Source organism: Nothobranchius furzeri, chromosome 8, assembly GCF_043380555.1.
Source record: "Nothobranchius furzeri strain GRZ-AD chromosome 8, NfurGRZ-RIMD1, whole genome shotgun sequence".
NCBI lineage: Eukaryota > Metazoa > Chordata > Actinopteri > Cyprinodontiformes > Nothobranchiidae > Nothobranchius > Nothobranchius furzeri.
Window position 1 is genome coordinate 52,319,581 of NC_091748.1, and position 144,179 is coordinate 52,463,759.

Consider the following 144,179-nt stretch of genomic DNA (forward strand, 5'->3'; position numbering starts at 1 on the left):
GATGTGCTTCAGGAGGATTTTTCAGCCACTTTAACTGTTTTTAATGGAAAGCTTAAATTTACCCTTTTCTCCACTGTGGTCAGCTCCCTCAATTGCCTCGGTTATATAAAAATAGTTTGCAGACAGACTGATGAGCTAACGGCTAGTTTTAGTGCAGCCAAGAAGACCAACGTGAGTTGCGGTCACATTAAAGCAGCCTCAACCTCCTAAATACCAGAGGTTAGTGTTTAGTTATTACAAATACTACCTAGTGTGTGTGTGTGTATACATATATATATACATATACATACATATATATATATATATATATACATATATATACATATATATATACATATATACATATATATATATATACATACATACATATATATATATATATATATATATATATATATATATATATATATATACATATACATACATACATATATATATATATATATATATACATACATACATATATATATATATATATATATATATATATATATATATATACATACATGTATATATACATACATACATTTATATATATACATACATACATTTATATATACATACATATATATATATATATACACACACATACATATATATATATATATATATATACATACACACATATATATATACATATATATATATATATATATATATATATATATATATATATATATATATATATATATATATATATATATATACAAGGAGTTTGGTAATGACACTTGTTGGCAGACCCATTTCCACAAGGTGTTCGAGAGCCTCTCGCGACACCGCCAATCGTTGACGGCCTCGAGAACCTCTTTCAACGTGTACTGTTATTAATGTCTTTTGATTATCTCTTTCCTGCTGGATAATAGTATTCAGATCGGAAAGAGCAGAAAGTATATCCTCTCCCTCCCACATCAACAATGTCACCTAGAGCACCTAATAAAACTAAATAATGGTGACAAGCAAACTATAGCCCTTCCCCATCAACAGGTTGCCTCTCCAAGATGCTTGACAGTCGATCGTAAAACCTCTGAAGGATGTCACGCCTCAATGATTCCTAGAGGAAAAAAAAAACAAAAACAGAACAAACATGAATTGGATAACTGTTGGGTAATAGAAATAAAATAACAACTTCCAAATATCTTATGGCACTTTTATTTTTTAACACTCCAGCTATGATAGTTTTAATAAAAAAACATTTTTAAATAAGACCAACTGTAGATTCAAAGGTACATGAAATGATGAAGCAGTATTTCTGTTTATTATGTGCCAGAGCTCATTGGCCAAAATTTAAAGATGTATTTTATTTAAAAAAAATATATATATTTCTTTAACTATCGCACACCACCAGAAAATCTAACATTTATGCACCGGCTCAGCTAGTGTCTGTCTCCTTATTACTGCACGCACAGCCTAAAGCAGGGGTGTCAAACTCAAATTCACAATGGGACAAAATTAAAAACTGGGACAAAATTGCGGGCCAAACTCAATATTTGTTGAAAAGTTTATTTACAGATGTCTTGTTATTCAATTGGAAAGAAACTTATTTTTGCATCTGAACACAGAATCTGATTTGACCAAATTACACACGAGCAAGTACATTTTAAATAAAACACATCACTCGTTACTTATGTCTCAATTTTTATTTACTCTTTTTACTCCTTACAATGTGTACATATTCAGTATTTAGATTGTTTTACCTTTTGGATATTTTAAGTTTGTCTGTTTTATGTTTTCTTTTAGTTTACTCTTTATTATTATGTTTTACTCTCCTGTTTGGCTTCTGTAATGAACGTTATTGCTGCTGTGACATCACAGTTTCCCCACTGAGGGACAATAAAGGGATTTTCTATTCTATTCTTCAATTTGTAGTCTGTCCAGTTCCCATTTTAGAGTAAGTTGAATCTTTTTTTTTACAGGCCAACAACAAAAACCAAAAATAGCAATTATCTTCTATGAAAATATCTCAGTTATTAACTTTCATGCTTTGGAGCAGAAAAAGTTCATGACAATAAAATGTTTCAAGCTCAGTTCTCTCCACTCTGATGGTCACCTGTTCCAGCCAGATACCTTCTTTCTAGGCGTTCAAAGTCGGAAAATCGCTGAGTAAACTGGGCGCTTAGAGGAGTATCTTCAGTTGTTTAAGACTGAGGGTAACGCTGCACACGCTGATTTTACTAGCATGGATGCTAATGATCGTAAACATAAAAGAGGGCTTGCTTCGTCTCGCGCGCTAACGCCGCAAAGAACTGTGGGATTAGTAGTCTTATCAGCAAAATCGCCCGGCGGGCCAGTTTTAATATTATATATTTGATATTTGATTTCGCGGGGCAAATAAAAATAGACCAAGGGCTTGAGTTTGACAACCGTGGCCTAAAAAAATGGTACCTAGACACGCTAACTAAACAAATGCTCGCTTGAGTTTAGCTTGATGTTAAACTAGATGAATAATGGACCAGACTTCACGTAACGTCTGGACTGAATTGAACATAAAACATTTTACTTGACAATGAAGAACGCTTCTACTCATAATTCTATAACATTGCATCAATTACAACGAGGAAATAAGATAAAACTGTTACTCACAGATTGTGACCGGTCCATCCCACTCTGCCTTGTGAACCGCAAGCGCACAGCAGATCTGTTCCGTAACATAAGGAGCCATATGATTGGCTGAAAGCGAACAGCCCTGGCAGAATCATATATTTGATTGACAGATTCATTAGCCAATGGTGACGTTTGTTGATCTGCAACGTTAGGAGTGTCTCAAAATTCAGCACACCGATTTCTCTCACGAATGCAGGAAGGTTCATGAATGAGAAGCTGTTCGTAAATGCACGTTCAGCAATTCGTATGATCTGTGAGTTTATATTACAAGTGTTCTTACAAATTATATTTGTGAACCACAGAGTGTGAACTTCAGAATTAGCGTGTGCATTTGTGGAAAATGTTGCGTGACTTATTTTTTCACATTATATTTATGAGTCAAAGAGTGTGCGCGCGCACACACACACACACACACCTTTATGATTATCTCAAACGCTGAAAACGCACGTGGCGCTGCACGTGATGCTGCCTGTTTACGCTTTATTACGTCACTTTGTTACGTCATCCTGCCAGCCTATAAATAGGGCGCTAGAACCCCCTTAGTCAGTCAGCTAAGCTTAGCTGGAAGGATGAGTGGATTAGGGGATCTCTTGTCAACTCGTACACTCAGAAATTTCTGTAAATTTACTGCAGAATTCCAACAGTAAAATACCGTTTTTCCAAATTACGGTAGGATAATGTTAAATCTGATGTTTTTTTCTGTTGAATAACGACAGCTGGAAAATTACGGCAAAAAAACGGTCTGGTCTAATACAGTATTGTATTTCCTTTGAAGCACATTTTTGAAGTTGTCAACTTGAACAGCCAGTTACGTTGAAGAAGAAGAAAAAGAAGACAATCACTCTTCATCCTCCAACTTGAAAGCTTCTGAAGGGTGAGTTTATCACTCTTAAGAATGTAAATCATGGTTTTGGTTAGTATTAAGTCAATATATAGATCACCAGCAACCCACTTGTCAAAGTTTAGCATACTTACAAAACATGACACGAAATGAAACATCACTTGCACCATAGTAATTTTAGGAGTTTTATGGTGGAAAGTTAAATATTTATTTTTAATGACTGGAATTTTAGATTTGTCATGTAGGACCACGTTTTCGTTTTTCATCTTTGTACATTCATGCTAGCGTTAGCATCTGAATTGGAGGCTCTTTAGTGAGATATTTCATTAATAACTATTAATGTGCATCAGTGCCACTGCTGGGCTCTCTATCAGGCGTACCGTGGTTGGCGGACATTCTTTTTGGGCCAACAGTACCGACCATCAACATATATACTGGACAATTCATTTCCATAGGCTCCAATAACACATTTTTGTGCCAAAATGGGAGGTGGCCACCACCGCCATTTTGACCGTGTCACAGGTTCCGTCAAGCCCAGACAATTCCACAAAAGGCAAGAGAGGTGGAGCTGAGGGTGGGGCTGTAAGGCTGGGATCAACTGACGACACCCGGTCGAACTAGCTACAAGCTAACCTGAAGCTAACCCAAAGCTAACACAGAGGTGGGAGCTAAGCTAACGAAGGTAGCAACCATCGACATATATGGTAGCAACCTAGCTACAACCGGGGTTAACTGTGCACAACACCAGAGCTTCTGAGTCAGAGATACGCTGGGCTGACCGCTGGGTAAAACCAGGTGGAACACAGTGGTCTTCCGAAAGCTGCTGAAAGCCGGCAGCCCCCGCAGCAGACAGAAGCCGCGATCAGACAGAGATGCGCCGAGCTGCGGGGAGGGGAGAACCACAAGCCGGCAGCCCGCGCAGTAGAGCCCTGCACTGAAGCCCTAGGCCCTCGGGTCGGCCTGGCCCGTGGGCCGGGTCTCGGGCCAACAGCTGTGTAATTACCTCGGACACGGGCCGGGCGCCTTTATTTTTAATCGAATTCATAAAAAAAGTTGAAACGCTTAAATGCAGCAGTAGAGCCCTGCGCGGGACTGTTTTCTTCATTCCTTTCCTGCCCGCTCCCGCTGGATTTCTGACCATTACCGCCCGCACCCGCAGCGTGCATGTCTACTCCTGCCCGCAACCGCAAAACTCAGAGAAATTATTACCTCACAATAAAAGAGATGTATTGAGTTTGCATCCTCAACATGTCATTTTATAGGCAATACCAGGGGTCGGCAACCCGCGGCTCTTCCATCCATCTGATGCTGCTCTCTGTGCTTGTAAAATAATGAATGGATATTTAAATAAAATGCTTTATATTTTACTGACTTAATTTTACATCTGTATGCCAATTCTAAATGTAAAGATTGTCTGCGTAAACCTGAACAGGTCCAACCCGGTCTTACTGTGAGACTGGGTTGACGCGTCACGCTTGTGCGTAATCATGCGCTTCTGAGCTGAAGAGGATGTGAGATTCTGGGCTTCTCCTCAGACGGCTCATGGATGTGTCGCCACATTGGAGGCAGGAACAAGCACTATTCAGCCAAAGTTTCATAATCAGGGAACATTTTCTAAGTGACAATTCTCTCTGAGAGTCAGGGTTTGGAAAACGCTCGCTTCAGTGGGAGGAATCTTCCCGCATGCGCTCTGGTTCTGCGACGCGCTCCAAGCTCCTCTCCACATCTTCAGCTCACTGTGCACCTTATGTAGTACACGCTGACAGCAAGCTGCGCTGAGCAATGTCCAGCTCAGATGTTCAGATGGGAATCTTTTCTTGAGTGATTTAGCTACATCTGCGATGTGTGTAGAATAAAATGTCAGTTCGTCTGCATGCGTCAGGGTAATTCTTTCTATTATTTCTCCGTCAAAATAAACCGTCAAATACGGGAACTATCCGGTCAACACAAGCCCTGCTTTTAACTGTTTTGTTTTCTTGTGAAAATAGATCAAATTAAACTTGATTAACACCAGAGCCAGGCGTACAGTGCAGTGCGCATGTTTCTGGGGTTAATCAAGTTTAGTTGTTTCTCTTTGCAACAATCTTCACAAGAAGGCAAAACAGTTAAATGGCAGGCTACAGATATTTCCATTTGACTGTTTATTTTGACGGATAAACTGAAGGATGTTGGTTGTTTTGAAAGAATTACCCTGACGCACACTGATGCGCATGGATGAGCTGACATTTTAATTGTTAACGCACATCGCGGAGGTAACTAAATCAAGAAAAGATTCCCATCAGAACATCAGAGCTTTATACTGGACACTGTGTTCAGCGCGGCTCGGAGCGCCCACGGCGGACAGTGAGCTAATGATCTGTAGAGGGGTTCGCAGCGCAGAACCACGGTGCATGCGATAAGATTTCCTCCCACTGAAGCGGTCTGGAAACCCGGTCTCTCTGAGGGATGTGTCACTTGGAAAAATGTTCTTTTTATGAAATTATGAAACTTTGGCTGAACAGCGCTTGTTCCCATCTCTAATATGGAGACGCAAGACGCATCCAGTCTGAGGCAGAATAGCAGCTCAGAAAGCACCTGTTGAGACATTTGATCACGCACAAAGTTTATGGGGAGCAGAAGCGGTCGGGCCACGGCAGGTGAAATGTTCCTAGCCTACATGAAGTGAAACTGTTTAATTGTAACATTAATATGTTACTGGACATGCTGGTCTGGTTGGTTAGACCAGTGTTTGAAGTGGAAAATACACACACACACACACACACACACACACACACACACACACACACACACACACACACACACACACACACACACACACACACACACACACACACACCAATTAAAATAATGCTGATAGCATGGACTAGAAGACAGGTGATGGTTTACGTATTTAAATGATGATCAGGCTGCTGTAAAATGTAATCTCCATCCACATCCAGACACAATTATCCTCTATTCTGTCTCTATTTGCTCTGCTCTTGTCTGGGCTGATGGTGCACGCGGCGCGCCTAACTAGCGGCTGATGCACATTTTACGCATTTGGAGAGATGGGCTGGATGCTTTGCTTTTACTGGAAGATGGTCCACTTAACGCACGGGTGTAGACTACATATTAATGAGAAATGAATGAAAATTAAATTGTGAGTTTTTACTTCATATTTTAGAAATAAAAATGACGGGGGAAAACATTTATGACGTCTTTTTAAACGAAATTTTCTAGCGCAACCTGCCTGCTTCACTTAAGTCACTGCTTATTAAGGTCTGTCCAAAATTACCGTGGGAAACGGGTAATAATGGCTCTTTGATGGGAATAGGTTGCTGACCCCTGGTATAAGATCTGAGCTGGTAAAACAAAAATCCTCATCAGCAGGCTTTTTTGAAAGTGGGGGGGACACAGCTGCCAATCACAAACTTTGCCGGGGACATGTCCCCGGCGTCCCCGGTTAAAATGACGCCTATGATTCTATGTAAAGATCGTCTGCGTAAACCTGAACAGGTCCAACCCAGTCTTACTGTGAGACCGGGTTGACGAGTCACGCTTGTGCGTAATCATAGCTGAAGAGGATGTGAGATTCTGGGCTTCTCCTCAGACGGCTCATGGATGTGTCGCCACATTGGAGACAGGAACAAGCACTATTCAGCCAAAGTTTCATAATCAGGGAACATTTTCTAAGTGACAAGTCTCTCTGAGAGACGGGGTTCGGAAAACACTCGCTTCAGTAGGAGGAAGCTTCCCGCATGCGCTCTGGTTCTGCAACGCACTCCAAGCCAATCTCCACAACTTCAGCTCGCTGTGCACATATGCGCTGACAGCGAGCTGCGCTGAGCAGTGTCCAGCTCAGATGTTCAGATGGGAATCTTTTCTTGGGTGATTTAGCTACATCTGCGATGTGCGTAGAATAAAATGTCAGTTCGTCTTGCGTGCGTCGGGGTAATTCTTTCTATTCTTTCTCCGTCAAAATAAATTGTCAAATACGGAAACTGTCCGGTCAACACAAGCCCTGCTTTAACTGTTCTGTTTACTTGTGAAAATTGTTGGAAAGAGATAAAATTTAACTTGATTACCACCAGAGCCAGTGCGCCGTTATCTCCGTGTCGGTAAATGAGGGAAAAACAAATTGATCGGATCCTGCACGTCTTTTAACACATTGGTCAGGATTGACGCACTTTATTTTCATTTAGTTGGTTAAAAAAAGTTGGGCTCGGGTCAGGCCAGAGACTCCTGAAAACCTTTTCGGGCCGGGTCAGGCTGGGGCTCCACCCCCTCGGGCCGGGCCGAACACGGGCTCAGATTTTAGGCCCGTGCAGGGCTCTACCGCGCAGCAGACAGAAGCCGCGATCAGAGATGCGCAGAGCTGCGAGGAGGGGAGGACGGGTGGAAAACATCGGTCTCTCGAGAGCTCCACAAGCCGATAGTCGGAACCCAGCTCCACCAACATGTTATATTTCAACCCATTTTCTAAAGTGCAGCATTATGTTAAATGCACTGGGTTTTACCCTATTACATTTAAATTTCATGGTTAAACAGTACATGTTAAAATCTAAGCTCAGCTCGGCAGTGACCTAAAATACATAAATATAATTTTACTTACCGAAAAAAATGAAGTGGAGACTCCTTGGACGCTCTATTAGTGCAATTAATGCCACAGCAAGTCATTTTGTCCAACAATTGCACAAATAATATCCAAAAAAAGAATACACAAACACAGAGACTCAAAATCCCAGAACAGTTTCCAGGCCAGACCGAGGCTCTACTGGGGCCTTTCCACGGAGCTAGCTCTGTGGTCACGTGTGTCGGATGCTCAGTAATTATACAGAATTTTAGTCTTTTAATACACTTAAACAGAAGAGTGAGAAAAAAATTCACCCCCCTCAGAGTTGTCATGAGTGTAAACTAGATCATTTAAACCAAAAACATGTTTTGGTACAAGGCTGTAAACATGTTTATTTCTGCTGTGAAATTGGTATTTTTAACATGGGAGTCAATGAGGATTTGCTCGCTTCTGACACCAGCCCCCAGCGGATGAGGGTGGAACTGCAATTTTTGGTACTTCCGGGTTGGCTTCAATTTTTGAGCCGCATTGTGGGGGCTTGGTACCAACGCTTTTTATGCCGACTTTGGACTGGTCCATAATAGCAGTAAGCTATTAGTGGCCCTATTACAGTTTTTTCTATTGCTAAAACTCAAAAAGCAAAAATGAGGCACAGTTTTCACAACCTCTACTTCTGTTCCCAATCGCTTGACTCAGTTTATCACTACTTAAGATTTCCTTATCATATTTGAACTCTGATTTTCCTCCTTTAAACTCTGATGTCAATTTCACATTACCTTGCTGTCAAAACACAACACACAGTTTTCAGGTTTACAAACACTTCTCACATAAATTCTCAAAGCTTCGATCAACAACACACAAATATTCAAATCTCTAAACTGTCGGGTCTGGCGAGCAATTTGCAATCAGGGACTGCAGCATAAAAGTAAGTTTCCACAAGGCTACCCAGGTGTATGAGTGGTTTCAGGACCACCCACGATTTTCCATTTTATACCTTATTCCCCCTTCCTCAATCCCAAGGGCGTCAGTTTGTTTTCCTAATTGCTGGGGACAATAACCATACACTTGAGTGGGGTTTAAAAATTGCTGGGGACAATAAAGTAGGCTAGCACAGGGGTCGGCAATCCGCGGCTCTGGAGCTGCATGCGGCTCTTCCATCCATCTGATGCAACTCTCTGTGCTTATAAAATAATGAATGGATATTTAAATAAAATGCTTTATATTTTACTGCATTAATTTTACACCTGTATGCTAATTCTAAATGTAAAGATTATCTGCGTAAACCTGAACAGGTCCAACCCGGTCTGCGGTGGTTGACCGGTCACGCTTGTGCGTAATCATATCGGCACTTTATGAGCTGAAGAGGATGTGAGATTCTGGGATTCTCCTCAGACGGCTCCTGGATGTGTCTCCACATTGGAGACAGGAACAAGCACTATTCAGCCAAAGTTTCATAATCAGGGAACATTTTCTAAGTGACAATTCTCTCTGAGAGTCAGGGTTTGGAAAACACTCGCTTCAGTGGGAGGAATCTTCCCGCATGCGCACTGCATGGTTCTCTGCGTGGCTCTGGGGTTAATCAAGTTTAATTGTTTCTCTTTGCAACAATCTTCACAGGAAGGCAAAACAGTTAAACGGCAGGTTACATATATTTCCATTTGACTGTTTATTTTGACAGATGAACTCAAGGATGTTGCTTGGTTTGAAAGAATTACCCAGACGCACACGGATGCGCATGGATGAGCTGACATTTTAATCGTTAACGCACATCGCGGAGGTAAAATATTCCCATCAGAACATAGAGCTTTATACTGGACACTGTGTTCAGCGCGGCTCGGAGCGCCCACGGTGGACAGTGAGCTGAAGATCTGGGGTTCGCAGCGCAGTGCAGAACCACTGTGCATGCGATAAGATTTCCTCCCACTGAAACAGTCTGGAAACCCGGTCTCTCTGAGGGATGTGTCACTTGGAAAAATGTTCTTTTTATGAAATTATGAAACTTTGGCTGAACAGCGCTTGTTCCCGTCTCTAATATGGAGACGCATGACGCGTAGAGACGTTTGATCACGCACAAAGTTTATGTGGAGCAGAATCGGTCGAGCCATGGCAGGTGAAATGTTCCTAGCCTACATGAAGTGAAACTGTTTAATTGTAACATTAATGTGTTACTGGACACGCTGGTCTGGTTGGTTAGACCAGTGTTTGAAGCGAAACACACACACACACACACACACACACACACACACACACACACACACACACACGCACGCACGCACGCACGCACGCACACACACACACACACCAATTAAAATAATGCTGATAGCATGGACTAGAAGACAGGTGATGGTTTACGTATTTAAATGATGATCAGGCTGCTGTAAAATGTAATCTCCATCCACATCCAGACAGAATTATCCTCTATTCTTTCTCTAGTTGCTCTGCTCTTGTCTGGGCTGATCAGCTGATGGTGCGCGCGGCGTGCCTAACTAGCTGCTTATGCACATTTTACGCATTTGGAGAGGTGGGCTGGATGCTTTGCTTTTACTGGAAGATGGTCCACTTAACGCACGGGTGTAGACTACATATTAATGACAAATTAATGAAAATTAAATTGTGAGTTTTTACTTCATATTTTATAAATAAAAAGGACGGGGGAACACATTTATGACATCTTTTTAAACGAAATTTTCTAACGCGACCTGCCTGCTTCACTTAAGTCACTGCTTATTAAGGTCCGTCCATAATTACCGTGGGAAACGGGTAATAATGGCTCTTTGATGGGAATAGGTTGCCGACCCCTGGTATAAGATCTGAGCTGGTAAAACAAAAATCCTCATCAGCTGGCTTTTTTGAAAGTGGGGGGGACACAGCTGCCAATCACAAATTTTGCCGGGGACATGTCCCCGGCGTCCCCGGTTAAAATGACGCCTATGCTCAATCCCACTGGGGAGTTTTTATCAGCCTGGAGGTGGAAGGTGTATGAAAGGAATCCACAGAGCCAGGTCCCACTGCTTCAAGCCATGAGCTTGTAGAGATGTGGCCTTTGAGGCCTGTCAGGGCTTCATGAGGCTCTCGAGGCGGTACTTCCAGCGCTATTTGGACCAGGAGGACATCGCCTGTGATGTTGATGAGGCCCTCTGGCCAGACAGAGACAGGAGGCATGATGCCCATGATTATGCTTGAATGGGAGAGGGGGTGGGGGTTAACTGTAAAATAAAATGTTTTGTTTCAAAATTTGTGTGATGTCTAATGTTTGTCTTAGCCCCTGTCCACACATAGCCGGGGGTCTGCCAAAACGTAGATATTTTTCTACGTTTTGGCCTGTCATCCACACGAAAACGGAGTTTTTTCACACGAAAACGGATCTTTTTTAAAACTCCGGCCAAAGTGAAGATCTGCGTTTTCTCCGTTTTGGGTGTCTGCGTGTGGACAGACAAAACCGGAGTTTTAAGGTCCGCAACGTCACTTTCCGTGACAGAAAAATGCTGACATCACGTGTGCGACCTGTGTTTACACTAGCCGACAGCATGGATGCCCTCAGAGCTGCGCTCGCTTTATCAATTGTCCAAGCGCTTTTTGCTCGTTTGTGTTTGCAAGCGGAATTACTGCTCCTTGCAGAAGACCACAGACGAAGGACGAGGTTAAGAACGGGGAAATACTGCCGCCTACAGGTCTGGCATGTCCGGCATGTCCTTTACAACGTATTTATCCGGGTATGTGTGGACAGAGTTTTTTTTTAAACGAGGTGGTGTGGATGCAAGTTTTTGGAGGGGCGGATATTCGTTTAAAAAAAAACCGGCTATGTGTGGACTAGGCCTCAGAGAAAAGTGGGCACTGTCATACATTCAGTGTGTAATTCATTGTGTTCCATTTAGACAATTGTGTTTTCAGTGTTGCTCTTCAGTGTTCTTTCCATGCTTGGTAGTGTTCACCCAAAGGCTACTTGTGTTTTAGCAATGAATGGTATGTGTGTGTCATGTGAAAATGTGGCTGTGTTTACCAATGAAAACACGTGTTCCATTTTGGGAACATGTTAAGATGTGTGGTGGCAGGGTTTTGTTGCAAAGGGAAGCCACGGTTTAGGAATTTGTGTGTTATGTTTGGGGTTTTGTGTGTGCAGTTTTGAAAGAAACGTACAGTTTTGAAAAACGTGTTTTAGCAATCGAAAAAAACTGTAACATTTGGACTGTCTCATTTTTCTAACCAAACCGTATTCGCTCTGGTCCTGCATTTTGTAAAAATAATAAAAAGATGGCAGCGTGATTGTGTCCTAATCACTTGCAAGCGGGGACCAACTGATATGTATGGATGTACAAGATTCCAGCCAGAACTTCCTTCAGAGGGAACTGATGACACAGTGGAAGAGAAACGTCAAAGATTACAGAGCACTCACAGCAAGTATGGCATTAACAGACAGGATAGTCCCGAAGTGACTGATTTGATGAACACCACATTTAGCCTTCAGCGTAAACATATAAACAGGATCCCTGCTCCCTCCTTAACTGATCTGCAAACCAGCTGGCCATACCCGTTTACACAACGTGGAATTTTTTCTCACTTTGAGTTGCTGACTGATGTTGCCATCCTCCGTGCCTTGGAACTGTCAACTGAGGAGTTTGTTAATGCCATTGTGGAGTACTTCCGCACTAAAGTCAAGACTGCTAATGTCCAGACAATCCTGGCACAAGAAGCAACTGATGATCTAACATTCCTTGTTGTCCAGCTTTTGATGGCTCACTTCAAGGAGTCCCCTGATGGGCTGATTCTGACTACTGATGTAGGCTTATTGCACATAAATATTATGAGCTTCGTCCATTTTTGTATGTATATGCATACTGTCTTGCTAATGTACACTTGTCCATGTTTTACAGGAGTCTGCAACGGCAGCGGATGTCGAAACCAGCCTAAGTTTGCCAGCCAGCCCTCGTCTGATTTTGAGTGAGTTCAGAACTGATTAGCACTATTCACATGTTTCGCTTAAAGTTGCTTAATATGTATATATGTAAAAAGAATATAAACACTTGTAAAAAAGGAGATCCAAAGGTACTTGCCAAACTGTTAAAAAGCCTTTACTAGAATAGAATTGTCTTGCTGACCTTAAAGAGCAAGTCACCCCCAAATCAACTTTTTTTTGCTGATAAACTAAATAAACGAGTGTCTAATCGTGCTGCAGACACGTGTCATCAATAATTTGGCACTTCAGTGCATCTTAGTTAAAATTTAAATTTTCTTCCTAAAACTGTCAGTGTTGCGCCGTCGTCAGGTAAAAACTTTGCGCTGTATTTGAATTTAAATCTGCCACCGCTATTGGCTAAGAGGTATGCTATGATGTAAACTGGTTCATTATGATGTCACAATGCCATTGGGAGCCTGTGTGTGTGTGTGTGTTTTTGTTAGTGGCTCCGCCCTCTCGGTCTGCCAGGCAACAGCATTTGTTGCATTTTTCAAACATGAAGTGGGAGTGAAGTAAGTTTCTTGTAGGGGGTGACTTGCTCTTTAAGTGAAGTTCTGATGTTTTAAAATATTGTGTGGATAAAAATTTGAGAGAAAATGTAACAAAAACGTTCATCTTTGTCCACCACAGGTGGCAATGAGCAAAAACTGAGTGGATGGATGGTCAGTGCTGAAGGCCATGTCATCTTTGAGGGGGTCCTGCCAACATTTTCAACAGGGCTTGCAGCGGTGTTTGCCACATTTTACATCTTCAACCTGCAATATCAAGATGAGGCAGCAAAGACTTTGGAGTTTGTGCAACGGTAAAATGATCCTGTGAAATTATTTATTTTGGAAACACGGCGCTGTAGAAAAAAACAGCAATGCCAAGATTTCAAAACTATCAATCTGGTCATAATCAAAAGTTGGCAAATTTGTTGATTTGGTTTCAATATATTTAAAGGGATGTTCCACCCCTAAGTGAAATTTGGTCTATTTCCATATTCCCCACAGTTGAATAAGTAAGAAAAAAAGCAGTTAGTAACCAACGCAGTAATTCTCCTGATCTGGAAGCAGTCCATTTGCTTTAGCTTAGCATAAACAATGGAAGTGAATAGCAAAAGTTAGCATTTTGTGTGCAAATGTGATTAAAATTACTCAATAATGATACCAATTATTCTTGGTGACCTCAATAATCATGTTGACTGCAAATAAAAACTAGGAAATAACACAAAAGACTTGCAGGAGCCAATTTAGACTTGGGACTACTTTTCGACAAAGCACCACTGTAACCACTGCTGAATGGCGCATGGATATAACACAGCGGTCAAAAATTACGTGTGATTTGCACAGTATTTTTTTTCGTAGTTTATTATACAGGTGTAATACAAGAAAAAGCCTTACTTATGTAGCAAAGGGATGTGAAAACGAGCCAAAGACATACAGCTGCAGCGTATTTCACGTTATTCCCACAGATGTTTGTTTACAGAAGCCGGAGGTTTTTTGGACCGCTGTGTTATATCCATACGCCATGCAGCGGCAGGTTACAGTGGTGCTTTGTCGTAATGTAGTTCCAAGTCTAAATCGGCTCCTGCAAATCCTTCGTGTTACTTTTTACTTTATATTTTCCGTCGACACGATTATTGAGCTCACCAAGAACAATTTGCATTGACTATTTTTAATCACTTTTGCACACAAAATGCTAGTATCTGTCATTCACTGTTGATGCTAAGCTAAAAAGCAGACGTACTGCTGCCAGATCAGGAGAATTTCTGTGCTGGTTACTAAATGCTTTTTCTCACTTTTCTAACTGTGGGGAAAATGGAAGTAGACCAAACTTCACTTAGGGGTGGAATATCCCTTTTAAAAGCATGATAAATTCTCCAAAATACAGTACATTCAGAAAATATTCAGAGAACATCACTTTTCTCTCATTTTGTTATATTACAGCCTTATACCAAAATAGTCTAAATTCCACACACAACACCCATAATGATGATTTGAAAATATTTTTATTTATTAAAATAAAGATCACTGAGAAATATCGTGTACATTAATATTCACAGCCTTTGCCATCAAGCTCTAAATGTTGTCTTGTTGCATCCTGTTTCCACTGATCCTCCTTCAGATGTTTCTGAAGTTTAAAGCCATACTTTGCCAATTTTTCATATTTTTAAATCATTTTCTTGACCCAGTAAGTGCTAAAATGACCCTTTATCAAATCAAATCACTTTTATTGTCACGTCACATGTGCAGGTACACTGGTACAGTACATGCGAGTGAAATTCTTGTGTGCGAGCTTCACAGCAACAGAGTTGTGCAAAAATACAGTAATGTAAAAACAAGTAACATATAAAAATGGCTGATCTAAGTATACAAATGAATAAAGTAAACAATAAGATAAGAGATATAAAATATACAGAGGCTGGTATGTGCAAAACAGTGGCATTAATACACAGTATGGAGCGTGTAATGTTGGAGTTTCAGTAGTGAGGGTGAGGTGTCTGCGATGTGTTCAGCAGTCTGATGGCCTGATGGAAAAAGCTGTCTCTCAGTCTTCTGGTTCTGGACCGGATGCTGCAGAACCTCCTTTCTGATGGAAGTAGTGTGAACAGTCTTTACAGGTTTAATGAAATGCCACTCAGACTCCCATTGCCCTCTGTGGCCAAAATACCGCACTTGCAACTTTAGAGTGTTGGGCCACTCCCCGCTGGACTTAGAAAAAGGAGCTGACATACCTGGCGCTGCAGTCTGCTTCCAGCTTCTTGCATGTTTTAGATCATGAACACAGCTGATTTGTTTTATTTAGTGATGAATCACTCCTGTAGACACTAATGAAAATACATTTCAGCTGTTAGATTAAGGTGTTAAAATAAAAATACGAACGCACAGCGAGGAGATAAGTTTTACGTTTGGTTTCACTAACGGACACTAGGGGGTGCTAAAACAAACCTAAACTGCCAAGCGTTCCTTCAACGGGAGTCATCCTGTGGTAAATTCAGTTGGTTGTGTCACACCCTGTCCTGTCTCCCCTTATGGTTTAGTCATGTGTCTCTGTTAATTGCTCCCACCTGCCTCTCATTTTCCAATCACCCAAGTTCCCAACCTCTTGTATTTAAACCCCTTCAGTTCTTTGTCTCGTGTTGGATCATTGTTTCTGTCAGACGCGTGCCGGTGAGTGAAGCTGAGGCAAGATCCACACGCGGGTGCAAAGGCAGGCAGGAATGGTTTAAAGGCTTTAATACGAAACACAGTGATTGGAAAATGAGAGGCAGGTGGGAGCAATTAACAGAGACACATGACTAAACCATAAGGGGAGACAGGACAGGGTGTGACAGATTGGACATGACGATCCTTGACAGTACATGTCAGAGCATAAAACAATCAAAAACTCAAAGAAATACGGCCATGTTTGCCGTTACTGGGTTGGTAGCAGGTGCTTTGATTATTAAAGCGGTTAGAAACGCTTATAAATACTTTTATGGAGACGCAGAAAAAGAGGATTTATCCTCTTTAGAACAACCGGAGTCTGATTTTAATAGCCTTGGACCCGGAAAATCAACACGTCTTTATCTTGATCCACTGATTTCCAGTGTTGGGAGTAACGCGGTACAAAAGTAATTAATTACTGTAATGCATTGCTTTTTGCTGTAATGTGGTAATGTAAGGCATTACAGGGAAAGAAAATGGTAATATTTACTTAGTACAATTGTCAGTAACGCAGTAATTACAATGCATTGCTTCTTGCTGTAATGTGGTAATGTAAGGCATTACAGGGAAAGAAAATGGTAATATTTACTCAGTACAATTGTCAGTAACGCAGTATTTACAATGCATTTTTAAACCCAGAATCAAGATGTGGGTTTCTTAAAAATTAAAATTGCGGAAAGCCCAAAATAAAGATCCGGTATCTACATATATTACGTCATTTATGGACTCAGCTTTGTGGGCATTCTATGAGCAGTGTTGAGGGTCTGACCTCATGAGAAAATTACTATGCAGTGATTTTCTCCAAAATGACTGTGCTTAAATTGCTCTGAAAAGCAAATAATCACATCAGCGCCAAGAAACTTCATTTCCCATGATGCTTTGCACACGGAAGCATTGTGATGACGTCACCGCCTAATACCAGAAACACGATCTGCGGGAGGCGGGAGCTTGGACAGCTTTCCCGCGACTTCAAAGACTACAAATCATGAATGAGACAAAGAAACCTCGTTCTTTTGCCCAGGATACCTGGCGGTAAGGACACGCTTGTCGAACGCTCCGACAACTTGAGCACGCGGAAGCTCTAAGTGCCCAAGTTGAGCCACGAAACCGCTACAAAGCCACTCGAACTCCATCAGGACCTGACTGGGAACGAGCGGAGCTCCATCCAGCTCTCAGAGACGCTGTAAGTTGTCAAACTCAGCACAAAAGAAACTTCGTTCTCTTTGTGTCCAGCCCGTGGAGAAACACTCGTGGAGGTAAACAACGGAGAAAGCATCAAACCGACGGACGACGCCAAACTGCGGAGAAAACACGGAGAACCGTCAAATCAAACAGCTGGGGACGCCTTGCTCTTCTGGTGATCAGAAAACTCATTTTTCTCTCTCCTTTTCTCCTCCCGTTTCCTCTATAGTCCAGAATAAGCAATAAAACCGCGCTATTGCTTAAAAATTAGCTTCGTGTCTTCCTCTTTCGCTCCCAAAACACGTCTGCCGGGTCATTTTGAATAAATAAACTGCTTATTGATCATTGTTTGGTATCTTTAAATGTTTTCGGCCATGGCCAGGCTGATAAACTAAAAGATATTAACTTGTGATTAATCTTTTGTGTTGTTTCATGATCCTTTGAAATGTTTTGAGTGATTTAAGGTTAAGTTACTACTGATTCTAAGTGCTTTGGAAGTTAAAGTGCATGTTGCCACCCACACTTTAGCCAGACAAAGGGGTCAGCCATCTTGCATACAGACTCCATTTTAGAAACACACACACATACATACACACAAAACACCTTGAACATTATTTTGAATATACATCCTTTTATTATATCACATGGTTATTATTCATTTATGCCACTGTTTATTCATTTGACAAATTGTTAATTAAACGTTATAAAATTCAGATTTTCGTCTCCAGTAGCTTTGTTGTGTCGAAGAGAAGTCTCTGCTCCGAGGATTCTACGAACTTCAAGAAAGACTGATAAGAGTTTTGGATTCAATTTTTCCCCGGTTAAAGGGGAATGGTGCCCCGTATATCTAAGAATATCTTAATTAATTAATAAATCAGTAAATATTCCCATATTTACAGAATTTATTGAAGAATCCAAAAGTAAGTTAAAGCTTACGAATTGTTCGCTCCTAATAACCCCAACATTAATTGGTGCCCCGTGTGAGGCTTGGATACACAGAGATTTCTATCCGGCACAAACAAACAAATAAATCCAAAGAGCTTGAATTAAAAATAATCAGTTGTTCAGCCTTGAACCAGCAACAGAGTGGTGCTGATTTCGCTGAGCAGGAAGCTGCATCGAACTCTCACCAGTAACTCAGTGCTTCTTTAAAGGTGCAACGTGTAAATTAATTCTGGCTAACCTTTTAGGTTAAAATTCAGTTTTTCCTTAAAGGTGCAACGTGTAATTAATTCTGGCTAACCTTTTAGGTTAAAATTCAGTTTTTCCTTAAAGGTGCAACGTGTAATTAATTCTGGCTAACCTTTTAGGTTAAAATTCAGTTACTCATTAAAGGTGCAGCGTGTAAGTAATTCTGACTAACCCTTTTAGGCTAAAATTAACTGCTAATTTAGCGACTTTAACTCACAGTGGCTATTATAACTAACTGAAACCTTCACTCAAAGACTGATAACACCCTGTTTGCTAATATTCTGAAGGAATAATAGCACATTTAACACTGCAAGTGTTGTAAGACGTTGCTATGGCAACGCACCAGCTTTTGCTAAAATACTGAAAGGAATAGTATTTTAAGCGTCAGTCACGGCATTCCGTGCAATTTAAAACGCTAAAACCTGTGCGCACAAAGGTTAATTTAGTGTTTTTCTGCTACAAAGCTAGCAGTTGCTGCCCAAAAGGTGCAGCTTGAGCTATCTGCAGAAGCTCTACTAGGCTATTTTGGTTCGGTTGTTAAAATGGAGGGACAGAGTAGTGAACTGACCAACTCCCAGCAACCAGGTGGCGCTGCAGCCCACAAATGTGAACCTGGCCTACTTTCTGGACAAATATTGTCCAAACTGGTCGCGGTTGCTCGAGAACCCAACTACCCTTCTAGGGATTTCACTGAAGAACAGCGTAGCGACGAGCTAGAAGCTGTAATTGATCAAATAGAAAACCTGGATGGTACAAAACCAATCCAGGTTCACTTAGCTAAGTTAGCCTTGATCCTCTATCAGAGAGAACTCCAACATGATCGAGAGATCATGAAGCTCCAGAGCATGCTAGCTGAAAGGCAGCAAAATGGAAGGCAGAAGGATGACGAGGAGGAAGACACCACCGATTCTGGGGAAGATGGGGAGAAGACCCCGCCCCCTTCTGCTGATGACAACAGACAGTGGGAAGGGGGGGAACACCGTGACTCTGAGGCTGAGCCAGAGTGCTCTCCCACACCGGTACGAAAGCAAGCCGGCAAAGCCAATCAGGGTCCGCCCAGGACGATCGCCAAAGACCAATTGGTTTCCTCCACCCAAGGAAGCGAGGGACCGCCGTCCCGCCGTAAAGGTAGGCTACCTCCTGATACGTCTCCATACGATAATCAACAGTATGTGGTGTGGGACTCTCTGGACGGACGCATGCCGCAGGGGAGAGATGAAGCTTATCTGTCCCAATCTTCGGCCCCGTTCCCTACACACACTCTAGGGCATTCAGGACCACCTAGGGGCCGAGGGCAGTTCGCCCTCGAACCCCAGGTTGGACCACCACCCTCATCTTCACGGCCTTCTCAATCAGTGAGAAGTCGACCAGCTGAGCGGCACCTCTATTTAGACCGCTCCCCCAGTCCACAAAGGGTGCAAGGTGCCGATTGGGGTTATGCACCCCAAGCTGCACCTCAACCATCCACCCATCCTAGCTACTCCGGTATTCGGCATGCCGATAACCAACTGCAGGACAAAGCATCCTACGCCAGTCCATACCCGGCCAGAGCGTATTACGCAGAAGCCCCAGTTGAAAGACGCAGGCTGCACTACGCAGACGTGCCCCGGGAGGAGGACCTCCCAAGACACCCACGTGACATGCCAGCAGCCCGCCACAGCATGCCGAACCCCGATTTGGGCCCCAGGAGTCAACATTGGGAGCCCAGAGCACACCAGCGATATCCAGCGCCCTTTGAGACAGACCGTGGGTCAGAGTCAGAGGATGACGCACCGTACCGCGAGTCAGGGCTCCGTGTACGTCAAATTGAATCGCTATCTATAGACATAGAACGCTTTGATCCTAACACCAACGAATCCAACGTCGACGATTATCTCAGGGAGATAGAACGTTGTCTGCTTGATCTTCCAGCACCCTCTTCAAGGGAAAAGCTCAAGCTAATTTGGAAAACCACATCTAGAACGGTGCACGGTTTCATGGAAACTCTACCACCTGACATTCGAGATCGGTACTCCTCGCTCTGCCGAGCGTTGAGAGATGAATACGCCACGTATGCAGACTCTGCGTCAGCTACAATGGGGGCCTTCTCCATCAAACACGGGAGGAACGAACCCCCCAGAGAGTATTATCGCCGACTCAAAAGTGCTTATTTCCAAGGTCGAAACGGTCCTGGGCTCGAGGAAGACCCTGCCTTCAGATCCCTGTTCATTCACAACCTGCACGAGTGTGTTCGATCCGAAGTCTCAATGTATTGTCGGATGAAAAAACTGACAACTCAGGAGATTAGGAGATACGCTCAACAGGCTTGGGAAGCCGGCGGAAAGCCCCAAAAGCCTGACGCACATCACCGCGTCATGCACCTAGCTCCCGACGCCGAGCCGCGTTTGGAGCTCGAAGGCACAGAAGCTCCACCCACTAAGCCAAAATCTGCTAAACCTAGACCTGCTAAACCGCGAAAGCAGTCCCAATCTCCTCAACAGGGGAAGGGGGGTGCTGATTGGCCGCCTAGGTCTGGACAATCAGACAGGAAGTGGCCCAACCAAAACCAACGGCAGGCAGGTCGGAACAGTGGAAGGTTTAAGGAGCGTCGCCTACAAGTAGGTCCCGAACGCAAGTCCGCAGGTGAGTACTTGACCAAAGCCGACCTCCAGGAGATGTTTCAGCAGTTCCTAGCTAAACAGAAGGAACAGCTGAGATCTGCAGAAGAAACCCCCAGCGTGGCCAGGACCTACCTGATCAGCTGGGGGAACACTACTGGTAGATCACAGGAGTCTCCTGAAATCTACCCCCCAGAGAATCCTGATACTAAATTTCTGAAGTTCCTTGGTGACTTAACAAACCATGATCATGCTCGCCATTTGTACTGTAGCACCAACGTAGGTGGATGCATACAGGTTGATGCTCTGCTGGATACCGGCTCAGAAATCACCCTGATGTGCTCCACACTGTTCCGTTGCGTGTCTGACACCATGCGGTCGCTCGGGAAACCAGTCCAGGTTGAACCTTGTGACCTGAAAATCACCATCTACACCCAGACCCGGGAGTGTATCACTCACCGAGCGTGGCTGGACATCACCTTCCAAGACATGACTCTGGTTCACCCGTTTTATGTCTGCCAGCTAGACACTGAACCACTTCTCATTGGTCAGGACCTGCTTGAACGTCTAGCTCCCCTCATCGACTGCCAGAAGGGTCAACTGTGGGCCCAGGTGGACACACCTAAGCCCTGGAACCCGGATAGCAGCCGACCATCCTCCATTCTTGAAGTCAGCATAAGTGAGCCGCAAAACCCTTGTTCCAAGGTCATGCCCCTCCCTACGGCTCCCACAGACGATGACCGCCTGCAAAGGCACGAAACCGCTCCTGGAACTCCGCTCTGCACACATTCATCTTTTCTCTGCTCGCTGAAGAACGTCAGCCTGCAGCCATATGCACCACACATAGTTGGTGGTCTTACCATCAACTGGACCCACATCTCAGATGCTTGCCTTGCTCTTTGGTCAGAAAAGTCAGCCATCAGCCAGCAGACGTTTGAACACCTGCGTCAGAAGGACCCCCTTCTGGTCAGTGTGACACGTAGCCATCGGCTCTTGTCACCTACTTGGCCGCAGAGGCTCCTGAAAGCGCCAGAGGTCTGCTCCCTGACTATCCAGCTTGGAGCAAGACAGCTCACACATACATTCAGCATCATACCACAGCTTGATCCACCTGCACTCATTGGAGCAGATCTGCTGGTTCGACTCGGTGCCCAGCTGGACACTTGCAATCAAGTCCTTTGGGCCCGTGCCACACCATCCTCTGAGCCTCGCTCAGAAGGCCCTGAACACTTGCTGTCCGGACAGACCATTCCACAGGCCTGCCGTGCAGTGGTTGAGGCCAGCACGGTTCTGCCCCCACTGGTCAAAGGAGTGCCTGTTCGTCTGACTCTGATGAAGCATCAGAAGCTGCCAGGCACCCAAGCCTTCTTCCAGCCATCGCCACACTTCTTGGAGCTTAACTTAGCCGTCTGTGGCACGCCACTCTTGGAGCTGAACAATCGTTCTGCCTACTTGTTGGTCGAAAATCCGACCCGGAGTCCTATCCACATGCCGGCAGGAAAGCCCTTGGGCATGCTGATAGATAGCTCATTCCATGACTTCGAACTTTCAGTTCCCGTGATTGGACAACTTCCGTTGTTCTTGAACGACAGACAGGTTGGTGCAGACACATTCAGTACCTTCCCCTCACAAATGATTACCATCAAGCGGCATGAAGCCCTTCCTGAGGAACCCATTTGCAGTGCAACCTTAGATGCTGACGGTGGTCAGTGTCTAACGGTTTTTGCAATAAATACTCAACCCTCTGAGTCACCGGTTGAAAGCCCGGAACACCAGAGACCCTCCTCCTCTGAACCTTATGACGGCTTCGAGGCCGAAGTCAGCCAGCAGCTTGACAAAGCGGATGCGCTGGAGTCAGAGGAGCAGAGAGCAGCGCTTAGAAGCCTGTTCTATGAGTTTCAGTCCATCTTATCCAGGGACTCCCTGGACTGTGGACTCACAAACCTGCACACGGTTCGCATTCCGACGAACCCGAATGCCCCTCCTACTTTTGTACGTCAGTACAAGATTCCCCTCGCTGCTTATGAGTCGATCCAGGAGATCCTCGATCAGCTGAAGGAGAAAAACATCATCAGAGAGTGTAACTCCACTTACAACTCTCCCATCTGGCCGGTTCTGAAACCGACTGGGAAATGGCGTCTCACCATAGACTATCGTGCACTGAACAAACAAGTGCCTCTCTCCAGGTGGCCTATGATCCATTTAGATCAGGAGCTAGCCAGAGTCAGAGATGCTCGTTTCTTCTCTACGGTTGACGTAGCCAACGGCTTCTGGACCATGAAGGTTGAGCCGGCGGACCAGTATAAACTGGCTTTCTCCTTTGGAAATCGCCAATATACTTGGAACCGTTGCCCCTTTGGCTACTCTAACTCACCTGCAGAGTTCAACATCTTCCTCCACAAAGCCATGTCAGATGCTGCTTCCAGAGGGAACCTCATATATGTCGATGACATCTTGATGAGGAGTCGAACCTTCGAGGAGCACCTGGCCGAACTCCGTCACGTGCTTCAACAGCTCGCTGACGCCGGAGCTAAATTGGCGATTCTCAAAGGACAGTGGTGTAGAACCAAAGTGGAGTATATTGGACTGCTGGTTGGCCCTAATGGAGTCGAGCCCCAAGCGGGACGCATTAGAGCCATTCAGGACATCAAAGCCCCAGCTAATCTGACTGAACTCAGGAGCTTCCTCGGAGTCTGCAACTACTCCAGGCAGTTCATTGAGGAGTACGCTGAAATAGCAAGGCCCCTCACTGAGCTGCTTCGGAACGACACACCTTTCGTGTGGGACAGACCCCAAGAAGACTCCTTCCAGTTTCTAAAACAGAAGTTGGCGTCCGCACCCTGTCTGGCTTACCCAGACAAGGATAAGGAGTTCTTCATAGAGGCGACTTTCTCCCCTCACTGCCTGAGCGCTGCTTTGAAGCAGAAACACGATCAGGACATGAGAGTTGTGGCATACGCCAGCAAGCCTCTGAGCAAGGTGGAACTCCAGTTCTCAGACTGCGAGAGAGCTCTCCTCTCTACAGTCTGGGCCGTCGAACACTTTCGTAGTTACATCGGTGGACAGAAAGTGATCATTGAAACGTGTCATCAGCCTGTCACCTTCCTAAACAGCCAGCGTCTGCGCGGAGGAAGAGTGTCAAACAGCCGCATTGCGACGTGGATGATGGTGCTCCAAGGATACAACATTGAGGTCAAGTATGGTCAGAACACCAAGCTAGCGCTAGGACAAGGGCTAGCAGGCTGCCAGCACTGTGACTCTGACTCCGTCATGGGCCCCCTGGACACACCTGCCGCAGTCTACCCAACCGCATACAATCATCGCTACTTTGATGAGAATGTTTGCCAAGGGCTTCCGAAAGTTTACACTGACGGATGTGCCTACCTTCACGAAGGCCAGCTCCGTGCCGGGGTTGGAGTCGTTTGGGTGGACTGTGACACTAAGCAACCAAATCACTACCGGTTGGGCCAAAAGTCTAGTCAGTACGCCGAAATCGCTGCAGTGTTGATAACCCTCCAGCAGGCGGCAGCCTTGGACATCACTCAAATCGTCCTTTGCTCTGATTCAAACTACGCTAGACACAGCTTCATCTCTCACTTCCCCATGTGGAAGGAGAATCACATGAAAAATGCCAGGAACAGAGACGTGAAACACTCGGAGTTATTCCTAGCGTGTGATCTGCTCACCACTGAGAAAGGCATAATGGTCTACTGGAAAAAGGTCAAAGGTCACTCCAGGACCCTAGGTCCGGAGAAAGATGGTAATGACGAAGCTGACCGCCTTGCTAAGCTCGGTGCTGACCAGGGAACCTGCTGGGAATTCAAAGACGAGTGGCTTCCACCCAAGGCCATTCACGAGGTCTGCGCGATTACTCGTCGCCATGCTAAACAGGCGGACGAACCTCGGACCGTTGAGGTACCCGTGTGTCTAGGCAGACAACCACATGACGCGGACCTAGTCACCATGCAGGAACAAGATCCTGACCTGAAGCTCATCCGTGATCTTCTCCAAAAGGGCCCGATGCCTGAACAACCGTCACCACCTACTGGCGCAAGCCGAGATTTGGTAACCCTGCATCGTCAACTCGCGCACCTGAAACTACAAAACGATTTGTTAGTTTACATGCGTGACGATCACAGCCCGCCGCGCTGGGTTGTTCCACTCGACCACAGAGGAGTGATGCTTGCCTACGCCCACGACACTCCGGTTGGAGGTCACCGCGGCGCAAACGCTACCCTCGCGTCACTGACAGAAGTAGCATATTGGCCATCGATGTCCAAGGACGTACACAGCTATGTCCAAGGCTGCCTCATCTGTGCCCAGTTTCAACCCTCCCAGCCACTTGCTAGAGCACCACTGCAACGCAGGGGAATAACCTTCCCTTGGTCCCACCTGCAGATCGACTGGGTTGGACCGGTTCCCAAATCGGCAAGAGGAAACAAATATATGCTAACTGTAACTTGCAGTTTCACAAAGTGGGTTGAGTGCCTTCCAGCGCCAAACGATACAGCCGTCGCAACCGCTGTACTGCTGATTAACCACGTTTTCAGTCGATGGGGACTTCCACTCTGCATCGACTCTGACCGAGGAACTCATTTCACATCCAGTGTAATGACGTCCCTGTTTGAACTTCTGGGAGTGGAAGTGAGATTCCACCTCCCCTATCACCCACAGTCATCCGGACAGGTCGAACGGATGAACCGCACGGTCGTCTCTATGCTCAAAAAGTACGTCTGCTCCACTGGGAAGGACTGGGACGTTAAGCTCCCTCTGGTCCTGATGGCCATACGGTCCACTCCCCAGCGATCCAAGGGGGTTACGCCCTTTGAGATGATGACCGGCAGACTGATGACTCTACCACTGCACCTCCTGTATCACCCAGAGGATGTCAGTGTTGCCACTGCCTATACCGCTCATCAGTATGTGGCAGACTTGAAAACACACCTCAGAGCTACGTTCGCGCACGCTCAGAAGAAACTGGAAACCAACGTAGAAGGCGCTAAGGCCTACTACGACCAAAAGACAACCAGCCGCGAATACGAGGTGGGTGACAAAGTATTCTACTTTCGGTTCGCCCAACTGGCACGCAAAGCTAAGAAGTTCCTGCCCTGCTGGTCAGGACCATTTGAGATCGTGGCAAAACTCTCTCCAGTTGCATACAGGTTACGCATCACCAAAGCGAGACAGGAGCCTGTCTACAAATGGGTGCATGCAAACCAAATCAAACCCTACGTCAAACCATCCCCGCGGGTACAGAGACCAGACTCCCCGCAGGAGGTAGACGTAGTCTCTACATAGTTCTATGCATGGAAATGGAAAGGGGGGGAAAGTGCACGTTTAACCCACTAACATGTACTAACCGACAAAGAACCAGCCCCCCCCCCCCCCCCCCCCCCCGCCGTCACTTTCACTAACCAAGAGAAACTCCTTCCTAGACCGCTAACAGGATGTACCTACTAAAACCTTACAGGGTACTCTGGTACCTACACTAGGCTCTGATTAATGAATCTCTACGTGCAATCAAGACTTTGTCTGAAACCATACCTCAGGATATTGTGTACACACGAGTGGTGAGAGATTTGATGTAGGACCTGCTCAGGGAAGTAAGTTCCACGCTGGACAGCTTGGTTGAAAGTCGTATTTCCCCGTACTTGGTACCACTGGACCTGCTCAAAGTTAGCTTGACAGCTGCTACCCCTCTACTGTGCACCTTTCACAAATCCACCTAGCGTACAGCCTAGGTAGTGCAATTCCCATTCACGTTGATGCAGAAAAATTAGAACTCGGTTTCCTGTTACATGTTCCCATAATTGTGACACCTCACATCTATAGGTTTAAGTCGATGCTGAACTTTGGTATTTGAAAGGACGGTAGGCATTTCCACTTTGAACTAGAAACCTGGCACTCCATCACCTCAACCTCAAACAGCATGATTCGGAGATTGAGATCATGGACGCTTTCCAGGGTTATAACTTTGCCTTCGATTTAGAAATTGACCAACAATTACTGATTGAAGGGAACAAATTTGTTAAGTTCACACAAACCCCGCGTGAACTTACTTTGACGCCCAAGACGCTACATTGACACAGATTATACGACTTTAATCTGCACATTGGTCGCCCTGGGGATGGGATGGCTCATCACGGCTGTGATTGCTTATTCCGCCTACAGGCGTGTTAAGAAACTCCAAGATAAGATGCACTTGCTCACCTACGGTGTGCCTCGTGACCGCGTTCGGGGAGACTCCAAGCGTGAATGTACCACACCTGTCTAAAGGGGGTGAGCAACATTTTCTTTCTTATTTTGTAACCCTAAGAGTAGTTCTCACTTTAGTCCACCTCACATTTTTATCTGAGTGTTGCATTATGTCAAATTCTTTATAAGCTACACACTGAATGTATGACCTAAGAATGTATTTTATGAGACCTCAAGGTTGCTATGAATTTTCTTGGATGTTATATGTTACATGTTTTTTTTTTGGGTTTTCTGTATTTTTGTTTCTTACTTGGTCACATATTAACTAGTGGTTATGTGCCGGCCCAGCTCAGTCTGTCAATGACTCTGTCTGACGCACCAGCACATTGTAGTACCTCTTAGTTTTATGGTCCTTGTTTTAGCCCAAAGACTGTCCTGATCCGCCCTTTGGACCAAAAAGGGGGGAATCTTGGGACCACATAGGTCAATGCGCGTTTGCGAACTATGGACCTCGTACATCACCGCGTGCTCCATAAACTGAACTGTATGGCCGGCGGTGAGATGCCTTTGTGTCCCCTCGTGGAGTTAACCGCCCACCGACCTTCCTCCTTCTACACTACTACCTCTCGCATGGACGACATCTTCATTGCGTACCACCTGCGTGAGTGGCTTCTTCTCGTTATGCGCGTTGGGGACTATCCCATTTCCTATCCTCTTTGTTTTGTGCCTGACCAGGATCCAAGACAAAGACAAAGACCAAAGGTGCCAGGATCCAAGACAAAGACCAAAGACAAAGGCGTCCAAGGAGACCAACGTCCTAAGGGACAAACCCACCTGTGCTTCCGACAATCAAGTCGACCTACGTTCATGAGGAACAAACCCATCTGTGCTTCCGACGATCGAGCTTTGGGCGCGATCCCCGAAACCAAAAGGGGGAATGTTGAGGGTCTCACCTCATGAGGAAATTACTATGCAGTGATTTTCTCCAAAATGACTGTGCTTAAATTGCTCTGAAAAGCAAATAATCACATCAGCGCCAAGAAACTTCATTTCCCATGATGCTTTGCACACGGAAGCATTGTGATGACGTCACCGCCTAATACCAGAAACACGATCTGTGGGAGGCGGGAGCTTGGACAGCTTTCCCGCGACTTCAAAGACTATAAATCATGAATGAGACAAAGAAACCTCGTTCTTTTGCCCAGGATACCTGGCGGTAAGGACACGCTTGTCGAACGCTCCGACAACTTGAGCACGCGGAAGCTCTAAGTGCCCAAGTTGAGCCACGAAACCGCTACAAAGCCACTCGAACTCCATCAGGACCTGACTGGGAACGAGCGGAGCTCCATCCAGCTCTCAGAGACGCTGTAAGTTGTCAAACTCAGCACAAAAGAAACTTCGTTCTCTTTGTGTCCAGCCCGTGGAGAAACACTCGTGGAGGTAAACAACGGAGAAAGCATCAAACCGACGGACGACGCCAAACTGCGGAGAAAACACGGAGAACCGTCAAATCAAACAGCTGGGGACGCCTTGCTCTTCTGGTGATCAGAAAACTCATTTTTCTCTCTCCTTTTCTCCTCCCGTTTCCTCTATAGTCCAGAATAAGCAATAAAACCGCGCTATTGCTTAAAAAGTAGCTTCGTGTCTTCCTCTTTCGCTCCCAAAACACGTCCGCCGGGTCATTTTGAATAAATAAACTGCTTATTGATCATTGTTTGGTATCTTTAAATGTTTTCGGCCATGGCCAGGCTGATAAACTAAAAGATATTAACTTGTGATTAATCTTTTGTGTTGTTTCATGATCCTTTGAAATGTTTTGAGTGATTTAAGGTTAAGTTACTACTGATTCTAAGTGCTTTGGAAGTTAAAGTGCATGTTGCCACCCACACTTTAGCCAGACAAAGGGGTCAGCCATCTTGCATACAGACTCCATTTTAGAAACACACACACATACATACACACAAAACACCTTGAACATTATTTTGAATATACATCCTTTTATTATATCACATGGTTATTATTCATTTATGCCACTGTTTATTCATTTGACAAATTGTTAATTAAACGTTATAAAATTCAGATTTTCGTCTCCAGTAGCTTTGTTGTGTCGAAGAGAAGTCTCTGCTCCGAGGATTCTACGAACTTCAAGAAAGACTGATAAGAGTTTTGGATTCAATTTTTCCCCGGTTAAAGGGGAATGGTGCCCCGTATATCTAAGAATATCTTAATTAATTAATAAATCAGTAAATATTCCCATATTTACAGAATTTATTGAAGAATCCAAAAGTAAGTTAAAGCTTACGAATTGTTCGCTCCTAATAACCCCAACAGCAGAGAGGACGCAGCGGTAATGGCTCAAATACTCCAGCTGTGTCCTGCGCGCGGCCGCTGTTATATTCACAAAATCGCTCCACCAAAACAAAGTCATTCACTTGAGATCGTTCATATTCTCTGTACTTTCTGTACATTTCTGACGTGCTTTGCTTCAGCTGAGTTCATAATCTGTGCCCTCGCTTGGTGATTTCGACTCATTGCTGCGGGAGCTCAGCGCATATTAAGCTTTTTTTTTTTTGCATTCGGTAGATCCCTTTGGCTGATTAGAAATCTAGGAAACTGTTTTTCTGGAAGACGGTGAAAACATGCAGCATGCAGGAAGGTTAGAGAGAGAAAGGGCCGGAAATTATTCAAATAAAGTCAAGAAAACAAAACAAAGAGCTTGAAAAGAAAAAAAGTAGGTAGATTTAGCCCCAATACACATTTTTACCAGTGAAAAGCAAAAATATATAAGCATTTCATATTTATACATGTGATAGAATCAGATCACCCCAGAAGTCAGTCCCACATCCAGGGCCGTATCAAGGCATTTGGGGACCAAAGCAAATATAGGCTTGGAGCCCCCACCACCTCACTCCCTGCTCAGTTAATCTAAGATGGCAGCGTGCTGAGAGTACAGTTTGTTGTTGCTTTTATTTAATAAACAATCATTTTAAAGCACTGAGCATCACATTACCAGATTCATATTGAAGTTGTTTTGGTGAAAGTAACTTAAAGTAATGCCAAAGTAGTGTAATGCCTTACATTTTAAAATCAGTAATATTGTAATGTAATCAATTACATTAAAATGAGGGTAACAAGTAATAAATAATGCATTACAGTTTTGAAGTAACTTGCCCAACACTGCTGATTTCCCTCTTTCCTGTTCACACTTTCTTGACATTTTTTAATCACAATTGCCAATTTTTGCTAATTTTAAATATGTATTTTAAACATTTTCTAAATGCTTTTTTATATTTTTACATTTTGTGCTTTTGAGAAGCACCTCATGATTTTTTATCTCTAGAGGCGCTATAGAAATGATACCTTCTTCTTCTTTACAGAGACATCGACCCATTGGTTACAGACGATGAAGGGACGAATCGTCTCTCTCTGAAAGCTGACAGAACTGATGTTGAACATTCTTACGGAGAAACAGAAGACAGTTTATCCACTTTGCGAAAACCAGAATATGAAAGCAGCGATGGTTTTAGTCTACTCAGAGATGTCGAACAATCGGTTTTCTATGAAGAGGATTCTGGATCCCAAGCAAGTCTCTCTGTGGCCCATGAAGACGCAGAACCACTGACTGAAAAATCTTTCTTTTTCTTTTTTTTTTTTTTTTTTACCGTGTCCTGTCTGGCTGTGAAGCAAACAGAATTGATGTCTGAATGCTGGTAACAAGCCTTACAGATTTACTCTCAGGTGGAGCATCTTTCTGGTTTTACGTCAGATGAAGTAACTACGTCAGATTTGGATGTGCTTGACTTAAGAGACTCTGGCTCTAAAGCTCCCAGTGAGCTGAAAGAATTAGAGGCTTTTATGGAAGGAGAAACGAAAACATCTCCGGTTTCAGCGGAAGATTGGCCTGGAGATAGAAACTAGTCTACTCAGAGACGTCGAACAATCGGTTTTCTATGAAGAGGATTCTGGATCCCAAACAAGTCTCTCTGTGGCCCATGAAGACGCAGAACCACTGACTGAAAAATCTTTCTTTTTCTTTTATTTTATTTACCGTGTCCTGTCTGGCTGTGAAGCAAACAGAATTGATGTCTGAATGCTGGTAGCAAGCCTTACAGATTTAGTCTCAGGTGGAGCATCTTTCTGATTTTACGTCAGATGAAGTAACTACATCAGATTTGGATGTGTTTGACTCAATGGGGGGAGGACGCTGGCCTGTCTCTGACTACAGAGAGGGATATTTGGGAGAATCAGGATGGTCTTTCCACAATTATGGAGGAGAACTTTGGGGAGAATGATGAAATATCACTTTCTTTAGAAGAAAAGGAGGAAATGTCTCCTACTGATGAAGAATTAGAGGAAATAGACAGTGACACATCTGTTTTTTTAGAGGAAGAACTGATTCAGGGCGACACATATGCGCTCCAGAGGGCCCTCAGTCGACGCGCAGGTGCAGTCATAGAGATCGGGGTAGGCCGGTGGTGGTGCGGGGGGCGTTCGGCCACCCCGTCGGTGGGTGACTCGCCGGCTCGGCTGGGGGTCACGGGCGCCGGCTGTAGTGGAGTGGGGTCGGTGATGTTGTCGCCCCCCCCCCCCCCCCCCCTTTCGGCGGGTGGCGTCCCCGCCGCAAGGTACTGGGCTTCGGCTGGAGTCTCAGCGCCACCATCAACTCCCCCTTCGGCAGGTGGTGTTCCCACTCCAGGGTGCGGAGTCTCAAGCCTGATTCATGCTTCTCCGTCAGCTCCGCAAGGGACAGACGCGCACGGATTGATGGAAGCATTTTGCCCTCATACTTCTCCGTCTCCTGGAGAGTGTTGCAAAGCAATTGCCCGGCAGGACAACAGAGGGCGTAGCGCTGTTCTGTGGTATCCTGTCATGTATCCGGTCCAAGATAGTGCGTTTATATTGTGTTTTTTTGTATATAAGACTTTTTAACACAGACAAATTTGTCTCTCATCCTCCTCCACCTCTTCATGCGCTCACCACCTCTAAACCCACGTTTCCTGTCATTTCCGTCCACAAATAAAATGCTTGCTGCGCATCTTTTCACTCCTCCAGTCACGGGGGAATTAAACGTTCATGTTTTAGAGTTAAGTCGCGATGTATTCTTCAAGCTTTTCCGTGTCTGCCGCTAGTTATCCTCGGCTCTGTTTATGCTTTTGAGGGCGCAATGGCAGCGGTGTAGACAACAGCGGCGTCCTGACCAATCACAAGCTTGCGTTGTCCGTCTCGACTGACAGATGTTTAGAAAAGAGAGCTCGACTCCGTCCGTCCTTGCGGAGCTCTCCGGCAGGCCCGCAAGGACGTTGCGTGTCTCCGCACTGACGCAGACGGAGAAGCATGAATCAGGCTTCAGGTGCAGTGCCACTGCAACTGTCAACCTCCCTCCCCTAGGGCAGGTGGGTTTCCCACCCCTGGGTGAAATAATCCTGCTGCAGAGACGACACAGACTCTGTGGGTGTCATTGACCTTGGAGGTATTGGACAGACTGGTCACTCTGGCGGCGCCGTTGTAGTTAACAACACCCAAAGAGGGAATGACATGCAGCAACAGGCCACGCGTGCATGGCTCAGTCTACTCGAAAGGCACATCCTCAGACTGAGCAGCAACGACAGGCCGTGTACGACCTGAAGGTCGCATTATGCTCAGCTCCGTGCCTGGCGCTTCCTGATTGTGACAAAGAGTTCCACCTTGAGGTCGTGTTCTCATCTAACTGCTTCAGTGTCGGTCTTTATCAAGTATATGACTGTGACAGGCGTGTCGTAGCATATGCTAGTAAGCTCTTGTCCGGTCCTGAGTTTAAATACTCTTGACTGTGAAAAGCTTTGCTTTCCACCATGTGGGCAGTTAAACACTTTTCCAGCTACATTGGTGGACAGAAAATCATCGTCATTGAAACACAACATCGGCCAGTGACCTTCTTTCCGCTTCCGGTCGGTAACAAGATGGCGCCTGTGCTTGGCTTAGCCGCAGTCACCGGCCACTTTTTCAAACTTTTCTCCACTAACCTCCTCTTTTCCACCTTGCTCCTGTCTGCGATACTCTTCAGTAGTGTCCCTGCTGCCATCTCCTATGATCGCCAGACTCTTTTGTCCTTCCGTTTGTTCACGATCGCCCACGATATTCTGGTCTGGTTGAACTCTGCCCGAGTGGTTATTCTTTTCTTAGCCAGCCCCGGGGTTCTGGTCGTGGGGGAGGCCTAGCTGTTGTTTTCAGAGACCATCTTCCACGTAGCTCTACAACCTCTGGTCACTTTGCTTCCTTTGAACTGCAGCTGATTAAAGTCGGGCGTAAGGACTTGTTCTACTGTGCTGTGGTCTATCGTCCACCTGGTCCAAACAGTTCTTTCCTTCAGGAGTTTAGTGACTTTCTATCCTCCACTGTGAAGCTGTCCAGACTGGTGATTGTTGGTGACTTCAACATCCACGTTGATGATCCCTCCCATCACTTTGCCATGAATTTCTCCAGCATTATGGACTCCTTTGGCTTTACCCAGCATGTTTCTGGCCCCACACACCAGGGGGCACACTCTGGACCTTGTTTTTACTTCTGATCACCATTGCATTTTCTTTAACTTGTCAGTTTCTGCGTCCCCACCCCCTGCTCGCCGAATGGTTAGTTCTCGTTTTCTTAATGAGAGCACAGCTAGAAATTTTTCTGCTGCTTTTGATCCACCCTGTTCTTCTGATAACGACCCAGATTCCTTAACTTCTCAGTTTAACGAGCACTGCCTCTCCATTCTGGACAATATCTGTCTTGTCAGAACCAGATCAGTTCCTGCAGTGAACCCTACTCCCTGATTTAATGACAGCCTGAAGCGCCAATGCAGAAAAATTGAGCGTTTGTGGAAGAAAACTCATCCCCACGTCCATCTGCTGCACCTAAAAGATCTTCTGACATCCTTTAATTCTGCAGTCAGAGACGCTAGGGTTTCCTATTTTTCCAACCTGATGTCCCAGAGCAAAGGGAACCCCAAGGTGCTGTTTAACACCATCAGCAGCATCGTCTCTCCTGCCTCTCCTACAGCCTCCATCCACTCTGTTGCAGACTGTGAGAACTTTCTGTCTTTCTTTGTGGACAAAGTCAATAAGGTTAGATCTAGCATCTCTCCCTCAGCCTTATCACCGCCTCTCCCGACTCCAACCAGGCCCATCATCCTAGATATCTTTTATTTTATTCACCCTCGACATCTTACGCTCATCTTTGTTTAAAAGTGCTTTTCAGTCCATCGGTCCCAGCGTGCTCTCTATAATTAATGCTTCTCTGGTTTCTGGTCAGGTCCCTGCTTACTTTAAGAATGCTGAAATCCACCTGCTTCTTAAAAAAACTAGTCTTGACCCCTGTCTCCATAACAGCTTCAGACCCATCTCTAAACTTCCGTTCATCTCCAAGATCTTAGAAAAGGTTGTGGCTAAACAACTCACAGCTGCTCTTGATGAACATAACATCTATGATTGCTTCCAGTCAGGTTTTCGTAGAGCTCATTCTACTGAAACAGCTCTTCTTAGGGTCTCTAATGACCTTCTGACTCAGTGATGCAGGGGACTGTTCTGTTCTGGTCCTGCTGGACCTGACTGCAGCTTTTGACACTGTTGACCATCACCTGCTACTGGAGAGGCTGAGAGACTGGGCAGTTCTATCAGGAACTGCTCTGGAGTGGTTCTCCTCCTATCTTTCTGAGCGTTCCTTTTCTGTAGCCGTCTCCAAGTTTAGGTCCTCCACCACCTCCCTTACCTTCTTGGAAAAGTAACGGGTTCTTAACCTGTAACCGGAAGCCCGTTAAACATCAGGACCTCTTCATGGCTTGTGTTAACCCTAGCGACATCACATGACATGCAGATCTATTGGCGTGAAGTCAAAGGTCTTTCTCGTGTACCCAGAACTGATAAGGATCTGATTGCAGACTCTCTTGCCAAACAAGGTGCAGCTGTTGGTACCCCATGGTCCTTTAACCCCTTGTGGCTCCCTGACAGTGTGTCTTCTCGGTCAAACCCACCCCGTGTGTGTGTCGTGACTTGAGCTCAGGCCATTAACGCGTCCACCTCTCGACCGTCCGATGGTTTTGAGTCTGTTCTTCCTGTCTTTTCTGAAAACAACCTTGTCAGTCTTCAGTCCCAGGAATCTGATATTAGCAGGATGATCCTGTACCTTTCTGATCTGACAGCTCATCTGCCATCTCCTGTCAAGCTTGACTCCGTTCCTGAGCTATGGGCTCTCTTTCGTGTCCGTGTCATTCCCTCTCTTGTTAACTACAACGGCGCTGTCAGAGTGACCAGTCGATCCACAGCCTCCAAGGTCAGTGACACCCACAGAGTCTGTGTCGTCTCTGCAGCAAGATTGCTTCACTCGGGGGTGGGAAAACCACCTAAAGCTTGGTTTTTGCTTGACGCATTCACTTTCCGCTTGGTGATGCGGCTCGCGGACGGAACGCGCTTCACAACTTGCAGCGTTTATAGGTTCATGCGGCTTGTCTCTGCAGTGAGCTAATATTCTCCCAAACTGTAGGGGGCAGCATAGAGCTCTACGGCATGCATCCAACACTACACCATAGTAGAAGTAAAAATTACTGTTGTTTACAACATGTCATTCCAGCATGTTTTAACAGCGTCCTCGTCTTTTCCGACAGTGCGAGCTATTTCTCTCCAAGAATTATTAACAACGTGTTGATCGCGGTGATCTTTGAGAGCTGAATCATACAAATGTCTGTATTTACGAACCTCTGCCATACTAGTTCTTGCCAGTCCGCCATGTTTTTCCGCGTCCGACCGTCCGCATGGTTAGAAAATTTCCTAGGTGCGCGGTGCGGAAATTTTGGGCCGTGCGGAGGCGCTGTGGAGGGGCGTGGTTGTTAAAATGACGCAACCTCGCAGATGCGTCAAGCATAAACCAACATTAACCTAGGGGAGTTTGCAGTGGCACTGCACCTGAGACTCCGCACACTGGAGTGGGAACACCACCTGCCGAAGGGGGAGTTGATGGTGGCACCGAGACTCCAGCTGAAGCCCAGTACCTTGCGGTGGGGATGCCACCTGCCGAAGGGGGGGGGGGGGCTGACAACATCACTGACCCTACTCCTACAGCTGGTGCTAGTGACCTCTAGACCTGACGTTGGTGACTCGCCTACCACAGGGGGAAGGTTGAATGCCACCCTGTGACCACACTGGCTGACCCTGATCTCTGACTGCACCTGCGAGTTGTAACGTCAATAAACCATTACGCTACAGCGTCGACCGAGGGCCCTCCAGAGAACACACCTGCGCCAGACACGTTCTGAGACATTGCATTCACCCGCAAACAAACACTTCATATTAGATTCATCCAAACACAGGGTTGCTTTTTTAATACCAAAGTCTTTTTAATATCAAAGTCTTTTATAAATTGTCATGTTTTATAATTGTTTAGTAATAAATTTGTTAACCTTCTTAAACTTGACTCTTTCTTGAAATAAACACAGAGTGGGTGTACATTGATCACTGAACAGGCAAAGATCTTTAGATCTTCTGAATTAACAAATAATCTTTGCTATTAAATTAAATCTTTAAAAAAAATATTATAATCTTTTGATTAAACATAGACCAAGCAAGTTGGTGTATGAATTTATATCTATTATATTTATATATCCATATATAATCTCATTCGTCAATTTGTTTGAGCTTAGGAATTAAAATATAAGCTGATAGCAACAGCCTTTAATTCCTATGTTTAGGTCATTAACCCTACAGTAACATTGAATCATCTCTGGTTTCGGTGTTTAACTGGCTTATGCAACATGTGGTGATCTCTCCTCACATCAGCATGGAGCCATAAAACTCTTCCAGACAGAACATCACTTTATTTAGAAGTAGGGAATATAAAAACATATATGGAGTAAACTAAGGAAAGATGGGCAAAGCGGGCAGATCTAAAGGCTCCTTATGCTAAATAAATGGGACTTGTGGTAAAGCTAGTTTGTGCTGACACGCAGCGGTCAGGGTTGTACAACAGCTCTTATCTATAGAGGGGAAGCCAACATACTCACACTGCTTGTAAACTTCATTGACATTTGAGAAATCATTGATGTCAGCGAGAAGCACGGTGGTTTTAACAACTGCCAGAAATAAAAGTAAACTGCATGAAGAACATCTGCAGAACAATGGCTTCTACACAGAGGATCGCCTCACTGTTCTCATAAGTGCATCCAGCCACCCTGTACCACACACATATATATACATATATATATATACATATATGTATACATATATATATATATATATATATATATATATATATATGTGTGTGTGTGTATATATATGTGTGTGTGTGTATATATATATAAACATATACATACCAGCAGCAGAAAAAAAATGCAACACTTCTAGCAGATTAAGTCTGGTGGGAATTTGCCAACATTTCTGCCAAAAAATCATATTACTCAAAATTAACAGATATATAAGGATAAAATGAGTTTTGCACAAAACAATGTTTCATGTGAAAGACTGGAGCCATTTCAAAAGTGCAGCAATCCACTTTGGGCTTGGCTGCGCTTTGTCTAGCAGTTTGCCTATCAATCCTTTGAGATTTAATCAGTTATTTCCATAAAATGAGGAAGTTCAGGCAACTTGCTACCACAAATAACTACACAAAAACACCTCAAGTGGCTGAAAAATAATTCTTCTACTTTCAGAATAAGAAAAAATTCAACTCAAACTACAGTGGAGTATAACAGGATGCATAATTTTACCAACATTCTCCCAGATCCAATTGAGTCATCAGATTTTCACCTTTAAAATCAGCTCCTTGCGTTCATTTAATCCAATAGAAAATTGAATTCAAGCTTATCCAAAGTAAAAATAACACCAACATGTTTATAATTGTCCAAATAAGGGTTTTAAAGAATTTTATTGAATCCCAAAATCACCTTAAGTTCCAGTCCCTTGTGGTTTCCAAAAAAAAAAAACAAAGACTTTGGATTTTAGTGCCAACATCTAATGACCAACCTTCAAAGCCCTGGGTGCTTTTTCAGCAGCATTTCTATGTTCTCAGAAAGAAACAACTAAACTATACATCAGGTCATTTTGGCACAATCAGTTCATACAGTGGCACTTTGCTGGCATTTCCTTACAGTTCGCTCTCCACTGGCTCAAAATAAAGTCATCAAGAAAAAACAGAGATGCACGACGAACAAACGCGTGTTTGTATTTGCAGAAAATCGAGTATCGTAATAATGAGATGCCTCTAAAGTTCTGGTGTCATTAAGATCCAGCTGTTGCTGGAGACTAACGTAGTGTTTCCAGTTACACCGTGAAGCTAGTCTTCTCTGAATTCTCTAAAGGAAAGATCCAAACCGTTCACTAATAAATTACAAAGAGTGAAGAAATGAGAACAGGAAGGAGAGAATACTGCGTCTTTCTTTGCCAACATTTGGTGAAGCGTTTGGTGCCGTTCCACTCCAGAAGCACTTTGGTACACATGCTGGTCAACGTCCACATCCAACAGATTACATACTCATTCAGCTGGACTAGGCTTTCTGCTTGGATTTTAACATCAGTGGGCAGTTTTTTTTTCCTTTTCACCACAAAGATAAAAAGGCTGTACACTGTAACACATCGACTTAGCATGCATTCTGCTAGACAAAGAGATAGTGTCATTTGGACAAACCCCCCTCAGTAACAGCAAGATCAGGAGGGAAAAAGTGCCGATTTTCTTTAAACATTCACATAGAAAAGGTCAATATAAGAAAAGCACTCAATTTATCCAGCTTGCCCTTTTTTTGCTCCTCAGGTGGGGTGGGGTGGGGGGGTGCAGGCATTAGGTTTTAGGCTCCATTCATTTAGAATAGGTGACATCGCTTTAAGGAAAAAGGCAAACACTGGTTCTTCTCCATGAAGGAGCTCCAACAGGCTTTTCCGGGAGGATGAACAAAGATGGCTTCATCTTAACAGTCATCTCAAATGAGGTGGGCCAAACAAACCAAACGTAACTTTTCTAGACAGTGATCACAAAACAGAAGATGAGATCAATTAGAAAACATCAGATGAAGAAAAGCGCAACTACACTTCAAAGACGACCAGTTTCCCCCCCTCCTAGGGTACAACATGACCCAGAGGAAACACCGCCGTCCACGATGACTAAACAATAAAGAGATGGTTTCCAAATCAAGTCCCCAGATAACTAAAACAAAGACATGAGTCTGGATGCTAAAACACAAAAAACACATCTGTATTAGCTGGTTTCTTTTGATATGAAATACATTTCAAAGAAAAAAAAACAGTTTGAGAGGAAAGGCATTTTCTGAATGAAACACTGGCAGGCATTCAAGATGAGACCAAACGAAACTGACGAACGGTTCTTAAGTACTGATTTTTGAGGAGTGTAAAATAAATTCACCCCACAAAGCAGCCCAAAATAAATAGAACAAAAGGGGTTCAGTCTCACAGGTGAACAGGTGTGTGGAGAAGCTAATGCAATATTTATTTCAATTTGACTTGGGTTAAAAAAAAGAAAAGAATGCATTTTGGTGTACAATTTGCATTTTTTTAATCTCAGCATCACATTCCCTTTGTTATCAAAAGCTGGGGACGTCTTTAGAAAATCTCCTGGGAAAGTAGAAAAACTTTCACGTGTGACTCGTTTAGACCTTGTGCACTAAAGGCAGGGCGGGCTGTGGAGAAGAACCGAACCTTCTGGATCCACTCAGAACCTGAGCACAGCAGGCAGCACGGACACGTCCTCAAAGAGAAGTGGCCTCCCGCCTCGCCCCTACCCACTAAACGCTTGTTTGTTCTCCCGTGGTGACATTCCTCCAAGTGGAATCCAGAGTTTTCCCTTTATCTGTCTGGTTTCCAGAGATAACAGGAAAACACAGTCTGCTCTACTCTTAAAGTTGCTGTTGATCGTACTCCGCAATAAGTTTCTTTATATGTGCCAGTTTGTTGTGTAGATATTCACAGCGATTCTTCTCTTGGCTATAGTTGGGATTAGTCTGCAACAGAACAAAGAAAACCCAGTCACACCCTGAAAACCCACTCAGGTACTTTCACATCAAATGAGGTTAAAGTAGCACAACTTGCCTTTTTAATTTTATGATACTCTTGAAGAATCTGATTGTGGATTGTCTGTTGAAGGGAAATAAATGCGGTATTAGTTTAATATTTCCTGGAGTTCCTTTTAAGCATTTCTTGCATGTCTTATTGATTATTTACCTTGTACTTATCTGTGCCTTGTTGCAGCTGTTTCAGCTCGTTTTCGAGCACGGTGAATTGCCCGGTGATTTCCTCTATTCGAGCGCGCAGACTACGGTACTCGATATACTCAGAGTTGAAATCGTTTTTATACTTCTGGCGCTGCTCTGGAGAGCCGATCACTGTGTACTTTCTGCAATTAAACATGAGAACATGTCTTTATTTTAACAGTCACAAATGATGTCTAACAGTTTGTAAGGATGGTTCAGATCTTTGAAGAGTGAACAACCTCAGTTTAGAGAAACAATAGCTTTGCCTGGACAGATTAGCTCATTTCTTGCTAAAGTTGTTCAGTTACAGTGTTTCTATAATCTTAAAATGACTTTAAAGAGGCTGCACAGTGGTGCAGTGGTCAGAGCTGTTGCCTTGCAGCAAGAAGGTCCTGGGCCCGCTTCCCGGCCTGGGGTGTTTACATGTTCTCCCTGTGCATGCGTGGGTCCTCACCGGGTGCTCTGGCTTCCTCCCACAGTCTAAAAACATGACTGTTAGGTTGATTGGTCTGTCTAAGTCGGGGGTCGGCAACTCGCGGCTCTGGAGCCGCATGCAGCACTTCCATCCATCTGATGCGGCTCTCTGTGCTTGTAAAATAATGAATGGATATTTAAATAAAAAGCTTTATATTTTACTGCATTAATTTTACATCTGTAAGCTAATTCTAAATGTAAAGATTGTCTCCGTAAACCTGAACAGTTCCAAGCCGGTCTTACTGTGAGACCGGGTTGACGCGTCACGCTTGTGCGTAATCATATCGGCGCTTCCTGAGCTGACGAGGATGTGAGATTCTGGGATTCTCCTCAGACGGCTCCTGGAAGCGTCGCCACATTGGAGACAGGAACAAGCGCTATTCAGCCAAAGTTTCATAATCAGGGAACATTTTCTAAGTGACAAGTCTCGCTTCAGTCGGAGGAATCTTCCCGCATGCGCTCTGGTTCTGCAATGCGCTCTAAGCCCCTCTCCACATCTTCAGCTCACTGTGGACCTTATGTAGTACACGCTGACAGTGAGCTGCACTGCGCCCAGTGTCCAGCTCAGATGTTCAGATGGGAATCTTTTCTTTAGTGATTTAGCTACATCTGCGATGTGCGTAACGAATAAAATGTCAGTTCGTCTGCATGCGTCGGGGTAATTCTTTCTATCCTTTCTCCGTCAAAATAAACGGTCAAATACGGGAACTGTCCGGTCAACACAAGCCCTGCTTTTAACTGTTATGTTTTCTTGTGAAAATTGTTGCAAATAGATGTAATTAAACTTGATTAACACCAGAGCCAGGCGCACTGCGCCGTTATCTCCGTCACTGTAAATGAGGGAAAAACAAAATGACCGGATCCTTTTCTGACCTTCCCCACCTACAAAGTTTAATTACAACAATCAAACGTGACAGAGCCTGGATTTGTATTCTGAACAGTCTAAACATGTTTTAAAAAGAAACGTATGACAAAAGTGGCACCTGCTCAGTAAAACCACCAACAGGGTGAAAAATATCAAAATATTGTCGGCAGAGACGGGCTACGACTTCTGGATCCACTTTATATAAATCGTTTTATTGATTTATCTTCTTATGAAAGATAGCCTTGACGTACACGAGCGACCGGTACTGGCTGCTGTCACCTGTTGTGATTGGTTAAAGCAGCTCTCTGCTGTCTGAGGGTAGGCCCCGCCCACAACGCCGCGGCTGCTGTGGCTCCCAGTGTTTTCTTTACCGTGGGAAACGGGTAATAATGGCTCTTTGATGGGAACAGGTTGCCGACCCCTGGTCTAAATTGTCCTTAGGTGTGAGTGTGTGTGTCTCTGTGTGGCCCTGCGATGGACTGGCACTCTGTCCAGGGTGTACCCTATCTGATTGCCTGCTGGAGACAGGCACCAGCCCCTCGCGACCCTTCATGGACAAGCAGGTTCAGAAAATGGATGGACAGATGGACTTTAAAGTCATAATTTCCCAGCTGTTCATTTTAAAAGGGAGCTAGGCAGTTTTGGCTTGCTTTTAGCACCCTCTAGTGTCAGGTTTTGGTTACGGTTCTTCGAACTATCTCCTTGCTGTGTGTTCATCTTTTTAACACCATAATCTAACAGCATGTCTACCAGCCGTCCTTAGTGTCTACAAGAGTGAGTCATCATTAAATTAAACACATCAGCTGCGTTCATGATTTGAAACATGCAGAAAACATGCTGGAAGCAGACTGCAGCGCCAGGTATGTCAGCTCCATTTTTTCATTCAAGTCCCAAACAGAGCGACCCACCAGTCTGAAGTCGCATGTGGAATATTCTGTCCACAGGGGGCAATAGGGCCAGGTGGCCTTTCAGTGACCCTGTAAAGGGTCATTTTAGCACATACTGGCTCAAAAAAGGATTTAAAAATATGGAAAAGTTGCAAAGTATTCCTGTTACTTAATTAGCTGGAAATTAGCCGAGGAGCTAGCTACCATAGCAAATCTGCCAGAAAAACCTTGAAATGTACATTTATGGCAACATAAAGTTTATAAAATAGCATTTGCACAAGCTGCTACTGTATGTATTTTTGGGATTGTAACTCGTATGCTTCATCAGAACTTCAGTTTCTATGAACTGAACCAAAGAGCCGTCTACAAACCCTAATCTGTCAAAACATCTGAAATATCATTTTACTGGTTTCATCAGTGAAGTGAAATGATGGATTTATTCTTAGCAAATTTGAAGGAGCCACACAACGACTTGTACTTTGACTTAAGTTCACCACAGCTTAATCCTTTCTACCATTTTCTGTTTCTTACCTTCAATAAAATAATTTACTAAAACAATCTCTTCTATTTGGAATTAACATTTACAACATCAAGGCAAACTGAAAACATGCACTGAAGAAAAAAAAAAAAACAAGATCGGGTTGGACGATTTGAATCATTTTTCCCACCGCCAATCGTCAGTCCAAAACGATTTGTGCATGCGACGTCATGATGCACAAACTGATTTGCGAACACAGAAGACGCCCAAAAGACAGATTTTTTATGGAAGTGCAGTGTATACGTTTGCTGGAAGATAAATTTAGGGTTTTCTTTTTGTTTAATTTTGTATTTGTAGTTTGGTAGAGCGACGTATAAACGGCTCGTATTAAACACGGTTAGTGTTAAAAAGAAGCCTCGTCTTCGTTTCATGGTATTTTATTTAAGCAACGTGTTTTTCTTCTCAACAAAGGCTACTGGGCTTCTTTCTTTTATGAGTTCGAGTAGGAAACCTCTGCTGTGTTTGGACGCACTCTGAGGAGGCAGCGTTTGCTCTCAGCCAGAGGTCACATGATCCATTTATCCGTCACTTTCATTTTTAAAACAATAATCATTCAATACTGATAATTTCCATTCATTTTCATTAATATTTATTCCAAAAAGGCGGAACAGAGTGCCCCGTTACATTAACAATGTAAATAAATGATTTCACTTAAATTGGGAACATTTCACCTGCTGTGGCCTGAACACACACTCTTCCTGCGCCGCGTAAACGCAAACTGGTCACCTGCAACTCGTGCGTGATCAAACGTCTGTAGGGAGCTAGCTGAAGAGGTTACGAGGTTCTGGATTTTTGCCTCAGACAGACTCACGGCTGTTTAAACGTTGTTCTGGATGGATCCACGCTCCGCCGACACACACAAAGCAGGTGCTTAATAACGAGCGCCACTTCAAAGTTTTAAAATCAGGAAACTTTTCTTCAAATGAAATAACCAGAAGTCTTCCAGACTCTCTGAAAGATCGAGGGTTTCCACTTTCCACTCAACACCGTTGTGTACAATGTTGAGGACGTCGCTCCGAGCCCCTCCTCAGCACGCCCACTGACCGCAGCAAGAGGCGGAGAAGGTGAGAAAATGCTCGGATGTGCTGATGGAGATCTTTTCTCGATTGTTACCTCTGCGATGTTCTCTGTAACGTGTAAAATATTTGTCATTAAACTAACCCACAGGAAAATAAATAAACAAATCACCTCCTGTAAAAAACAACCGAAATGGCTCAACCCATCGCCAATGGTTGATTCATTCTTCCCATCACCCAACCCTGCCCCATGATTTAAGTCTGAATGCTCACATATGACTAAACCCCTGTAAGTCAGATGATGCAGGAGGTGAGTCAGCCCCACCGCTGCAGCCATGGCCACAGTGACACATCTGCAGAAGCCTGGCTGGTCTCGTTTGCCCCGGTGTGTCACCCCTGTGTTTTAAATGGGCAAAAAACTGATATTGCTGCAGAAATATTCTGGTATTCACTCAACTTCTTTAATACTCACAATAAATAGTCGGCCACTTCAGGTGATGATGAAATACTGGTGCTGTTGCACAGTCCATTCAGCTCTGAAACGAAAGCACAGGTAACTTAACATGTTGCCACTGCAGGATTTATGCTTACAAGCCTCTATTATGCAAATAAAAGAATAAATGAATGTAATTAGTCTCCTTTGTGTATTTGTGTCCACTAAAAATGACATCAGCATTTGCAGAAGGCTAATAGCTGAACAGCAGGGGTCTCACTTTAGTCTGAGAAACCGATGAGTCACATGATTCATAACCTATTCACTGAGATGACCAACCCTTTATCCTCACATACCAAGTTGTGTTTTTATTGAGAACATGTCTCATTGGATGCTGTGAGCTGTGTGAGCTTCTCCTACCTGTGCTTTTCAGGGGAATACTGTTTTTGATGACTCTCGGGCTCATCTCAGAGGCCGCATCAGGCTCCGCAGAGCTCTTCTTCTCGTTTTCCCTCCCTTCCTCCTTTCCTTTGCCCTTCTCCTTGTCTTTATGCTTTTTTGACTTCTTTTTGGATTTGTTGTTAAACGTCGAGGGACTAATAACCTGCGGGCCCTCCAGCACCGTGTGTCCAGAGGAGGAAGTGCTGATGCTGGGTGTAGCGTTTACTGTTGATGCAGAAAGCAGCGAAGGCGGCTGACTGAGCCTTTCGGACAACGCCGTCTCCTGAGAGTCGCAGTCACGTCCGTTGTGGCTCGAGTCATTGCTGACATCTGACAGTGCTTCAAAAGGACGAAGGATGTCCAGCACGGGAAGGGGCTGAGAGCTGGACGTTACGCCGCCATCAGACACCGCCGGGCCAGACTTGGCTCCGCCGCTTTCTCCTCTGCTACTGGAAGAGCTGAGCTTGCCATTCACTGGGACTGTTGCAGCCTTATTGGCAAGATGCGATATCCGAGGCTTTTTGTTGACTAGAGGGTCGATAAAGTCAGCAGCAGGACGTTTCTGCAAGACAAAAGTAAAAAAAAATCTATCAAATAGAGCGCAAGATAATTAATTTCATTTAGAAAAGAGAAATGTGAACAGGTTGGGTCAGAGAAAACAAAAGCATACACACACACACACACCCTCTGACCAAGCACCTTCTCATAATCCTGAGATTAGAAGCTCTGTCTGACCAGGCTGCTCCAAAGCCTTTGGGAATGACAGATCCAATCACTTAGTAAAGGTTCATTTACCAGGAGGGGTGAAAAGGTTCAAATTAGAGAAGCTTTGGTGATACCAGCAAGATTAAAACATTTCCCCAACAAGTAACTGTGATCACATTTACCCATTTCATTGTTTTTCCAACTAAACGCTGATTCCTACCCCAACACCTCCCACAATGTTTATCTGATTCCCGGGAAAACGTAAATGGCCTGTATTTGATATAGCGCCTTCTAGAGTCCTGAAACCCCCCAAGGCGCTTTACAACACAATCAGTCATTCACCCATTCACACACACATTCACACGCTGGTGGGGATGAGCTACAATGTAGCCACAGCTGCCCTGGGGCGTGCTGACAGAGGCGAGGCTGCCGAGCACAGGCGCCACCGGTCCCTCCGACCACCACCAGCAGGCAATGTGGGTTAAGTGTCTTGCCCAAGGATACAACGACGGCAACAGACAGAGCGGGGCTCGAACCTGCAACCTTCCGATTACAGGGCGAGCACTTAACTCTTGTGCCACCGTCGCCCCAGTAGGAGGAAAAGGGGTAAACGAGCAGGAATCCAGGTGAGGATAAGACTTCTCTTAAAGCGTGGTATATCTAGTAAACAACGGCATGATGTTTTAGCTTCTTGTCCTCTGGCGACCAGAGCGCCACTTCCGTATTCCCGCCACGCAGCAATGCGGCACGGTTTCTACGGTCTGTTTGTCCTCATTCTTCAGTCGTTTTTAATATTTTTTTGAAATCTTACTTAATTTTGTTTGTTTTGTGAAGTGCCTCGTGAGTTTTATCTTGAGAGGCACTATATAAAAGATCGTTTTCTTTTTTATTTCTATTAAAGTTAAAAAGCTCGTCTTGAACAACTAATTGATGGAGGATGCATTTTCCTGTGAGAATGCCATTCATCTGAACCTGTTTGTATTGCAACACTCCTTAATTTACTCCCCAAGCACTAAAAGCTGTTCTTTAGCTTTTTTTTAAATGGATGAATCAAAATAACAAAATGTGAAGCACACCTGTCTTGTGTGTGTGTTTGTTTTGCTGAGGGAGTGAGGGGACAGTAGCCATCTGAGGTGAAAACAACCTGAAAAGTTCAGCCAGTAACAAAACAGAGCAGGACCACATCCTTCTAATGAAAATATAAACAATCCTGTTTGACAGGAGGTTGCAAAACACCTCTGACAACATTTTCTATGTAATGCAGGTCAACTGGAAACATTAGCTGCCCTTGAAGTCCTGAAATACACTCAGGATGGGAAAATACAGGAAAAACAATGGTTTCAAATAAGAATTTACATAAACCCTGGTAGGAAAGAGCAAAATAATTCAAGAATGCTAAATACATTTTAGCATTTGTACTTTTAGTGCATGAGAGGAAATAGAAACTATGACAGGATAAAGTGCCTGGTAATCACTACTAAACCCCAACAGGAACAAGGACCTGTTATCACAACTATGATGGAACAGCTGCTATTGCACAGGAAGCAAAGTGGCGAAGGCAGAAGCAGGAAGTCAGTGAGGGAGCAGAAGGCGTGACTGAACAGCTGAGGGAGAGACTCACCTGGGGGGGAGAGCTGCCAGCCAGCTCTTTAGGAGGATTCTCTGGAGGAGGTGCAGAACTGTTCTGGGCCTGTTTCCTGTTGGAGTTCACACAGAAAAAGATGGGAGATTCAACGTAAGACGTTCTGTAAAATGTTCCTGGGAATGTGGGGACTGTAGTAAAGGTAAGTAACAGGGTTTGTGCTGAAACCCATGGAGAACTTAAGAGGTGATACACTTCAGTTTGAGGGCTTAACTGGACATTTATGATCACAATCTGTGAGTTTTTACCCGAACAAAATAAAAATATGTTTCTGAAGTGATTCATATCCAGAAAGTTTTAAAAAGCCAACAAGATACAAATTAGCATGCTGCCATTTCCACGATGACAAGCAAATTACATGCAAGACAAGTTACAGCTGAGTGGGTCGCCATGACAACTGATGGGGGGGGGCACTTGACTGAGCAACACTTTAATTATAAAAGAGGCAAAGTTTCAGTCACCAGATTTGTACAATCTCAACAGTTAAACACTTTTTTAGACATTTGTGATGTTTGTAATCTTCATCCCTGCTAACAGTTTATTAGCTTGGCAATTATGGCAGCCTGTTCAAGACGAGTGGGACAGCAGCATGACACTCTGCAGTGACAGTGAGAGAGAATATGGTGCTGCAGCTCACTTTGAGAGCAGATGTCATTTAGACAGTTTACCAGCAAGATGATGAAAACATCAACCACATGGCTGTTAGTAGCACCTACACTTTTTTTGGGAATTGTTCACTTTTGCTGTTATTCAGCCAAGAAAATCACAGATTGAACCAAGTAAAGTATCACCCAGCAGCAGCAGCCAAACAGAGCTGTCCATAAAAAACAAGGCGTCCTTATCTCTGCAAGTCAAAACAACTGATCTGGTTTGTGTTTAAAAACACACGCCGACCGTAAAGACATGACCGCCGAGTCCACAAGGATCCACAACAATAAGCGTCATTCTGGCTGATAAGGTGAAAAGTATTTTGCTGATGCAGGGAAAGTGCTGCCGCAGCTGATGACAGTATCAGCAGGGGGCACTTGGACTGACAACGTCTCGTCAAGGCCCCACCCGTGTTAAATAAGGGTGTGTGTGTGTGTATGTTTTCATACATCTGTCATGTGGACACCGTCAGATACACTTGCAGGGACTAGGAGTTAGACGAGGAGGCAGACTGATAGGTCTGAACCTTGGACCAGTGCCACCTTCCACACAGATCAGCATGTGCTGGAACACCATTGCATCATGTGCGTTCCAGTCATGTTGCTTTGCTGCTCCTGCGTGACTGACTGCACTAACTCCAAACTCTGGAGGAACTGGCAGGAGGGGGGAGCTGGTATTGAGCGGGAGGATCTGGCTGTCAGTCAGCCAATAGATTGATTCAAAAGTAATAAAAATCACACGACTGAGCTCAAAGTGCAGTGAAAAAAATAATAAAAAAGACAAACAGGAAATGGAGCGTGCAGATTTGCACGTGTGTATGAAACAAAAAGAGACGAATGAAGGGATGAATAACAAGAACAGAAATCCATCTAGGTGCTGGAAGCTTTAAGTGAACACTGGGTTTGACAAACTTTCATTAGATAACGTCAGGAATGATTAAACTACCAGGATTTAAAAAAAATGCAAAAACATGGAAGAAATTGTGAAAACACCTCAAAAGCACCGGTGTCAAAGATTTTATAAAGTAAACTGAACATTTTTTATACAGGATTCTGCACCATAATGCACTGCATCGCATCGCAACACACGCGCACGCACACACACACACACACACACACACACACACACACACACACACACACACACACACACACACACACACACACACACACACACACACACACACACACACACACACACACACACACACACACACACACACACACGGTACTGCAGGTAAACTTTATCTGCTAAACCTAATAGTGAACGCTGACGTTTGGTCTAAAAAACGGTTTAGTTCTGCAGCAGCAAAGCAGAGACAAAGACACAAACTGAAGAGAAAACTCTGCACTGCTTATATTTGTATTTCAAAATACCAAAGAAAAATAAATAAATAATAAATGAATAAAACTTCCGGGACACAGTATTAAATTCTTATTTACACAAACTATCTAATACTACTAGTTTATTAACTCATACTCAAGTAACACTTATGTAGTTTCAAGTCTCGCTTTCTCTCCCCCTTTGCAAGTTGAGATGACATATTTGCACTTCAGAATAATAAAATATACTGATTCAGGTGTAAATATGCAGAATGATCTAAAACTCCAATGCACTCTGACAGACTTGATGCATCCTTATAGCTGAACGTTCACAAACCTGAACAAAATCCTCTTAAGGAGCTGCTGGTCTCCTTCTGTGTACCCTGGCCAATCCTTCTGAATCTCCTTATACATAAAGTCCTTCAATGTGAAGGTGTTTTCTCTCCCATTCAGGTTGGCAACCTAGAAAAACAGTTGGCATCATTGTTGAGCTAACCGATCCCTTTAGAGACTTTTAGACTGAGTGAAACACTGCTGCTGTGACCTGTTGCAGGTGGCTGTCCAGGGAGTCTTTGTCTGCCTGTGAGACGCCATCCTTCTGCAACCTCAGGATCAGCTCAGGCTTTTTGTAAGGCTTGAGGGCCAGCAGGTGTACGAGGCGCTCGCGGAGAGGCCGGTTCTGCGTCGTGCCTTTCTTTACCGTACTGCTGGAGATGATGACAGGCCGGGACGTCCTCCTTGAGGGGGCGATATCGGTGAGGGCAGGTGCCGGTTTCCGGATCTGCACTTTCTTACCTGGAAGATGACAAACAAAAGAGCATTTAAATAGAGCCAAGGTCTTGATGAAACTGACCCCTTTCTCTAGCTGACCTAAGCTCGTCATCCCACAGTTGCTTATACCATACATTTGCAGTGGTCTCTAGAAGTATTGAAGGCCTTGCAAGTCGTACTCTGGGGTAAAAAAGCTCTGGTGCATTTGATCCAGGAACTAGAAATTTGCCACATCAGAGGAGAGCTTCAGACAGCAGGAGTTGGAATCTTATTTCCTGATATTTGGACATCTCGCCTTGGATTAGATAAGAGCAACGCAACTCTACCACTGACTCGGTTTGATTTGCAACGTTGGTGTTTCATCTCCACAAATAACACAAGCCTGAAGGATTTCTGCTGTGTGGTAAAGTTGCTAATGCTAACGGTTTGCTTCTATTACTCAAGCCGCTCTCTGTCGTTTCCTGGATGCTAAACCAACATCAGCCTTCTCCATCATGAGTCATGATGGGTGAGTCCATGAATGTTAAGTGACAATAGCTGCTTTTAGAAAAAAAAATGCAGCCAATTTTGGTGTCTGTCCTCCACAGTCCCATTGCAGTCTCTGGTGATCTGGCCTCCAGCTCTAACGAAGAGAAGCTCCTTGACCTCAGCATCACTCCAGTTTTTCATCTCGGCTGGTTCCGATTACAAAAGCGAAACTTAAGACCTGCGTTTACTTTCACTTTCAATATAGCTGCTGGCCTGAGCTTGGCAGCAGCTACTACCCATGTGATCACGTCACCACCCTCTGTTGTGCCATGGCGCGATAAGCATTCACAAGTGCGGTGTTGCTGCAATATTACTACTAATCGTGGCGGCACAAATGCCGCAAAATCCCCGCATCGCCATGCCGCATTCAATAAGACATCATGGCAGCAGTATTACACTGATTTGCCTGCATAGTGTGTCTTGTTGAAAAGGACTACTGTGACGTAGATCTGTCAGGCTTTTCAAATCCTAGAGTTTCACCGTCTATTTTTCTATCAGAAGCTAAGGCAGGAGATCGAGGTAGGAGACTATTTTCATTTTCAGTCTGGATGAAACACTCAGAGTGACCGATAATCAGAAATAATAATTTAAAAAAAGTGTTTCAGTCTTCCACACTTCTAAAGCTCCCCGCATGTCCCATTTAGAGAACAGGGTTTCTGCAGGTTTAAGGGAGCCAAATTTAAGACTTTTTAAGACCTTTTTTAAGGCCACTTTGACCAAATTTAAGCTATTTTAAAAATTAAATTTAAGCGATAATTTCCAGCTATTGCCTGGAACCGGTGCTAACCACGTCGCGAACGTTACCATTAAACTTGCACTTCCCCATGGCGCAAGCTCCCACTAGCTTAACCAGCTAATGTGCTTATCTAGAAAAATAGCCCCCTTTCACAACCAACTGACTGCGTACGGTTCCGCTTACGCCAACATCATAAACAAAAAATGCTGAACACTAACTAGAAATTCACGAAATTTTTATAGAAATAAAAGAATCTTGTTTATTGGGTCTTTGGTAATTCAAGACCTCTGGAAACTGGATTTAAGGATTATTTGTCATTTTTAAGGACTTTTAAGGCCTTGAATTAGGAAAAGCTAATTTAAGACTTTTTAAGGACCCGCGGATACCCTGGAGAAGCTGTCCCAGAAAACATGACCCCAATCATCTCCAATCATGCTTGTGTGCACGGATCATTTAAATCTGTGGCTGGTAAAGCTGAGAAGAGGTTTTGATGACTCCGATGATGTGCCCTGATGGGATCCTTCTTGTTGCCATATAAACTTCCACTACTTGCTGGTAAATCTAGTTATAGTTTCTAAAATGCTTTTTCTCAGGTCATCAGCATAGGCCTGTGCACACAAACACTGGTATTTAGACAACCGAAGTTTCACCAGTCAGCCACAGCTTCTGGACCGAGAAAATATAATAACTAAATAAAGGTGTTTTAGTTTTTCATCAGTCTGTGAACAAAACACTGTTTGAACTTTGTTTACAGAGTTAATAGATGTGTGGCTCTCTAGCCTGCAGCTCTGACAGGAAGCTTACATTTTATACACCGTTTCCTCTGTGGTTTCGTGAAATTAGGCACAAAGAATAATAATTATGAAGAGCTTATGACTGAAATGCCAAAATTTATCAAATTCAAAAGTCTTTGTTATGGGTGAGGGGTGCTGGCAGCATACTGGCTGTTAGCCGTCTGGCTCTAGACCCAAACAGCCCACCAAGACCAGTGTGAACCCAGTCACCAGCAGAGAAAGGTTACACAAACACATGGACCATTTCAATGTTTGCAGGGCACAGACATGAAGACAATCCTCCAGCTTGTTCTTATCATTCAACTTGACAACTTTATTTGTTCAAGTGGACATTTTTCCTGTTTCTCTGGCACCTCAGCTGTATAACCCAAAGCAAAGGTTTTAAGAGATATTTTGGTCTTTTTGAAGTGTGTTTCTGTGTAAAAGTCTTTAATGATTTCTAGGGGTGAGAATCTTTAGGCTCCTTGTGATTTGTGACAACATGATCATGAAACAATTATAATTGGTTCATTAAAGTACGAGTAATTTAATGACTCAATAGCAAATTAATTCAAATGTAGTGATATCTGGTAAAAAAACCACAAACAAAAACAACCCCAAAAAAGCTATAAAAATGAATAGAATGAAATAAATTGTTGTACACCAGAAGAAATAAAGGCAGAAATTCATTTCTAGCTTAAAACGAGAAGCCTTAATCACATTTTTTCATTTAATGTAATGGTTACATATTTTACATTCATTACATACCTGTTGAGCTACAGTTGGGTTCCAAATATAAGCAAAGCTGCTAGTTTTAATTATCCCTGACAGGAATAAAAGGGTTTAGGATAAAAATTCACTTTTGTGGACTCATGGAGAATAGGCTGAGTTCTTGGAAGCCCTAAGGAGTTACACAGAGCCTGGCCATTATTATAATCCTGAATAGACCATATATTTTAGGGTTAATATCCCTCAACTCACATAACTAAAAGAGCGAGAGAGGAAGAGAGAGGTGCTGGACCTCCTCTCGCATTTTAAATTTCTAGACATCATGTGATTAATTACCATTAACAAAACTGATTTAGAACAACTCAGAATCAATTCTGATTCTGTATGTCCTGTTGGTCCTGAAAAATGACTGTTAACAGTCTGCACCATGATGCATCACAAGACGGATTACATATCCTACCCTGAATACAAACGTACCCGTGGTAAGTTTAAAGTTATGGTAGAGAAAACAGTGATAATATGGCCTCAGCTTAAAACCATGGAGTTCTCGATGTAAGGATTGATGCGCTAACAGCTAGAACAAATCAGCTTAAAACGGCTCCAATATCCAAAATAACATTAACTCATCAACTACCAGCCGTTTCCTGATCAGAAAAGCCTCCCACTGTCAGCGTTTGAGCTTTTCCACTATTTTTTTGAAGAGTCACAGAACGTTGTACTCTATGATGATGTCAAGTACCAAAAAAAAAAAAAAAAAAAAAAAGTTGACTCACCTCTAACATCAGGAAAAATCAGCGCGTTTCGAGCGTTATCCGTTCTTTCATAATCCATTGTCGAATTGTGCAGAAGCTTTTCCGGTTCGTGCCTCACTTCTTTTATTGGACTCTTAATGGACAAGCTCCACAATATTTATCAGACCTTTTAATCCCTCACTCTTCTGGCCACACTCTACGGTCCTCGGGTCAAAACCATCGACATATATACTGGACAACTCATTTCCATAGGCTGCAATAACACATTTTTGAGGCTAAATGGGACGCCATTTTCACCGTGTCACAGGTTCCGTCAAGCCCAGACAATTCCACAAAAGGGAAGAGAGGTGGAGCTGAGGGTGGGGCTGTAAGGCTGGGATCAACTGACGACACCCGGTCGAACTAGCTACAAGCTAACCTGAAGCTAACCCAAAGCTAACGCGGAGGTGGGAGCTAAGCTAACGGAGATAGCATCCTAGCTACAACCAGAGTTAACTGTGCACAACACCAGAGCTTCTGAGTCAGCGATACACCGGGCTGACCAATGGGTAAAACCGGGTGGAACACAGAGGTCTCCGAGACCTCCACAAGCCAGCAGCCTCACAGGAGACAAGCGCCGCTGCAATCTGAGATGCACAGAGCTGCCGCTGGGGAGAACCGGGTGGAACGGTTTCCATCCCAGAGCTCCACAAGCCGTCAGCCCGCGCAGCAGTCAGGAGCCGCGATCAGACAGAGATGCGCCGAGCTGCGGGGAGGGGAGAACATCGGTTTCCATCCAAAGCTTCACAAGCCGGCAGCCCGCGCAGCGAACAGAAGCTGCGATCAGACAGAGAAGCGCCGAGCTGCGGGGAGAACCAGCCGGCAGCCTGCGCAGCAGACAGAAGCCGCGATCAGACAGGTTCGCCGAGCTGCGGGGAGGGGAGAAACGGGTGGAAAACATCGGTCTCCCGAGAGCTCTACAAGCCGATAGTTGGAACCCAGCTCCACCAACATGTTATATTTCAACCCATTTTCTAAAGTGCAGCATTATGTTAAATGCACTGGGTTTTACCCTATTACATTTAAATTTCATGGTTAAACAGTACATGTTAAAATCTAAGCTCAGCTCGGCAGTGACCTAAAATACATAAATATAATTTTACTTAACGAAAAAAATGAAGTGGAGACTCCTTGGACGCTCTATTAGTGCAATTAATACCACAGCAAGTCATTATGTCCAACAATTGCATAAAAAAATATCCAAAAAAGAATACACAAACACAGAGACTCAAAATCCCGGAACAGTTTCCAAGCCAGACCGAGGCTCTACTGACGCCTTTCCACTTAGCTAGCTCTGTGGTCACGTTTGTCGGATGCTCATTAACTATACAGAATTTTAGGCTTTTAATACATTATGGAAGTTTGACAGCCAAAACATGTATAGAAATAATAAATTTCTTCTTCATACATTCTCCTGCAATGCCCTGGTCCTGTAGAATGAGCCCTGGCATTTTTACTGTGATTGCCTGTTTTTCTGTAAAATCACAGAAAAAGAGAGATGCTCGGGTCGAGCAGGCTGCTTCATGCGCGTTCACGCTCAGGCATAGCTCGCTTTAGCTCACTTAGTTAGGCGTCGGACTCTCGTGCTGAAGATCCAGGTTCGATTCTTGATGTGCATGTAATTTATGTTGAGTTTACTTTTTACTAGGGATGCACCGATCAGGTTTTTTGCTGCCGATCACCAATACCGATATCAAAGAATGCTGATCACCTATACCGATCACGTGGATTGGCCAGAAATTTTCTACAACGTTACATTGAGTGCTACAAACTACATAATCTGGGAATAAAGGAAATGTAACCTAATCTAAAATGGTCTGTATTAGGGTTGTCACAGTGTGAAAATTTAACCTCACGGTTATTGTGACCAAAATTACCATGGTTTTCGGTATTATCGCGGTATTTTTTTTTAAACATGCTACATTTTCACACAATTAAATGAACCTTGTATGTCAGGAAATATTGTCCTCAGTTTGTGTCTAAATTTTGCCTAAAATGTGTTATTTTGTAATTATGTTGTTTATTTGTTTACATTTTTTCCCTTTGGTCTTTAAAATACCAATATTTGCCCAGAACTTCTTATTTTTTGTCTGTTTGATGTCATCATTTAAAAAAAATTAGATCAGATGATACTCAGTACTCAAGTAGCCTTCTAATCAGATACTTTTTTACCCTTACTTGAGTAATAAAGCCAATATCAGGAAAATATTGTCCTCGGTTTGTGTCCTTCCAGTGAGCTTTGCAGATGTGGGAAAATGTCATCAGGCAGTAATCGTTGTTAAATTAATAATTATTCTCGGAGAGAGACCAACTCTTATCTGCCCCTGGGAGCCCCGTAATGCATAGCGTCATTTCAACATGGGGGTGTCCCCGACACGGTTTATATGCAGGTAGCGGCACTGCGGCTGCTTTATATAGCGACTCGTTGCATTCTCCCTCAACCCAAATCCTCGGATCACGCATTTTAGCTAAAACGCTAACGTTAGCTTGCCTTGCGTTGACTGTAGAGTTGTGGGTGATGGTCACGCAGATGTGTCATGAGATTTGAAGCATTGCTGCCTTTCACAGACACTTTTTCTGCTCGTGCTGCAAAGAGGATAGCCGTCTTCTATAAACTCCCTCGGCATTCTTCAAATATCTAAAACATGTCCGTACTTCTGACTTTGTCTTCTTTGAGGGATAATAAATGTCCTCCTGAGCGCTGCCGTCTCCTCCTTTGACCATTATTTCAGCTTTAGCTTCAAGAAAGTTTTGGTCGTAAACAACAAAGCGCGCATGTGCCGCCGGCAACTTCAGCAGATGATACGGTGGCTGGTAAGGGTCACCGCGCCTACACCGCAACCACGGAAAAACCCACCAATATAGTTTTTTTAAAAACAAGACGGTTATTATTATTAACGCTTTCTTGTTAGTCCTCGATTCATGAAGTGGAGATTGCGTGCAGCTGTGCGTATGTTTGATAGATCACAAACCTACTTGGCGTAAGTACTGTTTTTTTTTTTTTGCTGAGTTTAAGTAAAGTTTTAGTAAGGATTCTACGCAATGTTTGATAAATGAGACTAGGGCTGCAACAACGAATCAATAAAATCGATGAAAATCGATTATTAAAAGCGTTGGCAACGAATTGAGTCATCGATTCGGGGTGTCCTAACTGTTGCTGTAGGCGTGTTGTGTGAGAGTGCAGTTATATACTGGTTAATGTATTTTTGGGTTCAGTTGCTTTCATGTGGCCTAATGTGAGTCTATTTAAAATGTTAAGTTGTTTGGTGATGTTTCGGAAATGGAATTTGGGATCATTGGAATGATCAGCAGCGTTTCTTGATGTGACTTTATGGCAGTTGCCCAGGGCATCATCACAAGGAGGGCGGCATTCATTTACTTTTGTTTTATTTGGTATTTTCAGTCATTTTTGTTAATAGTGATTAATTTTGATTAATTCACAGCCTATGTTTAATTACATTTAAAAATTAGTCATTAGACATCCCCAGTTATAATAAATGTCTACAGATGATATCAAACAAGACAGATGAGAATTGCCTGAAGCTGTTTAACTTGGACCAAGCATTTTAGGTCACAGATAGGTGTAGTTTAGGGTCTCTGTCTATACACCGTATCCTCCCGTGTTCATCCCCTTCCAAAGTATTCTGAAGGCTTCATTTCTGTTTTTTTCATTTTTTGAAAAATGAGGCAGAAAGAGGTGTTGTCTGGCGAACCGCATGGTACACATGGAAGGGGCTGGGTGGAGTCAACACTTTCTTACTTGCTAAAAGTTCATGTTGTGTCATAATAGGCTGACTTTATTCTTTATGATCTCCAGGGCAAAACAACAAACACTGACCAGCTTATTATTGTCAAACAAATCATGCACACCTCAACAAGCAGCAGTCGTCACAAATAGCAGCTGTGAGACATTTTAGGTGATAGCATGTTGTTTTTCTGCTATTGAACTGTTTTCTAATAATGTTGTGTTTAAGGAAGGAGAGAAAAAACGTTTCCCTAGCAGTTTAAAAAATGTCCCCATGTAATCCGATTAATCGATTAATCGTGTCGAGACCCCATCCGATACATCGATTATCCAAATAATCGTTTGTTGCAGCCCTAAATGAGACCCCTGGTGTCCAACTCCAGCAGTAATCAGGCAAGAGGCAGGGACACCCTGGAAAGGTCTCCAGTCCATCACAGGGGCACAGACAGAAACAACCATTCATACTCACACCTAGAGATAATTTAGAGTCTCCAGTAAACCCAACATGCCTGTTTAGGTCTGCAGCAGGAAATGGGAATATTTAGAGAAAACCAACATATGCACAGGGAGAGCATGCCAACTTAGCACAAAGGCAGCAGCCAACTGTGCCACTTTACACCCCAGCTGTTGTTTTTATATTGGTTATTTGAGAAGGAATAGTCAGAAATCCCTGCATGAATCAACTACTGGATGGACTAGACATTTTGCTGCAGCTACCAATGTTTATATTTGTAAATACTATTTACAGGGGCTTTTATGAGTATCAACCAAGATTCTTGAAAGATTGGAGACCTTTTAAGATGCAAGAAGAAAACTATATTGCTGCAAACGCAGACCATTCAGGAACCTGTCTACTACAGGTAGATTTGTAATTATTTAAAAGCTGTACACAAACACACTTCAAATAAGCGCCCTTAAGATTTCAATTATTTTGCTCTTTTGTGGCTGAAAACAATTCCCAATAATCAGCAGTATTCTCTGATTGTAACGTCTCCTCACCTACATATCTTCCTCCGGGCTTGATGACAATAGCTTGTCTGCTGCGAGTCTCCTCTTCAACCTGGGCCATGTTTTCTCTGGCCTTCTGGTAGGAGTCATCAGTGGCTCGAACTGTAATCTTGTCCTGAATGCTGCCCAAACAATCCAGCTGAATACTCCCCTCACTGCCAAGACAAACAGCAGACGCACAAATACAGTCGCAATCAGAAAAGTCCAAGAGTCAATCTTTCATCTGACAGTTTGGTTTAACTAATTTAAACAAAAATGATCATAACAAAATAAATAAATAAAATAATGCAGATTCTAAATCCACAAAAAAAGATAAATAAATTCTCAATATTACTCTTTATGCTTTCATACAGCTGCTGCTGGGCTAAAAAATTTCCAAAACAAAAATAAATAAATCATCTCTTTGGCAGTGACAAACTCTGGTTAAAAGTCACACGTTCTTCGACATTTTCCTTCAAAAATAGTCTTTAAACCACTGAAAGACGTGAAAAATGACCAGTCAAGCTCATTTGTGCAAAAATATGAAAAACTGAGACACGAGCTTTAGCCCGACAGCCATGTCATTATGGTTCACTCATCTCTTTACTTTGTATTCCTGCCAACATGAGATCCAGTAAAACTCCTGTGGGCCCAACTATTATTTTCCCAATTTCCACTTAACTGAGGGTTCCCACGGTACGGCTCGCTGCCGCATCAAATCCCAACTCTCTGGCATTCTTTGATTTCCCTCCATTTTGATGGGGATTTGGCAGAAAATGAGATGGTGCTGACACAGTCGGTGGAAGCTGAACTCTGTTATTTGGGTTTCAGACGGCCACTCATGGATGATTAGGATCCAGACAGATCTGAATGAACTCCACCCGACCCTCTTGTTAAAAATACTTTCAGGAAAAGGGGTCAGTTATCCAAGAGTCCTAAATGTACAAGACACTCGTTGTTGCCCTGATTCTGAATCTATGCCTCAGTAACTGTTGAAACATCTGGTCATATCCACTGGATTAAACATTTTTAAGTCATAATAAAAACTATTCCTATTAACCTACCCGAGGAAAAATGGCAGACTTAGCATTTATAACATTTTGTTTTTATCTGTGTAATAACTCTAGATTAAAAATGAACTTGGAAGAACTGAATACGTCTGAAAGGTGGGTTGTTTTTTCACCTGGTGATGTACTGCTGGATGCAGTCAAAGCTGCCCTGGGGGTTATCTCTGCCCACATTTGACAGCTCAAAAGTAAATGTCTGCAGCTCACTGGAATTTTCTGACCGTGGAATAGAAATCTTCTGTTGAAGACAAGATAAAAAAGAAAAATAAACAAACAACTAAATCAAAATAAGAGCAGTTCTTGATTTCAACATGTAATCACACAAGTTTTATTGACCTGCATGTTTATAGGTTTAAACCTGTGCAAGATACCAACACACCAACTTTTTTTTTGTTTTAACACAGTTGTGATAAAAGTCATTCCTTTATTGTGGCAGAAGAACCAACAGGTAAGTGGCTTTCATGCTTACCTCATCACTACCTCCTTTTCTCTAGGAAATTTTGGTGAAAAGTTCAATTGACCTTTGTCACCTACTTGTTAAATTCCACAAAAACAAGCTGGGGAGTGTTTAAACAGAGCTAATTCCCTGATGGGGATAAACAAAACGTAGATGTTGCGTGTGAGAGAAGAAGCGGAGGAAAAGTGGAACAGCAGTTTTGTAAAGTTAGGTTGAGAAGTAAAAGTTGGGCTGATTTTAAAAAGCATCATGAAAAATAAATACTTTGGTTTCATAATTCACAGCAGAGGTGTGTTTTCAGGTGCGCTCAAGTATGAATTACTCATTCAGTTCTACAGCAGAGCTGGTCTGGACCCCTCTAACCCACCTAAAGTCCCATTCCCACCTGTACCGGGTCGGCCCGGACCGGGTAGCGTAGGCTGTTTACATATCTGGGTGGCCTGGTATTTTTCCGGGCCAACCAAGGCTCATTCTCAGCCCTCTTCTCGAGGGGGTCTGCTTCAGGCCGACCAGGGCCAACACACCCACTGCTGACAGCAAATTCACACCTTCCATTAGAGCAAGCCTCTAATTGGTGGGTAGAATCAGCCCACATGGGCTTAAGACAAGGATGTGTGGAAACAACCGGGCCAGGCTGGGGCCGACTGGGGCTACCCGGCCTGGGCCGACCCGGTACAGATGGGAATGGCCCATAGGAAGAGGGCTGAAAAACAGTCTTGTTGCACCCTGAAAAAAGGCAAGCCACCAAGATATGTGCAAGCTATGCTATCCGGGCCGGGCCGACCAGGTACAGATGGGAATGGCACATTACGGAACATTACCACATTCAAAAACATTTAGAAAGTAAGAAACACAAATTTAATAACAAAAACTGCTCAACTCCTTCCAAAACATACGTTAAAGAACAGAATTAAAAAATTGATGCAAAATATTTTGGCCGAGCGAAATCGCTGTATTATGAAGTCATCGGCTGGCGCAAGACCCGAGCGGATCCGGAAAGTACAGTGCCAGAAACTAGCATCAGTATTGCATTCTCTCGATGGAATTAACTGAAGGACCATCTAAGTCAGAGGCGTCACACTGAGACCACATGCTTTCTGCTCCAGAGGTAACAATTGCCATAATGTTTTATTTTTAACTGGCGACAGTCACGGCAATATGGTGTAAAACTACCCTGAAATGTATGTACTGCCCCCTAGCGGCAGAGAACTACACACTACCACTTAAAGAGTTATTACTTAAAGGAACTTTACGGACTTTTTAATTTTTATGCTCGTGATTGCCCCCTCTGGCCAAAAGAGTAATGGCAGCTTCAATAGTAGGCTCGTGCCCGAGGTGCGCATGCTGTACGTGCACACTCCTTAACGAAAATAACAGCTGAGACAGTCCCCCGTGTGTGGGGTGTGTGGTGTGGTGTGTGTGCGTGCGTGTGCGTGTGTGCGTGTGTGTGTGTGTCCCGAGAACAGAGGACAGGAGAACACGCAGCTAATTAAACAATTTGGTTCTGTACCTTTCTCTTCAGCACAGCCGACAAAGGTTTAAGATGGGTCAGTCGTCCTGCATGCTCAGATCATTCCCTTCCCTTGCTTGAAAAATTGTTCCAAAATTAAAGTTGAACCCACATCTTTTTTATCTGTGAATTCAATGCCGTCCGGCGAGTCTCAAATAAAAATTTGGGCGCCTTACTGTAAAAAATATACCATTAATGTAAAAAGTAAACTCTAAATGAACTATGTTCACACCCAGAGTCGAACCCAGGTCTTCTACATGGGAGTCAGACATCTTAGTAACATTCACAGTATCTGTAACTTTTATATCCTTGATGACAGCTGAAACAACGTCAAACCAAAGAATGGTTCGAAGTGAAAATGGCTACTTTGTTGCTAATTTGCTGGAAATATCTAGAAGAAAGATCTACAGAAAGTAGCTAAGGGTCCTCAGAAATGTAGCTAGGTTCATCACTAGGCGTAAGGATCAGCGACAAAGTCACCGAGTTGGCACCACCTCGATCTCTGCTGCTAAAGCTACGGATAGCAAATGCTACGGGCTATGAGTGAAGCAGCCTGCTCGACCCGAGCAGCTCTCTTTTTCTGTGATTTTACAGAAAAACAGGCAATCACAGTAAAAATGCCAGGGCTCATTCTACAGGACCAGGGCATTGCAGGAGAATGTATGAAGAAAACATTTATTATTTCTATTCATGTTTTGGCTGTCCAGTTTCCATAATGCCCCTTTAAGAACAAAAACATTTACATCGTGTTGCGTTTTCCATCTCTGACTGTCTTATCTGTGTGTAGGAAACACTGTTCCCCTCAGATCACCCCATTTTGGAAGGCCACCACTCATGAAACAAATAAATATATTAGGCTTCAACTTGAAAATAATACAGCATAAAATAAAATCTGACATACTTTTACATGGTGACCCAAGAATGTTCTTTAATGAAAGTCTTTCATAATTCAGATAAAACAGCGTGAATCAAAGTCGGCCTCAGTGAAGCAGCTCTGATGAGAGGCTGGTTGATTCTTCTCACAGTCTCCGTCTTCACCTTCCTCTGAGCTCTGCAGCAGCAGCAAGTCATCAAAATCTATTTAGGGAGCTGGATAACGTTGGCACACGCAGTGCATGCCTGGTCCTGCTGCACAGAATGTTATTGTTTATCGTTATCAGTGCAGCTATTGTTATGAGTTTTGTTGGTGGTGTTTACAGCTCTTGTTGGATGCTGGTGTATCAGAAAAAGAGACAGCAGCAGGATGCAGAACAGGAGGAGGGCAAGTCTGCAGAGGCAGAGTGATGCTTGGGGCAATGTTCAGCTGGAAAATAAAAAAACTTTGGGTCTTGGCATTTAGCGCGTACCACCCACTTAAACATTCTTGTAATCAGAACACACAGACTGCTTCATGCAGGGAAATGCACCAAAATTCTGGCATTGAAAGACACTAAAGGAGAACAGATCACAAAAGCAGCATGATAAAGTGTCCAGTAAGTTAATCAATTGAGATTTGAGCCAGTCAGATGACAGAAAAGCAACTTGAGGAGGAAACAAAACCTCTGTTAGTGTAAAAAACAAATGACACAAGCTGTAAGCTAACCATGATTGTGAGATATAAAATATGCAGGTTTTGTTCTTTGTTTTTGCAAACAAAGATGATAATAGGTTGATTGTATGAGTCCGGATCAAATGAAGAAGCAGGTCTCAGGATTGTGACTAAGCTGGCTCACCGACTCATGCAGGAGAGGATGACACTGTGATGAAGAGGCTCCAGTCCTCCACACCACATGGCTCAAGTTTTAGCTTAAACACCAGTGTTCAAACCACGGATTTCTTAGAGCACACGGCTTCAATAAAGATGGACCATCTCACACTCGCAAAAATCCAAGCCGACACTCCACGAGAACAGGTTTCCTCTGTATAATTTTAAAATGGTACAAATGATCAGTGTTGGGAACGTTACTTTAAAAAAGTAATTAGTTATAGTTACTGATTACTTTGTCAAAAAAGTAACTCAGTTACTAACTGAGTTACAAGATCATAAAAGTGACTAATTACCAACAAAAGTAACTACTTAGTTACTTTTTTCATTAAAGAATGCAAGAATTACTACAATAGTAAAATATAAATGACTAATGACTGAACATAATAAAATGTATGTCCAAATGTTTTATATAAACCTGAATAATTTAAACAAATACGCACTTAACAGGAGGAACTACTAATAGGAACATTACACTAATCTAGACTATTAAAAGGTCACTGTGTGATATTTTACAAAACCCCAATCAGCTAAAATTTAAAATTGCAAATAGAAACACCTGTAAAGGTTCCCGAGCCTTTAAATCTCAGTCTAGCTAAATTACAGAAATAAATGTAATTTTGCACAGTATTGTAATTTTTCCAGCTTCACATAATTGTGTGTTTTTACTAGCATTTCTGTTGCTGGTAATCTAGTAACGGTTAAATAAATAAATAAATAAATATCCTTTAAAATGACACTAGAAGAGGCACAAATCTGATGGAGGACTTAAATGTACTAACGTGGGTCAGACCCAACCACAGAAGAGCTGAAGCTGGGTGGTAAACACACACAGGTAGTTCTAATAACACCTGAGCTCCATGCCGTTTGAGACTGATGCATCAGTGTTACAGCGGGACTAAAGACATGATCAGGAACAGGTTACAGCTGGATGATCTAGGAAGGTAGAAGATCAGGACGTCTGAGCGGTGAACAGGTGAGCGGACCTTCGGGACGTCCCGCTGTCACGCTAAGGGCACAGCTGCAGACCCGCAGATTCGCTGCTGCAGCAACAAGTCTGCGGGGGGTCTGCAGCCGTAGACTATTCATCACGTCTTCCTCGTTCTTCACGGGCCGTGACGCACTTGGATGAAGACATCTACCTCTTTAGCTCCTGATCAGCTGATGATGACAGCTTCAACACACCGCGCTGCTTAACGCACGCATTTTCTTATCAGTAACAGAAACGACGTTTTGTTAAAAGAAGACGTAATTAATTAGTTTGCTCGTTACAGAAAGAAATATTTTTTATTAACGCGGTTATTTTAAACGGAGTTATTCCCGTTGTGTCTACAGAATGCAGAGACTGAGACAGTGAGGGTCTCCGCCCACCCGGCCAATCATCATCGTGTTTGTAAGTGCGTTACCGACACCTCTCTCTCCCTGGCTGCAGCTGAAGTGTGGCGGTCGGAAAGCCTCACGCTGCTGCTCAACGTTCAACAAGCACATAGTAACGCACAACCTTCCGTCCCCAGGAACGGTAACGGCGTTGCAACGGCGGGAAAAGTAATTAATTAGATTATTCCGTTACCTATAAAAGAACGCCGTTAGAAACGCCGTTATACTTAAACGGCGTTACTCCCAACACTGCAAATGATTTAATGAAAACATTTTAGCATGCATAAAAAATACGGCTCAACAGATAAGCAGCATCAGCCTGAAGTTTTTGTTTTTGAACGCTAATCTATAACTTAAATCTCCAGTGAGTCGTGGAGGATGGCTGCTTATACTGAGCCAGGATTCTCTGGAGGTTTCTTCCTGTTAAAAGGGAGTTTTCCTCTCCACTGTCGCTTTATGCTTGCTTAGTATGAGGATTGCTGTAAAGTCACTGACGCTAGTCAGTGACTTGATGCAATTTGCTGTGTTCCTTATATAGCAAACTTTATTTCTGATTGGCTTAATGAACTGACCTGAATTGGAATGTTTGTTATGTGAAGTGCCTTGAGACGACTCTTGTCGTGATTTGGCGCTATATAAATAAAATTGAATTGAATTGAAATAACTGACATGAACTGATTTGAAGATGTAAAAAGGACTACGGTAAATAAATGCTGAGCACTCCATCTGACCTCCCCTGTGCTGCTGCTGGCAAATGAATAATGTAGCTGCAAAATGCTCAGACATCAAATTAACATTCCACCGTCAACTTCCATCTGCCCTTAGGAGAGTCTAAGAAAACAAAGCATGTACGCAACAGTTGGGCCGACAAATTAACAGCCTTACAAGTGGTTTTTAGAAGCTTCAAAAGCAGCAGCCTGGTGGTGTTACTGGTAAACGAAGACTCGACAGAACAAAGGAAAAAAATAGTACAATAAAGATCATTGAGGGAAGAGGAGTTTAAAAAGGTTTTTGATCACATCTTTGCTGTTCAGAAGCTCTCCTTTTCCCTTCCCTCTGCATAACGTCTCAAAAACACCACCTCCTTTCAAGCTGGGATTGTTAAAATGTGCCCCCCCCCCCCCCCACACACACACTTACTTTCCAAGGCCAAAGCAGTGGAAAAACACGCACAAAAAAGTGATAGCACCAAAAATAGAAGTCAAGTGAGATTGAGGCACGACCCTGACATTTACGAAGCCATCAGGGATCTCAGTCATACAAATAAACAAATAAATAAATAAAAAACCAACAACGCATAGGCTGGAGACTCATGCCACACATGCACACAGCAGCCAAGGGTCTGAAACATCACTGTAAACTTTTTTGAAGATGCCACTTTCACAACAGAAAAACTGAGCAAATAGAGGAAGGAAGCTTGGGCTTGACATTCACTAAAGCACAGCAAAAACTTCTAGTTCCTAAAGCTGCAACGGGGAATCGAAAATAATAAAGTATAGAGGACTATAAAAATCCCTATTAGTCCTAATTTTAGAAAATTCTACACAGTCCTTAAATTGTATCCATCCCATATTTTATTACTTTTACTCTCTGTGCAAACATTGCTAGAAAACGTTAGCAGATGAGTGAAAAAGAGTGAATGAAGAATTGTATCCTGCGACAGCCACACCATCTGTTCTATAATTTAGTCACTTTCACACTTCTGACCAGCATTCTGGTTTGACTAATTTTTCCTTTAAAGAGCTTGCAACATCAATAGCACTTCTCCTGCAGACTGAATACTGAATTAGCCCAAACGTACATGTAAACACCAGCAGTGCGCAAGTTAATAGCATTAAAAGATCTTACGGAGGAGGACATCAAACTAAACTGGTGGCTTTCTTTAACAGGCAGAGTTAAAGTTAATTATCTTCCATTAAAAATAAAAACGAACCTATCAGAACCAACAGTTTGGTCAAACATATTGACATGTGTGACCCCAGCAGGTCCCTGAGGTCCAGTGATCAAAGCCTACTGGTTGTGCAGTGCACCAGGCTAAAGACCAAAACAAAGCAGCAGAAAAGTCACCAGGCTGGCTTTGGTGTGCCCTTCGATAGATTCTTCCTCACTAGCTTCTTGTCATGCTGCCATCTCTACAATTCTGCCTCTCGGGATCTTTTCTTATTTTGATTGTCTTCTTTCTCATTTTTCAGTTTAAGTTTTTCCATTTTCCCATTTTTTTTGTTTTTCAATAATATTTATCCACATCTTTTTTTCTACATAGATGTTTTTACATCTTTTTTCTTTTTGTCCTTGTGAAGCACCTTGTGATTTTTATCTTGAGGCACAATATAAAAACTGTTTACTCTTCTACTTTTAAAAAGGTGTCAAATGCTACATATGTGTTGCTTTTAGCTGGAAATCTGCATCAAACCAAGATATCAAAAAGCAGAACTCGAACTAAAACGATTACCCTAACTTTGTAACCCTGAACCTGGTTAAACCGATCATGACAATAAAGGCATCTTGGCATATTGACCCTACAATTGCAGCTACAAGGTTTAGGTTTGAAGGGTTTGCAAACAACACTGAAATGGATTTCCTAAATAAAGATGATACATTTGCTGTTCTTTAAACTGGCAACTATTAAAATCGTATTCTTAGGCTTCAATCTTTTGGTCCAATGGATCTAAGGCTGCCTTGGCAGATGATTGGATGATCTGTATTCCTCTTTTATGTTAGCCCTGTTTTCTATAAACTTACCCAAATGTTATGCATAAATAGCCAATTTGCATCTCCAACCATCACCAAATACTTAACTTTCTAAGTTTCTTTGCTCTTCAGTTGAAATCTGCCTTTTTGTTTTAGCTACTCAAATTTGATTATTTAATAACGGACAAACGGTTTTGTCACTGTGCTGACATTTTAAATTTATTTTCTTAAACAAAGTCAAGAGACTGACATTTATAGCAGGGAATTATATAACTAAACCTTGTTTTCATTCTTATTTGTGTACAAATGATACCTGATTTTGGAGGCCCTGTCACCATGTTGACATAAGTGTCGCAAACAGCTTATGATGAACATATTTTGGACATTGATGCAGCGCCAACACAATGTTTGGCCATGGCTAATCACAAAGTGAACCAGTACATGTCAAACCAACCTGATCCATAGAAAAGTAAATAAAACCATAAAAGTCAGGCAGGGCAAGCTCACACAAGCCAACCCCGTCGGTTTTTGTTCTTGTTACTTTATGAGTTGACACAGCACAACTTTCATACATACGTACGGTGGGAACACAAATTTAAGCAGAAACTAAGATAAAGAAAAAAGCTGTTCTCAATTAAGTGCTTTGCTACTTGTCACTCTGTCTACCCGGTCCTTTCACTGGCTTGTTTTTTTTTTTGGGAGTAAAGACAAAACAAGAAGAGGCAGGCAGGACAAACTTCATCTTTGCTGTAGAATCAAGTATTGGAACACAAACTCCATCTTATTCTGCTCCATGGGTTTTTCTCCTCATTGATCATTTTTCCGTTCACTATAGGAAAACTGTGTGACTGTTCATCTTTCTTTACAAGATCTAGATTATATTTCCGTAAAATGACCAAAAATGCATCAAAGGCTCAAATATGCCCTGCCCAGTATTGGAGAGAACAGTCTGTATGTCTGAGGAGACTGGTGCATTAAGATTAAATGTCATCAAGGGCTGATGTCTCCACTAAGAGAGGAAACATGAGCATTCTGGCAAGGAAACAATAAAATGATCTTTCCTTCTTCCTTCTATGCCTATAAACTGATTAAGGGACAAGGAAACAGGACAGAACACAGCTAGAAGAGGGTTCGTTTTCACAAACACATTAAAATAATAGTTGTCATGTAACAAAATCAAGGCAGGGCAAAATAATTCAATTTGTGTTGTAAATATCAGGAAAGGATGAAAACAGCCTAAAGAACAGAGTATTTTTAAGGTCAAGTAATGCTTACACTGAAGGAAAACATCTTCGTTTGCACTTTTTAAAAGTCGCATTTAGAAATCCAACTGAAGTGGCAAGCTGGGGAAAGATAAGCTGGTTCAGAACCCGTGTTCTGGTCATGTTTAGCCCCTGCGGGGAGAAATTCTTATAACAGGCGTTACATACCACTCAAATAGCATTTAGTCAACATATACGTTTGCCTGAGATTAATCAGTAATTTTTCCAGAGCAATACTATATAAATTATTTCCCATCAATATGCTTATAGGTATCAGTGCAGAGTAAGGTGTGTGTTCTTACCCCTTGGTTGCCATTAAATCTGATAAAGGGCTGTGATGACTGGACCTGGAATGACAAAAACATCATAAGAACAAATTTTACTTCGACAAATTAAAATGTTTAGTTCAGGTAAGATCTGTGTTCTCACAGAATTATATACAAAACAGAAAAATAAATAAAACCATTAAAACTAGGTGATGGATAGGTAATTATTGAAGCTCGCATTTCAGTCAGAAGCTGTGAACTTTGAACTCAAGATTTTTTTCAAGCCAGAGTATTGTAAAGTGATGCGTGAGGCCATCTGACAGTGGAAGTGACGAATGATTTTTTTGCGGACTAAAGCGAAACGAAAACAAACATTGCCAATAGACTAATTTATGACGAATATTGACCGACATTTTCATTGACAAATAAGACGATAACGGAAATCGACAGAAACGAAAATCCAAACAGAAAATGAAAAAGATGGAACACACTCAGTCGAATAAAAACTAATAAATACACCTGAAAACTATTCCAACATTTCTTCTGCATCATTATAGTAATACTTTTAGAATGTTTACAAATGTCATGTTTACAAATATTACTGCACATTATACAGATTTTTTATTTTATTAATAAAGAGATGCACAATTTCAAACTGTCAAGAGTTCCTTTTGGCATTTTCCAATAATTTCTGTTATTGAAACAATTAGTTTTATTGATCTAAAGTGTGAAAAGTGAACTTTACATATTTTTTACAGTTTCAAGTTGTTAAATTTTTTTACACAAGTTGAAAATTATTGCATCAGAAAACTTCACTTTTAGTCAACTAAAATAAGACTAAAAGTAAAACAAATTGGACAACTAAACTGTGACTAAAATTAAAAATTTAGTCAAAATATTAAGACTAAATCTAAATTAAAATTTCTTGTCAAAATTAACACTGGATCTGAATGGACACTGATGTGAATATAAAATAGAATAGCTGAAACAAAAAACCTTGAGGTATTTCAAATCCTTAAGTATAACCTTCAGGTGAACAGAAAACTTACAGCAGGAAAATTGTGCATAAGTTGCTGCCAACAAGAGCTTTGTGATGTTACATTTGAGCATTGACATGGCAATGTAAGTGTGTGTGATGGTCACATCACAGGTCAAGTTGTGATGTTGGATTCAATAAAGGACAGGCAGAAGCAGAGTATTTGAGATTTTGTTCTTTTCCATGTTTTATTGGGTATTTGATGCATCAACAACATACTGTGCCACAACTGGTTCAAGCTACAAACGTGAGAATAGGGCATACTTTTTTAACTATTGGCCAATAGTGAAGATTTTGCACCTGCTGAGGGGGGTGACCCTTCACCTGTTGGATTAGGTAAAATGTTGCTCAAAAATGAATAAAAATAAAATAAAATAAATAAATAAGGAGCTCTAAAGCGGATTGTCACCTGAGTGTGTCACATGATCGGGAGGCAGAAAATCCATGTATTAGGAGATCGTTTAGGGATGATGCGGTGAAAAAAGCGAGGCACTAACTGGATAAGCTTCTGCAGCTCACACTTCAACAGATTGTGAAAGAACAGAAAAAGCCACAAAACCTCTGATTCTTCCTGACGTAAGAGGTGAGCCTCTTCTTTCTTTTAATAGTTTTGCTGCTTATAGAGCACAATATTCTTTGACTCTACAAATAAAATAGTAAAAATGCTCAAAAAAGCTGGCAGTGAGGGGATTTCAGATCAGAATACGACTGGCAGTTAATGAGTTAACTGGAACCTTGTGGTTGTAAAAACAGTTTGTGTTCAAGATGGCTCTGTTCTGTCAATGACGAGGATTCAGACGATAATTTGGGCATTTTTTGCATTTCTAAATGGTAAATGGTTTGTATTTATATAGAGCCTTAGGCTATGTTCACACTGCAGGCAAAAGTGCTAAAAATCTGATTCCCCCCCCCCCACATGCTACCCATAAGTCTGAACTGCACAGATCTGACTATTTCAAATCCGACCCAGGTAACTTTCACATGTGGTACTGATTCCAATACATTTGTGATGTTTTTGAAAGCGAAAGCAATCTGAACGGTTATGTCGCATTAAATCCGCCTTCTACTTCACTGAGTCAGCAGAAGAGAGCGTTGAGTTGAAGCGCTGATCAAAGGATTCGGGAGTCTGGACATCCTGCAAGTTAAGGAATTAACTCGCGGTCTCCGTCTCCGTGAAGGAGAGAGGGGGGCGTCTCCGTGAGAGCGGGAGGTTTTCCGTGACCAAATTTAATACCAGAACATTTTCAGTGAATAATGATTCAGGAAGTCGGCGGGAATAAGGAGTAAAATAGTTTACAGTTTTTAAAACCGTTTCCAGCCTAAAACAGGAGACTTGACAGGTGTGATCCTGAAATTATGGATGAACTGTCAGTGAAGCTCTTCAAAACACAACTCTGCCTCTCCTGGTTTCAACTCCACCGAGAGTGACTTCTTGTTTTCTGCACATGCGGGTCGCCTTGGGGCCGTGGAGCGTTCACACTGGAGAGAGTTTGATGTCGCATTTCAGTCATAGTGTGAACAGCCACACAAAACGCACCAGAATTGAGCATCACGGCCAGCAGTGTGAACATAGCCTTACAACTTCCCAAGGCACATTACAACACACCACTCACCCACCCATTCACATGCTGGTGGTGATAAACTACAATGTAGCCACAGCTGTCCTGGGGCAAACTGACAGGTGCGAGGCTGCCGCAGGCAGGCACCACCGGTCCCTCCAACCACCTGCAGCAGACGAAGTGAGTGAAGTGTCTTGCCCAAGAACACGACTTGATCAGACTGAGACTGCAAACCTGCAACCCTCCCGTTACACATTTAAATGGAATGCTTCTTTTTTCAATGTTTAAGATTAGCGTTGTTGAACTGGTGCTATAGAAAAGTGAGTTAACTTTAAATAAAAGTTTTTCTTAAAGCTGCTGAATCTTGAGTTCTTAAATTTCACAATAAGTCCAAACAAATTAAGAGATGTAGTGTTTATTTTTAAATAGTCTGGTTTAAAACATAAAGAGGTCCCTGTAGGGCAATTTCTACTTATAGTATTTCCAACAGTTCCTTTTTTGGTATATTGGAGAAAATTTCAGGGAGGTTTCTGGCGAGCCAATCGCAAGGCACTGCATTTTGATCTAAAGAGTCTATATATACACAGGCTGTGCTGGAGACATGAGCAAATGAGGACACCACAGACTCCGTTTGGTTTCAACTCGGAGAACAACATTCCATACTGTGTTTACACCCACACACAAGTTCCAAAGAAAGCTATTACTGAACCAAGATGGTGAAGCATTAATACTGGAGTCATATCAGGACTTTTTGGGCATTTTCACATGTGTAATACAGATGCTCTGGTTCAAATCAGTACACAAGTTTGATTCTTTTGCATTTGTGGTTCAATTTCCTTTTACAAAGACAAGCCTAAACTAAACAATGTATCATTACAAACCACCTGAGAATGTTCAGCCTGCAGACTGGTCAGCTTGTCTGGGGGTGGGACAACCAGGAGTAAATGCAGTGGTATGTTCTGAGCCTGAGTTGGTAGACAACAGTCTAATCTCCTCTTCCTGAGCGGTTCATGAACTATTTGAACTGTATGAGTCAAACCAAGTCACGTGTGCAAACAGGGAGCCTAAGTCATGTCTATGTACTTCCAGACCATGGGTCCTTGGAAGAAAAACAAATGAATGCAAGTTGATGACGCTTTAACACTAGAGCTCCCAAGGCAGACATTTTGACCTGGCTTTCTGGCTTTTCCTATGTTTATGTGTCCTGTTTTTGTCTTCATCTCACACAAAACGCCAATTTGACGGCTCAACATGGTAGTTTTTCCGCGGATGACAAACAGCATCATCGTTGCCAAGCAACCAACTTTCTAGCTTCCCGTGCGCTCACTCTCCGTTCATACTCCATGAGAAATAGTGGCTAAAACAGCTTTTAGAAAAACATTCTCAGTGAAACAAGTATGAGAAATAAAGCTGCTTCAGGCCGAGGGGAAAGCTGATGAAAACTGGTCAGTAGGAAGCTGCAGAGACTGACAGCAATGCGGAATACGAGCTGGGATCCCTCGCCCCCACCCACGGAAAGGATCCGTGTCGGTCACCCAGCGAACAATAGAGGCTTCTTGTCAAGGTTTGGATTAAAATTATATTTTTCTATCATATTATTAGATTCACACTTCCATAAAGAGTTAAATAACATACTTGAACCATTTTGCTTCACAACATCATAGTCAGCCTGCATTTAATGGCCAAAATGACAGCTGTGAAACTGACGGTTACTAGGGGTTCTAGTGTTAAAAGTCATTTTGTTATCCAGTTTGTAATGTACAATAGATTTTACATGTGATGTGAATTTTAAAGACCCATTCAGATTCCAAAAATACGTATTTTCGAATGGGGGAAAAGGTTATTTTAAGTTTTGTGTGAAAATATGTCCAGGACTACAAATGGGTTTCATTATATTAGCGTCATCAAATCAGACTCGGAGAAAAGCAGAGAGAAAATGGCTGTAAGTTCAGCAAACTTCAAATCCTTCCTTCAGGAGGAAAGAGCCACCATAAATCTTGACATGTGGTAATAGGAGCTATAGGGCAGAGGAGATTATGAGGTGATATCATATACGTGACATGCCATGTCTAATTTATAGTCATAGGAATTACGAATACTTACAAGCTGATAGATCTCAAATTAAGTGACCGGTCAAAACACACATTACTTTTTTGTTCTTCCGGTGACCCATGAGCCAACTGGAAAGGGAGGAGACTTAGGCTCCCTGTAGCAGTGAGTGCATCTTGTTGATTAGTTCATATTCGGATAACTACTTAGCAGCGGCTGACATTTCTGTGCATCTCAGAATGGAATGCACACCTAGCTGCAGTCGGACATTTGGCTAAGCAGTGTGCATTTAGTCATTGTGTCGGATAGAGGTCAGAGGTCAGATTACGGCACAGTTCTTGTTACACACCCTGGTGCCGCTACCATGTTTACACCTGTCTATACTAACAGCACCAGTAGAGAATACTGACTGGGGTTTGATTTAAAACAACTAAATACTGCATGTGTGAAAACGCCCACTAGCACCTGTGTCTGAGTACACACTCAAACTTTAAAGTACATATAATCATGACTCAAGTGAAGTCTTGACTGAGACAGTGTCTCATTGCCTGACTTTGGAAACAACAGCGTGGAACAAAAACAGAAGAATGCCATTAGTTCACCAGATTTACAAAAAAATGTAAGTTTCCTTTTGGGCTCGGAACCTACTCCTGGAGCACCTAGCCATGCCCTGTCTAGCTCTGAACTGTTAAAACACAGCACCAGTTTTAGTAAATCCACCCAATGCCCAACCCCCCGTAACACTGCTTACATAGTGCTACCCTCAGCCTGTTCATTTCAATGGGCTGCTGACATGTCACTATTCTCTGGGACCTGAGCCCAGAATGTTCCACAGAGCTAACCTTAGGACACAAGGCAGGTTCTGACTGTGGACCCAGGCTGTAGATGGACCTGCATAGTGCCAACTAGCAACACAGCCATAATCAGTTTAACACAGATTACAAAACTAAACTCTGCTGTTTAAACTGATGTCTTACAAAATGAACACATCGGTCCAGTCAAGTCTCCCCTTTTGGATCAACAATTAGCTGAAAAATCACTTTTTTGAATACACTATTACTGTGCAAGAAAAGTATAAACGTGAAGCTTTGGTTAAAATCAATCATTTACACTTTGCTGGGTCTTCCATTCTCAGAACACCACTTGTTTGAGAGGTTAGGTTCTCCACTCAATAACATCAGATGAGGAGAAATAGCCGGCTTCTACCACTTAAACTTTAGGACAAACTACCAGAGTCTCAAAAAGAAAAGCACCATTTGAAATCTTGGACAACAAAAGATGCTAGAACCTAGAAAACAGCGACTAGTGTTCAGCAGTTTCCTCTGGCATCGTGGGTTTACAGCTCCAGCAGAAGCGTCTCAGTGAAGATACCTGTGGGGAGGGGTGAGTGTCTCATGACAGTGTTTACATTCAAAACCTAGCTTGTTCTGTAGATTTGCTATAGCAGCTTTAAAATGACACCATAAATGGGCCGTGTAGAAAGATTCACACAGAGTAGACTGTAGCTGAAGTCAGTGCTTCAACAACCACGACGCACACACATATGCAAGACAGGTTTCAGCTGCAATCCTTGAGTCAAGCCACTGTTTAACAAGAGGGGTTTTAGAGCACTGCATGCTTCCTGCTGCTGACCAACCTTATGGAGATACTGATTTCATTTTCCAACAGGACTTGGCATCTGCACACAGTGCCAAGCCTGTGTCACCTGTCAGCTGATCCAAATTAGGCATTTAGATGAATCACTGGTGCTCTTATAGATTTCAGAAGCAGAAATGGTACCATCCACTCCACAAAGGTGAAATGATGCAGCAAGTGAGCACATTCAGTGCTCAGTGCACATGAGTCATTGCTGAATTAATCGTACTGAAAAAAACTTGACCCATCACTCAGTCCTTTTAAATAAAAACAAAATTTGGATGCTGATGTGAGATGTTGGCTGTATTTAGCTTAGTTATTAGTGCATTTACTGTGACTGGCTCTTTACCAAAGTCAAGATGCTCTTTGAAGCTTCTGACATGTCCCATCTGTTTAATGTGGGCAGCACGTTTGATGGGCAAGGCAGCTTTATTTATATAGCACCATACAACAGTATAAAACTAATCAAAGTGCTTCACAACATTTAAAAACATTAAAAACAATACACAACATAAAAATGCATAAAAACTAAAGCTTAAGAACTAACATTAAAGGGACTTTACGGAGTTTTGAATTTTTATGCTCGCAATTGCCCCCTCAGGCCAAAAGCGTAAAGGCAGCTTCAATAGTAGGCTCGTGCACGAGGCGCGCATGCTGTACGTGCACACTCCTTAACGAAAATAACAGCTGAGACAGTCCCGTGTGTGTGTGTGTGTGTGGCCCAGAGGACAGGAGAACGCACAGGTTCTGTACCTTTCTCTTCAGCAGAGCCGACAAAAGTTTAAGATGGGTTAGTCCGCCAGCTTTACAGAGCTTCCCATCCCTTACTTGAAAAATTGTTCCAAAATGAAAGTTGAACCCACATCTTTTTTATCTGTGAATTCAATGCCGTTCGGCGAGTCTCAAATAAAAATTTGGGCATCTTAACTGCAAAAAAATATACCATTAATGTAAAAAATAAATTCTAAATAAATTATGTTCACATCCAGAATCGAACCCAGATCTTCTGAACGAGAGTCCGTCGTCTTACTAGGTAAGCTAAAGCGCCAATGACGTCTTGCGTATCTGTAAGTTTTATACCCTTGATGACAGCTAGAACAACGTTTAAAGAACGGTTCGGAGCGAAAATGGCCATTTTGTTGCTAATTTGCAGGAAATATCTAGAAGAAAGTAGCTAAAGGTCCTCAGAAATGTAGCTAGAGCAGCTCTCTTTTTCTGTGATTTTACAGAAAAACAGGCAATCACAGTAAAAATGCCAGGGCTCATTCTACAGGACCAGGGCATTGCAGGAGAATGTATGAAGAAGAAATTTATTATTTCTATACATGTTTTGGCTGTCAAACTTGTACCTTGTACTGGATTCCAAAACGAACAGGCAGCCAGTGCAGTGAGGCCAAGACAGGAGTAACGTGCCCCATCTTTTTAGTTCCATTGAGCTAAGGAAACATTAGTTTTTTGTTTTGTTTTGTTTTGTTTTACAGCCATTCAGCACTCAGTGTTACCCCTATACAGGGAGTGCAGAATTATTAGGCAAGTTGTATTTTTGAGGAATAATTTTATTATTGAACAACAACCATGTTCTCAATGAGCCCAAATAACTCATTAATATCAAAGCTGAATGTTTTTGGAAGTAGTTTTTAGTTTGTTTGTAGTTTTAGCTATTTTAAGGGGATATCTGTGTGTGCAGGTGACTATTACTGTGCATAATTATTAGGCAACTTAACAAAAAACAAATATATACCCATTTCAATTATTTATTTTTACCAGTGAAACTAATTTACATCTCCACATTCCCAAATATACATTTCTGACATTCAAAAACAATACAAAAACAAATCACCGACCAATATAGTCACCTTTCTTTGCAAGGACACTCAAAAGCCTGCCATCCATGGATTCTGTCAGTGTTTTGATCCGTTCACCATCAACATTGCGTGCAGCACCAACTACAGCCTCCCAGACACTGTTCAGAGAGGTGTACTGTTTTCCCTCCTTGTAAATCTCACATTTGATGATGGACCACAGGTTCTCAATGGGGTTCAGATCAGGTGAACAAGGAGGCCATGTCATTAGTTTTTCTTCTTTTATACCCTTTCTTGCCAGTCACGCTGTGGAGTACTTGGACACGTGTGATGGAGCATTGTCCTGCATGAAAATCATGTTTTTCTTGAAGGATGCAGACTTCTTCCTGTACCACTGCTTGAAGAAGGTGTCTTCCAGAAACTGGCAGTAGGACTGGGAGTTGAGCTTGACTCCATCCTCAACCCGAAAAGGCCCCATAAGCTCATCTTTGATGATATCAGCCCAAACCAGTACTCTACCTCCACCTTGCTGGCGTCTGAGTCAGACTGGAGCTCTCTGCCCTTTACCAATCCAGCCACGGCCCCATCCATCTGGCCCCTCAAGACTCACTCTCATTTCATCAGTCCATAAAACCTTAGAAAAATCAGTCTTGAGATATTTCTTGGCCCAGTCTTGACGTTTCAGCTTGTGTGTCTTGTACAGTGGTGGTCGTCTTTCAGCCTTTCTTACCTTGGCCATGTCTCTGAGTATTGCACACCTTGTGCTTTTGGGCACTCCAGTGATGTTGCAGCTCTGAAATATGGCCAAACTGGTGGCAAGTGGCATCTTGGCAGCTGCACGCTTGACTTTTCTCAGTTCATGGGCAGTTATTTTGCACCTTGGTTTTTCCACACGCTTCTTGCGACCCTGTTGACTATTTTGAATGAAACGCTTGATTGTTCGATGATCACGCTTCAGAAGCTTTGCAATTTTAAGACTGCTGCATCCCTCTGCAAGATATCTCATTATTTTTGACCTTTCTGAGCCTGTTAAGTCCTTCTTTTGACCCATTTTGCCAAAGGAAAGGAAGTTGCCTAATAATTATGCACACCTAATATAGGGTGTTGATGTCATTAGACCACACCCCAACCTCATTACAGAGATGCACATCACCTAATATGCTTAATTGGTAGTAGGCTTTCGAGCCTATACAGCTTGGAGTAAGACAACATGCATGAAGAGGATGATGTGGACAAAGTACTCATTTGCCTAATAATTCTGCACTCCCTGTATAGGCGCTGTGCCACATCTGAAATTCTATTGAATCAAACCCTCCTCAAGCACACACCCCCTCGCACGGCTCCAAAACAATTCCTTAGCGTGCCTGTATGTTTCAGTTTTCATGGATATTTAGTTTGACAGCCCATCATTGTGTTGCACATGTTAGTCCTCATTCTCATTTCCAGGTATTACAAAGAGAAACTGAAAGATTAGTTGTTTCTAAAAGTGTTGACTATTTATACCCAAAACCTGCATTCAAATTAAGTACCACATAAAATGTATCTTTTCTTTGTATGTTTGAAACCATCCTCACTTTTCATCCCTAAAATGTATTTGTAGCACTGTTGACCATGCATTTCTGAACAGGTTTATGGAAAGATTAATGAAAACACACTGGCACGCCGGAGCAATTTTTCAGGTTGAATGAAATTAAGGCTACATTCAATTCAATTCAATTCAAAAATACTTTATTAATCCCAGAGGGAAATTGATTCATGCAAACATATCTCCAAATTTTTATACTGGTCTACAAGCGTTTTTCAAAATAGTTTGCCCTTTTTGCTTTCCAGTAATATGCAGATACAATATAAGAAAAGCACACATACATAGCAAATGTGAAGACCAAAGACCAAGCTGTGATCTATTCACATTCAGAAAATTTCTTGGTTGGGTGGCGTTGGGGGTGCAGGTCAGAAAGTCTGAGCTTTGTGGTGCAACACCTCGTTGACACGGTCACTCAACTGTGGTTACACAGCCACAGGATAGAGGGACAGCTTAACATTTAGAGTCACATTTGGCTTTAGTGGTTAAAGTAATTTCTTGTCTGTCTCATGATCTGCTGAGACTGAAGCGTAAGGATTCTTTAAATAACCACAGAGCTAGCACAGAACAACCAACGTCAAGCAACTAAATCCTCACCCTGGCTTCATTACTCCCCCTCACCATCCACATGGAGGTGGACACCGGGCATAAACCTGAGTGTCCAATGTGTCACCACTACAACTTTAAATGAGGAGCAGTCTGTGTTTGCATAGAAACGTTGACCATAAACTTAAATGCTTCCAGTTAACTATTTTATGGCTCGTCGATATTCCAGCCCAAAAAATTGAAAATTAAGTAATCCAAGATGTTTACATAAGAAAAAAGGAAATGTATAACACATTCATCATATAGTTGGGATAAAAGACAATCTATAGCAGTTTCTCAATACCCAAGAACGCTGGAACGTTTTAATGTACCCCACAAGTATGTTCTTGACAAGTACAGCAGAAAGTTCGTTCCACTAGGTTCAAGCGATGAGGACGGCATTTGAAACAGAACTGTACTCCATTGCATCATGGCAAGCGCTGCTTCTCGCTACATTTAAAGAAACAACCAGAAATAAAAATAAGTAGTTTGTCCATTAAATAACAAAGAATGCATATTATTTGTATATTATTTGGTTCACTTTTGATAAAACTTAATACCAGCATTTACTGCTGTTAAATGAAGGACATTTTTCATCAAAACAGAGCTATTTAAGGTAATGCTGCTTTTATTTTCATGGTGGGTAAGCCAATTAACATTTTGAGGCATCGAGAACAGTCTGGAAAAAAAAGAACATATTTTACAGGCTACACATAATAACTTACAATAACAAATCAAATCAAACTTTATTTATATAGCACTTTTCATGCATAGGATGCAACACAAAGTGCTTAACAGATTAAAATGACCCATATAACCCACATTGCCTCTAGGGGTGGGCAATATAAACAATATAAGGTAGAAATTATTTAAAATTGGGCAATGATTAGAGTTTTTGGCTATATCGCAATACTGCAATATCGCAATAACACATGACGTCACTAAGATGTGCACCCTGCTAACAATGGGACAACAGAATGGCAGTGACTGCAAACATGGAGTGGGCGGAGGAGGAGGCCTATATGCCTCAAGTGGCATATATTTGCCACATGAGGATATTTAAAAGCATGTCATTTTGACATCTATAAACAGAGGAAAAAATATATCGCAATATATATCATTACCGCACATGCTTCAGATTATATCGTAATATAGATTTGAGGCCATATCGCCCAGCCCTAATTCCCTCCCATTCCCACACTTAAAACAACTGTGACAGTTTCACCCCAATTCACAAACCATTCCCAGACACACACACACACACACACACACACACACACACACACACACACACACACACACACACACACACACACACACACACACACACACACACACACACACACACACACACACACACACACACACACACACACACACACACACACACACACACACACACACACACACACACACCTTTATATTTCTTTATTTGGATTGCTGATATAAAACACTACAGTTATGAGCTTTCTACTCTGGATTGAAAGAGTACTTGGGCCATCGCTGATGTTTCACAAGGATGTGAGTACACAAGTTCGGACGAGTATACATATTGAGAAACTGAAATGCAGGCTTGTGTCTTCCCATCAAGTGTTTGGGCCTATTATGTTTCCATGCACCAGTCTACCCTTTCTCCCACTTCGTGATCATTGTTCAGACTGGCTGCATTCTTCAGTCCTGCTCAGGGATGTTCTGATCACGTTTTTTTTGCTCTCGATCCAATTTCAAATCATTTAATTTTGAGTATCTGCTGATACAGAGTCCCGATCCAATACTTTTCAGCGAAGCATTAAAATAAGAAGAAAACACATCAAATTTGTCCTTAAGTTTCACTTTCACTTGTTTGGGAAGTACAATGACTATAAAAACCTTTATATTATGAATACACTTAAAAGTAGCAACAATGCTCGTAATTCAAGTTGTTTACTCCCTAACTAACAGCTGCAGCTTGGTGTTTGAATCCCTGCTTGCAGTGAATCTTGTGAAGCTACCATTTTTGTTCAAGAAACAAAGAATATTGATATTGAAATTAAAACGAAGCTGTTATTTTATTAGAATTCATCATGAGATTTTCAAAAGTCATGTTTGTCGTTTTAAAAGCTTAAATTGATCTTTTTCTCTTGATCTTTTTTAAAAATGACGTGATCGACCAATTTCCAATAACGTGATTGAAACAGAGCACCCCTAGTCCTAGTTGGACAGGACACTTAAAAGGGATGTAGATTGGCTCCAATAACATACCTTCCATCAGTAGATCATATCCAACTTCACAGATATGGAATTAAAGTCAGATGCACTGAGGAAGTTCTACTGAAGCCTTTACATCATTTAAAATGTTTAGAGGCATCGCTAATGAGTTGCTTAATTGGTAGTATAGGTTGAACCTCAGGTTTGCAAGAAACTGCAGAAAAAAAGTCATCTTTTTCTAAAGATCCAATTCTTAAGTGATTAGAGAAGGCATAATTTACTTACAAGATTAGTTTTTGAAGGTCTGAATAAAAAAGGTTGCAGTTCTTCACATAATCAATACAATAATTGTTTGAAATCATACACAATAAAAACCTTGAACCGTCACCTTATTGTGGTGGAGGAGTTTGAGTGCCCTAATGATCCTAGGAGCTATGTTGTCTAAGGCACTTTGTGCTCCTGGTAGGGTCTCCCATGACAAATGGGTCTTAGGTGAAGGGTGAGACAAAGAACGGTTCAAAAGATCTTTCATGGAAGTAAAAACAAAGAGTCGGAGTACCCGTCCCGGTGGGTTACCGGTGTCCCTCCCTGGAGCCAGGCCTGGGGTTGGGGCCATTGAGCGAGCGCCTGGTGGCCGGGCTTTTGCTCAAGGGGCCCGGCTGGGCCCAGCCCGAACCGGATACATGGGCTCATCCAACTGTGGACCCACCACCCGCAGGAGGAACATGAAGGGTGTGGATCGGGTGGCAGACCAAGGCGGGAGCCTTGGCGGTCCGATCCCGGACAAGGAAACTGGTTATTGGGACATGGAACATCATCTCGCTGGCGGGGAAGGAGCAGGAGCTTGTGGCAGAGGTTGAGCGGTACCGGCTAGATATAGTCGGACTCACCTCGACACATAGCATTGGCTCTGGAAGCCAAGTCCTTGAGAGGGGTTGGACACTCTCCTTTGCTGGAGTTGCTCCGGGTGAGAGGCGGAGGGCTGGGGTTGGCTTTTTGTTAGCCCCAAGACTCTCTGCCTGTGTGTTGGGATTTACCCCTGGGGACAAGAGGGTAGCTTCCCTACGCTTTCGGGTCAGGGAATGGGTCCTGACTGTTGTTTGTGCTTATGCGCCAAATATCAGTTCAGATTACCCACCCTTTTTGGAGTCCCTGGGACGAGTGCTATATAGTGCTCCATCAGGGGACTCCATTGTCCTGCTCTTCAATGCTCACGTGGGCAATGACAGCATGACCTGGAGGGGTGTGATTGGGAGGAACGGCCCGCCTGATCTGAACTCAAGTGGTTTTTCGTTATTGGACTTCTGTGCAAGTCGCAGTTTGACCATAACGAACACCATGTTCGAACATAAGGATGCCCATCGGTACACTTGGTACCAGGGCAGCCTAGGTCGCAGGTCGATGATAGACTTTGTAGTAGGGCTGCAGCTATCGAATATTTTTGTAATCGAGTACTCTATCAAATATTTTATCGATTAATTGAGTACTCTAATAAATTACTCTTTAGCATTTTTAAACCCTTATATCAAATAGCATGTTATAAAATATGAACAACCTCTTGAAATGAGCAAGCAATTGCCAGTTATTCTTCAAGTTTTATTCAAAATTAGTTTTCAAAACTTTAGCACTTCAATTTTACTTCACAGTAAACAAATGCGAGCGGCTGCGGCCCAAACAGCACCAGAACCGCTCACGGTGCATGCACAAACATGGCTCGCCAGCTGTTTCCCTATTAACACACGTTCGTTTTAATTTTTACACTTCTTTTGCCTCACACTAACAAGGATTGTCGAAAGCATGTTTGCCGTGGTTATGTCAAAGTATACTGATCACAAAACATTTATTTTCTTTCGTTTTCCTCCACCACTCATAAATACCTGTGTCCTCCTGCAGCAATCCTGAGGGACAACAGACATCAATAACAACACAGTAAAAAGTCCGACGTGTTGTAAAAACTGCTATTTTTAGCTTATTTTAAGTCTGACGTGTTGCTACCAGACGTACGGTGTGAGCTGAAAGTGTGTGCTACAAATGAAAAAGTCGCACAGTGTCCGCAGAATATATAGAAATACAGGCAAAAATGCATTATCTTGTAGAGGCTCCGAGTCCGCTTGCAGAAGTGACATTTACATGTGGATGTTTCCTGGTCAGGTTGCAGCATGGAGGATGTGGTGTTGTGGTAGGCTAAATCCATTTTACAGTATTTACACTGGACTACGTTTTCCGCCTTACGACGTGAAAAATGGTCCCACACCTTTGACATTTTGTGTCTTTTACGCACTCCACCGGGGTCCATGTTGTCCGCCACGGCTTAAAAGAAAGTTAAGTTGTGTTCGCTACTTGCGTGTGCATGTTTATGTGCGTCACTTATTTCAGTCCGGGTGAAACATGAGCACGGGCGATTGCAAAGCCATGAATTAATTAAACATGAATTAAATGAAGCTTCGAGGCAGAGAATTTGACTCGAGGATTTTTTGTACTCTAATTATTCGAGGTACTCGAGGTATCGTTTCAGCCCTACTTTGTAGTCGTATCATCTGACCTGTGGCCATATGTTTTGGACACTTGAGTGAAGAGAGGAGCGGAGCTGTCAACTGATCACCACCTGGTGGTGAGTTGGATCAGATGGCAGGGGAAGATGCCACGTAGACCTGGCAGACCCAAACGCACAGTGAGGGTCTGCTGGGAACGTTTGGCAGAAGAACCTGTCAAGACGGTCTTCAACTCCCACCTCCAGCAGAGCTTTGACCGCATCCCGAGAGCAGTGGGGGACATTGACTCCGAGTGGGCCTTGTTCCCCTCTGCGTTTGTTGAGGCGGCTGATGCTAGCTGTGGTCGCAAGGTGGTCGGTGCCAGTCGTGGTGGCAACCCCCGTACCCATTAGTGGACACCAGAGGTTCGGGGAGCCGTCAGGCTGAAGAAGGAGGCCTACAGGGCGTGGCTGGTCTGTGGGTCTCCGGAGGCAGCAGACGGGTACCGGATAGCAAAGCGGGGTGCAGCAGTGGCAGTTGCCGAGGCAAAATCTCGGGCGTGGGAGGAGTTTGGTGAGGCCATGGAGAAAGACTATCGATCGGCTCCAAAGAGGTTCTGGCAAACTGTCCTGCGCCTCAGGAGAGGAAGGCAGCAACTTGCTCACACTGTTTACAGTGGGGATGGGGAGCTGCTGACGTCAAATGGGACTATAGTCGGGCGGTGGAAGGAATACTTTGAGGAGCTCCTCAATCCAACCTAGGCGCATTCCGAGGAGGAGCCAGAGCAGGGAGACCTGGGGATGGACTGTCCAATCTCTGGGGCAGAAGTTGCTGAGCTAGACAAAAAACTACACAGCGGCGGAGCCCCGGGGGTGGATGTGATTCGTCCTGGGTATCTCAAGGCTATGGATGTGGTAGGGCTGTCATGGTTGACACGTCTCTGCAACGTTGCGTGGCCATTGGGGGCAGTTCCTGTGGAGTGGTAGACCGGGGTGGTGGTCCCCATCTTTAAGAAGGGTGACCGGAGGGTTTGTTCCAACTATAGGGGGATCACACTCCTCAGCCATCCTGGAAAGGTCCACTCCAAGGTACTGGAGAGGAGGGTCCGATCGATAGTTGAATCTCAGATTGAGGAGGAGCAATGTGGTTTTCGTCCTGGCCGTGGAACTGTGGACTAGGGCTGGGGGTAAACGATTATTTTTAAAACGATTATTTTGACTATTATTTTATCAAATAGTCGACTATTCTAATGACTATTTAGACAATTAATCTAATGATTATTTTTCTATTGCACAGTTAATAAAAACCAAAAAATCTCTAATAAATTCCTCAGAAAAATTGACAAATTGTTACTGTAAGAGAATAAACACTACAGACCTTCCATTTTGTATAACACTGCTTTTATTGTGTTGCAGTTGGTTATGTTCTGGTGACGTGTAGAATTTGGGAGTGCAGGCTGCTGGAGACGGAGTGTCTCCATGCTGCTTTGTTTGGATCACTTATGTTCGTGAGGCGAGAGGTGTTACGACTCTTCCTGGGGAGTTTGGCTCGTGTGCAAAAAGGAAGGGACAATAACACGGGATTTAAAAGTTAAAATGATGATCAGGTTTATTTACAACTACAAAAAAAGATGAATCTTTCCATCCACAGGTTGGGAATAATACAACTAATTCTGCCTGTGGGGAGTTAAAAAGTACAAATGAGTAGGGATGTCCCACTGGGTAAAGATTACAGGGTTCTGGACCAAAATAAGAATCTCCAAAGGTCATAACTCTAAACTGGGTGGTTAAACCAAACTCAAGGTGATATTTTAAACTAAACCGAAAACCCACAACACTCTAAATGTAATAAAAGGGAGATCTGCACCACAAAAAAGATGAACTCTAAACCAAAACATAACAGCTTATCCAAACGCAAGAAGCTGTTAGCGAAAATGCTAACAGTAGCTTTACCAACGATAAGTTCAAGTTACCAAGTTTAAATAAACTAAAAACACCCAGCAAACAGACCAGCACGAAGGAAAGACTGCTACCACCAAAACAGCTCTCCTAATATGTCTGAAAGAAGCTCCTTTATGAAGGCAGAAACGCTCCCGGTGATTTTCTACATCTGCGATAGAGAAGGAGCAGCGCATCTGACCCCGGAAGTTGTTGTCCGTTGCCGAGAGACGAAGGCGGGCAAAACAGGAAAGGAATCTAGCAGCGGACGGAAATTGTTCCGGGTCTTCGGTATTTGGTGGAGATGTTCGTGAAGGCGGAGAAGAGGGCGAACTAGAGGAAAAACAGGCAGATTCCACCTCTATTTACAAACTCCTGGGGATGCAACAAGTGGGCGTGGTGCATCGACGACCGGATCTGACGTCGACAAATTTTTAGAATCGAGCCGTCGATGTCATCGAGGCTTCGCTACAGCCCTACTGAGGACCAGCTCTATATCCTTGCAAGGGTGATGGAGGGGGCATGGGAGTTTGCCCAACCAATCCACATGTGTTTTGTGGATTTGGAGAAGGCTTATGACCGTGTCCCCAGGGGCACCCTGTGGGGGACGCTCCAGGAGTATGGGGTGGGTGGCCTTTTGTTAAGGGCCATTCAGTCCCTTTACCAGAGGAGCGTGAGTTTGGTCCGCATAGCCGGTAGTAAGTTGGACCTGTTCCCAGTGAAGGTTGGACTCCGCCAGGGCTGCCCTTTGTCACCGGTTCTATTCATAACCTTTATGGACAAAATTTCTAGGCGCAGCCGTGGTGTGGAGTGTGTCGAGTTTGGGGGCAGGAGAATCTCGTCTCAGCTTTTTGCGGATGATGTGGTCCTCCTAGCTTCATCCAGCTCTGACCTTCAGCTCTTGCTGGGTAGGTTTGCGGCAGAGTGTGAAGCGGCTGGGATGAGGATCAGCACCTCCAAATCTGAGACCATGGTTCTCGACCGGGAAAGGGTGGCTTGCCAACTCCGGGTCGGGAGAGAGGTCCTACGTCAAGTGGAGGAGTTTAAGTATCTCGGGGTCTTGTTCACGAGTGAGGGTAGGAGGGATTGGGAGATCAACAGGCGGATTGGTTCGGCGTCTGCAGTGATGCGGACGCTGAGCCGATCTGTCGTGGCGAAGAGGGAGCTGAGCCAGAAAGCCAGGCTCTCGATTTACCGGTCGATCTACATCCCAATCCTCACCTATGGCCAAGAGCTTTGGGTAATGACCAAAAGAACGAGATTGCGAATACAAGCGGCCAAAATGAGTTTCCTCCGTAGGGTGGCCGGGCTCAGCCTTAGAGATAGGGTGAGGAGCTCGGATATTCGGGAGGGACTCGAAGTAGAACTGCTGCTCCTCCAGATCGAAAGGAGTCAGTTGAGGTGGTTTGGGCATCTGGTCAGGATGCCTCCTGGAGGCCTCCCTGGGGAGGTGTTTCGGGCATGTCCTGCCGGCAGGAGGCCCCCTGGTCGACCCAGGACACGTTGGAGAGGTTACATCTCCAATCTGGTCCGGGAACACCTTGGGGTCCTGCCGGAGGAGCTGGTGGAGGTGGCTGGGGAGGACAGGCTGGAGCTCCCTAGTTGGGATGCTGCCCCCGCGACCCGGACCCAGATAAGTGGAGGAAGATGACGACAATGACAAATCTTCCCAGAACCCTTATAATCAGGCAGTTTGTTCTGTAGAATGAAAAAAGTTGTTTGCCAAAACAGTGAAACTTTGATGTCCTCTATAGGTTTTTCCCAATCCATTTGATTATTGTTAAGAAATGTATAAATTCTACCCTTTTCAAATATATTTCACATATGACAGCACATGAATAAAGTGTAAATAAAACACTTCAATGAATGTATTTAATCCATGGATTGTATGTATTATAGTGATTTCTAAAACAGAAAACTCCCGAGTCCCGACTAAGCTGAAATATTTCAGATCTCCTGGGGCCTCATTTATCAAGCTTGCTTACGCACAAAACGGGGTTGGAAAACTGCGTAAGCAACTTTTCATGCAAACTTTGGGATTCATGAAAGAAAACTTAGTGGAAAAATGTGCGCAACTTTAAGTTGACTAAGGACCTGGCTTACGCACATTTTGGACATGGAGAGCACCTGCAGTGCTGCTGCTGAGAAGGATAAAATTATGAAATCCTGCAGCATTATCACTTGTACCGCTTCGTTTTCACACAGAACAAGACCCCCAACATGCGCGTGCGCGCGCACACACACACACACACACACACACACCGAATCGCAGAATACGGAATGCAGAATACCAGCAGGGGGGCAGATTGAGACATAACATCATGCGTCTGTTACAGTGTGAGCGTCCTGTCACTGTGACATGATTGATCATGCGCCCTGGCTACTTGGACAAGGGAGACCTTCGTTTGGGTGACTGGTTAGCGCGAGTGACTTTCACCTGGGAGTCTGGGGATCGAATCCCGATTGGATCATTTTTTTTTTATATCTGGCACAGATCTCTGAAGAATTCACAACATTGACGGCTTCAGCAACACTGTGCCACTCCGTGGATTTTCTCTTATTTTTTTTTGCAAAAGCACTTCCTTTCATTTCTCCACCTCACCCACAAGTACCTCAACTTCTGCTTGTGAAATAGCGCTTCCTTGATCTGCGGTTGTGATCAAAATGCTGCAACAAGCCGGCTTATGTATATGCATGAGGTCCACAAGGCACTTTGCATTGACCATTTATGGCAGTAAGTGGGCATGGTGAGGGCGGGATGTGACTAAAATGCAGCTGAGAATCATTCTCGTTAGTCTCTGATTTATGAAGCGGAGATTGCGTGCAGCTGTGCGTACTCCATGTTTGATAGATCACAAACCTGCTTGGCGTAAGTAAATTTATTTTTTGCTGAGCTTAAGTATGGTTTTAGTAAGGATTCTACGCAATGTTTGATAAATGAGACCCCTGGTGAATAAACATTTATTAAACATTTTGCATACTTAAACTCAGTGCTTCATTTAATCGATAGCCTTTACTTTTCCTGGAACAAAATGTTCTTGGACAACCAGATGTTTAAAAAAAAATTAATATTGCACAGCTGAACCTGATTTTTTTTTTTAGCACCATTGACAATGAGCCATTTAAAGACTACAGCACGCCCTTTAGCCTGATGACGGTCAGGCTTACCCACTTCCTCACTTATGTCACAACCAGTAAAAAAGGAAAAAGAGTGAGTCTGTGGCTTCAAGTCCGAACAGCAGAAGCTCTAGTTAACTCCGTCCTCAAACATTGCATGAAAGAAAACCAGCTGACAGTCACGTCTCACACAGGAAGCACTGAACTATTGCTGCACAAGGACAATACACAGAAACAAAATGAGAAATATACTGTCCTTAATGAGGAACACGGGTTTGCACAATAGCCGAGGTAGCATTGCACCCGAGCCAATTGTTTGCTGAGCTTATCCTGGAATGAAGCGAACATGCCATTGAGAAATTCGTCTTCTCCTACTAAGCAGACATGTATTCACACTCAATGATACAATAAAGAGTGTAACTCACATCCTCTTGCAACTCACAGCTGAGTTTGGGTACCCGCCAGTGTCAGTTTTATGGAAGCAATTTTTATAATGCCTAATAAAAATACCCAAATCACACTGTAAACAATGCACTGTGAGCACATGTACAGGGTGGTGCAATTTGTAAAGAGAATGGAAACAACATTCTAATCTATTATGCTGCTTCATCCCTTTACAACATGAAAGTTAAGCTGCAGAAAAGAAATAGAGGGGGAAACGATTAAAAAGCCAGTTTCTTTGTACATCACAGGGAAAATGAGTATCCTTGGCCTCACCCACCTTGACTTGTGACTGTGGAAGCCTGTATTGATTTCACAACTTTTGCAGAATCTTTGCTAGTAAAACCTAAACGATGATTTATACATCTCCTTCTGCGTGGGTACGAAGACACGCAACGCCACGATGCGTCGGTACAAAGGCCCTCCTGACAGGCTGATGGAGACATGCCCAACTTTTTAACTACTAGTTGAAAATGACAGACCGTCAAATGCTCCCTCAAAAAAAAAACATTCTTTATGTATATACATATATATAAATATAAGAGAGAGAGAGAGAGGAGAGAGGAGAGAGGAGAGAGGAGAGAGAGAGAGAGAGAGAGAGAGAGATGGAACAGATTGAAGAATGCCTTGTGGAGAAAATCTGAAAATGTGAATGAATGAGTGAACAAGACTAGGGATGTTTCCATCACATTTCTTTTGCTCCCGATACAAGTTCAAGTCATCTGATTTTGCGTATCTGCCGATAGTCACAATCCGACACTTCAGCACAGCATTAAAATAAGGGAAAACAAATCCAAGATTTCATTTAAATTTTTTTATTTAAATTTTTTAATAATATATTTTATATTTGTTGTTTTATAAAGGTTAAATCCGATCTTTTTCACCCGATTCCAATCTTGTGAAAACTATGTGATCGGGACCGATTTTCGATCACGTGACAAAATCAGAGCATCCCTAAATGAGACCTTTAAATACAGGTCCTTCTCAAAAAATTAGCATATTGTGATTAAGTTTTCTGTAATGTACTGATAAACATTAGACTTTCATATAAATTAGATTCAGTACACACACAACTGAAATAGTTCAAGCCTTTTATTGTTTCTAATATAGATGATTTTGGCACACAGCTCATGAAAACCCAAAATTCCTATCTCAAAAAATTAGCATATCATGAAAAGGTTCTCTAAACGAGCTATTAACCTAATCATCTGAATCAACTAATTAACTCTAAACACCTGCAAAAGATTCCTGAGGCTTTTAAAAACTCCCAGCCTTGTTTATTACTCAAAACCACAATCAAGGGTAAGACTGCCGAACTGACTGCTGTCCAGAAGGCCATCATTGACACCCTCAAACAAGAGGGTAAGACACAGAAAGAAATTTCTGAACGAACAGGCTGTTCCCAGAGTGCGAAGTCTATGGGATGGAAAAAGTGTGGCAGAAAACGCAGCACAACGAGAAGGGGTGACCGGAACCTGAGGAAGATTGTGGAGAAGGACCGACTCCAGACCTTGGCTTCCCTTCACCTATTGGCTAGGGGAGAGGTCACTAACAAGTTTGAAACCAACATCTGAATGCCAAATGGGATTACGAGAGGCACTTCTGAGGAACGTTTTAAATATTTTCCACAGTCTATGTTGGATTTGTGAACGTAAGACTTTTTGCGGAGTGAGGACCAACAATTTTATTGGAGTAGGCCTATTTTTATTGGGAGTAATTTTCTGGATGTAAAAAGACCATTCTTGCTGGAAATGGCTCAGTGCTGTCATTTATATGAGGTTTGGAATGGTGAGTTTATTTTTAATTTCCGAGAAGTTTGACAAAAATGTTAACACCGTCTACAGTAATGGTTGAATCCTTGATTGCCAAAGATGGTTGGAATTACAAAAATCCTAGCTTTAAAATGATGTATACCGTAAATCCTCTAATATTAGGCTGTATTTAATTAACTGCCGGGTATCATATTTTGGCCGGTGTCGGAGTCGGCGGAAGTGAATAATGGCCGGTTTTTTATTGTGGCTGGGTGGAATGTGGTAACAAGCAAGTACGGGGGGCGGTTGTGTCATCCGTCTCACTTTTGATTTGCCAGTGATAGACCACGAGGGTAACTTTAACCATGCGGAGACGAAGAGGAGGCGAAAATTTGAAGTTCAACTTCAAAGAGAACGTGCTGATTATGCTGCAGAACACTCTGGGGAGCAGTAGCAGGGGTTGTATGAACTAGTCACTAGTCGACTTCACCGCTCTATAGTGACTTTTTATGCCTGTCATTGACTAGTCGCTGTCACGTGATAATGACCGGCAAGATGCAGTCCACGGAAAAGATAGCAGCCTGCTGTCAGCAGGTGACAAGCTCCTGCGCGTCGGGAAGCAACGCGCTGTGCCAGAGCGTCGGTACCGACACCCGCCGTTACTTTACGTTTACCCTCTTGCAATTTCACATTCCCCTCACCCCCATCCTAACCTTAACCAGCTTGCGCATGCAAAGCTCTGATTGTTGACGCGGTCCAGACATCTGCGTCCTGAGCACGGCCACAGTAACATTATCAAAATCAGGTGTCGCCACTAGGGCTGCAACAACGAATCGATAAATTCGATGAAAATCGATTACTAAAAGCGTTCGCAACGAATTGCGTCATCGATTCGTTGTGTCGCACAACTCTTCCAAAAGCGCCCCCCGCCCCCCCCCTTCCCCCTTCCCGCCCGCCATTGCGCGCAGACCAGAGCAAGTCAGATCAGCGCGAGGGAGAGCCGGCAGATCAGCGCGAGGGAGAGCCGCAGATCAGCGGGAGGGAGAGCCGCAGATCAGCGGGAGGGAGAGCCGCAGATCAGCGCAAGGGAGAGCCGGCAGATCAGCGCGAGGGAGAGCCGCAGATCAGCGGGAGGGAGAGCCGGTAGCGGCAGATCAGCGCGAGGGAGAGCCGCAGATCAGCGCGAGGGAGAGCCGCAGATCAGCGGGAGGGAGAGCCGCAGATCAGCGGGAGGGAGAGCCGCAGATCAGCGGGAGGGAGAGCCGCAGATCAGCGCGAGGGAGAGCCGCAGATCAGCGCGAGGGAGAGCCGGCAGATCAGCGCGAGGGAGAGCCGCAGATCAGCGGGAGGGAGAGCCGGTAGCGGCAGATCAGCGCGAGGGAGAGCCGGCAGACTTGCGCTGCTGCGAACCGGTTCCGCATTGTTGCACAGCGATCCAGGCAGCTGCTTCCAGCGCACGGTCCATTCTCAAAGTGGCGCAACCAAAAAACTATAATTAGCACACGATCGTTCATGTCCGCACATGTTCTCTATTTTCTGTCTTATTTGTGCCTGAAGCGCGCTACTGCGGAGCTCATCACCTGTGCTGCGGTGATTTCACCTCACGCAGCATCGAAAACGCGCTCTGCGCTTTTCGGTCAGGAGATCCCTTTGATCTGCTCAGAAGTAACTGATGAGGTGAAAAGGTAAGAATCCAGGCAACAGATTTTCTGGAGAATTAAGAGGAGATGCAGGAAGATGAGAGACAGACAGGACAGGAAAATAGTTCAATAAAAACAAGAAAACAAAACAAAGTGTTGAAAAGTAAAATGTAGGTAGATTTATCTCCACTACACGTTTTTACCAGTAAAAAACAATAAGTTATACACATGTCATATTTATACATCTGATACAATTCAGATCACCTTCAAAACTCAGTCACACACCCAGGGCCGTTTCAAGACATTTTGGGGGCCAAGGCAAAATGCCCCCCCCACCCCCACCCCCACCCCCCCCAATAACTGGGCTCCCCAGAAGCCTCTGTGTAATTCATGCCCTCTCCAGTAGTGTTAGTTATATGGTGTTTATAAAAGCCCCTCAGACATTACTGACATGTTCTAATATTATCAGATGAAAAACTAAATTATCAGACACGCTGTCTCATCTGCTTCTTTTATAAACTTGCAAAAAGTAACAAAACCATTTGAAAGCCACTATTTGTGGATTCTCTGAAAGTTTCCATGGAGTGTGTGACAACTTATTTTTTCATTGATCCTATCGTCTAATCTCACAGCTGAAACAAGCATCCTTAATAATCTGTGCACAGGAAGCTTACCGATGCTGTAGTAAAACAAAAGGTATTATAATATATTATTAATAAAACCTTGTTGCAGCACTAAAGCAGAAAAATTAGATTTTGCATTAAATATGCAAAATATTTACAAATGAATTGTTTTAGAGCCCTTTAATTGGCAGAATCTGATATTAATTTAGTTCTTACAAAAAATGGGTCCCAACATGGTTTGTGTGGCGTTGCCATAGTGTGACGTCATAGGCACAGATCCCTGTCCTCTTGTTTGGAAATGGAAATATGGTCACCCTACATTAAACAAACTGTCCACCCGGGCTTTTGCACTGCACAGAGACGCTTCGCTGCCTACGACTGAACGTCAGTTGAGAGTCAGTCTCATGCAGACTGACCAATGAAGAGAGGGCCTCAAGTTAAGACCCTTTCCTCATTGGTCAGTCCACACGAGGTGGGTCAAAGGTTACTCTGGGCGGGTTACGTGTTGTCAGGCATTCAAGTATTGAGTATATTTACTGCATATTACAGTAAAATATTCTGTATGTGACCACATTATGGTGATCCTTGGGTCGTGATGATGGAGCCCTTGAATATTGTTGCCCAGGGTACAACAAAGTGTTAATCTGGCCCTGGTTCCGCCATCACATTCCCGCAGAAACTGGTTGATCACACCGGGGCCAGACTAGCATGTGGTTTTACAACCACAATGTCCTAAGAAGCAAAAACGCTTTTAAAAGGGAGGGAGGAGTCCTAACTGTTGCTGCAGGCGTGTTGTGTGAGAGTGCAGTTATATACTGGTTAATATATTTTTGGGTTCAGTTGCTTTCATGTGGCCTAATGTGAGTCTATTTGGGATCATTGGAATGATCAGCAGCATTTCTTGATGTGACTTTATGGCAGTTGCCCAGGGCATCATCGCAAGGAGGATGGCATTCATTTACTTTTGTTTTATTTGGTATTTTTTCAGTCATTTTTGGAAATAGTGATCAATTTTGATTAATTCACGGCCAATGTTTAATTACATTTAAAATAAATGTCAACAGATGAGATCAAACAAAACAGATGAGAATTGCCCTTAAGCTGTTTAACTTGGACCAAGCATTTTAGGTCACAGATAGATGTAGCTTAGGGTCTCTGTCTATACACCTTATAAGACAATTTAGGTGATGGCATGTTGTTTTTCTGCTATTGAACTGTTTTCTAATAATGTTGTGTTAAATAAAGTGAAGGAAGGAGAGAAATAACGTTTCCCTAGCAGTTTTTAAAAATTTCCCCATGTAATCCGATTAATCGATTAATCGTGTCGAGACCCCGTCCGATTAATCGATTATCCAAATAATCGTTTGTTGCAGCCCTAGTCGCCACCTCAAAAACTAATTTAACACGCGATTGTTCATGTCGGCTCATTTCCTTTTATGTTTTTGTTTTTTTATTATTTCATTTGTGCCTGATGCGTTTCGCTGCTGTGGATCGGGGTGCATCACCTGTTTGTCCTCTGGTGATTTTACCTTATTGGTGCGCCCGGCAAGCAGCGTGCACTCCGCAGTTTTTGCGGTCGGTAGATCTTTTAGAACTGCAGTTCAAAGGTAACTCATAAGGTGAATATATATGAACCCAGGTAGAAGTTTCTCTTTAGGATTGAGAGGAGATGCAGGAAGATAATAAACAGGCAGGACAGAAAAATAATCAAATAAAAACAAGTTAGTTTTTGTACCTGGTGGTTGCAACAAACAGACACCATTGAAGGTAATCAGAAGTGAGGAACAGAAAATGAAATAATTATTTTAATGTGTAGAGCAGCAGGAACTCCAAGAGGCTGCAGGCGCATCAGTGAGTTTGCGGCCACTGCGCAGGGGGAGGGGGGAGCTGAAGCAGAAACTACCATTGTTAAAAGAAATGTGTTTAACTTTGAAAATGTGGGCGCAATTTTAATTGTCAAAAACTCCAGCGAACCATTAGTTCATTTTGCTCAAATAGAAATTGAGGCCTGCCTCTAATTCTGGTCCTCCTTCCAATAAAGGCCTGGAGCTTGATGAGCTTGAGTCAAATACAGACCTGGGCCTGTATTAGAGGATTTACGGTAATATGTATGGTCATAGAACAAGCGTTGAAAAAAATGCTGATGTGATGTGGAAGTAGAGCTGGGTTAAACTATTATTTTTTTATCGTATAGTCGACTATTCTAAGGACTATTTAGACGATTATTTTTCTGTTGAATGATCAATCGGTCCTTGTCAGGTGGTGTATCGGGGGCTGTAGCGTGTTGCATGATGGGATAGCTAGGTGTATAAACAAAGGAAGCACCGTTTTCTTTGTGTGTTGTGAGCTTATTAAACTGCAGAAAATGGTACACTCATGGGCTGCCATGATATCTTCACAAGAAGGCAAAAAAAAGTTAAATGTAGGCAAGGATCGCGTTAACTGTATATTTTCCGTTTTTGACCGTTTATTTTGACAGAGAAATCTCAAGACTGTGCAGACATTTTAAATGTTACGCACAGAGAACATCACGGAGGCAACAGCATCTATCAAGAAAAGATTCCCATCAGAACATCTGAGCATTACCTAAGACCTGGACATCACAATCAGTGCAGTTCACCATCAGCACACTGAAGAGCTGTTAGAGCAGCTCGGAGGGCGTCTGTGGGTCACAGCAGCAGCAGGACCAGAACAGCAGGTGATATGTTCTTATTTTAAGTGAAATTGTTTAATTGTAACATTAATATGTTGCTGGACGTGCTGGCCAGCTTTAGACTAAATATTGATGAAGTATGAATGAAAATAAAATTATGAATTTTTATTTATTAGAGAAAATGACGGGAGAAAACGATCATGACCTCTGCATGTAGGTACTGTTTCTGTACCTGCTTACAACTTATATTAATAATAACTTGTTTAATTAATTAATGTTTCTGGAGGGCTACTCTTTACTTTCACTTGATTATAAATAGGTTAAAGGAGTGCTAAGCTTACTCAAGTGATATATATTCAGCAGTAATGATGCGTCTGAGCTCCGTTTGTTTCCTTTGAGGTCATAGGGATCTACAATGTTGATTGTGGACAACTTCTGAAAATGCCGATCTCTAGCCTCCTTCAGAAGTTTTTTCCTGTAAGGGATGAGTTCATCCTTGTTTTTTTTATCCATCCTTTTGACTCTTATTCTGCTTTAACTTCAGCTGCAGCTTCCCCTAGCAATGCAAGTCATACACCTAAAATGGCGCTAAGGGGGTATGGTTGACATGCAGGTCACGAGTCTGACCAGGGCCGATAAAAACTATAAAACCTCAAACAAATACCCCTAATAAACTTTATGAATTGGTACTGTAAAAGAACAAACACTACAGGCCTTCCATTTTGTATAACACTGCTGTTATTGTGTTACGGCAGGTTGTGTTCTGGTGACGTGTAGAGCTTGGGAGTGCTGAGCCTGAGAGGTGGTTGGAGATGGGAGTTTCATTCTTCATGCTGCTTGTTTTGGTCACTCACGTGCATGTGGCGAGTGGTGTTACGACACTTCCTAGGGAGATTGGCTAGTGTGCAAAAGACAAGATTTTAAAGTCAAAATGATGATTAGGTTTATTTACCAAAAAACACAAGTCAGGAATACTAACAAACGAAAATATTATGGACTGTGGGGAACAAAACTAAAGTACAAATAACTAGGGTTTTTAATTATCAAACAACTAAAAGATGTCCCACTAGGCAAAGATTAAAAGGTTCTTAAAGACTATAAGGATCTTAAAAAGGTACAAACTCAAAACTGAGTGGTTAAACCAAACTCAAGACGATATTTTAATCTCAACAAAAAACCCACAGCACTCCAAATGTTACCAAAAGGGAGATCTACTCCACACAAAAGTTCAACTCTTAACCAAAAAGAAACAGCATATCCAAACACAAGAAGCTACAAAAATGCTAACAGTAGCTTTACTAACATTAAGCTTCAGTTGCCAAGTTTAAATAAGCCTTAAAGACCCAGCGAACAGACCAGCATGGAGGAGAGACTGCTGCCACAACACAGCTCTCCTCAAACATCTGAAAGAAGCTCCCTTATGAAGGGAGAAACGCTAATCCCGGTGATGTCCTCCATCTACAGTAGAGACGAAGCAGCGGAAGCTGTTGTCCTTTAAAATAGGGCAAATTTTCAAACTCATCCTTTGTATAAAATTTGTACCTTCATGCTTGATCATCTTGGACCAGACAAAGCCACTGAGATCAATGTTTCTTTTATTATGCCCGGTTCGTGCCATCTCTAATAAATTCCAAAAACATGGACCACGAAAACCCCCTCCCACACAGGACATCTGAATCTGATGTGTTCCAAGATCTGCAGTCCCACACATACACACATTTCTGACACACAGAAGCTTTGAACACTCATTACAAGACAAGCCCTTCCCTTTCAATGATAGATATGTTGATTACTCAGAAGCCTCTTTCTGGTAAATATGTGACTAAGATGCCTTTAAAAAAAGAGGAAATAAACAAAAAGGTACAGCTAACATGCAACAAATCAAGCAACACAGCCCCAAGACTACTTATCTAACGGGGATGAGAGTCAAGAACTAGTTTTGTGTTGTCTTGTCTGTCTGAACTGTATGCCTACCAGTTTATCAGTTCCTTTCATCTAAAATATTCTTCTGACAGCTGCTCAAAGCAAGGCTGTGCTGCCAAACTCACGTCTTTGAACTGCAGCTTGCATCTAGTCATTTTGCACAGAAAAAGCAGAGCGTTTTACGTGGAACAAGTGAGAATTCAGGAACACAGGTGCTCCATCGACAATCTCCTCACAACTTGCGCCAGATTTGAGTTCCAGAAAACTGTAAATGGTGGCTATGATCCAAGGATCCAAGTTTCTCATTTCTTCCAATTGCGTCCAGACAGAATAATAAGCTAATCTGAATAACCTGCTGGATGAAACAATCTTATTTTGCATGCTTACATGTCATTGTGTCAACACTTGATTTAGACTCATTGATGCAAACGTGATTGCTCGTTTTTATAATATTAGGCTACATATTAGCATTTCATCACTTTTTAGGAATTACGTGTACTGTAGCTGTTCCTCACCCAGCAGCCTGTTTGTAACATTATTGTTTTGGTTCATCAGCTGCTGTCGTGCTGTATGTAGACAGCCACTGAAGCTGGAGATGAGGCCCTCTCCTCTTGCCCTGCCAGGCTTTCCCTGTCAAATATTTATAGAAGCTGAAACGTTAGATGGCCACCGGCAACAAGCAGCAGCAGCAGCAGCAGCAGACACTTCAGTGTCTCACCACAAAACTGGGGACAATTAAACTTGATGAGGTGCATTTTATGAAGCAATAACTTAGTTTGACGCAATTCTAAAGCAGTAAGGAGTACGTGAGACTTTAGGCGAAGTGAGGGGGTTGGGGAATGAAGTCTCACACGAATGCAGGGTGGATTTTTTTTCCTCCAAATTATTCAAAGCGTCGTCATTAAGACATCTCAGCTTTAACAACTTCGAACGATTAGTTTAAACGCGGAATTTAAATACCAAACGTGACTTAACCCGGACATTCGCAGGCTAGTTTAGCTACAGCTGGGGTTGCCAAACAATTAGATACTGCCCAACAAAGTTTCGAGAATCGCCCTCAATCTAAATTTCCCCTCCTGGTGTTATCGGTTTAATTCTTCGCGAGCCGCTCAAGACGTGTCAAGATGACGAATTAAGTTAGAACTGTTGCGTCAAATGAAACAAATAACCACCCTTTAGTAGCTGGGTGAATGTCTACGTTACAGCATCTGGAGTGGGCTCTTATCGAGCCGAGCCGAGCCGAACCCAGCAGCAGCAGCAGCAGCAGCCTGAAGACAGGAGGAGGCAGACGGAGCGGGGACTGACCTCCCTGAGCCTGTCACAGCCGCCAGGGCACCCTCCGAAAACAAAAACGCCCCGGTACCGCAAAGGACACCTTACCTTGCTGCTCTGAAAGCCCTCGAACGCCCTGAGTGCACTGTCAGTGAGTTTAACGTGAAAGACGGTGACATTGCTGCCGTTGCTCACTCTTCCACAGGACAGTCCGTAGCACTGCTCCTCCTTCAGCGCCGCCATCTTACCACCATTCCCACCACGCGCACGGACGGACGCGCTCTGTCGTAAACCGAGAAGTCCCGTTGCTTTTTCATTGAATATTCAGTGGCTGGTCACCGGTGATGACGTCACTCGGCAGCCCTCCCTAAAGCAAGTGTTCATCACTGAACTCGTGTCACTAGGACATTACTCAACACTTACAAATGTATGTTCGTCCAAACAGCAGCTCAGATACACTGTGGTTCACGCATCACATAAAACCCAATAATGTCACAACTTAACACATATCACTGCTGCGATATTTATCCATCTGCACCCATATTAACAATATAAAAGAATATTAAAACGTTTTAGAGAATCAAATATCATTGAAGTGTGGGTTGCAGCATATTTGAATGTTTGTTTGCCCTATGTCTAGCTCCAAATCCTGGATGTGGAACTTCCCATATTTTTTCTGAAGTTTATAAGAAAGAAGAAGACCAAGATTAGCTTCCAATATGAAAATCTAACCATGTCTCTAAAAACAGCATTTTAAAGGTTTGATCCAAGTATCACAGTATCCGTAAGCAATCCAATGTAAGAATAAAAACAGAAGATGTGAAATATTTTAGGTCTCAAACGAATGACAATATTTAAATTTAGTGAAGAAACTAAATTTGATCATTTTTACCCACCTGCTGCAATGGGTTCAATTAAAAGACAAAGAATCTAAATTCAGTATTAAAAAATCTGCCTCAGAAACTTTGGATAACAAAAGCATGTCTTTTTAGCATCGAAAAGAAGTTTGCAATAAGCAAAGTGCATTCAGTATTAATATAATATTGTTGCAGTAGAATCAGAGCCCGATAAGACATGGATGCAAAAGTACATCAGAGTATCAATACAAATTGGTATTTGACTCTGAGGTGATTTAGGGACCAATCCTTGAGGAACCTCACTGACTCCATTAGTAGTTTGCTTAATGTACAGAGATCTGCTAGATATATTAATCTTAGCATTCAAATGTACAAGTAAATCTACTGTTATTAGTTGTGTTGCCAATATTGATTTTGTCAGGTAGTGAAATAAATATTTACTCTTCCATTTATGAAGTGCCTATTATTGTGTATGCTGCACACTAAAAGGGCAATGAGCTCCTTCATGAATTCAGAAATAGCTAATTATTGATAAAAAGGAAGAGGAAAAAGGCCAACAGTTTTACAGTAAAACATCCAACCCTGTAAACAGAGAAAACAAAAACAAAGTGTTTACACGCAGCAGATATCTAGACAACTTTGGAAGGTCTGTGTAAACAGAGTAAAGCAAATTACCCAGTGACCAGTTTGAAATTTCAGTCGCTGATCCTTTTGCAAGAACAAACATGACTTAATGTACTCATATTTTTAAAGGCATAAATGCAGCAAATCATGGTTAACCAGACAAAAACATATTTAATTTGTTTGTAAAATGAGTGTAAATGACAAATGATAGTAGTTTGATAGGACATTTATTTGAGATACATCAAAATGAACAAATAGAATAGAATTCAACTTTATTGTCATTGCACATGGGCTGTGCAGTGGTTAGAGCTGTTGCCTTGCAGCAAGAAGGTCCTGGGTTCGCTTCCCGGCCTGGGATCTTTCTGCATGGAGTTTGCATGTTCTCCCTGTGCATGCGTGGGTTCTCTCCGGGTACTCCGACTTCCTCCCACAGTCCAAAAACATGACTGTTAGGTTAATTGGTCTGTCTAAATTGTCCTTAGGTGTGAGTGTGTGATTGTTTGTCCTGTGTGTCTCTGTGTTGCCCTGCGATGGACTGGCTCTCTGTCCAGGGTGTACCCCGCCTGATTGCCCATTGACCGCTGGAGATAGGCACCAGCCCCCCCCCCCCCCCCCCCCCCCCCCCGCGATCCTAAGTGGACAAGCAGGTTCAGACAATGGATGGATGGAAGTCATTGCACATGTCACAGGTACAAGGCAACAAAATGCAGTTTGCATCCATCCAGAAGTGCTTTAGCAATTGTACAGAATGGTCATTTACATAGAATTATACAGTAGTGCAGTTATGATCAGTGAGTTATGTGAATAATTTCTACAGGTATGAGACATTTGACCCATGTCAGGAGGCAGAGTGCAGTAGAATGTCAGGAACTTTGCTCAAATAATTATAGATTACACAACTTTTGGCTCTAATGCTCTATCATCTAGCCTGAGGAAGCCACACATTTGGTACAGTCACATTTATTTTTTGGAATGAGAAAAAGAAATGCAGAACAACTTTAGAACAACTTCCCATGCAAACATAGGGTCTTCTGAACATTTGGTCTTTTAACACAAATATTAAAAGTACAATTTAATGAAATCAGACACCTTTCCCAGTCCTAAATAACCCAACAGTGTCTGTATTTATTATGTATATGTGGCTAATTAAATGTGTTTAAACTCCACAGCTGTAGGTTTGCCTGCACTGAATGTATCAAAGAAGTGTTGATTTAATTCTGTTAGCAAATAAAACTATAGTTGATGTGTGAGGAGATTTGTTTATTCTCTTTCATGCAGCTAATGTTAGACACGTTTTTACAAAACCTGTTGAGTGTAATACCATCCCAATCGTCTGGTGTGGAGAAAAGCTGAAACTTTAAGGCAGTAAATGTTGGATTGTTGCATTGCATTGCTATGGTTCTGTGACTTTAATGGTGTAGTTTATGGATGATTAAAATGAGTAGAAATCCTTATGGGTATCATAAGGGTCAGTGTGTGTGTGTGTGTGTGTGTGTGTGTGTGGTGTGTGTGTGTGATATTCTGTCCGCCTGTGGATCTTATAGTAGAAAGCATGTAAATGAGAAACATGTTCCATGAATTAAAATTCCATCTCTTGGGTAATAAATATTATTTTATAAACAAAATCAAATGCTTTTGGAGACATACTAAAACTAGTGAATCATTTATGTTAAATATAATTTACATTACTTTTGTTTGAATCACTTCCGATTCCTGGAACAATCAATTTCCAACTTTGCTTGCCAGAGACAAAAATAATCGGAACAAATGAAAATAAAGTCTGGCGACATGTATGTGCACAGACCTACACATTTACAAGACTGGAAATATGTTTCTCTATACACTATTATTACAACTTATTACTTGTAACTTCTCAAACATAGTAGAGAAAAGACGGAGACAGCGAAGAGGTAATCGACCATCTCACATTTCCACCATTGACCAACAGTCAGAAGGTGTAGTCAGACGTGTTTCAGTGTTTTTGGCTCTTTTGCTGCATTTGATCAGGCTCATTTCAATTCCTGGCAGCTATGACAACAGATAGAGCTACGCCACCAAGGGCTACAGCTGTGGCACCAAAAAGCCACTTCCAGCTGAGACCCTGCAGAGGACAAAAAGCAGCATGTTGAGCAGGTTAATAACATTGGCACAAATTATACGCTGTTTTTCAAAGCCTCACTTTGGAACAAACATTTTAACACATGGAGTTTCTGAGATGATTACTCTCTCACCCATGAAGACTTGGCCTGATGTTTCCGTACGCTGCTACTAGAAGGGTTGCCCAGCATCTTCTTATACATGGCCTGTTCTGCTCCCCGCTGCTCTGAGTGCTTCTTCACCAGCTTGGAGAGCTCAGCGTGAATTGTCTGTGCATGAAACAAGAGAAAGGATGCAGGAAATAACCATAAAAGCCCTGTGTCTATCAGTGCTGTTATCCTGATCTGCAGGAGACTGCGTCGTGCAGCTTTGCAACAGACAGACCAATAACAAGTCAGAACGCTCTTTACAGTAACAGACACAAGTGGTCTGCAAAACACAAAGTCATGGCATTTGCTAGATGAATAAATTAATGATTGGGGTTCAGAGAAGCTGCATCAGAAAATCTAAAATGTTTATATACCGGAAAATTCTTGATTCCACTCTTTGCCATCTTCCGAGAAATCACAGGCTTGGACCACAAAATCAGCGTGCTGTTTAGCCCACATGTCCACACAATGATTCCAGGATCTGGGCTCAATTATTGTTCCAGCACAGACTCAGCTGTGAGTCACTTCGCTGCTCTTAAAGCGGGTGAGTGACTAAGCAAATCAATATTATAACAGATAAAATGTTTAAACTTGCTAAGAGCACTTCGGTAGGACTGAGGACCGTTGCTCAAAGTTCAACAGAAACAGTCACCTGAAACTAAAGTGACGTTTGGAGTAAAATCTACTAACATGCATCTGTGAGCAGTGGAGTCTTCGCCCTGATGTTAATATGCACCAAAGTGGTGCATTTACCTTTACAAGAGTGTTTCTGTGGAAGCAACAAGACAGAAAGACAAAAACATTACAACCTATAGGGGGAGAGGAGAAACAAACATTTAGCATCACGATCCTACCAGAACTCGTTTGTCTTACTCTGCAGAGAAAGTCAAAGGCAGTTTAAACTGGAAATGTCAAGTCTGCATGTCGTTTAAGAAAAAAGTTAAACAAGCCAGATAAATAAATCTTTTCTGGCTCATTTGAGCTGAAGACAGAGGTATCAGCCCCTGCTTGGAGGAGAGAGATATAATGTGTCATCTTGTCATTTTCTGTGTCTGTCAAAGCCAAGCTAATTGGTTAGAAAAAGAGCATCTTTATTGGAACAAAAACACACACATTTATTTTAAGGCACCATAGAGCAGCGCTTTAAACTCAACCCCAAACTTTGTACAGGAATTAATAAAAAGTGTCATACCTTAAGTTATTAGAAATTACTATCTTACCTGCTGCAAATAACTTCAAATAAAATTAATCTTCCAAATTTCACAGCAATTCATGCAGCATTACTTAAAAAAACCTTTTACACCACCATTTCTCATGTTGTTTACGTAGACTTCTGTAACTCTATATAAACATAATTATCCGCAGCAGCCTTAAGACAGCACCTCTGGTGTCTCCAAGGGACAAGTTTGAACAATATATCCTATTAGTGCTGCTCACATAATTATTTAATGCAAAGCAGACATATAAAATAACCTAATTTTCATTAATCAATATTAAATTTTGAAGGTGGCGCTGATTTAAGATGTCAGTAATTCATCATTAACCTGTAAGGCCGGTATCTCAGGCAAAATACACTACTATAACAAAGACACAAACTATAAATTGGCCAATATGTCTTTGAAATGGCTCAAGACTTTGATAGCAACACAGGAAGTTAGCCAATGAGAAGGGATGATGAGAAGTGTCAGCTTCCCCTTCGACTCAAACCAGATAATCTGTAATCTAAAAAAAGGGGATGTTGGATTTTATTTTCTGCTCCAAGTTGAAGAACTTTTTCCTGCAGCTATTCTCTTCCAAATCTTTAGATCAAAACCACAACTAGAAATGTACTGGTTAATAAATTAAGCACTTCATTTATCAGACATCATTACAAATGGTCTTATAAAGTAGCACATGATACTACACTGCATGCGATGGCTGAAAAGCGGTGAACAGGTTGTGTGCTGTTTGACAGATTGGTGTAGGACTGAAGTAGGGAGTACTGGGCATAAGTACCAGGCTGCTGCAGCTGATCCAATAAGCCCATACAGTGGAACATGCTCCAGCGAGTGACCTTGTATAGCCAAAGCACCATATATACTCATCTGAACAGAAACAGTGACTAGGCATTAGATACGACTAGGGTGCAGGGCAGACCTATTTACAGCAGCAGCATGAAAACAGATCCTCTGAAATGATGAATCAGCAGAACTTGCTGCAAATGAATTCATCTTTACCCAATGGCCCCACCTACTGGTCAGAATGGGACAATCTGTTCAGCAAGACTAAACAATGTACACTCGCTAGTCACATCACACTATTGGGTACACCTGTCCAACTGTTCCTTAATGCAAATTACTAATCAGCCAATCACACGGTGGCAACTCAGTGCATTAAGGCATGTTGACATGGTCAAGACAATCCGCCGCAGTTCCAACTTCAGACTGTGGAAGAAAGGGGATTTAAGTTACTTTGAACACAGCATGGTTGTTGGTGCCAGACGGGCTGGTCTGAGTATTTCAGAAACTGCTGATCTTCTGGGATTGTCACACACAACCATCTCTAGGGTTTACAGAGAATGGTCTGTAAAAGGGAAAACATCCATTGAGCTGCAGTTCTGTGGGCGAAAATACCTTGTTGATGACAGAGGTCAGAGGAGAAAAGCCTGACTGGTTTGAGCTGATAGAAAGGCAACCGTAACTCAAACAACCACTCCTTACAACCACGGTATGCAGAAGAGCATCTCTGAACGCGCAACACATTGAACCTTGAGGCAGATGGACTACAGCAGCTGAAGACCACACCAGGAGCCACTCCTGTCAGCTAAGAACAGGAACCCGAGGCTCCAATTCACTCAGGCTCACCAAAGCTGGACAATAGAAGATTGAGAAATTGTTGCCTGGTTTGATGAGTCTCGATTTCTGCCACAACAGTGGGAAAGTAGGGATGCACCGATCAGGTTTTTTGCTGCCGATCACCGATACCGATATCAAAGAATGCTGATCACCGATACCGATCACCGATACCGATCACGTGGATTGGCCAAAAATTTTCTACAACATTATAATGAGTGCTACAAACTACATAATCTGGGAATAAAGGAAATGCAACCTAATCTAAAATGGTCTGTATTAGGGTTGTCACAGTGTGAAAATTTAACCTCACGGTTATTGTGACCAAAATTACCACGGTTTTCGGTATTATCGCGGTATTTTTTTTAAACGTGCTACATTTTCACACAATGCAATAAACCCTGTATGTCAGGAAATATTGTCTTCAGTTTGTGTCTAAATTTAGCCTAAAATGTGTTATTTTGTAATTATGTTGTTTATTTGTTTACATTTTTTCCCTTTAGTCTTTAAAATACCAATATTTGCCCATAACTTCTTATTTTATGTCTGTTTGATGTCATCATTTTAAAAATATTAGATCAGATGATACGCAGTACTCAAGTAGCCTTCTAATCAGATACTTTTTTACCCTTACTTGAGTAATCCGTATATCAGGAAATTATTGTCCTCGGTTTGTGTCCTTCCAGTGAGCTTTGCAGATGTGGGAAAATGTCATCAGGCAGTAATCGTTGTTAAATTCATAATTATTCTCGGAGAGAGACCAACTCTTATCTGCCCCTGGGAGCCCCGTAATGCATAGCGTCGTTTCAACATGGGGGTGTCCGCGACACGGTTTATATGCAGGTAGCGGCGCTGCGGCTGCTTTATATAGCGACTCGTTGCGTTCTCCCTCAACCCCAAATCCTCGGATCACGCATTTTAGCTAAAATGCTAACGTTAGCTTGCCTTGCGTTGAGGGTGATGGTCACGCAGATGTGTCATGACATTTGAAGCGTTGCTGCCTTTCACAGACAATTTTTCTGCACGTACTGCAAACAGGATAGCCGTCCATCTTCTATAAACTCCTTCGGCATTCAAATATCCAAAAATGCCCGTACTTCCGACTTTGTCTTCTTTGGGGGATAATAAATGTCCTCCTGAGCGCTGCCGTCTCCTCCTTAGGCCATTATTTCAGCTTTAGCTTCAAGAAAGTTTTGGTCGTAAACAACAAAGTGCGCATGTGCCGCCGGTCCTGCAACTTCAGCAGATGATACGGTGGCTGGTAAGGGTCACCGCGCCTACACCGCAGCCACGGTAACCCACCGAGATAATATAGTTTTTTTTAAAACAAGACGGTTATTATTATTGTCAACTTTTTCTACCGGGGTTTACACTGGTTACCGTGACAACCCTACCTGAGCGGTCTGCTTTGATCTATTTTGAAAAGTCCGATCAAAACCGATAGGGGCGCTATCGGCCGATTGGGATCAAATGCCGTTTCATCGGTACATCCCTATCGGAAAGTAGGATCAGAATTTCGCGTCAGCAACATGAAAGCATGGATCCATCCTGCCATGTATCAACGGTTCAGGTGGAGGTGGTGTAATGGTGTGGAGGACATTTTCTTGGCACACTTTGGGCCTCTTAGTACTAACTGATCATCGTTGCAATGCCACAGCCCACATGAGTACTGTTGCTGACCATGTCCATCCCTTTATGACCACAGTATACCCATCTTCCAGCAGGATAATGCACCATGTCATAAAGCTCCAATCATCTCAGACTGATTGTTTGAACATGACAATGATTTCACTGTACTTAAATGGCCTCCAGTCACCAATCTTAATCCAATAGAGCACCTTTGGGATGTGGAACAGGAGATTCGCATCATGGATGTGCAGCCGACAAATCTGCAGCAACTGTGTGATGCTGTCAGGTCAATATGGACCAAAACCTCTGAGGAATGTTTCCAGTACCTTGTTGAATCTATACCACGAAGGATTAAGGCAGTTCTGAAGGCAAAAGGGACCTGGTACTAGCAAGGTGTACACAATAAAGTGGCCAGTGAGTGTAGTTTACCAGACGTTTTATAAAAGGCCAAATGTACCTTGTTGCTTGGTTCCAGCTTCAGAGCCTTCCGTAAAGTTTGAATGGCTTCTGTGTATTCAGCCTGCAGAGCCAGAACCTAAAGCAGAAACACACAGCAGGCAACAGGTTAGAGGAGTCTGAGAAACACAACATGAAAGAATCAGAGCAAAGAGCACCTTGCCCATTCGAAAAAGTGCTTTAATATTCTCTGGTTGATGTTCAAGTGCTGAAACACAAGACTTCAGTGCTGCGTCATAGTGGTCCAGCTTCAGCTGAGAAGCAGCCATGTTGTTTAGACACTTTACTTTGACATCCAACAGCTCGTTCTCCTCCTCGGGGCTGATGTCAACTGCTCAAGGAAACATGATAAACAGTTAAGAGTCCTTATGTATCAAAATAAGAAAAATCAACTGTTAGTATCTTGTTAATATCTTTTCTTTTAGAAGGAAATATAAAGCTTTGCCTGACTCCTGCACATGCTTCTTACCTTTGGAACAAGAATCAGTAATCTGCAGGGCAACGCCATATGAGTTGACTGCAAAAGCATAATCCCCACGTTGGTAGTGAACATTCCCCCTCTCCCTCTTCTGAACAGCCAGGGCTATTTTCTCCGAGGGAGGAAGCAGCTCCAAGTCAGGTGCATCTGTAGCCTCCAACAGCTCCACCTCTAAGGAAAGCTCAGCATTTGGCGGAATGTCAGGATCAAGACTAGGAAGTGAAGGACGCAGGAGACAGAGTCAGGGACACCAGCCGTAGGAGACAGTTCACAGATATTACTGTCATGTTTCCTTCTTTTTCAGCAACCAAATGCAGGCACATTTACTGAGCACAGTGTTAGGAGGAGACACACTGGTAAATATAGCTTTAAAGGCATAGCTTCAGAGCAAATATGAACCGATATTGTTATTATCCACAGGCTTGATCTTCCTCACCACACCATTGTTTTAAGTGTTGGCTTAATAAAACTTCTAATCTTTGAAGAAACCACAAACATCCCAGACTCATTAAGCATTAATTCAACAATCAGCTGTCGGGGACAACTGTGAGCATCTCTCTCCTGCAATGTCCAATTCTTTAATATTTCCTCAAAACATCTCTGGTTTGAAAACTGTGACGTGAAAGTCATGTCTACATTTTGAACTAATAACACTAGATATAATGGCCCTAACGTGGCAGACTGTTCAGGAGCATTTCAAAATGTTTCCTACCTTCCTCGGACACCGTATGCGTATTTTGCATCTGTCTGGATGAGTGCTTTCTCTCCAATTTCCATAAGCTGCACTGTCAGATCCAGTGCCTAAATAGATTAAAGTGTTTTTTGCTTTAATGACTTACATGCAAATTTAACACACACACACACACATATATATATATATATATATATATATATATATATATATATATATATATATATATATATATTATTAAAAACCTATTCAACCAATCATCTGAGTTTTTCTTTTTCTTTACCTGGATGACATCACCATCTCCCAGAGTGAAAGCGAGATCACATAGCTCCTGTGCAAGTGTACCATCCATCAAGTGTGTTTTAAGATGGATCTTTACGACCTGTCCTTTGTGAGGCCGACTGTCACGTCCCTTCCCTGCTTCAAGGACCTTTTTCTTCAGCTGGTCGTTACCTAACAGCAGATAGATCTGTTTATAAAATTGGTTACATATAACGGAACCATTAAATGTTCATAACTATACAGTAATGGAATTCTAGCTTCTGCTGTGAATGCCACTAAATATTTGGAAAACATACAAACAACATACAAATGCAAACTATTAGCATGTTGTCTGTAAGAATGTGTCTGGTTTTGTCACATTTCCCTCATACCTAAAACATCTAGCCATTCATCAATGTTGCCAGAAGGTTCTGGATCTTCAACCCTTTTCTTTTCTGCATCTTCTGTTTTTTTACTGTTTCCACCCCCGGCATCTTCCAGAGGAGGAAGGTCGTCATAAATGTCTTCATCACACAACACCTCAAAGTCCTCCCCGCTGTCCAGCAACGAGGTTTGTCCATGCTTCTTAGCAGCAGGAGGTCCAGCTGAAGACTCCATTCTCAAACGTGTTCAGTCCTCAGCACATCACCTGATTAAGGAAAACAGAAAACAGCTTGAAGTGATTCACTTTCTGTGAAAAGTAAAACTGTGTATGTGCTGAATCCTAGTGAGGAAAAAAAGCCTTCAACTATGTGCAAGTCGACGTTAAACACTGTGATAGGTCACATGATGATAGCTACACAACTGTTTACCCAACACCTCCTTTAACGTCTATTTATTATTTTTAATTTTAGCAAACAATGTGGCAACATTTCGCAAATTTAATTATTACGCTACCTGTTAACTGTTGTGCCCTGACAAATCTAGCAAGAAGTTTTAACAAGTTTTCCTCCAGCTAAATGCCCAAGCGGCTAGCATGCTACTGCTAATGCAAGTAGCATTAGCCGGTTAAGCAATACAGGTACTAAACGATAATAACGAGTTTTTACTCTATTATACGATAAACCATTGGGTTTATCACGTCAATGCAGTGAGAGTGGGTCAAAGTGTATATGCGTTAATCGAAATAAAGTACAACAAACCTCCAAGTGGGCTTGTTTCGGTCCTGAGCTGTCCCTTCGTTAAACTCAAAGTGAAGTCAGTTCAACGTTGTACTGATGTGTCGGTAGTGAACGAACTGGCTCTAAGAGCCGGCTCTTTGAAGTGAACGACGGGAGCCGGCTCGTCATTGGGAGCCGTCCCCTCCCCTTTTGCTTTGGTGAACGCCACAGGCAATTGGTCAACATGTGTAACTGCGTGTCCAGACTGTCCACACACAGAGCAGTAGGGGCGGGGAAGAGGGAGGATCAGACTCAGACACACAGCAGAGCACATGCGGGTGGAGGGAGACGAGAGGGAATGAGGAGGAGGAAAAAGGCGAGAGAGAGAGAGAGAGAGAGAGAGAGAGAGAGAGAGAGAGAGAGAGAGAGAGAGAGAGAGAGAGAGAGAGAGAGAGAGAGAGAGAGAGAGAGAGAGAGAGAGTGCGGCAAAGACGGTGAGAAAATGAGCGCCAGCAGTCAGAAAGTGGAGATTTCTTAAAGTGTTCAGTTATTAAATCCATTCAAATGATAAATAGTTTATATATTGCAATTTTTTACATTAGTAAATCATGTTACATATATTTTAGCATTTTTTTTGGTTATAAATATACTCTACGCAACAGAAAATGTGAGGAGCCACTTGGGAGCCGAAAGAGCCGGCTCTTTTTGGTGAGCTGAGCCAAAAAGACCGGCTCTCTAAAAAGAGCCGGAATTCCCATCACGTCGTTGTGAGGCGGAGGACCCAAAAAATAAAAAAAAAGTACGCGTGTTGATATGTTCAGCAGCAAGCGAACTTCAGCCCTGTGCTTCCTGTTAACCTTGAGCTCCCCCTTGGTGCAAGTTAATATTTTACCTCACTAACATGGAAACGACAGCAGTTTGGAGTTTCTAGTAATTTTCCTTAATTAAAAAGGTAAAAGTAGATAATAATAATAATAATAATAATAATAATAATAATAATAATAATAATAATAATAATAATAATAATAATAATAATAATTAGAAGAAGAAGAAAAAGAAGAAGAAGAATAGATGACTGAATTTTTGTTATTTGTAAAGGGACATTGCATACTAATGAACATTTACATATTTCATGTAGGTAAATATGCATTATTTTAGCCCGGGTTAATTTCCAGCAGTAAATGTTAAATAAATGTAACATTATTTTGTCCAATTTGATTATGTTAATAAAATATTCTCAAAGCATATGGACACGTTTTTAATCATGCTCTGCAACATGAAATTTCAAAACCCGCGTCAACGCCAAAATCCCAATTGCCTTTCTCTATAGTTGAAAACATTTGACAGCGTGAACTGAATCTTTGGCTTCTATTAGTTTCACCTTTAGGCTGCCACATGTTTCAGTAAACTTAAAAGAAAGATTGTAGCCACTTCTAAAATATTTTAAAATAATTTATGCATGGATTTATTAGGTTGACATAACATTATTTATGGTATTTGTGCTTCTGGGTCAGTTTCTTCTGAAACCCTCCAAAATTGCATTAAAGGATTACACAGGTTTTTAAAAGACATTCAGTGCCTTTTTTACTGAAGCAGGACAACCATGTTTTTCTATAGTAGTAGTAGGTTGATTTATGAGCATGTGCTTTTTTCCACCTGTCTACAAAATCACGCTTCATTTCTGTAGAATAATTGTTGGACAGTAATAATTAGAAAAACAATCAGCTACACATCATATAGTGAAACCATTTTTTTTTGCAAATATAAGCAATATTAATGCTTACCTTTTAGGTATGTTTATAAAATTCAGGAAATTTCATGGTTTCACTTAAATATTTACTAGTTGGGTGCAGTCCTGATTCTGTAATTATTTAGTGTTAAAGCAACATCTCTGACCTTTTGTTTATCGTGTGGAAAATTACAATTTGAAATATTCACATATATTTATTATTATTTTCCAAAAACCCATTACTTTAGATATTTTCAAACAGCAAACTTAATGACACATAGACCTGTCATAAATAGCAGATTTAAAAAGGTACAAATATATCCAATTTGCTTACATTTGCATTTTTTTAAATCATGTCTACACTTGTGATTATTTGGTTTTCATCAAATGTTTTCTTCCAGAATAGTACCTTGTCATCAGTTCCGGCATCAATTCCCACCTTTCTTGCTGTGAGGAAAACAAAGAAATTCAAACAAGAGGGAAAAAAAAAATCAAATGACATTTATTATTGATGCATCGTTTCTTTTTTATAAGCAAATTGTCTGTTTTTCTTTCAGTCTAAAAGAACTTTACAATAAAAAGAAACATACAAAGAACATCTTTATTACCTACACAAGACAGCTAAATCCCTAAGACAAGATTCTCGACTATCCTACCATGAGATACAAAGCAAACCCAAGAGACAGACTGCTTCATATTGAATACTGCCGTGTCATTAGAGGACTGTGATTGGAGAATCCTTTATATCCCCATCCTTTAAACCCCCCTCCCCCCAAGCAAAATGACCACAACCCCCCGCCCCCTCCGACCAGCAAATCTTCCTAATGGTACAGTATTATACATCACAATAGAAGTACAGAGATGGCCAACGATCAATATACACAGAGGACTGAGAGAGGATCAGTGAGAGAGCTTCAAACTATACAATGCTATCACGCACGTGAATAGTTTTTCCTCGTAAGTTTTAGATTTTGATCTCTTTAATTTAAAATGTTTCCTTTTTTTTCCATTTTTAAAAGTTTTCGTTAATCAATAGAAATCCTTCATATGAAAAACTGCAACCTGAGGTCACATGCACTATTTTTTTGAGAGAAGATGCCCTTTGGAAAACCTATTCACATGATTCTTTAAAAAAAACGTTTTCAAAACCAAACAGCAACATTTGACTGAATCGAGTCAAGGGCAGAGCGAGGACGCCGCAGCAGCGCGTTTGCTTCTCTCTGGCCCATCCTCCCCCCGACACACACGAGCCTTTAGCATACAGTCCGTGTGTCATTTTATACATTTAGTCACTTTACAGTATTCTATAAATTTAGCCACACAAGCCTTTCTCACATCCTTTCTCTATGAAAAAAGAAAACATGAACAGTTTTATTTATAATTTACTTTCAGCTGTATTCATTGGTAGTGACTGACATATCAAAACATGTCAATGATATCAAAATGCATTATACAGTATTTACAAGAAAACAAGAGAGAGAAAATGAAAGGGTGGGAGGGAGGGAGGGCGGTGTGTCACTGCTTCTAAGGAACGCTGGACAGAGAGAGATTTCCAAGCCACTGATGGCCAAATCTTGGAGATACCCCAACTGATATCTGGGCACTATCTGTTCACAGTCGTATCAGTAAATCATAAGAAGTCTCCGACAGAGGTTGCAGTGGTTCTTTAGTTATTGTTAGTGGATAGATCGAAGGAGGCAGAATCGTTGAATCAGACTGACTGTGTCACCACACTTTTGTTTTTGAGTAGATTATTGGGGCTTTAACTTCAGCTGAATACATCAGAAATAAAAATAAATGTTGAAAACAATCTACAAATGGTTCCTTCTCTTTAGACGAGCTCAAGATGAATCACATCACACAAACCCATGAGTCCATTACCCTATTTAAAGGGGCTTTCCTAGAAAAACAACGTCGTTTTGCAGAGACTGTGCCGGTTTCGTTTGAAAGTTGATCAACAGAATCTGTGACATCACTTGGGCGTCATGAACCAGAATGGGAAGAGCATTTCTGGTTTCACAGACACCTTGTAAATAACAAATAAAAACAATCGAATTTTGTTGTTTTTACAGACAAGAACAAGACTACAGAGGAGACAAGAAGATGCAGAAAATCCTCCATCGTGGTCTGTTTCTGAATACGAAGCAGCTCCTCTCCTGACAGTTGGCTCATCGTGTCGACAGAACAGAAACAGACAGCTGTATTTGGGTTTACAAAAGACAAGACAGACAAACAGCTGATCATCCATGTGCATCAACAGTCAATCTGTATCAGAAAACAGCAATGCTCAGATCAGGCCTCATTAGAAATCTTTCCTGTGAAAGTCTAGGAGAAAGATCCAGGAGGCAAAGACAAAGTTGCAATGCATTTTTGTGCAGAGGTGTCTGAAACAAATCTGTAAGTCTAAAGAAAACAGTCAGAAAATCAATCATTCATCCAATGTGTGCTTGCTGCTGCAGAGATAAAACACAAGAATAGCATCGGCTATGCAAATTAGAACAATATCAACTCAAAAAATGCATGAAATCATTCTAGCCCTAAAAGATCATCACAAGTTCATGTTTTAGTAATCAGTCCAGAGCATCTGAATGAGGGTTTTCTGTCCCAAAACAGTGCTAAATGAACAGAGTAGTCCTGATAATGCCCGAATGCCACCCACAAGAGCAGGTTTGGTTTTTGTCAGAGATGCAGACTCGATGCAGGTTCAGGCTCTGGGGCCCTTGACGGATCCTAGCAGGAGAGAAGAAGAAGTTGTAGTGAGGAGCTCCTTCCTGCTGTTCCAAGACCATTTCATGCTCTGACGCCCATTTTACAGGCAGCAGGATGTTGAGTCTTCAGGGAAGTCCTGCTCTCCAGGGCAATCCCCAGGAGCTGTGTGGCACACCATCCACGATGATAAAGGAGAAGGAGGACGAGGAAGGTGATGCAAGACACAGCAGGGTGGTCGGGAGGGGGATTCAGATAAAAGGAAATGAAAAAGGTGAATAAAAAAAAATCACACACTCATCGTCATGTTGGGTGAATACTGTAAAACAGAGACAAGAGAGGAGAGACTTGTTTATTAACATTACAGTTCACGCTGGTCTCACATTAAGAATAAGAATTTGACGCTGATGTTTCGTTCATTAATATGTGCGTCTGAACAGCCTGCAGGCGTGTGAATGAGTTCAGTAAATTTAGGGAAAATTAAAGGTTTTTGGAGACAAACGTTTCCATCTGTCCTGGTTTAAATTGTGACTTTTTGTGTTTTAAAAAACAGATCTTATAACTCTGATATCTCTGATCGAAAATTGTAATTTTGAGTCAGGCTAAAGGAATGTTCAGAAATAAAGAGCCAATCCAACATTAAAGAGCAAGTCACTCCAAATCAACATTTTTTGCTGATAAACTATATAAATGAGTGTCTGATTGTGCTGCAGACAAATGTAGTCAATAACTCGGCACTAGTCTTAGTTAAAATTTAAATATTCTGCCTAAAACTGTCAGCGATGCACCGTCGTCAGGCAAAAACTCTGCACTGCATTTGAAATTAAATCTTCCGTCGCTATTGGCTAAGAGGTACACTATGATGTTAGATAGTACATTATGATGTCACAATGTCGTGAGTGTGTGTATTTGTTAGCAGCTCCGCCATCTCGTTCTACTAAGCAACAGCATTTGTTGCATTTTTCAAACAGGAAGTGGGAGTTGAGTAAGAATCTGGCAGGGGGTGACTTGCTCTTTAAACATTTTGCACACATATCAAACTGGGTTCCCATGGTAACAGTCAAATCATCTTTCAGCTAAAGGGGAAAAAAACATCAAATGAATACAATCTGCTAATTGTGGTTTGTTTTACTATAAACTGGTCAAATAAAATATGTTTCTGCTTTAAAATCAGATTTAATACTCTCAGCAGTGCCTACATGCCCATGGCACATGGCTAACTGAGTAGTAGACGCTCTCCGGTGCACGGCTTGGGTTTTAACTTTCTCGTACTCACACTTTCACTTTGGAATGGGTTTAAAAAGTTGCCTGCCATCTCTCCGTCATCCCGCGGGGTGCCGGGAGGATTGTTCATGCCCGCCATATTGTTGGGAGAATTCTGCAATCCGGATGAAAAAAAAAAGTACAATGATTAAAAAAGTAGAAAAAAACTGATCTGGATGACATATTCAGAAAACTCGTCTGACTTACCTTTGGCAACCCATCCATGTCACCAGAACCTGTGATCAGAAATGGAATGAGAAAGAAAGCCATCACCATTAACTGATCACCATCCAGGATCTCCTGCAGAAGGAGCATCTACTCCCCTCCTCACAAGTAATGGCCTCTAATTAAGCTATTTGTTTCAGATACAGATGAGCAAGAACCTCACTGGCTTTGCTGATCACATCACACCCACAGGATCAATTGGCCTTCTTACCGCCCCACTAATCTGTTTTAGCTCTGATCAATACAAAGCTGAAAGACAACACTTCCTGTCTCAGCCATAAGAGGGCAGAGTCCTTCCTTTAAAGACCTCTGACCAAAAACCAAAACAAGAAATAAACTCAGCAGACCTGTTACGTAGGCCGCGACCCACCTAGTGATCCGTTCATATGATGCTGCTCCATAGCTCCCATTCCACCCATGGGTCCATCTGGACCTGGTCCCATTGGGAACTAAAGACAAAAAGAGTCAAATCACTATTTGTTCTTTATGCATCCAAGTTGAATAAATCCGTTTTGCTCAAACGTCTCAAAAAGATCAACCGCATATATTAAAATGAACTTTGATTAATCATTGAAATAAAAAGGACCTCACTTACGCTAGGTCTGTTTCCACCGGGACCGATGGGATTCATCATTGTGTAAATGTTTTCACTGGAATTTGTAGAATCTGTAGAAATAAAATGATTGAAAATGTTTCAAGTGAGAAAACTGTAAAGCTTTAATTAGACATGAAGGTACCAGCAGATAAAATCTGTCAGTTTTCAGCGCAAACATGCAAATATTTAGAAAATAAATCTTCTAAAGTAAGTCAAACTTAAGGAAACAGGAACAAATGATCCCGAGTCTTGGCCCTGTCATTCGACATATTTGATGCTATTATTATAATAAATATTCCAACAGTAGAGTATATTCTGTAACAGCACGGGATCACACATGTCAGCTCCCTGTGTCTCACAATGAAATTAAACCCATCGTTCCTTATTCCTGTCATGAGGAAATTAGATACGGAAACCGTGGCAATGGAGCAACACCCAGAACATGCTGCGTCACACCTTGTGAGCCTGTCTGTCTGTCCTGCAAAAATCCAGAGGGATAAGGTGACCTTGCTCTGGCACTGCAGGTGGCCGATAAGGAAAAATAAAACAAAGACTAGAAAACCGAAGAAACCTCATCTTCTGGTGTCCTTGAATGTGTCTTGTGGTGTTGTGACTGCGTAGGGAGGCACATGAGAGGTGTGCATATATGAGCGAGGTTTGTGCGCATATCAGGTGTGAGCGCACACGCCTGGCAACCACGGCGGAAACATGTTTTCCCTGCTGATTTGTGTGTGTGTGTGTATGAGCAGTGCTGTGAAAAGGTTGCCCCGCAACGTATCACAACAGAGGCACGTATATAAATAATAAATGGGCAGACATAAAAAGAAACCCTCTACAGGCCAACAGGAACAGGGTATTTACAGGGTATCAGCCTTTTAGTGTTCCGTTTTCAGTCCTCCACCGAGACGCTTTATTAATGGGTTGAAGCTGGGTAGAATCAGACTACTACACACCTCAACAGGAGGCAGTTCTGTGCAAAAGTTTAAAACCAGCCATCATTTGTTTGTGTTCCCCTCCCCCAAGGTTGCCAGACATTCCAGTAATCTTTAAAAATGATCCCAATAAATAATAATTCAGGCTCTTTGAAGATGTTTCAAAGATTTCCTTAGGACCTCGGCTTCTTTTATACTCAATTTCAGTTCAGGTTTTCGTCCTGACCTTGACTGCAGATTCTACAAATTTTTCTTATATGGAGAAAAATGGATATGTGGAGCTCGAAAAGGGAAGTGCGGGGCTTAAAATCTTTTTATAGCATCCATCCATCCCTTTTCAGCCACTTATCCAGAGTCGGGTCGCGGGGCCAGAAGCCTGAGTCGGGATGCCCAGACTTCCCTCTCCCCAGCCACTTGAGCCTGCTCTTCTGGGAGAATCCCAAGGCGTTCCCTGACCAGGTGAGAGACATAGTCCCTCCAGCGTGTCCTGGGTGTTCCCTTCGGTCTCCTTCCAGTTAGACGTGCCCGGAAAACCTCACCAGGGAGGCGTCCAGGAGGCATCCTGACCAGATGCCCAAGCCACCTCAATTTTTTTCTTCTTGACATGGAGGAGCAGCGGGTCTACTCCGAGCCCCTCCCGAATGACCAAGCTTCTCACCCTATCTCTAAGGATAGATGCCCTGCAGAGAAAACGAATTTTGGCCGCTTGTATCTGCGATCTCGTTCTTTCGGTCACTACCCAAAGCTCGTGACCATAGGTGAGGGTAGGAACGTAGATCGACCGGTAAATCGAGACCTTTGCCTTCCGGCTCATCTCTCTCTTCACCACGACAGACCGGTACATCGCCTGCATCACTACAGGCACAGCACCAATCCACCTATCGATCTCACGCTCCATCTTTCCCTCACTCGTGAACAAGACCCCGAGATACTTAAACTCCTCCACTTGGGACAGGACCTCATCCCTGACCTGGAGAAGGCATTCTTCCCATTTCTGAATCAAGATCATGGTCTCGGATTTAGAGGAGCTGATTCTCATCCCAGCCACTTCACACTCAGCTAAGAACCGCTCCAGCAAAAGGTGGAGATCACGTTCTGATGAAGCCAACAGGACCACATCATCTGCAAATGCAGAGACCTGATCCTCAGGCCACCAAAACAGATCCCCTCAACACATTGGCTGTACCTAGAAATTGTGTCCATAAAGGTTATGAACAGAAATGGTGACAAAGGGCAGCCTTGGCAGAGTCCAACTCTCACTGGGAACGAGCTCGACTTACTGCCGGTGATGGACCAAGCTCTGACGCCTGGTACCCCATACTCCTGGAGTACCCCCACCCCCACCTCCCACAGGGTCCCCTGGGGGATGCAGCCGACAGCCTTCTCCAAATCCACAAAACATATGTAAGTTGGTTGGGCAAACTCCCACGCACCCTCCAAGGTCCCCCTAACTCTTTATAGCCTATTAACATTATATGAAAGTTATATCGTTAAATAACAAGACAGAATTCCTGCAAAAGGCTGCATCAGAAACTGAGAGATGCATCATTCCTAGGTTTATGTCAGGTTTTCAGTTAATAAAAATGGGTTCAGAAGATAAGTCTTATCTGTTCAGAGACTCCACATTATTGGACCGGAAGTAGATGGGCAGGATTAGGCTTCCCATTTCTAAATGACGTCAGTTAAGTCTTTAGTGTCTATAAAATGTATGTTTTATTATTTTTTAGAAGAAGAGGAGGATGAACCCTGTGTCCATGTGGACATTGACTTCTTGCACTACAACATTTATTCTCTTCAACTTAGACCGTTTTTATTATTTGGAGACACTTGACATTGATTTTAAGTTTAAACATTTTTCTTTTTTTTAAAGTTTGTACAAAATTGTATTTAAACATTTTTTTGTTTATGTTTATGAGAGCCAAACAATCTGTAAAGCTAGAAATCTTTTAATCTTTTAAAACACACTCAATATAAATTTGGGTCAAATACCATATCATGTGAGTTTATTTATAAAGCACAATTTAAGAATAGCATGACGGCTAACCAAAGTGAAGAAGAAGAAGAAACAATCTTCTATTTAGTGTCTTTAAAGATAAAAATCACAAGGTGCTTCACAAGAACATAAATTACAAATACAAAAAAAAAAATAAAGATTTAAAAGTTATTTAGAAATGTCATGAAATTGGGAGAAACAAAAAATTGTGATTAAAAAATGTGAGGAAAGGGTAAAGGAGAGTGAATAAGAAAGACAATCAGTGGATCCAGGGAAAGGCAGAATGGGTAGAAATAGCAGAACAAGGAGAGGGTGATGAAGATCACACTAAAACCAGTCTGAACAGGTGAGTTTTCAGCTGCTTTTTAAAGGAGTCCACTGAGTCCACTGATCTCAGGCTCAGGGGGAGAGAGTTCCAGAGTCTGGGGGCCACAGCAGCAAATGATCTGTCACCTTTGACCTTTAGCCTGGTGCTGCACAACCAGTAGGCTTTGATCACTGGACCTCAGGGACTTGCTGGGGGTGTAGGGACTAAGAAGTTCACCAATGTATGATGGTGCTTGTCCATGTAAGGCCCTATAGACCAGAACCAGGATCTTGAAATGAACCCTGAAGTTGACTGGCAGCCAGTGAAGCTGGAGGAGAAGCGGGGTGATGTGGGTGTGTTTGGAGGACTTGGTCAGAAGCCGAGCACAGGCGTTCTGAACCACCTGTAGACGGGTCACAGTCGGGCCAAAGTCAACCACCACTCCCGAGGCAGAGGGCCCCACAGAGGAAACACTGGTATGATTAAAATAAGTAAAATGAGAGAAAAAAAATAATAACAATAGCTGATATGGATAGTAAAATAACTAATAAAAACTGATTAAAGAGACACTAAAACATAAATGTCTAATACCACTTAAATGGAAATAATAAAATAAATTAATTAATTAATAAAACAGGTGATGCAGCTAAAAACAGATATCAGTTAAAAACTAAGCTAAAAAGGTGAGTCTTGAGCCTGCTCTTAAAAACATGAACATTCTCTATGACCCTGAGGACCCTGAGTGAAAAGAGAGTTACAGTAGTCTAAGTGTGAGGAGATGAAGGTGTGGAGAACTGTCTCAAGTTCAGAGCGAGACAGAATGGGACTCAGCTTAGCAATGTTCCTGAGATGGAAGAAGGAAGAGCGAACAAGACAACCGACATCAGAATCCAAGGTAAGAGCTGGGTCAAAGGTCACGCCAAGATTCCTGACAGAGGGTTTGGTGTGAGAAGCAAGCTGACCAAGAGAGTCTCTGACTTTGGGAACCAGCTTGTCTGGGGCACAGATGAGGATCTCAGTCTTATCTTCATTCAGCTGTAGAAAGCTCCCAGCCATCCAGGTTTTGATAGAGTCTAAGCAGGTGTGTAACAGCTGCAGCTTAGACATCTCATGGGGCTTAAAGGAGATGTACAGTTGGATGTCATCTGCATAAAGATGGTAGGAGATTCCTTTAAAGGAGCTCAGGATGTGCTGAAGAGGGAGCAGATAAAGGAGGAAGAATAGAGGACCATGTGGGATACCATGAGTGAGGGAGGTGGTGGAGGACCGAAACTTGGAGACAGCCACAGAGAAGGAATGCTCAGACAGATAAGAGGAGAACCACTCCAGGGGACTTCCTGATAGGCCTACCCAGTGTCTCAGCCTCTCAGTAGCAGGTGATGGTCAACAGTGTCAAAGGCTGCAGTCAGGTCCAGCAGGACCAGAACAGAACAGTTCCCTGCATCACTGTGAGTCAGAAGGTCATTAGACACCCTAAGAGCTGTTTCAGTGCAGTGACCTCTACAAAAACCTGGCTGGAAGCTATCATAGATGTTATGTTCATCAAGAGCAGCTGTGAGTTGTTTAGCCACAACCTTTCCCAAGATTTTTGGAGATAAACGGAGGTTTTTACAATAAAAGAGCAAAAAGCTTGGACACCACAAGAGACATATCACAGAAAAGAGATCCAAGAAAAGGTTAAAAAAAAACCTGTATAAAAATATATAGGTAAAGAAAAAAAATCAAATAGTGAGTAAACAATCAAGCAAGAGGAATAAATACACAACGCCAAGAGGTGAACGAAGACTTGGCCACTTAAAAATTACACAAATTAAACCAGAGGGCTAAAGAAACACAAGAAATATAAAATATTTATATCTAAGTTTATTCAATCATACTTAAAAAATATTTTTTCAGTCTTTCTCAATTAAATTTAGAGCTGCCTTCAATAAAGGCAGCTCTGAGTAATGGCTGACTTGCTAGTCAAAACTCAAAACAATGTTTTCTTTTTTTGTTTGTTTTCTGTTGCAAAGCTGCAAAAGTGTTTATTCTTCGGGTTTGGGAGACTTTTAACTCCAGAACGATAAATAAATTATACCTAAGTAGCAAAAAATAAATAAATAAAATACCCAAACAAAACTATATTTCATAGAAAATGGTCAACAAATTCAAAATATTATTGACTAACTAACTGACTAACTGACTAACTAACTAACTAACTAACTAACTAACTAACTAACTAACTAACTAACTAACTAACTATAATAGAAAACAATGAAATGACTTGAAACCGTTTTCCTGATTGGCTCAGTAATAGTAATAAGTTAGGTTTTAAAATATAACAATTTTAATGTTTGGAGGAAATGAGATTAAATCCACTTTAGAATTTTCTAAAATTTCTTCTTACATGACAAAAGCTGAGCTCTGCTTTTTCTATGAAAGAGAGGAGTTTCTGTCAGAGATCAGGTTAGATAAACCATCTTTTTGTGAGCAATAGATAGGAGATCAAAAGGACTGGAGCATTACACTCACCTCCGGGGCTAGGCATGATGGGAGTTCCTGGGGGGCCGCCTCCCCCTGGAGGACCCTTCGGGAGTTAGAGAAGAGGAAGGAGAATCATGAGTTCCGACAGCATCTAGATGGCAGTTTGCCAGTTTGATATCACAGCATGACAGCCAATTTATGGCTTGTGGTGGAACATGAGTTCATGACAGGACACTTACCACGTAGTTTCCTGGAGATGAAGATGAATAAGCTATCTGTGGCGGGAATAGACACAAGGAGGAGGAAAACATGAGGCATAGTTATTGTAAATACACCCAGTCATAACAGAAAGATGATGTGAGGGGCGAGACTCACCGAGTTATTGTTGGGGTTCGGCCATGGACCTCTTCCACCAGGACCCCTGGGAATAAAAACCACAGAGAAAGATTCACATATTAGATTTGTGCTCGTTTTACTGATAGATAATGAAAATTACAGAATCTACCACATGAATATCATATAATATAATATAATATAATGTAATGTAATATAATATCATATATATATATATATATATATATATATATATATATATATATATATATATATATATATATATATATGATACCACCTGGCTGCTCGTGTTTTAATACCCCCAGATCACGGGGCAGAGGTGGAGGGCTGGTTGTTGTTTTTAAATCCAGCTTTCCTTGTAAACAGCGTACACCCACCATGTCATTTTCTTCCCTTGAACTGTGCTTATTTGAACTGTGCATCTCCCCCCGCCTGCTTCTCGTGCTGATTTATCGCCCTCCAAAGACTGACTCTAACTTCCTTAATGATTTCTGTGATCTTGTGGCAGACTGCATCCTAAAATATGACTATGTCCTATTTTTTGGTGATTTTAACATCCATATCTGCTGTCCTGATAATGTGCTTGCTAAAGGTTTTTTTAATTTGCTAGATTCATTCAATCTAACTCAATGGGTATCATTCCCAACTCATGCCAGGGGTCACACCCTGGACCTGGTTATCTCTTATGGTCTACCCGTCACGAACCTTGTGACTTTGCCTCCTGTGTTCTCTGACCACTCTCCTATACTCTGTGATGTTACGTTGCCATGTCCTGTCCCTGTGTGTGAAGCTCCAGCTACTAGGTTCAGAGCCCTGGATGCAGAAACTATTTCAAAGTTTGTGGACTGTATGTCTGTAAGGTTAGAGAGCTTTAACCCAGATCCATCTAACGTTGATCACTATTCACAACACTTTGATGTACTTTGTAATCAGGTCCTGGACGTGGTTGCCCCTCTCAAACTGTGCAAGTCTCGGCCTAGGAGGGAGCCATGGCTCTCTGATGTCACACGGGCTTGCAGGCGGGCGTGTAGATCCTCTGAGAGAAAGTGGAAAAAGGATGGCCTACAGGTCTCGCGTGAGTTGTTCAGAGCATCTCTGGTTGCTTATCAGGATGCAGTGAAGGCCGCCAGAATGGCCTATTTTGCAGACATCATTGAGACAAACTCCAATAATCCTAAGATTCTCTACAAAACGCTAAACTCTGTTCTGGTGTATCAGGAGCCTAGCTCCATGTCTCCTACAGCTGCTGGAAACTCTGAAGCTTTTCACAGATTCTTTGTAGATAAAGTGTCGGGCATTAGAGCAGTCATTTCAAGTAACTCTGTTGACCCTGTTCCAGTTCATCCATCACCACCCACCCTGAGCTCCCTCAATACAGTTTCATACTCTGAGCTGAGTAAGCTAGTTGCGAGACAGAAGCCATCTGGCTCTCCTCTTGACGTTCTGCCACCTCGTCTCTGGAAGGCTGCCTTTCCGTGCCTTGGCCCTTCACTTGGTCAGATTATCAATGGGAGCCTCAGCACAGGTGTGGTCCCAGCTGCTTTGAAAGCAGCAGTTATTCGGCCGACCCTGAAGAAACCTGGTGCTGATGTCTCTGTGATAGAAAATTACAGGCCTATCTCTACCCTGCCTTTTACATCAAAACTGATTGAGAAAGTCGTTTATCAGCAGCTGGTCTCACATTTAGCTGACTCTGATCTGTTTGAGGTTTTCCAATCAGGGTTCAGGTCTGGCCATAGCACAGAGTCTGCTCTACTGAGGGTCCTAAATGACATCTATCTATCACTAGATCAGGGAACATCTGTGCTGCTTCTGTTGTTAGACCTGACAGCAGCCTTCGACACAGTTGACCACGCGATTCTACTCGATCGCTTGGAACGATGGGTTGGGATCAAAGGGTCAGCTCTGGATTGGTTTAGATCGTATCTCCAAAACAGGACATTCTGTGTTAAACTGGGTGATGTTTTTTCTTCTTGGGAGGGGCTCCGCTGGGGGGTCCCGCAGGGGTCGATCCTTGGTCCTCTTTTGTTTGGCATTTATCTGCTACCTCTGGGGTCAATCTTTCGTAAACATGGCCTATCATTCCATCCGTATGCTGACGATTGCCAGATATACTCTCCATTGTGTCAGGAGAAAGGTCACTCTATTCAGTCCTTTGTCTCCTGTGTTAATGAGGTGAAGTCTTGGCTAATGTCCAACTATCTACATCTGAATGAGGGAAAGACAGAGCTCATTGTTTTTCACCCCAACAGCAGGAATGTGGATCGTTATGCTGATCTTGGCCCTCTTTCTCCATACTCAAAACCAGTTGTTACCAGTTTGGGGGTAAAACTTGATGTAGGACTTAAATTTGACGCTCACATCAATTCTGTGGTCCGGTCCAGTTTCTTTCACCTGAGACGCCTTGCTAAAATCAAGCCTATGCTGTCGAGAGCCCACCTGGAGCGGGTACTGCATGCCTTTGTTATTTCTCGGCTTGACTACTGCAACTCTCTATATGCAGGGTTGTGTCAGTCAACACTGTGTCACCTACAGGTTGTGCAGAACAGCGCTGCCAGGTTCCTGACTGGGACCAGGAAACGGGACCACATCAGTCCGGTTCTGGCCTCTCTGCACTGGCTTCCGATTTCCTATCGCTCACAATTCAAAATCCTCGTCTTTGTTTATCATTTCTTCCAGGGTGGTGCTCCCCCCTATCTAGCCACACTCCTGAAAAGACACTCCCCATCACGCGCTCTGCGCTCCTCTGACCAAGGCCTGCTCGCTGTCCCTCGCTCTAGGTGTCGTACCCGTGGGGACCGGGCTTTCTCAGTCCTAGCACCGTCACTCTGGAACCAGTTGCCACCCTCAGTTAGGCTGTCCCCTTCTCTGCCAGTCTTTAAGAATCACCTAAAAACACACCTCCTCCGCTTGGCGTTTCCAGAACATGTTTGATTTTGGCCCTCTTTTATGTTGAATCCATTCCACAGTTTTCATTGGTACACTCAATCCATCCACTCAATCCAAATGTGTTTCACACATTTGTCCTTTACCGGACTGCTTCATCTATCTTGTAATTTCCATTTTGTACTTTGTAATTTGTATTTTGTAATTTGAATTTCTTTTATTGTTGATTTATTCAATATATTTACTTAACTGTACCATGTTCAGCGCTTTGGGCTTCCTGACAGGGTTGCGGAAGGCGCTTTATAAATAAAGCTTTGATTGATTGATTGATTGATTGATATACATAAAAGCTACCATAAAAAAGAGCTGAAGATGGGTGTTAGCACGGTAACCTGATATTAAACCAGTCACTGACTTTCATATTTTTATATTTAACTGTAAATTTAAGGTGAGGTCATGGAGGACAGTCAATCAAATTAAGAATTTAACATATTTTTTGTTATACAATTATGAAACATGTTTAGCTTCTCATTTCATCAAATTCACTGTCCTGTTGCTACAAAAACCTTTCAAGAAAACCCTGGTGGACAAAACCAAAATACTGAAACATACAATCTCTTTTTTCACTGAAATTAGATCTTTAAAATTCATTTATATTCTTTTTAAAATATGGAGCAAATTTAGCTTTTTTCTAAAACAAAACTATATTTTTGTAAATGTAAATGGAAGTTACATAATTATTTTTTATCATAACATTCTTTAACAATTCAAGAATAAAAGTAATAAAAAATAAAAATAAAAAATACAGAAATGAATTTGAATCAGCTCTATCACCAGACAGCAGAGGACATGAAGATTTTGATACATTTTAAAGAAAAGAATGTACTAATCCTGCTGAAGAGGTAGAGATCTTAGAAACGTAAACGTAAAATGAGACTAAAGCTGGTTCTGTTACTAGTTTTGTTCTATTTGGACACTAGTGGATCTTAGTATACATGTCAAAAACTATATTTCAGCCTGGGGTGATGGGTGGGTAACTCCAGCAAAGCCTTTGAAGTTGTTTTCAAATCTTTCATGCACAATGACCCATAATCATCACTTGTACACATAAATGCGGTATCCCTCAGGGTTAAGTTCTTGGTCTGATTACCTTTTCTGTAAACACACTACCTCTAACATCACTGGTAGTTATTTTATTTGGTCTGATTGTTATCACTGATACCAATCAGTTATTCCTCTTTGTTTCACCCCCTAATGACCCTGATGTGATGAGGGTTCTCTGCAGGAATTAGCAAAATAAAATTAATAAAAGCCACGCAACACCAACGAATCTGAGGTACAGACTGTTGACAATGAAGATGAAAGTCTATGAAGATTTGGGGGGGGGGGGGGGGGGGGGAATGCAAACAACAGATAAATAATAATCATTTCTTCATCAGCCTACTAACATGTTCATGCCCGGCATCCCTGGTCCCATGGAGTTGGGAGGGGGCCTCATTCCTCCACCATAGCTCTGCACAAAAAAACAGGAAACAGATCAGAGTCTCAGATTTATGTACAAATCTTTATTAGTGATCATATTTCTCACGCCGCGTGTGTGTGTGTGTGTGTGTGTGTGTGTGTGTGTGTGTTCACACTCCCTTTGGTACATTCGCATGTATGTTGTGATGAGTGCCCAGTGGGCGGGTTTGGCTGCCCCTACATGTTTGTACTTGAATGAGTGTGTGGCTGAGTGACAGAGCAGGGGGCAGGCCACAGAGCTGCTCCACTCAGAGGAAGAGTTTTGTTCAGCAGACGATTACACTTGTCGAGCAGATGCCACACCAGCTGCCGGCGTGCTCACTGCCAAAGTCACAGCACCAGGATGGCACATAGAGAGTCCGAAGGGCACAGGAAAGGAGAGAGTGTTTGTGTGTGTCTTTGAGTGAGGTGGCGGGTGCAGCGAGGAGCACCTGTCTGGTTAGGAAAACTCAGCAAAAATGTTCTTTGAGAATCTAAAAAAACCACAATATGCAAATCGAATGAGCACAAGTGATCAATGAGAACGGTTGCTTGAACTTTTTTCAAAATTGAAATTATTTGGTGGCAACATGATCACAGCCGTCTCAAATTTAGGCCTCAATTAATCAGCAAGCTGAACTTAACATGTACATCATGTGTAAGCTGCGGTTGAGTGTTGGTCAGAGCCAAATTACTCATCAGGGCATTCAAAGGCAAAATTATGAGGCTGGCAAGACCAAAAATTATAGACCCGCTGTTTATGGGCTGCTGGGTTCAAATTATAGCTGTTTTCATGGAAGGCTTTTATAAAGGGTAACCAAACTCTGGTTTGGCTTGCAAATTGGCAGTTTGAGTAGCAAATGTGGCAGCTGCACAGAGGAAACAGGCTGGGGGAGTTGAAAGATACCATCACAGGTTGTGAGGAAACTTTCTTATGTTTTTTTACAACTGCAACATCCTTTTGTGTGCTGCAACACACCTGTGGGCCCATGCCTCCCATCCCTCGAGGGGGATTCATTCTCATCGGACCGCCCATGCTCGGATGTCCTGCAGGAAACATTGGTACACCGGGAAAATTTAGGTCAATAACGAGTTTGTTAAGAATAAATACTTTCTGATTGAGGGCCTAAGTAAAAAAGAGCAGCTTCCCTGAGACAACGCAACAGTCAGTACCTTGAGGTCGAGTTGGGTCCAGGCTGTTTGGAAGGAGGGGCTGTGACCCAGGGATGCTCCCAGGAGGCTGATTTGGCATACGAAGTGAGGGTCTTGGGCCACCTGGGTACCGTGGAGACATAAATGGCTGCAGGAAGGACACAACAAGGACACCAGTTATCTTTGGTTTCAGAGAAATTTCAAGTAAAATATTTTTATATTTCTTGAATATGGAATTTTCACCAAAAAAAAATTCATCTGATTTTGTTATTATCAACTAAGATTGGGTCTCAGGGGTTCTTGGGTTCTGAGGTTCTGAGCGCTCCTTTTCTGTGGCCGTCTCCAAGTTTAGGTCCTCCACCTCTTACCCATGGTGTCCCACAAGGTTCTGTGCTGGGGCCTCTGCTCTTTCTCCACTATCTGCTTCCTCTTCAGCACATCCTGAGCTCCTTCAAAGGAATCTCCTACCATCTTTATGCAGATGACATCCAGCTGTACATCTCCTTTAAGCCCCATGAGATGTCTAAGCTGCAGCTGTTACACACCTGCTTAGACTCTATCAAAGCCTGGATGGCTGGGAGCTTTCTACAGCTGAATGAAGATAAGACTGAGATCTTCATCTGTGCCCCAGACAAGCTGGTTCCCAACGTCAGAGACTCTCTTGGTCAGCTTGCTTCTCACACCAAACCTTCCATCAGGAATCTTGGCGTGACCTTTGACCCAGCTCTCACCCTGGATTCTCATGTCAGTTCTCTTGTTCGCTCTTCCTTCTTCCATCTCAGGAACATTGCTAAGCTGAGTCCCATTCTGTCCCGCTCTGAACTTGAGACAGTTCTCCACACCTTCATCTCCTCACACTTAGACTACTGTAACTCTCTTTTCACGTGTCTGACCAGAACATCCCTGAACCGTCTACAGGTGGTTCAGAATGCATGTGCTCGGCTTCTGACCAAGTCCTCCAAACACACCCACATCACCCCGCTTCTCCTCCAGCTTCATTGGTTGCCAATCAACTTCAGGGTCCATTTCAAGATCCTGGTTCTGGTCTATAGGGCCTTACACGGACAAGCACCATCTTACATTGGTGATCTTCTTAGTCCCTACACGCCCAGCAGGTCCCTGAGGTCCAGTGATCAAAGCCTACTGGTTGTGCAGCACCAGGCTAAAAACCAAAGGTGACAGATCATTTGCTGCTGTGGCCCCCAGACTCTGGACCTTCTCCCCCTGAGCCTGAGATCAGTGGACTCAGTGGTCTCCTTTAAAAAGCAGCTGAAGACTCACTTGTTCAAGCTGACTTTTGTATGACCTTCTTCACCACTCTTTATTCTGCTCTCCTCACCTATTCCACGTTCCTCAGGATCCACTGATTTCCCTCTTTCCTATTCACTCTCTCTCTAGCTTAACATTTTTCTTTTAAATCGCAATTGCTTATTTTTGCTCATTTAAAATATATTTTTAAACATTTTCTAATAGCTTTTTTATATTTTTACATTTTTATTTTTTTATTTTTTGTTTTTGTGAAGCGCCTCGTGATTTTTATCTTGAGAGGCGCTTTAGAAATGATATTTTCTTCTTCTTCTTAATACGAGATATGTTTTTACAAGCATGTCTTAACACAAATGTCAGAATACTGCACACTCTGTGTTATAATGACCAGATATATGAATGAATAGGTTTAAAATTAAAATAAAAATCTAATGAAGCTGGAATTGTAACGCAATTGTCTTTTTAAACAAAACTGAGGTGAAATCACAGAAATGACTGCATGTATTAACAGGCAAGCCGCTGCACTGAGCATGTTTCTGTATGCCAGAGTCATTATCAACTCAGAACCAAAGAAAAGCCACCTCGCATTTCACGACTCAGCCTGACTCTGTGATTTGTGATGATCGAGTGAGAATCACATCAGTCCGGCTTAATGAAGCAGCATTACCACTGCATGGCAGCAGGGGGAGGTATTGCGTCAACAGATTATGTACTGCTGTAGTTTTGGTACACCTCCCAGGAATGAGGAGTTTGTCATTGGAAAGTAAGACCTCAGGTGGTTCGAGCCATTAGCACGAAGGTAAAGGAGGATGGGTATGTGCAAGTTTTAGAAGGAAACATGAACTTAAAGAACAACGTGAAGTGTGAAAGAAAAACAAATGGATGCACAACGGAAGCAGTAATAATAATAATAATAATAATAAAGCAGGAACACAAAACGTTCCCAGACGTGTTCATTTGGTGCAGCATAAATGCACTGAATGTGTTCCCAACATCTAGAAACCCGAGCTGCTCATATTCTGTGTGATTCCTCACAGAAACTCCAGACACGTGCTCTACGTTTGAGTCGAGCGGAGACAAGAACAGGCTGGCTGGGACACGCACGCAGAGCCGGAGCACAACTAGTGAATAATGTAAAGCGTCACAGACAGATGGTTTGCAGAATCACCTATGAGAATATGCTGCTGCAAAACTACAAGCAGCGACATCCAGCGAGCCACGTTTCAGTCGGGTGACTAGACTATGTTCTGAACTCAGTCCAAACGATTTCACATCGATGGGAATGTGCTGGTGTGAAGCCTGGGTTGATGGTAGTCAAGCCTCTGCAGCAGACACATGACCGGCACACAGAGATGGGGCTGGAGAGGTAATTATGTGTTTTCTGTTTGTTTTGGGACAAGTGGAGGACAGCTTATGTAATTACACTTAGTGCTAGAGGCGAAGACCGACTTACTACTGTTTTCTCTTTTCCTCGGTCTGCTTCTTCCTGCCGCCCCCCGCCCCTCCTTCCTTTGACCACATTGTGGTGGGTTTGTGCGCACAGAGCTGCACAGTGTCAGGCTGTGTTGCAATATTAATGGCCTATTGATGGACTATGGGATGGGGAGTGCCGGGCCGAGGGAGAGGAGGCCCTCCAGATGCACCTCCGCTCCTTCCAGCCAGGCCATTGCAGCTAAATTATTCATCCGTTCCACCATCCTGGATGCTGCCAGGCAGCCCAGCAGGGAACCCGTGTGCTGTTTGTACGTGAGTGGCTGCACAGGAAGGGAAGTAAATGTTTCTGTCTTACCTGTCCATGAGGTCCCATCATAGGATTGTTTGGGTTGTGTGGGGGAGGCTGTGTGTGAGGGGAAGGCTGGGATCCTGGAGGACCCTGGAGGGGAGGAGACATAGAGATGTCAATAAAGTACAACTAGAATCAGGTAATAAACAAGCTTGCAAAAAAGATAAGTAAGATTTGCTGCCATACATGAGCCTTTCTTTTAAGTTGTTCATGTTGACAGAAAATATGATTTGTCTTGGTCTTATTTCTTTTTCTATATATGTTTGCACACAAGGAGCTAAAATAAATGTACAGTAGCTCAACGGGGATTTTTGAAACATTAAAAAAATTATTTTTGCACAAACATTCACCCACACACTTGCTTTCAAATCAAAACTTCATAAAGAAGCTAAAATTATAAATGGGCTGTATTTACATAGTGCCTTCTACAACCCCCCAAGGTGCTTTACAACAAAACTGTCATTCATCCATTCACACACAGAGATTTCACTGAAACACAAATAAGAGACATATGCCTTTAAAAAAACAACAACATTAATAAAGCCAGTGTCTCTGCGACTGCTAAAGTTTGTTGTGGACTCTCCAGAATATCAGAAGACATTTGTGACATTCTCAATTACTTCACATAGATCATATAGTCACCCTCTTGTGTTTTATTTGAACTTTAACCATTAAAAAAAACAACAACATTTTCTCACGATAGCCACACACAGTCATTGCAGGAATTCTGAAACCCTCCAATTTAGTCTAATCCATCAATTATCTTATCTCGCTTTTCCGTGCAGGGTCACAGGGGGTTGGTGCCTATCTCCAGCAGTCACTGGGCAATCAGGCGGGGTGCACCCTGAACAGGCTGCCAGTCCATCACAGGGCAACACAGAGACACACCGGACAACCAAGCACACACACACACACACACACACACACACACACACACACACACACACACACACACACACACACACACACACACACACACACACACACACACACACACACACACACACACACACACACACACACACACACACACCTACGGACAATTTAGAGCAGGGGTGTCAAATATGCGGCCCGCGGGCCGGATCCGGCCCACAAGCGGGTTAAATCCGGCCCGCGAGATGGTTGTGTAAACTTTATTTTCATACTTTACAATGTAGAGTGAAAATAAACTCATCTTTGTGAGCAAGTTTTCTCTGTAATGAGTATAAATAAAACAAAGCTGCGCTCAAGGCTCACACAAGAACTTGAATCACATCCTGAAGTTAGCCGCCACTCAGGATGTGACTTCTGATATTGATGTGCTGGTGAAAGCTAAAAGATGTAAAGTAAAATGAGTCAAATATACTTTAAGTGCTGCATGAAACTGATCTAGCCATGTGATCTGTAAGCTCTTTGAATCACTAAGGAATTTTTATTTATTGATTGATATTTTATTGTTTTCAAATTTTCAAGTACACTTCAGGTGTTGTACTTGTACTACACTGTCCTCAGGCTCCAGCCTTGTTTCATATTGATTGTATTAAAACAAAGAAAACAATCTGAAGTTTTTTTTTCTTATTTACCGGTCCGGCCCACTTGGGACTAGATATCCCTCAATGTGGCCCCTGAGCTAAAATGAGTTTGACACCCCTGATTTAGACAGACCATTCAACCTGACAGTCATGTTTTTGGACCGCGGGAAGAAGCTGGAGTACCCGGAGAGAACCCACGCATGCACAGGGAGAACATGCAAACTCCATGCAGAAAGACTCCAGGCCGGGATGTGAACCCAGGACCTTCTTGCTGCAAGGCAACAGCTACTAACCACTGCACCACTGTGCAGCCTCAAATTTAGTCTGGTCAGAAATTGTAACAAATTAGGACAACTTTGGGAGGATTTGTAGACCAAATAATTGAGTTGACAAAAAACTGAGACAGTTTGTGACCTAAATGAGTTAAGAAAATACATTTGATTAACACAATATGCCTGAAATGACATCATGCCTCAAATGAAAGCTGTTGTAAAAAGAGTGTTGCACATGCCAGTTTCTTGTGATTCCAGTTTCAGTTTCAGCAGAGTGCTTTACTAGCTTAAAGCGTTTATGAAAGCATATTTCACAGTTTTACACCCCTCTATACGTAAACGTGACAAAACCCTAACCCTAACCAAATCACAGTACAATGGATTAATACTTCCCATTAAGTGCATCACAAAAACATACTAATGTGTGCTGATATAAGTTGGTATTTTGACACCACTGGAATCCTTGAGAAATCTTTTATAATTAGATTTAACAAAATAAAGCTAAACAACAAGCTTATTGGCAACTGTTTAAACACCAAAGTAAACCAAATCCCATGCAAGAGGCGTAACAGATAAGCATCCATTATTAATTATTACACGACATAATCAGGAGCAGGTATATTTGCAAAGTGTGTAAAATACCCAGTGAATGTGATTCTAGCTGTTGGTAGCTCTCAAAGACAATCAAATACAGACTCTGCACAATGTAAACAAGCATGGCAGACACATAAACAGTGCAGACCAAGGGAGGATTTACCAATGAAGAAGATCGGGGGCTCTGCCCGGATGACTTTGTGATGTTTTAAAAATGATACTTTCCAACCACCATAAGCAAGACAAAAATATTCATAACACTGTCTCGTTATGCAGTTTCTTTGTACCACAACTTACTGACACTTTTCTAATCGATTCAAAAACCTGAATCATCACAGCGAACGTCCTAATATTCATGTTTGCATCAGCCATAGATGCCTCTCAGGTGCAGTGTGCATGCTGCTGAAGCCCTTCTTCTTCAGGGGAGGCACAGGCAGGCTACTTGTGCAGCTGCTGCCTCTCTGGTGGACATTGGTATCACACGTCACTTCAAACCTATTTTAGGTACAATTCAGAATCAGGGCTTTTCGGAAAACATCCAGAGCTTGAGCCCAAGTAGCAACCCCCTAACACCCCCTTGTGCAGACATACAGGGTAGACAACATGTACACCTGCTGCAGATCAACTGTTTAGAATGATGATGGCATGGTAAAATAAACCATTGTTCTGGTTTGTAGTTCTGCTCTGTTGACTTTTGTATTATCTGCCAGATAGGAGAAGTTCAACAAGACTGTATCCAGGGTGTGAGGGATCATTTTCGGTAAGCTCACAGTGAATATGAGATCGGCATTAAGCTAAAAAAGAAACAAACTGCAGGAGAAGTCCATAATTAAAATCATTCTTCAGGAACTGAACAACATAAGCCAGATTTGTGTTTGTGAATTTGGCTCCACCCCCTTGGTCAAAATCAGAAAATAAATGCAGCGTGTCCAATTTAGACACGTACCATATAATTACCACACAACTATCATATCTAATCTGTTAGCCCAACAAGGAATGCTTGTAATAAGATTTGCCACTGACATTAACAAAGGGTCACGCTGATTCTCATGTACAGGAGCCGTTAACTGCCACAACGAGGTCAGATCAATTCAGGAGGAATGCTGTAATCAGTGTTCAATTACGATAATGTTGCCAAAAGGATCATTTTGTAGTTTATCCTAATGTGGTACTATTTCCTCCACATTTACCTCCATGATACTCAATCCAGTTACAGAATCTGAGCAGCAAGGACCCAACATGTAACCCCAGTCAAACGAACGGTGGCTAACAAACAAAGGTATAAGAATCAGGCCCAGCATTTCTGAAGTTATTCTGTAACACTGATCAGTTCTGAAATAAAGACATCATCACTGATCTCAGCTTTCATGTACACTGAACTGCATGACCTTTAACCTCTTTTGTCTCCTCTCAGCTGACTCTAGATCAGGGGTGTCAAACTCATTTTAGCTCAGGAGCCACATTGAGGGAAATCTAGTCCCAAGTGGGCCGGACCGGTAAATTAAAAACAACTTCAGATTGTTTCCTTTGTTTTAATACAATCAATATAAAACAAGGCTGGAGCCTGAGGACAGTGTATCCAAAATAGTACAAGTACAACACCTGAAGTATACTTGAAAATTTGAAAAAACTAAAAAAATCTATAAATAAAAAAAACATTCCTTAGTGATTCAAAGAGCTTACAGATCACATGGCAAGATCAGTTTCATGCAGCACTTAAAGTATATTTGACTCATTTTACTTTACATCTTTTAGCTTTCACCAGCACATCGATATCAGAAGTCACATCCTGAGTGGCGGCCAACTTCAGGATGTGATTCAAGTTCTTGTGTGAGCCTTGAGCGCAGCTTTGTTTTATTTATACTCGTTACAGAGGAAACCTGCTCACAAAGATAAGTTTATTTTCACTCTACATTGTAAAGTATGAAAATAAAGTTTTCACAACCATCTCGCAGGCCGGATTTAACCCGCTTGTGGGCCGGATCCGGCCCGCGGGCCGCATATTTGACACCCCTGCTCTAGATGAAGCAGTGGCAGCGTCTCTGTGACTTACTGCACATTCAGACGGAATGAAAGTGGACCACCCACTGCCAGACCAGGCTTATCCACTCCTTTGCCAATCCCCTCCAGTATCAGGTAACATAACAGGTGTGTGTGTGTGTGTGTGTGTGAAAGAGATGTTCACCGGAAAAGTAAAGAGTGCAATTATGAGAAATTCTTTTTTTTCAGAAGACACAGAAGGATCTTCTCCTCTCCAGTGCGGAGTGTGTTTTACAGTATGGACCACCATGATAATAGGTGAAGGATTAGGTGACTGACCATGTACAATATAATGTCTCACACACACACATGCACACACACACACGCTCCAAAAACTGATTTCTTTCGGTTTTTGCCCAACATGTTACACTATTAACTGACTTAGTCTGCTCATTGATCCTAAAGTAGTCATCAATAAAAATGCAAACATTAATTTAAACGAATGAACCTTAAATAAGCAGGAAATGAGAGAAATAATGGGGAGAAAGAAGCTTCTAAGTTTCTGTGCGTGTGTAACTAGATGTGTGTAAATCTGTGTTTGATGTGTAACTTGTGTTTACATTTGTGTGTGTAACTTTAGCTCCTACACATACAAATCGCTGAAAACACAAATCACCTGGTACACTTGGAAAAAACTACATTACATCCAAGTACAAACATCATTTTGGGACTCTTTTCACGCCTGACAGATTTGTGTGTAACATTCTGACTCTATGAGTGAAAACATATGGATTGCTATTAAAATGTCTATTTTAATAGAAATAGCACCAATTTAAGTTGTTTTTAATGTATTTGATGTTTTTAAAGTAGACTTTGCTTCTTACTTGTTCATCAAAAATGTCAGATTGGCTTTGCTCCTGGCGAAACTTGTAGATATGTTTTCTTGTAGATACTATTGGTAATTTAAAACACCAATAATTTAATAAAATATCCAATCTGGCAGCAATCTGTTTGTGGAAACTTTAAACCTTCTACAGCGAACCTCTTTACCTGCATGTACTTTCTATGAAGGCAGCAGCTACACAAGTACCTGCATCCGCTCGTAGCCACCCTCCCCCCTCCTGCCCGTGACGGCTCCCTCCCTAAACGAGTGTTCTGCTGGCATGGCTGGGACAGCGGTATGCCGACTGAGCCGAGCACCAGGAAGCTGTGGGCGCTGCTGCTGCTACACCAGGAAAATAAACACGCCTGACTGACAGCTTGAAACAAGTTGGATCTCACAGGCACAGACTCGCTCGTCAGCGCCGCTCGTCCTAAAGAGGCACAAACGTTGAACTCAGCAGCTTTCTCTCCTCCCCGGAGAGGTCCTTCTTTTCCTCTCCAAAACATGCACATTCATTTTACTTTAATGCACTAATTCTATTAATGTCTTAATTGTGAAAGAGGATGATCCAAGAGGCGGTCACGTTGAAGCCACTTCTTAACAAGCTACCCAACAAGCAGCTTGTCAATAATTTATTTGGTGTTCTGGGTGTGTTTACTTAGTTGTATATACAGTGTATTCTGGATGTTCTGGCACAGTTTGTATCAGAGCCAGAGTGTCCTCTGCCACTCTGAGTGTATGTGTGTGTGTGTGTGTGTGTGTTTTGGATGGTTAACACCAGCTGTACTGGCTCGTTCTGTCTCTCAGCAGGTTCACACTGAGGCTAATGCAGCGCTAGCTCTGTCTGACCTCAGAGGTTATTGTTGCCGAGCCATCCCTTGTGTGTGTGTGGGAGCGTGCATGCATATGTGTGTGTGTGTGTCTAACAAGACACCCCTGCGGGGTCTGACTGCACTGACCCAACTGCAGCAGTGTGGTTCTCCTCTGCACACACTGAGCTTTAGTCCCTTTAGGAGGACATTGCAATCACTCGCACTCATACATGACAGTAAACATAAGCACAGCATGCATCATTCCAGCTCTTATGAACTTGATCTAATCCTAATCTCACCAGATTTAAGAGTTTATCTTGTGGGGACCTTATTTTTGTCACTAAATTGGACCAGAGTCTTTACAGTGGGATTCTGAAAACATGTTTTTTTGTTGTCTCTGCAGCAGCAGATGGGGACACATCCAAACATGCACAGAGCTCCTCTCTTCTTCTTTCTCTATAATGTGCTATAATGGAGCGTAGCATCCCGAGGCTTTCCTGCTATTACATCTGAATGGGCCAGCATATGGCCTTTATGGATGCACTGTTCTCTCTACAGGTCCCTGCAGAAACACAGCGCGGGAACATTTCAGCTGTCACACAGGTGTACGCAGGGCAAGCTTTACAACAAGCTGGTTGAGGTGTGTGTGAGCATGCAAGTGCTTGTGTAATGTTATTTGTAGGAGAGGGGAAGGGGGAGTGTGTGTGTGTGTGTGTGTGTGTGTGGGGGGGGGGGGTACATGGGGAGCGTTAAATGAAGCAATTAATAAAATCATTTTCTACCCGGCTAAGGAGATAACAGCTTGGCACAGTACCACGAGCCCATCAACACAACCCCCTCGCCTCCTCAACACTCATTTCAGCTTAAGGAAGACCCACACCGCTGCCCCTCATGGACCACTAAGAGGGTGAGGGAGGGAGAGAGGCGTGGAAGACTACCGGCTCTTTTTGGAGTTTCTCTGATTCTGTTCATAGCAGCTAACACTAGAGGGCAGTGTGTAACTGTCAGGAGACTACCGGACACACACACACACACACACACACACACACACACACACACACACACACACACACACACACACACACACACACACACACACACACACACACACACACAAACACACACACACACACACACACACACACACACACACACACACACACACACACCTAGAGCACAAAGCAGCCTGCATCACTGAACACAACAAACAAAGCCAGAAGAACAGCAACACAGCACACACACACACACACACACACACACACACACACACACACACACACACACACACACACACACACACACACACACACACACACACACACACACACACACACACACACACACACACACACACACATGCACACACTCTCATTGTCATTCCTTGCTAACATTCCAGAGAGAGTAGTGGTAGCTAGCCTAAGGTCTCCTGCTTGCTCATGGTATATACCACAGCAGCACTTCAGCTCCGAGACGGGAACACACCATCTTCCACATATAGGAGGGGTGACCCCCCCCCCGCCACCCCTAAACAAAGACACATAATAGATACATAGGAGGGGATTTAAATGTTCTAACATTATTCCAAATGGTTCTTATATGATTTACACCGAGCAAAAGTCTCAAGGCATAGGGTACAAATTCATGCAAACATCTAGAGCAATAATGAAGCTTTAACTGACATTTACTTCATTAAAGATTAAACACTTTTAAGGTGTATCTAATGATGTGAAGCAAACACAGGCAGGTTGATTAAAATAACAGACAAAAATAAAGTCCTAAATTCAGATAAATGTTTGGACTTTGTCTCTTAAAATGCAGAAGTAGCTCTAAACACTAACTACTAACTAAGTTCTGCACACTGACTCAAGCTCAAAAGCATGTTGGCATGTGACACTCTGAGCTACGGCACTTAAAACTTAAAATGAGGATTGAAAAGATCCTGAGATTTTACCTGTTACTCTGTCCCATGTATTTTTAGTCCATATATTGTCTTTCATGGTATTTTCAGTGGATTTTAATGTGGTTATGTTGTTTGTTGTCCTTCTGACTGACATAACGACCCTCTAGACCAGGGGTGTCAAACTCATTTTAGCTCAGGGGCCACATTGAGGGAAATCTAGTCCCAAGTGGGCCGGACCGGTAAATAAAAACAACTTCAGATTGTTTTCTTTGTTTTAATACAATCAATATAAAACAAGGCTGGAGCCTGAGGACAGTGTATCCAAAATAGTACACGTACAACACCTGAAGTGTACTTGAAAATTTGAAATAAATAAAAATTGATAAATCAATAAAAAAACATTCCGTAGTGATTCAAAGAGCTTACTGATCACATGGCTAGATTAGTTTCATGCAGCACTTCAAGTATATTTGACTCATTTTACTTTACATCTTTTAGCTTTCACCAGCACATCAATATCAGAAGTCACATCCTGAGTGGCAGCCAACTTCAGGATGTGATTCAAGTTCTTGTGAGCCTTGAGCGCAGCTTTGTTTTATTTATACTCGTTACAGAGGAAACTTGCTCACAAAGATAAGTTTATTTTCACTCTACATTGTAAAGTATGAAAATAAAGTTTTCACAACCATCTCGCGGGCCGGATTTAACCCGCTTGCGGGCCGGATCCGGCCCGCGGGCCGCATGTTTGACACCCCTGCTCTAGAAGTTAGGATGATAGCTCTTCCATAACCTGATCCCTTCATGGGGTCACTGATTATTACAGGCACATTAGTAGCACTCATTTTTAAATCTTTTTGTCTAATAATTGAATGTATTGTGATTGATTTTGTTTGTGTCTATTTTTTACCTTTCTGACAATTATACATAAAATTAGCAAACATGTAAACAAAGTGTTTTCTTTAAAGGTTGCAAGATTTTCAGACTTTATTAGTCTGATGAAAGGTTGCTGCTTAAACTTTAATGTAATGTTTTCATTCCTCTCTATTGACGTGTGGATCATGCTTGTCCTTCTTAGATGTGTGCTTTTTGAGCTCCTTTTTTCTTCAAGGTTCTAGAACAAAACAAGAAACATTACGCAAAAAGTATAATTTAATATTTCTGAGTAAAATGATAAGTTAATGCTGGACTCGGTGAACATAAAACTGATTTTGCATCCTAAGAAGATTATGATGACTTCTTTAAGAAGACAGAAGCAACTCCAGTCTGATTTGATGCTTATTTAATGCATAAATGAACCACAGGAGGTTTATTTAGTTCTGTATTGCAACACTGATCTTTTTACAATCCACTTCTGTAAACATATCATGCAAATCAAAGTATTTTGAAATCACTTTGATATTTTTCTTAAATGTCCAAACTACACGGCATTTAGTTTATCTCAAATAAAAAGACAGTTTCAAACCCTTTTTTCTGTATTTTCTTTACATATTGAGATGTTTAGTTGAGCTACACTTATAAATAAAGTTAACTCACTTAAGTTCAGGCAAAATTTTTATTTCAGTTGAGAATTTAAATCATTTCCCTGCAGTTTCAAAACAATAATTAAGGCATTAATGCATCTGAACTCTGCAGAATTTGTGTATCATCCCATCAACAGGTGTGTGTGTGTGTGTGGTGTGTGTGTGTGTGTGTGTGTGTGTGTGTGTGTGTGTGTGTGTGTGTGTGTGTGTGTGTGTGCCAAAACTGGTTTCTTACATCTGTCTCAAAAGTAGTAAAACCTCCAGTTTGGATATATTGAGCTGATAGATGTCTCTCACACACACACACACACACACGCACGCACGCACGCACGCACGCACGCACGCACGCACGCACGCACGCACGCACACACACACACACACACACACACACACACACACACACACACACAGGCTACAGATCATTCTTTAACCATGACAACTGATTTCATGAGCCAGTGATGAGCATCAGCAAACACTGGACGGGGACATCCACGAGGACAAAACAACTGCGGACGATTGACTTGTCACTTGAGGAGAATCATTAAAAATCATTTTTAGTCCTGTTGAGTATGAGCGGTGACGATACGAGTTAAAGACGGCCCCTCTGCTCACTGGCTTCATTTCAAGTAAAAGTGAGAAGACCTGTCAGAGCACTCTTAACTGGATCATTTTCTTTAGAAAATTTGATTCAATGTACTCTTTCACATCTGCTAGAAAAAGTCTTTTAAATACTTTTATAATGGTTTTCCAAACAAAATTTTTAAGTTTCTTATGTCAAGTGGCTAAAGAAGAGCTTGAGCACAAGTTATTTCACTTTCTAACACGAGAAGTTCTGGTTAAATACATTCTCTTGTTTCTGGTGAAGAAGAAAAAAGAAACAATGATTCTGTTTGGGTAGCTGAACACCAAGGGATGCCAACATGGACTTTATTTTTCATAAAATATGTGTTTTACAAAAATATGTGAACCTCCATTAGAACACTGCCACATGCTCTGTGTGTGATATAGATGTAAACATATAACGATGTTTGCTGCTGCAATGTCAAATGGAGAGTAAAAAAGGGTTAACTACAAAAATAAAAAACCCTTTTCACTTTAGAATTAGCATCAATAATCACTTGCCATCATTAATACTGGGTTTATTAACACAGTTTGTGCAGAAATAGGATCCTCATGTGTAAAAAAACAGCTGTGACAAGCCAAGATGTCCTAAAATTGAGTCAGGGCCTTCAAAAACAAAATATATAACAATATATCTTTTCCAGTCATAAATCATTTTATTATTGAGATTATTTTTATTTATAGAAATCTAAAATAAAGTATTTTCCAGATAGCTCCAAAATCCAAAGATATTAGAAGACAAGAAAATAAATAAATATAACTTGTAGAAAGGTCATCAGGAACATCTAATATTCTAGTAAAAGCCATGATGTCGGCTCTCTATGAGGTTTATTATAGAAAAATAAAATGCTTGCAGAAAATGTGGACCAAAATAAAACCCAAAAACATGAGTGAAAGACTAAATCGGCCTCTTTGGCGTGAGGTCAGATCTTTGACCCTCAACAACTGTTGTCCCAAAGCCTATTTCTCTAGTTCTTCATGTCTCTATTTAGGATTCATCTTCAGACTCAGCAGAAGTAAGCAAAGTAAAAGCAGTGACAATAAATTAACCACACCTTCACCATGCACCTGCAGCATGTCGGCTCTGAAAAAGATCTTAATTCCAACTTTGATTTCAGGCAGCCCCATCTTAAACCTGCTAACCAAACACCTCTGTTGTGCTTTTTAGGGGCTTTTTGTTTTTGGTGGGGTGAAGAACGACATTCCTGAAGAAGCCACTGGTCTACAGACCTAATGTACAACCGATAATTTTCGTTTTGATTATTGATTTTGATCTACCACATGGATATGGCAGAATCGTGCCAGGAGAGACGTGTGGGGTTTAATCTGGATCACATAACTAGAGAGGACAGTTTACCTTTTCCTTGTTTGTGGAAAAACTCCTGACATCTCAGTGTCCTCTGCTGCTTTTTTCCTCCCTTCCCTGTCATTAACTCCCACCACCACCATCTCCCCCGTTCTTGTCCTCCCCAGAAGGCCATGACGCAGCAGGAACGGACTTTTACAGAGGGGGAGATCATATACCAAACGTATACCCCCCCCCCACACACACACACACATGAATTACCTTCTATTTCTTCTCCTGTCTGCCTGAATTAGGTCCTTCTGTTTAGCTGCTGTTTGCTGCAGGATCCTTCAGCCAGGTTTGATGGGAGCTTCGGTTTTAACTGAAATCAAAGCCTTCCTGTGCAATTGATCCAGACGCATGTCTGCATCGCTCCACGTTTACACCGCTTACAGACTCAGTGCTAAACACATGTTTCTGATATTTATGTTTGTCAACGGTAGTAACTGAACTAACTACCAACACTAGTCTGGTGCAGGATGATCCTTGGTAACACTTTACAGTAAAGGTCACTTTATTAATGTTACTTAGTGCATTATTAAGCGTTAATAAACTTTTAAATGAAGTATTAACAGCTATTTAATTTTAAGTAATGCAGCCATATATTGGGAGCATTGACTACGTTTACATGCAGCCAATATCCGGGTTATGATCGGGTTAAGGTCGGTATTCGGGTTTCTGAGTTGATCAGAATAACCCGTTTACAAGCACAAATAGGAAGAGTTAACCCTAACTTGAATAACCCGATTTAAATGCGGACGTTGGGGTAGCGTCAGGACGTATGGACTACGTCCAGACGCAATATGCGTCATTTCCGGTTCTTCTTGTTCCGGTATCCGTGAAAACAACAACATGTTTCCCAGTTCAGAAGAGATAGCGACCGCGTTTGTTTGCGCTTTAGTTTCCTCGTCACTCCAAAAGTGTGGTGCTGTGCCGCGACTCGCCATGTTGCTCCCAACTTGTTGTTTACTTCCGGTGTTCTGGCGCATAAAAGACGTCTCGCTACTCAAAAGACCAAGATTCCTTGTGAACAGAGCATGCGCAGAACACACGCTTTGATGGGGGTATCCCGATATGCGTTTACACGACCAAACATTCGGGTTAGAAAAGGATTACCCCAGGTGTAGTAACCGGGTTTTTAAAAACCCGGTTATGAGCATATCCGGGTTTTTGGCGGTGTTTACATGGACCTGCGGAACCGAGTTATTGTGAATATTCGGGTTTTAAAAGGGTTACTGGCT

The 144,179-nt window shown here is 42.6% G+C and overlaps 3 protein-coding genes across 7 annotated transcripts in view; all 3 read right to left on the reverse strand.

Annotated features, from left to right (window-relative positions):
• Positions 1-39,791: 39,791 nt before the first annotated feature.
• ell (elongation factor RNA polymerase II) lies at positions 39,792-99,484 on the reverse strand. Of its 3 annotated transcripts, none has more exons than XM_015971528.3 (12): positions 99,282-99,483; positions 68,947-68,991; positions 59,720-59,841; positions 58,549-58,712; positions 50,021-50,271; positions 49,814-49,938; positions 47,486-47,561; positions 45,139-45,721; positions 44,758-44,821; positions 40,477-40,648; positions 40,345-40,389; positions 39,792-40,256 (listed from the first exon to the last, which is right to left on the reverse strand). In XM_015971528.3, exons 1-12 carry the CDS (start codon positions 99,414-99,416, stop codon positions 40,152-40,154), a joined length of 1,887 nt encoding a protein of 628 aa, XP_015827014.3. In that variant the 5' UTR covers positions 99,417-99,483; the 3' UTR covers positions 39,792-40,151. The 3 variants fall into 3 exon arrangements, with proteins under 3 accessions (XP_015827014.3, XP_015827016.3, XP_015827017.3); XM_015971530.3 differs by lacking the exon at positions 99,282-99,483 and adding an exon at positions 68,658-68,725; XM_015971531.3 differs by lacking the exons at positions 39,792-40,256; positions 40,345-40,389; positions 40,477-40,648 and adding an exon at positions 44,445-44,681 and having other exon boundaries at positions 99,282-99,484.
• Positions 99,485-102,399: 2,915 nt separating this feature from the next.
• fkbp8 (FKBP prolyl isomerase 8) lies at positions 102,400-110,520 on the reverse strand. 2 transcript variants are annotated; one of them, XM_015971527.3, is made up of 9 exons: positions 110,389-110,520; positions 109,639-109,895; positions 109,269-109,438; positions 109,007-109,095; positions 108,286-108,506; positions 107,975-108,147; positions 107,818-107,895; positions 102,886-103,020; positions 102,400-102,755 (listed from the first exon to the last, which is right to left on the reverse strand). In XM_015971527.3, the coding sequence occupies exons 2-9, from the start codon at positions 109,862-109,864 to the stop codon at positions 102,669-102,671; spliced, it is 1,179 nt and encodes a 392-aa protein (XP_015827013.1). In that variant the 5' UTR covers positions 109,865-109,895; positions 110,389-110,520; the 3' UTR covers positions 102,400-102,668. The 2 variants fall into 2 exon arrangements, with proteins under 2 accessions (XP_015827013.1, XP_070410209.1); XM_070554108.1 differs by lacking the exons at positions 102,400-102,755; positions 102,886-103,020 and adding an exon at positions 103,425-103,669.
• Positions 110,521-114,635: 4,115 nt separating this feature from the next.
• Positions 114,636-144,179, reverse strand: part of ssbp4 (single stranded DNA binding protein 4) — a 118,583-nt gene continuing 89,039 nt past the window's right edge. The window contains exons 6-17 of one of the 2 annotated variants that reach the window (XM_054729990.2): positions 131,507-131,590; positions 128,473-128,599; positions 128,279-128,346; positions 127,248-127,312; positions 122,935-122,980; positions 122,799-122,834; positions 122,608-122,662; positions 116,865-116,935; positions 116,640-116,718; positions 116,252-116,280; positions 116,058-116,159; positions 114,636-114,946 (exon numbers count right to left, since the gene is read on the reverse strand). In XM_054729990.2, the coding sequence (XP_054585965.1) occupies positions 114,866-114,946; positions 116,058-116,159; positions 116,252-116,280; positions 116,640-116,718; positions 116,865-116,935; positions 122,608-122,662; positions 122,799-122,834; positions 122,935-122,980; positions 127,248-127,312; positions 128,279-128,346; positions 128,473-128,599; positions 131,507-131,590 (843 nt within the window). In that variant the 3' untranslated portion in view covers positions 114,636-114,865. Of the gene's footprint in view, positions 115,101-116,057; positions 116,160-116,251; positions 116,281-116,639; positions 116,719-116,864; positions 116,936-122,607; positions 122,663-122,798; positions 122,835-122,934; positions 122,981-127,247; positions 127,313-128,278; positions 128,347-128,472; positions 128,600-131,506; positions 131,591-144,179 lie in introns of both variants that reach the window. The other variant, XM_015971526.3, reaches the window with a different exon arrangement.

What these genes read in the sequence shown, in the direction of transcription:
- ell (XM_015971528.3), bottom strand. Translation starts at nt 99,416, where the DNA reads ATGGCGGCGCTGAAGGAGGAGCAGTGCTACGGACTGTCCTGTGGAAGA. An exon ending in ATCCAGCAGTACATCACCAG is followed by an intron (nt 58,713 to 59,719) that starts GTGAAAAAACAA and finishes TTGTCTTGGCAG; the next exon opens with TGAGGGGAGTATTCAGCTGG. An exon ending in AAGGCACAGATAAGTACAAG is followed by an intron (nt 40,390 to 40,476) that starts GTAAATAATCAA and finishes TCCCTTCAACAG; the next exon opens with ACAATCCACAATCAGATTCT.
- fkbp8 (XM_015971527.3), bottom strand. Translation starts at nt 109,864, where the DNA reads ATGGAGTCTTCAGCTGGACCTCCTGCTGCTAAGAAGCATGGACAAACC. An exon ending in GAGATGGTGATGTCATCCAG is followed by an intron (nt 109,096 to 109,268) that starts GTAAAGAAAAAG and finishes TAATCTATTTAG; the next exon opens with GCACTGGATCTGACAGTGCA. An exon ending in TACTGATTCTTGTTCCAAAG is followed by an intron (nt 108,148 to 108,285) that starts GTAAGAAGCATG and finishes TTCCTTGAGCAG; the next exon opens with TTGACATCAGCCCCGAGGAG.